This window comes from Xyrauchen texanus, chromosome 11 (assembly GCF_025860055.1).
Source record: "Xyrauchen texanus isolate HMW12.3.18 chromosome 11, RBS_HiC_50CHRs, whole genome shotgun sequence".
Lineage (NCBI taxonomy): Eukaryota > Metazoa > Chordata > Actinopteri > Cypriniformes > Catostomidae > Xyrauchen > Xyrauchen texanus.
In genome coordinates this window covers 18,337,322-18,466,247 of record NC_068286.1, presented here as the reverse complement: position 1 = coordinate 18,466,247, position 128,926 = coordinate 18,337,322, and the positions used below count along the sequence as shown (strand labels likewise).

The following is a 128,926-nucleotide window of genomic DNA, read 5'->3' as shown; positions in this document are numbered from 1 at the left end:
TAGCCGTCTCTCATGCTCCTCTGGAGTGTCAGAGAATATTATCAGATCGTCCAAAAAGACCAATACTTCCTTTAGATTAATGTCCCCCATACACTTCTCCATCAATCTTTGGAAAGTACTTGGTGCGTTGGTGACACCTTGGGGCATACGACTGAATTCCCAAAACCCCAATGGACAGACAAAGGCGGTTTTGGGTTTGTCAGACTCCTCAACTTCTATCTGATAATATCCCGATTTCAAATCTAGTACGGAGAACCATCTGGAACCTGTCAGAGCAGAAAAAGTTTCCTCAAGATTGGGTAGTGCATACGCATCCTTCACTGTCTGGAGGTTTAACTTCCTATAATCAATACACAGCCGTATATCTCCGTTTTTCTTTCTCACCACCACTATGGGTGAGGAAAAGGGTGACTCGGACTCTCGTATGACTCCACTTGCTAGCAGGTCACGCAGATGCTTGCAGACTGCCTCAATATCTTGTGGGTGGATTGGTCGTGCTCTGTGTTTAAAAGGAGTTTCATTGTTCAGGTTTATGCGATGTTTCACCTTCTGGGTGTGCCCAAAGTCCAAATCATGCTGACTGAAAACTTCTGGCATTTCTCTGAGCTTGTTAGTGATACGGTCCTTCCATTCCTGTGATAATGGGGACTCACCAAAATTTAAGGTGAAATTGAGCTCCTGGGCAGGTGGGTGCTTATCTGTCAAAGAGGTGTTTGGAGGAGGAAGTACTGATTTAATCGCATGAAGTTCTGCTACTATACACCTTGGTGGGATAGCTATATCATGTTCGGTTTCATTTGTGAGCACCACTGGTAAATGGTAAGGCTGAGTCTTAGAAAGGGTAAGTAGGCAGCATTTCACAAATACCCCACCAGGCAAAGATGAGTTAGATGGATGCTCCACCATAACACACTTATCAACCCCACAGGATACTGCAACGGAACCTTCCACAACTACTGTCTGACCTGCAGCCATGACCTCAGGTACTTTACTTTTCAACCGCACATGACCAAGAACACCATTTGAGTTTTGTTTCCGTCTTGTTTCAAGTGTGCTCAAAACCACTCTGTAACCAAATGAAGACGGTTGGTACGTTGGGGAGTTTGCTTTCAAATGTTGCTCATAGAGAACATCCAAGGTGTTTGTGCCTATTAAAACCAATGGTTGATTGTGAGATTTCACATCAGGTACTACTAAGGCTACGGTAGGAACCTCAACACTCACACCCAGGAAATCCTCAGGAAAGGTAATGTCTACTTCTATATAGCCTTCATATGGGACAAATAGACCATTGGCGCCTTCTACTTCCAAGATGTCATTGATGGAGTTAATGGAGTACTCTGAGAGATGCTGCTCATAAAAGGACTTGGGGACTGTTGTGACTTGCGATCCAGTGTCCAATAGACAATGACACTTTTCACTGGCTATGCTGACCTCTGCAATGCACCTAGCACCGACTAAACCCTTTGGCAGGCTAGCGCTTTGCTTACTAGAAGATTGACATTTGTTTGAAACATGTTTAGCAGTGGGACGGTTTGCTTTAAATTCAGCCCCTGTCTGTCCCACAACAAGGGCTGGCTTTAGTTTAAATCAAGGTTGGGGGTGGGGTTCTGAGCGTCCCACTGAAGCTGCTTCTCTTTTAGGAGCTTGCGTTTGGTAATGACAAGTGCAGGGTTAGGTTCAGAAGTACAAGAAGATGCAACGTGGCCATCCTCGCCACATGTAAAACAGTACCATGGCCTCGGCCTTCCTGTTGGTTTCTTATTGACTGGATTTGCACTCACATTACCGGCAGTTCCTACCTTCATTTTGTACTGTTTGTCTACTGCTTCTTGCAGTGGGAATTTCTTCTGGGTTTTTGGTTTGGTCATAAGATTGGTTAACTGACTTTGTAGCTTAGCAATCTGTTTCTTGAGCTCTTGTGTTTCAGTGGCAAGTGAAACCACTCCTGGAACTTCTCTTTGCTCAGGTTCTGCAGAGACCCACGTTCGTTGGGAATGCATCAGAGCTCTCTGTTTAGAAGACCCAAGATGCTGCTTCATACGAGTGACCTTTGCTGTATGCTTGTCCTCTTCTGTGCGTAGCATGAGCAGAAACTGCGCAAAAGGAGGGGACGGTTGCGCTTTTGCTCTAGCTGCAGATCAGTAATCAAATCATTATCCCAGCAGCCTCTACAAAACTGCTTGAGAAGGTGCCGGTCTGCCTCATCAGGAGTAATACCACCTCTTTTGATAGTCACCCTCAAGGCTGTCTGCAATCTATACAGGTAAGCGGATGGTTTCTCACCGGCGTCCTGGAGGGTATTCATAAATCTTGCTAGGAGTTCATCCCCATCTTCAACAATGCCAAAAGCAGAATCTAGCAACTGAAGGTAAGCTGAGGATGGAGCTTCAGGGCTTAGATGTTTTATGATATCAGCTGCAGGTGGCAAAAGACTGTTCACTATCTTCCTGGACACATGCAGATCAGATAAACCAGGGTCTTTCAGAACAAGCTCAACACTGGAGTGCCAAGTATCATAATCAACCTCATTTCCAGGTCTAGGACCTTTACCGGAGAACACCCTGAGCCTTGACTGTACTGGCCCTTGGGCAGCCACTTCACCACTCCTCACAACATGTTCGACAATGAGCTTCTGAACTTCAGGTGGACTGAGTATTTGTTGAGAGGGAAAGAGAGGTGGACCGTTCGATTTAACAGTTCTGTGCTGTGACTGTGGTTCCTCTACCTGACTTGGCTTAACAGGTGCTGCTTCAACACACTCGCCAGGGAGTTTTTGCCCATTAGGGTTTCCATCTCCAGCCTCAAGTTCAGTGGATGCTGGTGTGAGCTCTGCGCTCATTTGAGATAGCATCTGACTCAACACAGCCTCAAAATTGGTTCCACTCAGTTTTGCTATTACTTTCAGTTCTTCAAGGTAAGATTTAGTGACAGTACTGCCCAATTGGTGTGTAAATACACTAGATAATGCCCTCATGTGATAAGTGATATCTATATCACTGGACAGCTGGTGAGTATAAGGCAGCTGGGGTTCTAACGTTTCCAAGGCTTGACCACTGTTATATTCAATTATTGTGCTCTGGTAAAACTCTGATTCTTTGTCACTAATGAAAATGGTTTTGGCAAAAGAACCATACCTTTTCAGGATGTCAATTAACTCATCATCACTTTCGGTTTTCGTCAAGCCACTAACAATCACAGAGTTCAGTACTTTAATACCCTCGGCCTCAACTATATCCATTTTTGTTCGTTAAGGGTCAAAAGATGCTAATTTAATCGTTTAAATCACAGCTGTTAATACTCAGACACAGCGCCACCTCCTGGCTGGCTCGCCACAGTTGTAGCGGGTATTAACTCACTAATGGACCAGGAAAATAAAATCAGAAGACTGCACGATACGTAACGGAGGTGGTGGTGATGCTGAGAAACAGTCAGAGACAAAAGGTAAGTTGAACCATAAAAGGTAGCTTTACTTTGAGTACTTAGTGTTTTTTTCCTCTTTAGTATTTTTCTTTTTACCTCAATCACAAAATAACAAAACACAATGACAGGAAAAAAAAAATACAATAAGCTATATATCTCCTGGGTGCACCCTCTAAATAACTTTTCGTATATCAGTAATCACAATCACATCCAATGTATTCAAGTGAACACAAATGAAAGACAAAACAAAACAAAATCACCAGTGGTATTACATATAACTCACTGAAATAATTTCTTCAAGTTCAGATGGAATATCAATTGGAATATTGATCAGTGTTAAACTTTCCCAATTGCACTCTTGAGATGCTTCAGTCCCAAGGGAAAAAAATATATCAGTCTCTGAAAATGTTCTCTTACTTATCTGAGTAGAAATAACGAAATGAAAAATTGTCCTTTCCTCTAAGTTCGTGATCCTTCAGAATCGAAGTGGGAGGCTCACAATCAATTAGGGAAATCCATCTTGAAAGAACATTCACACACAAGAAAAAAACCTGGCCTGATCACAGACCAGAATATGCATTCAATATTGTATATCAATAATGATTTACAATTAAATATATAACACAAGAAACAAATAAAATACATATGTATGCATACCATCATCCTAACAAATGACATTGTACTCAATTACCTGTCTATTCACTTTTTCCTCTTTTTTTTCTTCCACAGGCACGCGCAACCAAAATGGCATCAGCAGTGAACACTTAATACACCATGCGGTCTGACACAACCACACGAGTCAAAATGTAAACTCTGAAGTGCCCGATTGACACAATCACACTGGATCATCCACTATCTTGTAGTTACCCTCTGATTTATTCAGTTTTTGTGAACTTTGAACAGTTTAAGAACTATATTTGTTCAATTTTAACACACTCTCGTCGCCAGATCAGATATCTCTGTCGCTCTGCATCTCTCGTCTAATCTGCACAATGCTATTCGCAAGCAAGGGCGCGGAGCCAGCAACCAAACTCTCCGATTGGTGGATACTCATCTCTTAACTCAATTCAGATATATATTTATAAATATATTTTCTTTTAGAATTTCACATGTATGAATAATCATAACATTCCATTCAAGCTACATAAAAATAAATAATATCTGTAAAACAATTATTTAACCAGGGTTACATTTACCTTTCTCATGTTTCTTTTGTGTACAAGGCAATGATATAAAACTGTTTTTCATCAGTGGGGTTTCTGTCTGTATTTGACAACCACAGAGTGGGTCATTGACCCCTGTTCGTACGCCTAGGTTCCCTTCAGTGCTCAAAAAGACTCCAAACACAATGAAGCAATCATGGAGCACATGTGTGCATGTCTTTTAGTAGTTGGTCACACACTGTATAATGTGTGTGTATTGAATTTGAGATACTCACATGGTATATTGGTGAGATGCTCAGCAAACTTCTTTGGGCACTGATTCAATTGAAATTCAGTTAAATGAAAGGAATATTTCATCCAAAAATAAAAAATGATCTTATCATTTACTCAAGCCATCCCAGATATGTATAACTTTTTTTCTTCCGCAGAACATAAATTAAGATTTTTAGAATAATATATCAGCTCAGTTGGTCCTCACAATGCATGGTGACCAGAATTCTGAAGGTACAAATATCACATAAAGGTATAATAAAAGTAATCCATACGACTCCAGTGGTTTAATCAATGTCTTGATTAAACAATCAAGAGAGATTGTGAGAACAATCCAAAATATAACTCCCTTTTCACTGCACATCTTTCCATTGCAGTCTATATGCACAATTATGATTTCAATCTTGATTACACTTCCTAGTGCTTGACATGTTTAGAGCGCTAGATGACGCTATAGGAAACGTAACCGAGCTTGAAATCAGGATCACCGAGGAGACTGCTGTCAAGATTTATAGTTAAAAAGGAATTACATTTTGGTCTGTTCTCACCCAAAACCATTTGGATCACTTCAGAAGACCTTGATTAAACCACTGGAGTAATATGGATTACTTTAATGATTCCTGTAGGCCTATGTAATATTTGGAACTTCTGAGTTCTTGCCACTGTTCACTTTCATTGTATCGACCTACAGAGTTGAGATATTCTTCTAAAACTCATTGTTTGTGTTCAGCAGAAGAAAGTAAGTCATATAGGGGTGAGTAAATGATGAGAGAATTTTCATTTTTGGGTCTCTCTACCAGCCGCAATATGGGGCCTCTGCTGCTCTCTGCACACTTCAACCACAATATATAACATCATAACACCCACCCACCCTGTGGAATCAGGTTTCTGGTGTTCAGTAGAGCTATGTCCAGATGTGAAAAGGAAAGTAATTTATTACCTTTGCTCCACTGAAGTATCTCTTTGAGACTGCAGATTTCTCAGTAGCCTTCATGCCATTGTTTTCATGTTATATCCTCTGGATGGATACGACGACCAAAAATTGCAGTCAGAGGACTTGTTTATGAATCTGGCACTACACAGTAAAAAATGAATTGTTGAGCAAAGTTCCAGCAACATGATGCAGAATAAGTTTTGAGTTCTCTCAACAACTGTCTTAATAATTGCCCTTAGTAACATTGCATTGTTTAGTCAATTTGAATTTGTTGGTACACTACATGCAAAAATTCTTGATTCAGTAGAAATTGTTCATTCAGACAACCTTTTAGATTGGTTGGGACAACAATTGGGGGACTGAATTTGCTCAGCCATTGTGAAATTAATGATACTCTGCATTGAGAGAAATGGTAGTGAGTGTGTTTTTAAGGTTTTCATGTTTTTATGTTAATATTGTATACAAATAAAATTAACTAGGCATATTTCTTAACTAATTTAGACTGTTTGTAATTGAAAATGTGTAAACTCCATCTGGCTATGCTCTGATCATAAAGTATGGCACCACACTATGATGTAATGTGTTGCACATTTCCTGGATGAATAAGGCAAGCTAGATTGGGTCTATCGATTGCAATAATAATTTTTCTTTTCTTTTTTTTTAAGGAACCTTAATGAAAGATGGGGACAGGGATCCATTCATAATACTTGTGCCATTAGATTCTGTTGATTGGCCATTGAACACATAGCTCTGTTGCTTTCCAGGGCTGCTGTAATCCGTGCCTCCATCCTCTGCCCTCATTAATCATCATCCCACAAGTAGAAAAAAAAATTGACTGAAAGAGGGGTGAGGGGAGATGAGAGAAATTACTTGGTAAAGTGGTTGAGGGGCACTTTGTGCATTCCTCATCTTTCTGAAAGTGTGTGTTTATGCAAGCTCGCCTCATTCCATTCCACCTTCCACTCATTCCAGATCTCATTCAATATTAGGTTCATTTTCAGCCTTAATTGGCAAGACCTTATGCATGTCTATGAACTCTTTACCTTCCTGATTGTTTTTTTTTGCAGACATACCAGCAACTGCACCTCTTGAGCAGCACAAGGCTAATTGAGCTAATCACTCAAGTTAATGAGAGTATTTTTAAAGGTTGAAGGGCATATTAAATGAGAAAGAGATATAATTAGTATCACAGAAGCCTTCATCCAAGAAGGTTTATTCTGTATGTCCTTGACATTCACCTGTATGTAGCTTTGTTTTGTTTTACATTTGAAATATTAATAATACCAACTAATTACATTACATGTTTATGTTGCCTCATGGGCTAAATATTTGTGACCCTTAAGTCTTTTTTGCTAACCCCTTAAATTAGTGTTCACTTTTATTTCACAGTTTTTTTTCCCGAAAAGAATTTCCTCCTGGTCCCTTGATTAGAAATTTACACCACTCTCTGTGCTTGTTCTCTTTGCCAATAGGAGTCAAGTTATTATCCTTGGTCAGCTGCCAAGACCTCATTGCCTGCCAGTCAAAACAGTTTTCACATGCTCATGGGAAGCCTTACAATAACATTTTATCATTAGAAACGAGCACATAGGCAAGGATTTGGTCCACTCCACTCCCCTGGGGTAAAATAAACATAGGATCGCTTGGTAAATCTGCAAGCTGATTGAGATTCAAGTCCCAAGCAACACATGAGCCATTCAGATGTTAATCAGACGTTTGAGTCATCAGCAATTAAGTTTAAACCTCAAATCAATAAAACCGCTGATGTTTTTCATTTTAGTAATAACATTCTCGTCTTCTATTTCAAAATGTCCTGTTCAGATGTTTAGCTGATATGCTATACTGTAGTAATCAAGCAATAGGCAGAGCACAAGTTTACAAATCCCCAAGAGACTGTCCCTGCTGTGTTTACATTGAAGATATCTTCAGTATGCACTGCTGGAACTGGCAGTAAATAGCATATTGTGTTAGATTTTCCCACCATAGTGTATAAAGTATATTTGAACTAAACACCTCTTGCTTATCTCAAACTGGTCTGCTTCTCTGCCAACAATAATGGCTTGTTTACACATTTCCTCTTCCCCCTGACCAGGGAGAACAATATTGGGTCATCAAGATTTTTCTTTAAACTCTTGCTTCTTAGAAGTCATTTATGTTTTCACTCAGAGCCATCACCCATTTTGTGACCTCAAATCAAAACATTAAGCATAAACAGATACGTAAAGCTCTCAGCCTACAAACCAGAAAACATTAAGCTAAATATAGACCAAAGTTGCTAAAAGCAGTTGAAGTCCTGCAAATACTGTTTTGTTCAAATGTGTTTTCTTGTGCTATTATATATAATAAATTATACAGAATAACCAACCTCACCGAAGACAGTCACAATGTATCCCGCGGATGTACGCAGCTCACTAGAGCGGATTTTTTCTGCACGCTCTGCTGAAAGATCTACTGTTGGGAGACATCACCGAGTGCTCACGGCGCAGGGGCCACAGGTACGTGCGATTTCTGACTTATTTCACCCTGTTTCACCTGTGTCTGCCCCTGAGCCCGTTGATGCTCCCAATGCATCCCTGAGCGCCGTAAGCCTTCAATCCCCTGAGAGGTTTGACGGCTCTTCGGGCGCTTGCCAAGGGTTGTTTATGCAGGGCAGCGGTTGTGGAACTCATAACCTTGCCCTTAACATTGTGGAGCCAGCGGCCCGACTCTTGGCTTTGCGCCAGGGGAGCCAAACCTTAGAAGCTTATGTTGTGGATTTTTGTGCCCTGGCTAACCAGGTGAATTTTGATGAGGTGGCTCTAAAAGACATTTTTCAACATGGACTGAATGAGCCAGCCTCATCATTCATGCCTGGTGGTCGCTGCTCCCTTAACCTGGCTCAGTTTATTGACCTCGCCCTACTGTACGCTGGTTCCTCGTTTACTGTAGGGGAGGCAGACACTGAACCAGCGCTCCACACCATGGCCCCCGTCTCGAAGCCTACCACGGCCCCCATCTTGAAGCCTACCACAGCCCCCATCTTGGAGCCTACCACGGCCCCCGTCTTGAAGCCTACCACGGCCCCCGTCTTGAAGCCTATCACGGCCCCGTCTGGAAGCCTTACACGGCCCTAGTCCCGAAGCCTGACACGGCTCTAGCCCCGAAGCCTGACACGGCCCTAGCCCCGAAGCCTGACACGGCCCTAGCCCCGAAGACTTACACGGCCCTAGCCCCGAGGCCTGTCACGGCCCCAGTCCCGAGGCCTGACACGGCCCTAGTCCCGAGGCCTGACACGGCCCTAGTCCCGAAGCCTGACACGGCCCTAGTCCCGAAGCCTGACACGGCCCTAGTCCCGAAGCCTGACACGGCCCTAGTCCCGAAGCCTGACACGGCCCCAGTCCCGAAGCCTGTCACGGCCCCAGTCTCGAAGCCTGGCACGGCCAGCGAGTCAACGCCCATGCCTGCCACGGCCAGAGAGCCAGCGCCCATGCCCGGCACGGCCAGCGAGTCAACGCCCATGCCCGCTACGGCCAGAGAGCCAGCGCCCATGCCCGCCACGGCCAACGAGCCAGCACCCATGCCCGCCACGGCCAACGAGCCAGCGCCCATGCCCGCCACGGCCAACGAGCCAGCGCCCATGCCCGCCACGGCCGGCGAGCCAGCGCCCATGTCTGCCACGGTCGGCGAGCCAGCGCCTGTAGCCTCGACCGCCCCAGAGCCAGCGCCTGTAGCCTTGACCGTCCCCATGGCCACGTCCCCTGTTGGCCGAAGACATAAGAGAAGGAAGAGGGCCCCTTCTCCCCAGTCTCGTCTTGTGCTCAAGACCGCAGAGGTTCCCTCAGAGTCTTCCACAGCTCTACCGACCTCTGCTCCACCCCCAGAGTCTTCCACGGCTCTGCCGGGTTCTGCTCCGCCCCCAGAGTCTTCCACGGCTCTGCCGGGTTCTGCTCCGCCCCCAGAGTCTTCCACGGATCTGCCAGCCTCTGCTCGCCCCTCAGAGCCCTCGCGGCCTCCACCTCACGAGCCTCCCAAGGCTCCTCCTCCTAAGCCTCCCAGGGCTCTTCCTCTCAAGCCTCCCAGGGCTCTTCCACTCGAGCCTCCTAAGGCTCCTCCTCTCGAGCCTCCCAGAGCTCTACCTCCCAAGCCCCTCAGGGTTCTGCCTTTCAAGTCTCTCGAGCCTCCCAGAGCCCTACCCCTCGAGCCTCCCAGAGCTCCGCCTCTCAAGCCTCTCAGGGCTTCTCCTCCCGAGTCTTTCAAGGCTCCTCCTCTCGAGCCTCCCAGGGCTCCTCCTCTCGAGCCTCCCAGGGCTCCGCCTCATGAGCCTCCCAAGGCTCCTCCTCCCAAGCCTCCCAGGGCTCCTCCTCTCGAGCCTCTCAGGGCTTCTCCTCTCGAGTCTTTCAGGGCTCCCCCTCCCAAGCCTCTCAGGGCTTCTCCTCTCGAGTCTTTCAGGGCTCCACCCCTCAAGCCTCTCACGGCTTCGCCTCTCGAGTCTCTCAGGGCTCCTCCCCCCCCTAGCCTCTCAGGGCTTCCCCTCTCGAGTCTTTCAGGGCTCCTCCTCCCCTCGAGCCTCTCAGGGCTCCGTACCTCGAGTCTTTCATGGCTCCACCCCTCAAGCCTCTCACGGCTCGCCTCTCCGAGTCTCTCAGGGCTCCTCCTCCCCTCGAGCCTCTCAGGGCTCCGTCCCTCGAGTCTTTCATGGCTCCACCCCTCAAGCCTCTCATGGCTTCGCCTCTCGAGTCTCTCAGGGCTCCTCCCCCTCTCAAGCCTCTCAGGGCTTCCCCTCTCGAGTCTCTCAGGGCTCCTCCTCCCCTCAAGCCTCTCAGGGCTTCGTCTCTCGAGTCTTCCAGGGCTCCTCCTCCTCCCGAGCCTCTCGGGGCTCCGTCTCTTGAGTCTTTCAATGGCTCCCCCCCTCGAGCCTCTCGAGCCTTCCAGGGCCCCACCTCTAGAGCCTCTCAAGTCTTCCACGACCTTTTTCCCCGAGCCTCTCACGGCTCTACTCCCAGAGACTCCAGAGCTTCCTAGGGCTCCGCCTCCCGAGCCTCCTACGGCTCCGCCTCCCGAGCCTCCTACGGCTCCACCTCCCGAGCCCCTCACGGCTCTGCTCCCAAAGACTCCAGAGCTTTCTATGGCTCCGCCTCTCGGGCCTCCTACGGCTCTACCCCCCGAGACTACAGAGCCTGCCAGGTTGTCGCCTCTTGGACCTCCCACGGCGCCACCTCCATTGGCTCCACCTCCTGAGCCTTTCAGGCATTCGCCCCTAAAGCCTCCTTCAGCTCCACCTCCAGAGCCTTCCAGAACCCCACCTCCAGAGCCGCCTACAGTGCCGCCTCTGACGGCACCGCCTTTCACGGCTCTTCCCTGGCCCCCTGACCCTGTCCGGTGGCCCCCTGACACTCTCCCTGTCCTGTGGCCTCTTCCCTGGCCTCCTGACCCTGTTCCTGTCCGGTGGTCACCTTCCAGACCCCCGGACCCAGTCCCTGTCCTCCAGTCGCCTTCCAGACCCCCTGACCCAGCCTCTGCCCTATGGCTGCCCCCTAGATCTCCTGACCACCCGCCTGTCCGCTATGTTCCCCCTGACCTTGCCTTGAAACTGCCCATTGACCCCATGGACTGTCTCATTTCCCTCTGTGCCCCTTGGATTGCCCTCAATTTTGTTTGTGTGTTTTGTGGGTTGTCTGTTCAGGGGTTTTTTTTGTTTGTTGGGATCGTCCATCACCACTTCCTCGCAACCGAGCGCGGCCGTCAGGAGCCGTCCGTTTTAGAGGGGGGAGTACTGTCACGAACCCCGCTCCTCTGCCCCATCCCCGCTTCGTCGCACACACATTCACTCCTCAAGCTCGTACGCTTGTTCCGCCCCCCTCTAGCTCACGCTCGTTTTGCTCCCTCGAGCTCTCACGCTCGTTTTGCTCCCTCGAGATCTCCTGCTCGTTAGCAGGTCTCTCTCCTCGGGCTCACATGCACGCTCCTATGGCCAAAACATTATGACCACCTGCACTCGTCTCAATCACCCCATTATTCGTTTCACCTGCACTCGTCTCATCACCTTTCATTGTTTACACCTGCACCTTCCCCTATAAATACCACAGCACATCCGTTTCACGGGGGTTGGTTATTGTTCTAGTTTACTCCGCATCTTCGCCCCCCGCTAGTCTCGTCTAGTTTTGTACTCCTCTCGTTTACCCCTTAGCTTGCCAGCCCCCCTTGTTCCCCTGTCTTTTCCTCTCGCTTGTCTTGTTAGTATATTTATTCCCCGGCTTCGACCTCACGCTCCCTTTGACTACTCTCTCCCGGATTGCCCCCTTGTTTATATCTTGATTCCCCGGCTTTTGACCTAACGCTCACCCTGACCATTCTTCGCTGGATTTGCCCTTGTTTTGTACTGTTGCCTGCTTTTATTTAATAAAGCAGTTTTTCCCCGACATTGTGACTGTTTCAACTTGTGTTCGCTACAATGACATGAGGATTAACATTTCACTTGATCTTTTTGAAATATAAGAGATCATTGTACTATAAAAACTTACTGTAAGTTTCAGAACTCAAAACTTCCTCCTCACCTCAAAAAGAGCATTTGTTGGGGCCAGGGTAGCTTAGCGAATATTGACGCTGACTACCACCCCTGGAGTTCAAAGAGTTCGAAACCAGGGCATGATGAGTGACTCCAGCCAGGTCTCCTAAGTAACCAAATTGGCACGGTTGCTAGAGAGGGTAGAGTCACATGGGGTAACCTCCTCTTGTTCGTGATTTGTGGTTCTTTCTCTCAATGGGGCGTGTGGCAAGTTGTGCGTGGATTGCGGAGAGTAGGATGAGCCTCCACATTCTGTGAGTTTCCGTGGTGTCATACACAGCAAACCACGTGATAAGATGCACGGAGAGACAGTCTCAGAACCGGAGGCAACTGAGACTTGTCCTTCGCCACCCGGATTGAGCTGAGTAATCGCGCCACCATGAGAAACTCCTAAATAGAGGGAATTGGGCTTTCCAAATTGGGGAGGAAAGTGAATAAAGAGCATTTGTTGAAACCAAGCTGACAAAATGACTCATTCTTTAGTTCCTCCACCACATCAATGCCTACTTTACCTTATCTCTTCTGTAACACGCCCAGTAGTGGTGAGCAGTGTGATGGCGGCTGTGCCCGAAACCAGAAAGATGCTGCCTCCAGAGTAGAGGTCTACAATCTGACGCGGAACCAACGGGACCCAAGAGCCTGACCATTTTCAGGCCAGTTTTGGTTCAGTTTTTCAAGTAATAAATAAACAGGTTTACGGACACGCATGAACAGATGAGTTTGGGGTCGCTCACACCAAAGTTGTTTTTGCGCGTTTCTGTTCTTTTTTCCAATTGTTTAAACACATACTGGACAAATGCCAATGTTTTTTTAACTTCTGCTCTAGTGTACTAAGGGGCTGTGCCTTGTTAAAACTGTGTTTGTCTACTGTTCCAGTTCTGTTACAAATGTTGCCTGTATGCTTACATAAAATACAGCCTATTGCAACAGTACTTGTTAGGAGAAGAAATTAGATAGTAAGCTATTTCGGGTTTGGCTTAAAATCTGACGGTATCGTTCGGGCCGGGTAGGGCCACACAGTCTCGGGAACGGTTCAGGTTTCATTTTAAGGCTTGAGCAGACCTCTGCTCTGGAGGCTGTATACTGAGGTAGGAATGGACCAAGGCACATCCAAATCCAATGTTCATGTCACATCTAATGAGATACCTTTATCTGATAGATTTTTGAAGGCAGCATGAAGGCTGTAGGTGTATCCCTTCACTGCCTATCAAACACGACAATCCTATGCGTGCCATTACACAGCAGTTGAGCTGAAGAAAATGGTGGCCGAAGAGGCAGTTGATAGCCAGTTTGTGTATAAATGTAATATTTTATTCTCTTTTTCCAACTTTTGATTTCATTTCTAGCCAATAATCAACAGAACCAATCATCAACGTGGGCATTTACTGTCAAGTCTTAAAAGAAAAAGCAGCACCAAAACCGACAGATGGTCAAACAAAGAGTAGGAAATTATCATGTTTTGCAAATACTTTTGTGTGTGTGTGTGTGTGTGTGTGTGTGTGTGTGTGTGCAAAAAACTTTACTAATATTATAAGTGAACCTCAAGGAACATTAAAATAATAAATAACATCATGACCCCATTAACAGACAATTCTTAAAAAAAAAAAAACTTTATTCAGCAACATTAAGCAAATATGTGAACATGCACTTTGGTCTATATTTAAACTTACAATACTTTGACAAGTATGTAGGCAGTCTTGCCAGTGAATTTGAAAAGTGTTTTGCTTATCAGTTGGAGAACCATTACACTTCTGGTATACTCAAAATCAGTAATTATCTGACTTTGTTTTGTTACACTTCCTTTCTTGATGCTTTCCTGTCATATGTATATTGCTTTAAAATATTCAAGTAAAAATGTAACTATAAACCCCATTAAACTTGATGGGTGACACAGAAGGGAGTGATCCATCCCTGAGACTATGCAGATCGACCTTACAGCTTATACGCCATTTAATCACAGCTTTAGTTCTGTGCTGATGCTTGATCTGGACTTGCTTTGCGACAAGTATACAAATCAATGTTTATTTTTCTGCACCTCAGTTGTAATACACTTTGTCATGGCCAAATCTGGATAAAGAAATATGCTTATAAACTGAACTGGGGACAAACGTTTTTATCCGTATGTATCTTACCTATACTTTTATTGTAACTAACATGCATGTTAACATGTAAAAACCAAATTGTTAATAATGTGTTTATTTAGTATTCAATTATGTTAAAATATGTATTAAAATACAGTTTTCAAGGTCTGGCCATAAATTCCTCCTTAAGATCTGGCTGAAGAACAAATATGACCTTAACCCTCAACTAACAAAAAGGTTTTGATTAGCTTAACTTTGAAAATAAAAACAAACTAAGTAGTGTTATTGTTTATGAAAAATTAGAAAGAATATTTAGATCTGCTAAAGTCTTTGTCAATATCAACACACATAAGAGAACAAAAGGCAATCTAACGTAGAACTGTCTTTTTACACAAAATAAATGTATCCTAAAATTGAAAAAGAGAATTATGTCTGTTTTTCATTTTCAAATTTTATATTATCCTCCCATTCAATGAGGGCAAAATTTGCCTTCCTAATCCTGCACACAATAATTTGCCACAGGAGTCAGATACTTGTTGAGATAATAATCATTAGAAATGGTGAACAATCTGATTTGATGATGTTCAGGATTGAGAATGATGTAGAACCAAACACTGTCAGGATCAACACACTCTCACGGCAAAATCGTCAGGATTCGAACGACTTTTCTAAATTTGGCTAATTCATACGATATCATGCGACTGCACTCGTTTTTAATTCTCTTGACTTTCACTACAGCCAATTTACACACTCAAATGAATGGTTAAGTTTAGATAAGGGGTTTGGGTAAGGGCAAAATATTAATAACAAAGTCCTTAACGACTTGTGCGTGAAACTCGCGATTACTTCAGCATTAGACATCCAGGAATTTACACGTGATGAAATCAAACGAGTTTATGCAAACAAATTCATCGGACATCACACGAAATAGCCACTCCGTAAATGATGTACGACTCTTCATGAGATCGGGTTGGTCAGTATATATGCATAGGCAAGTTCAATGACAATTCACGTGATCTTTTTACGAGCACTACAGAAAAGAATGGAGAATAAAAGCAAATTTGTCCTGTGTATTTTCTTTGAAGGTTTGGTTTTCATCATCGTTTTGCCTCTTTTGAAAAAAGGTTGTGCATACTGACATCACTTCTGTAACAGCTTTTTTTTTAAGTCTGTAATTTGGACTGCGCCCAGCAGCTTAGCGCTTTCCATAAATACATTTGAGTGAATAAGACTTCAGGTTTTGGAGAAAAGTGTAAATTAACAATGTCCAGACAAGCTTAAACATGCCGGAACTGGAAAACAGATAGCTTGACGAGCGCCGTTGCTGTTGCATGTGTTCAGTGTTATTAAACTCACCACTGAGTTTTGCTCAGAGAGCGTTCGGATGTTTAACAAGATTTTATCAAATTCATTTGGAAAACCTCTGTACATAGTCTTTCCAATGTTTTGAAATGAAATAATTAAAATAAAATATTATATAATATTTTTATAATATAGTTATATGTTTTGTTAATATTCAAGTATTTTAAGTAATAACTAACTATAGATATCTGATTATGGTCTGAAATATTTTGGGTTTACACACGGACAAAATCTAAATATCTTTAATTAAAAATATAAAATTGTACACAATAGACTGAGCACAAATCAAAGAGTGGTACAACAGAAATTAGTTTGGGAATTTATCTGGACTCATGGTAGCCTTTCAATTTATCCTGAGAGGGGCGCTATTGAACAACATCTACACATTGCAACAATTAGTTGACTATTTAATTGATTGAGTAAACTCGTTCTCTCAATTGCTTTAAGTAATGGCATCTCCAAAACTTGTGTAATTATATTAACTTAATTTGGTGTTATAGAGAATGAACTTAACTATATATAAGTCAAGGTAAGTAGATACAGGCTGACTTAACACTGCTTAAATAATGCAGATAATAACTGAATCTACTGTAGGTCAATCATTAAAAATACTTATTTCTGCACATATAGGTATATATACCTGTACTTCAGTTATATTTGCAAAAGGAGAAGGCTAATAATGTTAACAGGGTCCAACCTGACCAAAGGGGACATGGATCACCCTAATGGTGACATCACACGAAACAACTATTTGCAACAAAACTAAATAAATAATAATACAATGAGCTAAAAACCTCTATGAATTCCTAATAACAACTATATAAATGCCCCCATATGTTCTCTTTTGACCAAGGTAACGTAATGAAATAATTCATTGCACAAGGCAATGTGGGTTCCCTATCTGTCACTCACTCGAAGTTGTGTCGATGTAGTGACACTACAGGTCACTCTTGAGAGCCTGAGAGTCTGATCTTTGATAAAAGGCCAATGAGAATTGGCGAGTGGAATAAAGGAGGGGATGCTGCATACCACTCATTAGATTTTCTCTTTGGAGCCGAACGGTCCATGGTTTAAGCTGAACAAGTGATTCCATCCCTCACCTCTGCTGGATCCTTCACATTACAGTGGCTTTCTCCCCTCTCTGCACGGGTGCACTGCAGAGATCACCCCTGGGTGCTTCAGCAGATCTAAAAGAGAATATTCTGAAAGAGTTTAATTTCCCTTTCCTAAAAGAGTATATTCTAAGTGCGGCACACACTGGGACGTCTTTTCCAAGACGCTTCTTTTTAAAGAAAGCATGCCAGCTGCACACTGCCTTGGTCCTTCTACCTACAGGTATGAGGCTGGCACAGTGAACGGTGGGAGCAATTTGGGGACCACAATGAGACCACCTCTGCCAGTTAAATCCCCACGGGCCTCCCATTCCCCGGCATGCTCATTTGCTCCAAGTTGTTGACAGTACTGCTCACCCTGCGGAGGACCCTGGATGGGAGGCGGAAAACCTCAGTGGCCTACCCCCTGCCGTGGTGGACACCATCACTCAGGCTAGGGCCCCCTCTATGAGGCGCCTGTATGACTTGAAGTGGCATCTGTTCGCTAAGTAGTGTTCTTTTTTGACACAAAGATCCCCAGAGGTGTAAAGTAAGTTCAGTGCTTTCCTTTCTGCAGGAGAGGTTGGAGAGACGGCTGTCCCCCTCCACCTTGAAGGTGTACATAGCGGCCATAGCCGCACACCACAACACAGTGGACGGTAAGTCCTTAGGGAAGCACAACCTGGTTATCAGGTTCCTAAGAGGTGCCAGGAGGTTGAATCCTCCCAGGCCACGACTCGTTCCCTCATGGGACCTCTCGGTAGTCCTCCAAGGCCATGGTGACACCCCCCCATCCCTATTCTTGGGTAGTTGACTCATCCCCAATTGGGTTGCATGACACTCACACACGCGTCAAGGGAGGTTACGTGCTGGCTTGTTGTGCTGGCTATGCGGCACACAGCAGACTGCCCACCTCCAGAGGGCTAGGGAGGATGAACATCTAATCTAGCGAATCTAGTGGGGGGCTCGAAGGGGGGTCTCTGAAGGCCTTAAAGGACCACGGAGATATCCCAGGAGGGAAACAGGCATGGCCTGGGAGGGTTCTGCCTCCGGGCACCTCTAAGGAACCTGATAATCAGATACTGCTTCCCTAGGGACTTACCGTCCACTGCATCATGGCGAGCTGATATGGCAGCTACATAAACATAAACCATAAGCCTCCCCTCCAACCTCTCTTGCAGAAACGAGAGAATTGGGATCAGGAAGAACACCAATTTGTGAACAAGCGCCACTTTATGGCATAAAGTTGCCTGGTAGAGGGAGCTCTGGCTTGGTTGATCATGTCTACGACAGCAGTTGGTAGACCACTTAGATCTTCTGCATCCCATCCAGGGGTCAGAATTAGTGGTTCCAGATGTCTGGGCGAGGATGCCAGAGGGTGCCCTATCCCTGAGAGAGAAGGTCCTTCCTCAGGGGAATTCGCCAGTAAGGGGCTGTCGCTAGGAGTGTTAGATCCTTGAACCAAGTCTGTGTGGGCCAGTAGGGGGCCACCAGAGTGACTTGTTCCTCGTCCTCCCTGAACTTGCACAGCACCCATGCAAGTTGGCTCACTGGGGGAAATGCATATTTGCGCAGCCAAAGGGGAGCCCCCGCTAGCGAGTACCACAGCGGGCAATTGGAGGTCTCTTGGGAAGCAAACAGGTCTATCTGTGCTTTTGCTGAACTGTTCCCATATCAGCTGGACCACCAGGGGGTAGAGCCTCCACTCCGCTGAGTGTACCTTGTCGCAAGACCACGTCTGCTGCCATTTTGAGGTTGCTCGGGATGTGAGTGAGTCGTTGGTGGCTCCAAAGGAGGAGATGTTGGGCGAGTTGTAACATATAACTAGAGTGCATGCAACCTTGCCAATTTATGTACGCTATCATAGTGGTGCTGTCTGAAAAAAAAGACGTGTTTGCCCCGTATTAGCAGGAGAAACATCCGCAGGGCAAGGATTACATCCAGCAACTCTAGGCAGTTGATGTGCCAACCTAGCCGGGACCCCGTCCAAGAGCCGATGGCTGTGTGCCCATTGCACACAGCGCCCCAACACTGTTTGGAGGTCTGTGGTGACCAGAATGCATCGGGACACCTGCTGTAAGGGGACTACTGTCCGCAGAAAACAGAGATCTGTCCAGGGGATGAAAGTCTGGAATGAAAGTCTTGAAATAAGGTGAGGCATTTCAGCACTGACTGAGCGTACTCGTTGGTGAGGTGCGCTTTCATTGAGACTGAGTGTAACTTCGTTAACTCCGTTCTGAACCGGGGTGAGCTTACTCTTTTCCCAGTTGACCTGAAGCCCTTGACGGCTGAGGTGCCTGAGCACCTGGTCCCTGTGGGAGCATAGTGACTCTCGAGAGTGGGCTAGGATGAGCCAGTCGTCGGGTAACTGTGTATGTGAATACCCACTTCCCTTAGCGTGGCGAGGGCTGCCTCTGCGACCTTCATGAAGACGCGAGGGGACAGGAACATGCCGAAGGGGAGGACTTTGTACTGATACACTTGGCCGTCGTACGCGAACCGTAGGAAGGGTCGGTGTCGAGGCAAGATAGAGACGTAAAAGTACGCATCTTTCAGGTCTACTGCTGCAAACCAATCTTGATGCTGGACGCAAGTTAGAATTTGTCTTTGCGAGACCATTTTGTACGGGAGTTTGTGTAAGTCCCGGTTGAAAACTCGCAAGTCCAAGATCGGTCGTAAGCCGGCGCCTTTATTGGGTACGATGAAGTAAGGGCTTTAGAAACCCTTCTTCATCTCAGCTGGAGGGACAGGCTCTATCGCGTCTTTGAGTAAAAGGGGCGCAATCTCTGCATGCAGGGTGTTGGTGTCTTCGGCGTGCACCGAGGTAAAGCGGACGCCGGCTAAAGAGGGTGGGGGCCTGGCGAACTGAATTGCGTAGCCGAGTCGGATGGTCCTGGCCAACCAGCGCGACTAGTTGGGAAGTAAGAGCCACGTGTCCAGGCTCCGTGCGAGGGGCACTAAGAGGACGATCGTTTTTGATGTACCTGGCAAGGCTTTTACAGCTGGGAGGAGCAGGTAGTGTGGCGTCGGGAGGCAAATGTGCGTCCCGAGGCTTTGGTGCTGAGAGAAGACTCGCAGCACTTACCTTGCTCCACACACCCGGCAGGGAGCAGGTTAGTGACTGAGGAGGAGGTCCTGTGTAGGTGTCCTCTGGACTCGTCAGAACCGGCTGGCCATGGGGAAACAGTCGTGGGTGAGGGGCCACGTCCGGGGTGCCGGGACTGCTGGAGTGTGGGACTAGGTTGCCTTGAGAACAGCATTTGCGAGCCAGGTGACCCAGGGAAAGAGGAAATTGCACTATTATTGAGAATGTGGGTACTTCGGGGTGCGGCAAAGAAAATACTTTTAAATGAAGGTTCTCCTCCCGGCCCTCCACCGGGGAATGGAGTGGTCTGCTTACCTGCTCCGGAGGAAATGGCTGTGAGTGGCGCCGGTACCCGAGGAACCAATCGTCTAGCCATGAAGGTTTTGGGGAGGACGGAGGGTTCCAGTCCAGCATAATAATAGAGATAATACTCTCTTTTAGCAGCGCTGTTGAAGCGCCCAGGGGAAAAGCTGCACTGCCGTGCAGAAAAGGAGAAAGCCACTCCAACAGCATAAGCTCTGCAGAAGTGATTGGAACAGTAAGTGTTCTCAGCTCGCTGATCGCACAACCGCTTGGTTCCGAAGAAGAAATCTGAATGGACAGATGCATGATAATCTCCTTTTATACCCGTATGTCTGGGGGAGGGACATGCAAATTCTGTCTGCCAATTTCTCATTGGCCATTTCTCAAGTTCAGAGGTAACCAAGGCCTTCAAAGAAGTCCCCTATTGTGTCCTAGTGTCACTTCACTAGACAAAACGTCGAAGTGAGCAACAGACAGGGAACTGGATTTTACTTTGCAATTCTTCCTATACGTCCTGCAACCCTGAGACTACTCTTTACTATTGTACATGAAACTGGTGTTGAGCAGGTAGAATTAAATGAAGCTGTCAGCTGAGGAAATGTGAGGCATCATTTCTCAAACTAGTTCTTATCCTCTTGTATAGTTGTACATTTGGCCTTTCACATTTAATTATGTCCTTGTTAGAGCCAGTTGTCCTTTATCTTTGAAGACTGTTGTGCTCACCTTTGTTTGAAATCTTCAGTATTTTGGTATTTTTTTGGGCAATTTCAAGCAATTTATAGCCTTCATTCCTCAAAATAAAGATTGACTGATGAGTTTCTAGAGAAATCTGTATCTTTTTTTCATTATTGTTTCACCTAATATTGACCTTAACACATGCCAGTCTATTGCAACTCAAAAACAAACACAAAGACAACATTAAGCTTAATTTAACGAACCAAATAGCTTTCAGCAGTGTTTGATATAATGGCAAGTGATTTTCTAGTACCAAATCAGCAATTTAACAGGATTACTCAAGGATAAGATGTTTGAGTGATGGCTGCTAGAAATGGGGCCTGTTAAGATTTGATTAAAAATGGCTTTATTGAAATAGTAATAGTGCTGTTTTTTACATCAGTAATGTCCTGACTATGCTTTGTGATCAGTTGAATGCCACTTTGATGAATTAAAGTAAATATTTCCTTCTGAAACAGCTAAATCTGTAGATTATTCCAAACATTTGGCCGCCAGTATTTATTCTTAATTTTTTTAAGCAGTGTAACTTGCTAGGTTGAAACATCTTTGCTTTGGAAATATCCCATATTAACATGCAGTGCAGAATTTAACCATTTTTGGTACTGTGGTAAGTTCAGCCAATGGTGCAGGTTCCTGGATATTACATTTTCATGGTTGTAAACAAAGCTAACAGGTGACACTTTTTTCTGGATTTAAATTCCATGACAGTGTATGGAGGAAGAATGAATAGCAAAAACAAGAACATGGAGTAAAGGAGGGATTCAAATTTTATTCTATGTGAATGCGTGCAATGCTATGTCCCAGTTATGACAGCTGCCTTCACAGGAATTGTACTCATGTTATATCTATAAGCATGTTATATCTATAAAAGACACTTTTGATTAAATGTGTGACAATACAAAGACTATACTCTCTCTTTTCAGCTACAACAAACAAGTACATTAATACCATATCATAGATTAAAAACATAATAAATATGTATAATTTGCAAATATATATAATGGGCTCTTGAGGTATTATATAATCCATGAAACAGTAATGTAATATTTAATAAATATTTTGATTTTATTTTTAGCAGTCGCTTACAGTAAAAACAGTTCTGTTCACATTAAAGATGAAAGGCACTTTCGGAAAAGGTTACAGCTTTAGAAAGATATTTTGGATTAGAAAACTGAAATGAGAAATAGGATATTCTTACAAAATCTACACCTTCCCTACTTATGTCTAAATTAGGCTATACAGCAGTGTGTTTTACTTAACACCAACTCTGAGAAACCCCAGAATGCTCCAAATTTTAGCCATGCTAAAAATAATAATAATAATTAAAAAAAAAAAACACTTCCAACATGCCAGCTAGTGACTGAGGTGTTTGCGCTGGACTCAATTACAATTAAAGTGGAGAGAAAGAGATAAACAGAAATGTCTTGATAAAAGCACCATTTTCAAGCTGAAAGTGGTTCGTAGGTGTGGAAGTGAATCCCTTTAGAGCAGGTGATCTTCATCACGGCTCCATTCAGGCTTTCATCTGTTATGATTTGCAGCATTCCCTCTGCAATCAGTGATGGTCTATAGATATACAGTACACACAGAGACAAAACAAAATCAAAATCTCTAACTGTGGAATTGCCTTTGGCATTGTGTGAAATAAACAAAATTCAGAAAACCTTAAGCAAAATTTACAAAGAGATTTTACTTTATGATGCACTTTCAGGAAGCAGAGAAACATGCAAACACTCTGACTTTAACAAAGCAATAAATTAGATTTTATTGTGAAATTAGTCACATCATCTAATCTTATATTCACTATGTTCTTTTCAACATATCTTCACCCCTCCAGAGAGCCAGAGGAAGACATAAACTTTTCTGGCACAGGGAAAAAATGTGAATAGGAAACACATACAAACCAGTTAGATAACTAATAAAAAAAAAAAAAAAAACTACCTTGGATATACCTCCAACACCAGAAGCTTACTGCCAGTGTGTCAAATTACAAAGGCACGCATAATGTGCCAGCTATGCAATACCTGAAGTTACATTTTGGAATGGAGGAGTTTGATTTGGTAAAAATGTAAGAACATGTCAAAAATCTTGCAAACAAAACATACTAATTAATCCACCTTTAATCAGTAATTCTGTGTTTCAGAATGAACCTAATTAATGGTTTAAAAGAGCTTGATTCTGTTATGAATGGAGGCAGCGAAGCAGACGAGGAGATGCGGATCCAAAAGCAGTTTAAACTTTATTAGAAAAAATAAACAAGGCGGGTACACAGAACACGGGAACAAAGGAATAACCCTCAATGGGGAAATAAAACATAAAACTAGAAAACACGGGCAGGGAACACATACCAGGCTAACAACAACAACATTCAACGAACGACAAGGAGTGAACAAAAAGCAGGGCTTAAATACACAGTGAGTGATGACAGAATGAGACACAGGTGAAAACAATGAACAAAATGGCAGTGATGATGGCAGGTGGATTCTGGGAAGTGTAGTTCTAAACAATGACAAGTGAGACAGTGGAGCTAAACAAGGGACAAAATTGAAAACTATGGAATGCAAGGTGACAAAAATGGCAGACAGAGGGCAACAGTGAAACAAGACAAGGAATTCCTAACATAGCCCCCCTCAAGGATTGGATTCCAGACGATCACAGTGACATAAAACAAAACAAAAAATGTCCATGACTGGGGGGGAGCTTGAGGTGGGCAGACAGACCAAGAGGGCAACGAGGGGCAGACAGACAGTCCAGGGGGCAACGAGGGGCAGACAGACAGTCCAGGGGGCACAGAAGGCAGGCAGGAAGTCCAAGGGGGCACAAAGGGCAGGCAGGAAGTCCAAGGGGGCACAAAGGGCAGGCAGGAAGTCCAAGGGGGCACAGATGGCAGGCAGGTAGTCCATGGGGGCACAAAGGGCAAGGACAAGTTCAGGTGGTCAGGGAGGTGGCCACCGGGCAAGGACAGGTTTGGGGAACCTGGGAGGAGGCCACAGGACAGGGACTGGGTCTGGGGGCCTGGGAGGAGGCCACAGGACGGGAACAGGGTCAGGAGGCCTGGGAGGAGGCCACAGGATGGGAACAGGGTCAGGAGGCCTGGGAGGAGGCCACAGGACGGGAACAGGGTCAGGAGGCCTGGGAGGAGGCCACAGGACAGGGACTGGGTCAGGGGGCCTGGGAAGAGGCCACAGGACGGGAACAGGGTCAGGAGGCCTGGGAGGAGGCCACAGGACAGGCACTGGGTCAGGAGGCCACAGGACAGGGACCGGGTCAGGAGGCCTGGGGGAAGGCCACAGGACGGGAACAGGGTCAGGAGGCCTGGGAGGAGGCCACAAAGGCGGTGACCTGGAAGGCTCTGGCGGTGAAGCCGTAGGAGGCTCGGGAGGCGGAGCCGCAGGAGGCTCGGGAGGCTCAGAGGCCTCAGGGGGCAGAGCCGTGGGAGGCTCAGGAGGCAGAGCCGAGGGAGGAGGAACCATGGAAAGCTTGGGAGGCTCAGGGGGCGGAGCCGCAGGAGGCTCGGGAGGCAGAGCCGTAGGAGGCTCGGGAGGCTCAGCTGAGGGAGGCTCTGGAGGTGGAGCTGAGGGAGGCTCTGGAGGCTCAGAGGCCTCAGGGGGCGGAGCCGTGGGAGGCTCGGGAGACTTGAGGGGTGGAGCCCTGGGAGGCTCGGGAGACTTGAGAGGCGGAGCCCTGGAAGGCTCAAGAGGAGCCCTGGAAGACTCGAGAGGCGGAGCCCTGGGAGGCTCGAGAGGCTTGAGAGGCGGATCCCTGGGAGGCTCGAGAGGCTTGAGAGGCGGAGCCCTGGGAGGCTCGGGAGGTGGTGCTCTGGAAAGCTCGGGAGGCGGAGCTCTGGAAAGCTCGGGAGGCAGTGCTCTGGAAAGCTCGGGAGGCTCGGAAGGCGGAGCTCTGGAAAGCTCGGGAGGCTCGGAAGGCGGAGCTCTAGGAAGCTCGAGGCGGAGCTCTGGAAGCTCGGAGGCGGAGCTCTGGAAAGCTCGGGAGGCGGAGCTCTGGAAGCTCGAGGCGGAGCTCTGGAAAGCTCGGGAGGCGGAGCTCTGGAAGCTCGGGAGGCAGAGCTCTGGGAAGCTCGGGAGGCGGAGCTCTGGGAAGCTCGGGAGGCGGAGCTCTGGGAAGCTCGGGAGGCGGAGCTCTGGGAAGCTCGGGAGGCTCGAGGGGCGCAGGCTCTAGGACGGGCATGACCATTGGCGCTGGCTTTTGGTCAGTCCAGGCTATTGGCATTAGCCCGGGAACGGTCGAGGCTACAGGCGCTGGCTCAGGGACGGTCGAGGCTACAGGCGCTGGCTCAGGGACGGTCGAGGCTACAGGCGCTGGCTCAGGGACGGTCGAGGCTACAGGCGCTGGCTCAGGGACGGTCGAGGCTACAGGCGCTGGCTCAGGGACGGTCGAGGCTACAGGCGCTGGCTCAGGGACGGTCGAGGCTACAGGTGCTGGCTCAATGACCTCTGAGGTGACAGGCACTGGCTCACTGACTGTGGTATGCGCTGGCTCAAGGACGACCAAGGCGACAGGTACTGGCTCACTGACCTCTGAGGCGACAGGTACTGGCTCACTGACCTCTGAGGCGACAGGCTCTGGCTGGGTGACTGTGGTATGCGCTGGCTTGGGTTCACTGACCGTGGCTGACGAGGGCTCTGGCTCGCAGACTGGGGCAGGTGAGGGTTCTGGCTCGCTGACCGTAGCTGACGAGGGCTCTGGCTCGCAGACCGGGGCAGGCTCTGGCTCTGGCTCGCTGACCGTAGCTGACGAGGGCTCTGGCTCGCAGACCGGGGCAGGCGTGGGCTCTGGCTCGCTGACCGTAGCTGACGAGGGCTCTGGCTCGCAGACCGGGGCAGGCGTGGGCTCTGGCTCGCTGACCGTGGCAGGCGGAGACTGGGGAGCAAAAGCCTTTCCTCTTCTCCTCCTCCGCCGGGCGGACGAAGCTGGCAACGCTGGCTCGTTGGCCGTGGTAGGCGTGAAGGGACGAACCACGGGCAAAGGGAGAGTTACCATTGTGGGAGGAGTGGCAGGGTTCTCCTCGATGACGCCCACAGTAAACGGTGAACTGCAGGCCAGCAGAGTCTCCTCCACGAACGCGTGGAGCGTCCAGCCGCGCGTTGCCTGTGGCAACCGCTCCTTGAGCGCACTGTTCAGGCTCGCCCGGAAAAACCCCACCAGGTTGGAGTCAGGGAATTCGGTGGCACTCGCATCGCAAGGAAATCGCGGATGTGGTCCTCCACCGGACGATTTCCCTGACTAAGGCTGAGCAGCTGACAGCTCGCTTTTCGAACCGCTGGATCCATGTTGGGTCGTTCGTTCTGTTATGAATGGAGGCAGCGAAGCAGACGAGGAGATGCGGATCCAAAAGCAGTTTAAACTTTATTAGAAAAAATAAACAAGGCGGGTACACAAAACACGGGAACAAAGGAATAACCCTCAATGGGGAAATAAAACATAAAACTAGAAAACACGGGCAGGGAACACATACCAGGCTAACAACAACATTCAACGAACGACAAGGAGTGAACAAAAAGCAGGGCTTAAATACACAGTGAGTGATGACAGAATGAGACACAGGTGAAAACAATGAACAAAATGGCAGTGATGATGGCAGGTGGATTCTGGGAAGTGTAGTTCTAAACAATGACAAGTGAGACAGTGGAGCTAAACAAGGGACAAAATTGAAAACTATGGAATGCAAGGTGACAAAAATGGCAGACAGAGGGCAACAGTGAAACAAGACAAGGAATTCCTAACAGATTCACTGATTTTTGCAACATTCTCCTGACAACTCCAGACAATAATTTGTATGATATAGTGTACGCATAATATTACATACAACTTCGCTCATACAAAAAGGTACAACTTGTTTCTACAAATGTGTTTTTTCTTCCCTGGTATACAAAAGTAATTCTCCAAATAAAGATTATAGTTAGGTTTAGCGTTTGGATATGGGGTTACACTTTATGCTTAGGTTTGGGGTTAAATGAGAAAAATCATAAGGATGGTCTTGCAAAACGTCTGCATCCTATAATATATACAATTTCCTATCAAGCAATGTAAATGCTCCTTGAGTGTATTGTCGTCTGTGCTGCTCCTTACCACAATGTTTGTGTTGTATGCTCTCCATTGGCCTCTCAGGGACTATAAGCTTCTCAAAATTTCAGTGCAATGACCCATTTCTCAGGAAAAGAGCAAATTGTGCTTTGCTCCACTTCATTAACATAGAGTACACCCAAAGTTTGCGTGCATGCACACATAGATAGCGTAAACACTTCCACCCACGCCTACTTGTGCTTTTGGTTGCACAAAAATTACACTTAGAATTGGCACTGTCATGGATATTCAATAAGACATAGCGCATGATCATTGCACGGTCACAAAAAAGAGTCTCGACAGAAAACAAATTTGACAAGAAAAACTGTAACTGCAGTGTATCTAGAGCAGGGGTCGGGAACCTATGGCTCACAAGCCACAAGTGGCTCTTTGTTGAAAATCAAGTGGCTCGCCGGGTGTCTCATCATTCACCAACACATGATCTTTTAAAACTTTCTAGAGATAATTTTCCTGCAGAAAGTGTAGGTTGCAATTGCAAAGCTTGAAGTCAATGACACTGTATTGATTTCCTTTCTCGTATATTTGTACAAGTTTTTGATATTGATATTTGTCGTACATATCATATATTTTTTTACATATCACCCAGCACAAAAGAGAAGTGAACTTTTTCATGAACAAGTAATATTATGGAGACCCGCACAAACACGTGTACTCAATTCCATATTTCAACATTTTACTTATTAATGGTTGCATATTTGTTTGTTTTTGAGTAGTTTATGGCATAATAAACATTTTATTTTATTGAAAAATTTAGTTTTTTGAAAATAGAAAATTAGTAGTTTGTGCTGTGGCTCTTTCGAAAAAAATGCATCAACCAAAAATGATGAAAATTGACTCCTTAATGAAAAAAGGTACCCCTGATCTAGAGGAATCTGTCACTGCCTGCCCAAACAATTGTTTATTCCTGATTGAACACTCTTTAAAACTAGTTTCTTTGCTTTCTGCTGTGAAAAAATGGTTCAGTTGAACTCTGCTTACTTCAGAACCCCATACTTGTCCATCCTTTCCTTGAACTCATCTTTGTACTTGACAAACTTGCCCATTGTTTCCTCATGCTCTACAGTGCGTAGGAGCTGGGTGTCGACAAATGCTGGGCACAGTGTGTTGATCCTCACTCCGTAATTGCCTTGTTCAGATGCGTCCTGCTGACAACAAAACGTGTCCAAACACGGTCAGCCTAAATTACACAGACAGCGCAAAGAATGTGTCAACACACATTGGTGAGAGATCCTATCTGTGAGCAAGCACAGCTATTCTCTCTTGGGGGGGTTTCATAATTGTGCTTGTTTCATGTGGAAAACCACACTTGATTGGCCAGTTTAATGTCAGGTGCAGTAGATTGGAATGTACCATTTTTTAAGAAAAATAATTTACAAAGGAGTCCAATAAACTTTACTGTGTAAACTGGTGAGACAGGATTGATTTACGCACAGCCAAGGCTCTTGAAAATCCAATCACCCCATGCTTTGTTGCTGTGTACACTGGTTGGTGAGGAGAGTGGAGAAATGCTGGAAGGAAACAAAGCAAACATTAATTCCAACCATCCAGCAAGTTATGAATGTTCATGGCTACATTATCAGTACCATAGACTGAATGAAACCTCTACTGTTTTAATAGGGGCTGATGAACAAGGTTTTGTAACCAGAATTTTTGGTACTCCAGGGGTACCACTAGGGCCTCTGTGGTTCAGAAGCACAAGGGGCCCATCTTTTTGAGACTGCAACTAAATTAAAAATGTGATGGATTCACGATTACTTTGTCATGGAACAACTCATCATGGAGTCTTCACGGGCTGAGGATTTCTCCTTTAATTCAAGCATGAGAAAGCTAATGGCTGTTGTGCCTATTTAAACTAAAGTGGATCTTGTGAAACACACAATTTCCTAAACTACTCCTCAAAACTTTATTGAGCAACTTGGTTCTTTATGGACCTATATAAATCAAACTTGCTATGGATAAGCCATCTACTTTTTCTCCTATCATCTTGTCAAGAAATATCTTCTGTTAACTTATCCTTTAACTTATGTGGAATCTTATTGTAGGAGCAGTGAGTTAGAAGAATAATTCCCATAGCCTTCAGGCTTTGTTATGATAAACAACATTTACAAGTGACTACAAACCTGAGCAGCCAAGGGCGCCAGGGGCAAAGAGCTAAGACAGTATTTACAATTAAACAGCTCTTGTGTGTTTTGAATAAACAAATATAAACACAACATTTATTCACATACAGCGAATAACCCACTTTTGCACAAAGGAAGGCTTTGTTTCACATTCTAGCTGTTTTAGCCACTCTTCGAGAGTCTCAGAGCTTTCCTGAGTGTAAACATGTTAATTTAGGGGTAAGATCATAATAAAGAGTAAACCAAACAATGAGGTCATCCTACTAATACATGTTTCGATTTAGCATAGTTAATTTTGCTGCACATGTGCCAAAAGAGTTTTAACATATACTGATTTCCGCTCCCTTCCTTTGCTCTGAAACCATATGTTAGACATGGGGATTATACCACACTACAACTGGAAAAGAGTTGAGCCAACAAAAGTGGTGCAATTTGAATTATAGAGATCTTGGACCTCTGACATCAAACTTTGTTTGATTGGCAAAGCGCCAAACACAGTTCAACTGCAAGTATCGTAGAAATATGAAATACAGAACTGAGATTACTTTAACAGACTGTGACATGCATCTATTCTGTGTATGTTAAAGTAAAGTTTTTTGTTTGGCAGGCATTCAAGTACAAACTGTAAAAACAAATTATTTTTAAGTGGTTTGTTGCGCTAGAACAACAACTTGTATTCACTTGCACACAAATTGCAAGTAAAATATCAGATTATCACTTCATAAACACTTAATTTTCACCCAGTTCCTCACACAATACTATCTTATGTCATGAAAACACTTTTACTATAGTGCATATTGAGACAATACTGTAAAGTGATCAATGGAAAGGAGGAGGCGAGAACCGGCTTTTCAATATAAATAATATTTGAATAATAAACTGAAACAAAAGACAAACACACACACATATGACAGACATGTCCGTAAACAATCTCGCTCTCCCGCACGATCCTCTGCAGTGGACCTTTGTCCCTCACAGAGGCTTAATTAGCCTAATACGGGACCGGGTGTGTAGAATCACGACCCAGCCCCGCCCTCCGCCCTGCCACAAATACATTTTAACATTTGCATTACATAACCACATTTACTTAAGATAGGGGTGTTCAATCTTTACTGATCTTATTTTGTCATTTTATACAACAACTTTATATTAATAATTTTTAACAAACATTATTAACTTTTATAATGCTTAACAGTTCATTAATGTACCTCATTTAGAAATACATTTTGAAATTCATTAAAGGGTCCATGTTTGAAAATCTGGTTGAAAACCCTGGACCTATGAACATCAAAAGTTACAAGTGCAAGAAAATTAGATGCCATTACCAGCCTGATCTCATGAAAATTACCTGAGTGTGGCTACATTTTTGTAAAATTATATTACATGTTTCCTTACACGTATTCTAGAAGTTTCTTAGTGAAAAGTCCAATTTGTGACGCAAAAAGCAAGTAAAAATTTCTCCCAAGCAGATGACGTTTTAAAGTTATTTTTAAAACTCAAACACTATTGAGTTTTATATGAACAAAACCAAACCCCTACCCTAAACCTTAAACCTAAATCTAACTGAGGGTGTCACACAAAGCAAATGTGACATAAAAACTAAATTACTGAAGCAACCATTATTGTGGTTTTTCTATGACTCTTTCATCCTTGACTTGTATTCTCTTCTGGACTTCAAACCTGGTCTGTCGCATCGTAAGTGCAATGCTCCATAAGTTGAGCTGCAGCACATGTGATCATGCTCGAACAACCTTGCACTGTAAAATGTAATGCAATTGTTAAAATGTATCTCCTTACAAGTCATGCACTAGTAAAAGTGTTTAGATGTCGTAAGATAGTCAGGGTGAAAAGTAAGTGTTTATAAACTGATAATCTGCCGTTTTACTGGTGATTTGTGTGAATGGGATAAAAAAGTAATTGTTGTTGTGTGCCTCAAGTTATCATTTCACCTAAACTGCTGCAATGCATATGAGCTACACAATTTCTTTTTTTTTTTTTTTGGCAAAAACTGAAGTATAGGTAGGTGATCCTATGAGACAAGGTTGTGCATTACCATAGTCACAGAGTTGTTCCCCTCACAAAAGTGGTAACCACACATGTTACATTAGTTATAGAAAGCCTGAGAGGCATTGAGGGAAGAAAACCCTATTCTATCCCATCTCTTTCTAAATTTAAAAGGCTGATTGAAAAAGGCCAAATATTAAAAACCTGTTTTGAGTGCAGTGAGGGTTATTCAGCCATGATGACCACCATTCATCATTCACCATGTACACATACAACAATATATCTTCCATTAAGTCATGCAAACACAGTCTCCTGAATCAGTGTCTACTTCCAAAAGCGCAATGGCGCCACAACACAAAGTATCTGATGGCACATGGATAACTAACATTCCCTTTGATATGATAACAGTTTTGCTAATGTTTTACAATTCTCATATGTTTTTATGGCATCTGCTTTGATGCTCAAGTAAAAAAACTGGTGATATTTCTCATGCTCAGGCAGGCCACAGGGAAAACTTTGAGTTGGCTGAGCTATTGTTTTCACAGCTATATCACAAAGGCAGAGATGGAGTACAGAGTTATAAAATATCAAAGAAGTGGAGTGGATATCCCATTATAATTATAATGTAAAATATAATAAACCCATGTGCTAAACGAATCTACTCCTGCCTTTTTTTTCTTGAAAAGTCTCACACTTTCAATGTTCAAGAATTTAAATAGATGTTTCCGTACCAGCAGACACAAATGTAGGTTGAAGTGTTATCATTTTGCAAGCCAGAAAGCTAGTCATCATGACATACTATAATGATTTGATTTATTCCTTTCTCTTGTTCTGTTCATATTACATTTGTTCCTTTAAGACTAAATTCTTGGAAAACAAGGTGTGTTGTAGTGACCTTTAATAATAAATCTGAATCTTTTGCATCTTAATCATCAAGCAAGCTATTAGTCATTGAACTATAAACTTCAGTAAATGCACAGGATTTATTCAGAAACACAGAATTAGGTGCAATTGCACGTCATTCAATTTTTCAATAGGAGGTTCAGATCCATGGTGACAGACACAACAGCAGTCTGTTCACCGGGTAAACTATATTAGTATTTACCTTAGTGTGAGCAAATATTTGACTCAATATTTTGATAGATTGCTAATGAGCCAGCAAATAATGTTATGCAACCCAAAAGCACTGCACTCGGAACAAGCTGTTCTGAAAATTGAGGATAGTTTTTTCAAAACAAGCATATCCACATTTGTTGGACACATTATGAGGTTATCAGAAGCTTACCTGCCATAGATGAGACATTGATGATAACCCCTCCTTCCTTTCCGTACTCTTTACTCATGTGTTCCAGGGCTAAATATGTCCCCTTTATGACAGATGTCTGAGGAGGACAACCGTTGCAAAAATTATAAGCACACAGTGTATGGTCTAAGTTGACTACTGAGAGTAAAAACATTGTGTTGGGATACTAGCCAGATATGATAAAACACATATTTTTAGTGATTTATCATGTCCTCTGCAAAACTATTCTCAGATTCATAAACTCTGTAAATGGAATTATTTCAAAATTAACAAGACACTAAAGTGCAACCTATTAGTGTAAAGTGACATACTGTATAGTGTGTCACTTTCTCCACCTTATGTATATTGTGAAATGTGTGTGTGTGTGTGTGTGTGTGTGTGTGTGTGTGTGTGTGTGTGTGTGTGTGTGTGTGTGTGTGTGTGTGCGAATTTGCAACTCCTTTTCTGAAGTGGTTGAACGTTGTGCCCTTAGGTACAAATGTGACGTGATCCACACTTAGCTGTGTAAATCATGAGACATTTAACTGAGTGAGTTAAAACTCAAAAATGTAATATGATCAAACCAAGTTTTGTATCAGTATTTTTTTTCACTCACTAAATTAACTTCAATGGTCTTTTCCCAGTTCTTCTCATTGTTGATTCCAGCATTATTAATGACAATATCCAATCGACCAAACCTATCGACTGTGTTTTGGAAGGTATCTAAAGCAAGAAAAAATAAGATCAAACACATTCTCATGTATGGTGTTAGTCCAAACTTAGGGCCCCTTCTGAAGGGTTGGCAGGATATCCAGTGCCTGTAGATGCCCACACCTGAATTGCAGCTGCAGCATTCCACAAATATACATTTAATTAAACTACAGAATGTTGTGTAGTTAGAAACAATGTACAATGTCTTATCTTCTTACCACCATCACGACTAATAAACACACAAGAAATAAGGAAGTTGACATAAAGGCATATCATTTGACTGTTAAAACTTTTCAAAAGCACAAGCCCATTCATCTGTGTTGGCCTGAGGTCCTGTGAAAGCCTGTACGGACTAATTAACATCTCAAACAATGAGACTCTGTTCAGGAATATGATGCGCTGCACAGGTGCGCATAAGATGAAAAACAAAATTAAGTGGATTAGTGTAGCCTAACTTTCAGAGATTTTCTGCCAAAGCAGAGGATGAAACAAGCCCTAATGCACAAAAAAAAAAAAAAAAAAAAAAAAACAATAAAATAAAAAATTAATAAAATAAAAAATAAAATATAAAGTTACTCAGTAATGTAAACAAGTTTACCTTTCAGTTTTCCCGCGTCTGTCACATCACACTGGATAAAAATGCAGTTATCCTCTCCATGCTGTACGTCTAGTTCGCTTTTACATTCTTCGCCCACGGATTGATTCAGGTCTACCAGTGCTATCTGAATTGTCAAAATGTAAGCATATGAATAGCGAAACGCTAATAAATACAGTGTTAAATACTTCAGTGCGCTAAATTAACTTCACAAGTAGAATAGAAACCTTTGCCCCATTTTCCAGGAGGGCTTCAGCCACGGCTTTACCGATGCCCTGTGCGCCGCCGGTGACCAGAGCAACTTTCCCGTGGAGACTCATGCTGCACACCTCCGAGCACACAGCGCGCTGCTTTATGTAAGCCGGTGCACTTACTGTCAGAAAGGGGGCGTGTAGATGAGAGATAAAATAAACTCAGACGGCCGAGTGTCCTCTTACAAACTATAATTTACACTAAGATGATTACAGAACAGAGCACAACAGTGAGAGTTCCAAATTTTTCCCTAATGCCACTTTTGCCTGCTGTTCAATAGAACCTACATGTACACACACGTAGAGAGAGTGATAATGCACCAAAATAAACAACAGCCGAAGTGTGTATTCATCTTTATTTTCAGTCGTTTTCAGAGGGAGCTTCATTAGACCTATGCGAAATATGCCCACACTTTGCATTGCAGTGTTCATGTTACAGTGTGATTAATAACAGTGAAGTACTGAGTAGGCTAGGCCTACTATTGATCAGCATGTAGCATACTTATATGTAAATCTTTTGTGGAGCAATTTTGTTGTTATTAATTATATGTACATGCAATATGTATAACACAGACACTGTAAAATAAAGTGTGGTCAGAAGTATTTACAAATGTACACTGTATACTCTTTTATGTTATCAGCGAGAACATTTTGACTGGCAGGTCTAATTCACATTGAAAAGTGAAGCACTTCGAGATGACGAGTTCATGCGTAACATTTTATGTTTAAACTACAAATGTTCTTCTATACAGTAAATGCCTGTAAACTGCTTGTGTCCCATCCAGGGTGTTTTCCAAATGCAAGCTACATTGAATGTATGATATATGCTTTCAAAATGTATATGGCACATTTTATCAGTAGATCAATTTTGTTTCAAAAGAAGAAGAAGAAAAAAAAAGCATATTTCTCAAAGACAATGGTGTCTTCATCATGAATGACAAGATCAAATGAGTTAAGTCTGGTCCCAATATTTTAAATGACTGCCATTTTTTATTTTTTATTTTTTTGCCAGGTTTTTAAACAGTTTATGGATGTGTAATTTCAGTAATACACAACATTGTGTTTATAGAACACATCAAAGAATATGTAATTATGAGTTTAAATAAATGTGTTAAATAAGCAAAATAATGAGTAAATAATAACGATCAAAATCATTTGAGCAAATTTTCCTTTTAAATTTTTTTTCCCCAAATTTAAATTGTGTTTCCAAACACACATCATTCCAAGACATTAATATGCTTTAGGATATTATTGGAATGCACTACAAACACATTCAAAGTAAAATTTCTAAAGAGACAGAATTAAGTATTTTATCAATTACTTAATAAATTATTTAACATTATTTAATGTAATTTGATAGTTCCTCAAAATCCTACAGTAATTCATTGGCTAATGATGACCATTCATACAGTTACATCTGTTTAAAACACTTACATTTATTCACAGTCAACTATCAGCTGTTCGATTCCAATCTATATATGGCATTATTTCATTTTTAATTATATTATTATTTGATATTTTTAGCGTTTATCTTGGAAATTACATTGGCTGATATAACCATTGCCCTTGGAGAGAGAGAGGCTTTCTCCAATCAGGTCTGTTTCTTGATAAAATGATACAGTAGCTGTTTAGTCAAGGACTGAATGATATACTGACAAACTGCTAGTAAAACCTATTCAATATTCCTTATAAAATGATCAACAACATACAGTGTGTTTAGAAATGTGTATAATACAGGCTACATCTCTGCTCTTGCACTCTGTTATATACTTGGCATTTTAATTACTGTAACTGTACATTAAAAATCCTACATAGAACATTGGCAGTAAAGCTGTAAGACAACAGATTTGACAAAACCAGTACAAGACACACATTTGTTTCTACAAGGGGCTGTAGATAGTGTCTAATCTGTGTCAGACTGTAAAACAGTGCTTTGGTGTTAATGAGGTGTGTGGAAGTGTTGATTACTTTTGTTTTAGGTGTGTACGTGTTGGACAGGTGTGCCAGAGGCCCTACGGATTCCTTGCCATTTGCATAATGAGTGCAGTGTCCTCATATGAGTGTACAACACAAATAGTATTCAAAGTATTGAAAGTAGACATTGGTCCTTGATGTCACAGTTTCTGGAAATATTTTTCAATATGTAACTTAAATCTTGGCAAGACCTCTTGCACACGAGTAATAACATCAGAGTTTCTTGATGCAGCATTTTTGTGTTACTATTGTACCTCCCATGGTGCAACATGTCTTTCCATCTATGGCTTGTGCACATCCTCATGGCGTAGGATTTTGTACAGAACCCAATAGAAAATGTTGAAAAACAGAAAAGCCAGTGGGAAACCAGCACGGGACACAGTGTCAATCCTCTTGGCTCGGTCAATAAAGAGTTTTCTCATCTCCTCATGACTCTTGCCGGCAGCATGGGCTGGTTTAGAGGGTGTTGTGGCTGCATTGTTTTCAGCTTTGGGCACGGCTCCGTCCTTCCCTGCATTGGGCGTGAAGCTCAGCTGGCTCTCCTGCACGTCCTCCCCCTGAGCACAGGAAAGGATAAAAACAATCAAGACTCTAGTACTCCTAGATGAAGATGACCTTGTACGGCTTGATGACCTGTTGCTTACCAAATTGTATGATATGAAGTAATAACAAACAGATTTTATTAAATTGTAAATACAACACAGTGACTGTTTGCACTAGGTACAATATTCAAATTGAATCAGAGCTCTTGTGGGGTCACCTTACACCGAACCCCCCACTCCCCATTTTCACAAAATATGTTATGTTCAAACCTGACCTGTAGCATCTTCATTCCTTCACACCTATCTTAAATATTCTCTGTTTTATTACAGTGGCTCTGAACATATAAGAATTGAAAGGCAAATAGTTCAACTTCAGTTTAGTTATTAGATGTTATGTGATTCAATGGAACTAACAATCAGCCACAATAGTTGAATTAAAATAATAGTTCACCCAAAAATGAAAATTCATCGTTTACTTGTCCTCACACCATTCCAGATGTTTATGACTTTTTTATGCTGAACACAAATGTAGATTTTTAGAAGAATATTTTAGCTCTGTTGGTCCATTCGATGCAAGTGAATGGTGATCAGAATCTCCCAAAAAATATAGAAAACACAGCTTAAAAGTTATCCAAAAGACTTTGGTGGTTAAATCTATATCGTCACAAGCGATATGATAAGTTTGGGTGAGAAACAGCTTTAGCTGTGAGCCGAGCTGAATAATGTGTGGAACACGTCAATGAACATTGACCGGAATTTATAGCCTCGGCTGATGTAATCATTAGATGCACCTGAGGCCAGGCTATAAATGGATACGTCACCAGGTGTCGTCAGAAACTCTTTTTTCAGAGCGATTCTATTTCTGTGTGTTTCACATACCCTGTCAAAACTTTCTTTCCTCTGTTAAGCTGCGTACACACTGCCAGCGACTTTATCGCTGCAGGTCGCCAGTGGCTGGCGGTGAAGTCGCTAGTGGGTGTTCCCACTACTGGTTGCCTAGTAACGTTTATAAATGACATTCACGGATGTCATTCCATTGCTGTTGACAGCGAATCTCTTTTCTTGCCACTAAAAACAAACATTTTGTAGGGAAAAAACTAAATATAAATGGAATCAGTACATAAAATGCTTTATATCAAAGATGAATGAGAAACAAGGCGTGCTGTTTGCCAGAGCGGCTGTTTATCTACGGCGAAAATGCAAATGTCGGTCTGTCTGGGTCCATAAAATCCCCGCGATCTCAGATACTCCTTTCCACGCAGTATTTTTTCTTTAAAATGTCCTTGTACGTGGGAAGAGACATATCATAGAGCACTGGAACATTTCTAACAGCAAGAATTAGCCTTTCATCCATCTTTCCGTTACTGCAGGAGCTGAGAGAAAGAGAGAAGGATCACGTGAGCTCTCCCGTCGTCTCTCCTATTGGCTGTCGCTTCCGTTAGTCGCTCCAAAGTTGAACTTTTCCCAACTTTGTCGCGTCGCTGGACACGCCCACATCTAGCGCCAACGGTCGCGACAGCTCGTATCGCCGGAAGTCGCTGTGCTCGCATTGAAAATGAATGGTATTGAGTAGCTGTCGCGCGCGATGTCGCTGGCAGTGTGTATGTACCTATAGAAGTTAGAATCAGTTAGGCAGTGTGCAGTGAACGTTGTTCTCTTCTGTTTAGAAAAAGAGAGAATGACTGAAAGCCGCAAACGGTGCGTGTTCCCCTCTTCTCACTCTATAGCTGAAGAGGACACACATCAGTTTTTGCTCTGTTTGTTTGGGGGTAAGAGCACGCTGCTCTCGCGTTGCAGCAGGGCGGGTGCGAGCACTGCGATTTGCTTTAACAGGCAGAGTGCGTCGTGCTCGCCTCGCTTGCTTCCGGGAGTCAGCACTCACGAAAAAAAAAAAAAAAAACGTTCGTGGGGCTCTTGCATGGATTTGGCTGAGGAGCAAGAGACGGGTTGATCCCTTTCTCTCACTCTCTCCCCAAACCCAGCTGGTCCTTCACACATGATCTCGTCGCTCCTTCGGATCATGAGGTGGATCGCGATTCTCTTCCCGCCTCCGAGCTTTCCGTCCGCGATAAAAAATCTACGGAGGAATTGCTCGATGTTGTTACTCGTGCGGTTGCCAGATTGGACTGGCCACGCGAAAAAGAGACCCCCAAATGCTCCAAATTAGGGGATATATTTTATCTTCCAGTCTAAGAAAGGGAACGCCTCATGGGTCCCTTCCCTTCTTTGATAACCTCCATGAAGAGCTTTTTCACTCATGGAGAACCCCTAAAAAAAAAAAAAAATATATATATATATATATATATATATATATATTTTCTTCCCGTGTTCGCATACCCTCGGCGTCATTATATTCGACTATCGTGGGTGTTGAGGCACGGCGGTATTCAGTGATGCCGCCGGTCGAAGAGACGCTTGCGGGCTATCTCTCGCCGGGCTCGGCATCATCACTTAAAGCCCTCTCTCCCCTCAAAGCCTTGTAGGACAACCTCCACTTTAGTGGGAAGGGCTTATCAAGCAGCAGGTCAGGCTGGTGCTGCTCTGCACACTATGCTGTTTTACAGGCGTACCAGGCTGACCCCTGGATGACCTGAGTGTGGGTTCTGCGGCTTGACGAGCAAGCCGCAGACCGCCTCGGTCCTGACTGAAGGGAGGCTCAAAAGCAAAGCGTGGCGAGTCGTGCTCCTCCTCCCAGGGATTGGGGACAGTCTCGCCACCCTCGCCAGCCCCGAAGCAAGACCCAAGAGAAAACCCTGACGGTCTTGCACCTAGATTAGGGGTAGCTCCCTCGGGACGGGCGCGTGCTTCACTTCACCCCTCCCGGTACCCCCTCAAAGCCCCTCCATTCCCGCCACCTCTTGGTGTTTCGGGTTGCAGAGGCTTCCATCAAAATTGGGTGTTTTCAGCTGTTCCTGCATTTTATTCAGGACGCTTGAAACACCGACAACCCCTCAACAGGAAGTGTTAAAATATAATACCCATCTCAGAGATCCTGGCAGCGTGGAAACTCCTGCCGGATATATTCTTTTCTGTGGGTCTTATAAGGGCGTCAGGATTTAATTCACTCGCCGCTTTTCCGTGTTTCAACGGCGTGTTCTCACTACCGTAAACCGGATTTCTTTTTTTGTAAAAACAAAAGACTCAATCTCCTGGTTAAAGGGGCCATGGTATGTGTTCCCCTTCCAGAGAGAGAGTTAGGTTATTACACTAAATACTTCCCGTTACCAATGGAGGGTGAGGGGTGGCGTCTGGCTTAGATCTTAAAGCTTGAACTACCCATGGGTGTTCAAGTCCAAGATGATGCCTGTCAAGACGGTCGTGTCTCAAGCCCTACAACTCGTTTGGCTGGTCACCATCGATCATATTACGCACTTCTATACTTCATTTAGAAGTTCTGCCACAACATGGAAAGTTCCTGAGGTTCACTTCCGGGGGCGAAGCCTTCCAGGGTCAGGTTCTTTCACCCAGCCTAGCCCTTTTTACCCGCACATTCACAATGCATGATGTAGCGCTGGCTCCTTGCGACTCCGGGGCATCTGCATTCTGAATTATGTAGACGACTGGCTGATCCTAGCGCAGTTCCAGGAACTGGCAGTTCAGCACAAGGACATCGTCTTAGGTCATCTGTTTCTCTGGGGTTGAGGCTCAACGCCAAGAAAAGCGTCCTCTCTCCCACTCAGAACACTGTCAATCGGGGCATCGTATGGAGTTCAATCACAATGCGGGCACAACTGTCTCCCGCTAGTATTGAGTCCATTCAGATCACCCTGAGCAAAGTCAGGCTAGGTCAAGGTTGCACTGTTATCAGTATCAACGATTTCCAGGTCTCAGGGCGAACGCGTCCACAGTGATCCCTCTTTACCTTCTGCTCATGAGACCGTTTTTGTTGTGGCCAAAAGCCAGGGGATTTCTTCCAAGGGCCAAAACCCCTAGGCTAAATAGGGTTATGCGCCTCAAGCTTCGTTCCCTTTCTATGTGGTTCAGACCCCGGTTTTCTGCCTTGGGTCCCACTCTAGGTGCGTCTTGTTGTAGCAGACTGCTAACGACAGACGCCTCCCTGACGGGCGGGGTAGCGGCCTTAAGTGGTCGTCCAGCTTAATGCGATAGGAGGGTCATCAGCTCGGTTGTCACAGTCACTGTCTCGGGTTGATGGCTGTATTTCTGGCCCTGAAATACCTCCTCCTGAGGCTGCCATGTCTTGGTGCGGGTGGACAGTACAGCGGTAGCCTCTTACATAAATCATCAAGGAGACCCACGTTCTTGTCAGCTGTATTTCTGACACGTCGGATTCTCCTTAGGGCCCAGGGTAAGCTCCTGTCACTCAGGTCAGTTATATCCCTGGATGCCCGTGATCACGGGAGCAGATTTACGGTCCAGACAGAAAATACCAACGGGGAGTTAAGAACTCCACCCTAAGGTAGTAGTTGCCCAGAGTTCAGCCAGCAAGGGTTTTTGCCTCTTACTGATAGCACTGCGCTGGCCGAACAGGGCTTGGTTCTCGGAGCTAATCTCTTCCCTCGACGGCTCGCCTTGGGCGATTCCGAACAGGAAGGATCTTCTATCTCAGGCACAGGGCAATATTTCATCCCTGCCCCGAATTGTGGAATCTTTCATGTTTGGCCCCTAAGGGTACCAACTGAGGGACACAGGGCTTTCTCCTGAGGTTATCGAGACCTTTTTTAAATGCCGGGCTTTTTCCACTTGGAACAAGTTTGGGTGAGATCTTAGGGCAGAAGAGGACCTCTTCGCCTCTATGAATAGCGCAATGTCTCCTCTACTTCTCCCTGAAATCACCCAGCCCCCTTGGGTCTGGACGTTAAGACACATGACCCAGAGTGCGTCTGTATGCATTTCTTTTCCCGGTTTCTCTGCTCCCAGGAGTCTTGGCCAATGTTCACCAGCAAGGGTCTTGCCTCCTACTTATGGCGCTGCGCTGGCCGTACAGGATATGGTTCTAAGAGTTATTATCTCTCCTCTACGGTTCGCCTTGGTCGATTCCGAACAGGGAGGACCTTCTTTCTCAGGCTCAGGGGACATATTCATCCCCGGCCCGAATTGTGAAACCTTTCATGCTTGGCCCCTGTAGGGTACCAACTGAGGTTCGCAGGGCTTTCTCCTGAGGTTATGGAGACCATTTCAAGTGCTAGGGCTCCCTCCACTTGGAACTGATCTGGGTAGATTTTACAGGGCAGAAGAGGACCTCTTTGCCTATGTTGATAGCGCAATGGGGGGGACTGATCGTGTTGGCGCATACATGGCACTAATGTGCCTGCATGCGTTTCCTTCTAATAAGTTCATATTACAGAACCAGCTAACTGCCAGTTTGCTTCAGTTCTCTGTAGAAAGAACTGTCAGCGGGAACTTGCCTCACCACTGCCAGGTTCTATGTGGCCTCCACTTCGGTTTGCCACTCCTCGGTGGGTGGGTGGGCATCCTTGCTAGGACCTCTTCATAGGGTAAGACCCCCCCTTTTTTAAAAACCTCTAGAGTCAGCGTTTGGTAGACTTCTGACTCTCAAGATGGTTTTTCATATGGCAATTACGTCTCTAAGGAGACAGAGACACCTACAGGCTCTGTCTCTTTTGCCGGCCTGTTTTGAGTTGCCCCAGGTAGGACCAAAAGCATTCTTTGCACCCTCACCCTGACTACCTGCCCAAGGTGCCTTTCTTGACCCTTGGCCAGTCATTCTCTAAGCCTTCTGCTCCCTGCCGTTTGTAATGCCGGAGCAGCTAAAGACTACTCAGACTTTGTCCAGTCTGTGCCCTTCAGAATTATGTCCACCGCATTTGCTAGTGGCGTAAAGTCAGGGCAGCAGTTCTTCACTTTGAAGCCGTGACCGGGTTGTCACTTTGGGTGAGGGACCTTACTGCCCGGGCCTACGAGGCGCGCGGTCAAGCTTCGCCAGTAGGTTTTAGGGCGCACTCTACCAGAGGGTCTCCCTCTGCAGCAAGTTTGTGGTGCGGCAGGTTGGTCCTCTCCGCGCACATTCTTTAAACTTTTATAGTTTGGATGTTCTTGCCACTTACGCCCTTGAGTTGACACCGAACAAGTTTGTGGTGCGGCAGGTTGGTACTCTCCGCACACATTAATCAAATTTTATGGTTTAGATGCTTTGCTACTCCGGACTCTTATGTCCTTGAGTCGACATCTCAGCCCATGCCTAAACAAGTTTGTGATGCGGCAGGCTGGTCCTCTCCGCTCACATTCATCAGTTTTTATGACAAGTTTGTGTTGTGATAGGGTTCTCTTCGCACACATTCATCGAACTTTATGGGTTAGATGCTTTGCTACTCCGGGCTCTTATGCCCTTGAGTCGACATCTCAGCTCATGCCTGAACAAGTTTGTGATGCGGCAGGCTGGTCCTCTCTGCTCACATTCATCAGTTTTTATGACAAGTTTGTGTTGCGATAGGGTTCTCTTCGCACACATTCATCGAACTTTATGGGTTAGATGCTTTGCTACTCCAGGCTCTTATGCCCTTGAGTCGACATCTCAGCTCATGCCTGAACAAGTTTGTGATGTGGCAGGCTGGTCCTTTCCGCACACATTCATCAAAATTGAATGGTTTAGATGTTTATGCTACTCCAGGCTCTTATGCCCTTGAGTCGACATCTGAAGCTCATGTCTGAGACCTCTCGCGTTTTTGTGAGTACACTGCACAACCGTAGGGGTCCGGACAGCCCCAAGTGCGGCGGCGTGGGTATTGCATTCCCCGTAGTGTTTAGCAGAGAATTTTCATATTTGGGTGAACGATTCCTTTAAATGCTGAAAGGTATTTCTCCTAAAAATAAATACACTTGGGGAAATTGTAGAGGTTAAATTATTATTAATAAATTCAAACCTCATGTTACTTTATCATACAGTATATCAATATTGAGGAATTGAGCTTTGCTAAATGGATTGTGGTAGGAATTTTTAAATATGTTTTTTCTTTAATTAAAAGTTAAGTAAAAAGTAGGTAAGACCTTACCAGTGTATGTTGGTGACAAACATAAAATTAATTTTGAAAGCAATGTGTCATGCTCTTTTGGCACTTTTGTCTGTTTTGTTAAAAATGTACATTTGCTCACTGCATATGACAATCATATTCATAAACATGTGAATCATAAAACACTCATGTGTCCATTTTAATCTGGACATTATGATCACTTCTCTATATCTAAATGGTACTGGATGTCATGAAATATAATGAACATGGTGGACACATGGTGTGGAAGGGGAGTAACCATATCAAGATCTCATCGCTCAAAAGAAGGGACTAGGATGAAGCACTGTACTCTCTGTTTCTTTACCATGTCATTTGATTCGTTGAGTTGGCCCATTGATCCATAAACGGGCTCGGCACTGCACAGGCCATTGATATGATGCAATGACTCAGTAAGCTCCTCATCAAATGTTTGACTGATAACCTTTCAGCAACACATGGGTTTGAAGAAAGAAACAAACAAAGCATGCAAACTAATAAAATATAATGGCTCACAACATGCAGGATATCATACTATACACATGCCTATTGATTGTGCAAATTGAAGTGGCAGTCTGTCTACTGTCATCTGTTACTCACTCACCCTCATAATGTTCCAAACCCATATGAATTTCTGCCATAAAACACAAATGGAGATGTTAGGCAGAATGACATCCTCAGTCACCATTCACTTCTTCATATGGAAAAAGATGCAAGAAAAGTGAATAGTGACTAAAGCTGTTGATCATAAACCTTCTGCCTAACATCTCCTTTTTTCATGACAAAAAAGTCAAATGCGTTTACAACGACATGAGGGTGACTAAATAAATAATGAAAATGTTCAGTTTAGGGTGAAATATCTTTTTAAGCAGTAGGTGATATTTAAAAAAGTATTGTACACAAGTAAAAACATGTAAAAGAAATAAAATATCTTGAAATATGTGCATTATTGTAAAATAATATGGTTTCATCTGAAACAGAATGTTGCAACCAATAAATAACATTTAACACTGTGGCTGAATTGCATGCCCATCCATTTCAAAATCTTATTGAAAAAAATAAAATAATTATAATAATCACCAGAATATTCCACCAGGTAAGCCTGGAATCATAGTCATTAATCTCCAACCACACAGAGGCAGGGGAAATAATATCCCTGCTTCAATGCAATTTTAATCCACTCCTATGAGCGTGCTATAGCTTTGAAATAAACTTGTTATGAATAAGAAGTAACTTGATATGCCATGAAGATGTACTAACTACTGATCACCTCTAGGGAGCAGTATTGTATATAGGAATAACAATCCGGGAATCACATCGGAGTGTAATTATTTGGGACTAATAATCATTTTAAAAGCAATTAATTTACCATTGTTTTACTACAGTAACCATATTTTAAGCATGATATTAATAGTGAAACCATAGTAATAATACAGAAAAACTAAAACTTGAAATCATAATTTTGTATAACATCACTGGTTTGGCAACGCTTGAGTGAAATTAAACAAAATAGCTGGCACTATTGATATTAGATTATTAGATTACTTGATATTAGCCTATGGCCCAACTACAGCCACACTTATATTGAGTACTACAGAACACATGTGACATGATGAATATTGGATCATATCAGGTTGAACCTGGTAAAGACTACCTCACATTAACAGTTGCACTCTTTTTTTAATTTTTTTTCCTCCCCTTTCTCCCCAATTTGGTATGCCCAATTCCCAATGCGCTCTAAGTCCTTGTGGTGGCGTAGTGACTCACCTCAATCCACGCATCTTATTACGTGGCTTGTTGAGCGTGTTACCACGGAGACATAGCACATGTGGAGGCTTCATGCTATTCTCCGTGTCATCCACGCACAACTCACCACATGCCCCACCGAGAGCAAGAACAACATTATAGAGACTACGAGGAGGTTAGGGCCATCATTGGGGTGGCACCTTCAAGGGGGCCTTCTTTTGTAGCTCTAATTAAAATTTAAAACTCAGTTTGGGTACATTGATGTACTCTCAGGACCTACTGTGTACTGTATCTTTAAAGTTATGTTTGCATGTTTTGTTACTCTGTGTACAAAAAAATTGCCTTTTGGTCTCCTTGAGGGTACATATATTTAACCTTAACCAGGGTATGACCCCAGTGTTGGCCTTGTACCTTAAACAGAACTTTTTTTCTAAGAGTGTATGAAACAAGTGATCCATGAAAAGTCTGAATGAACACAAGTTTTCAAATGTGGACTTTCATACCTTGCCAGACTTCTTTCTTCTCTGTCGGAACCTTAAGAGCTCCTTGTGTTGCCGTGAAACAAAGTTGACTGCAGCATACTCCAGCAGGGCAGAGAAGACAAAAAGCAGGCACACAGCCATCCAAATGTCAATGGCCTTCACATAGGACACCTACATGTCAGATACACACAAACACATTAGTACTCAGATGCCTTGCTTGGCCTTTGCCTCTTTCATTCCAGCCTGCATAATAGCCCAGCTGTTATATTATTGAACAGCACAGGGATCGGTCTGATTTCATTTATTCATAAAAATCCATTGTCCTTAAAGGGATCGTTAAATAAAAAATAAAAATTCTATCATAATTTACTCACTGTCATGTTCGTTCAAACTCGCATGCCTTTCTATCTTCAAAAGGAACAGAAAAAGAGAAAGATCTTAGGCAGATTGTTAGCCTCAATAACCATCCATTTTCATTGCATGGATGCAATGAAAGAGAATAGTAAAGTTGTCTTTCTGTCTCATCTCCTTTTGTGTTCCACGGAAAGAAGAAAGTCATATGGGTTTGGAATGACTTGAGAGTGAGTACATGATGACATAATTTTATTTATGTGTAAACTATCCTTTTAACACTGAGCCTACTATAATCATACATAATTCTCTGCCAGGTGAAAAGTCTGTTTTCTGGAATGGGCAATTAAGTTATGTAACTCAATGCTACATTTATGAGTTTTTAATATGCAACACATACTGTCCGCCTGCTTTCACACATGGATGAGCTTTACACATTCCACTATAGGCTGCATTAATAAATGATAGCTAAGAATGAATGGAGGGAAAAAAAGAATGCATGTTGGTAGAACTTACACTTAAATGCTGATTTGAGACCAGAGATACAGCGTCTTTGCTAAAGATATAAAGAGCATAGGTTTACTCTGAGCACACTCTGACCTTAGGTAAGGATGTCCTGGATCCAGAGCTCTGTGTTGTCATAGTGAGCACTGTGGTGATTCCCAGGGCGACACGGGCAGGTGCAGCATCCATGTTGATCCAGAAGGAGACCCAGGAGAGGATGACGATGAGCAGGCTGGGAATGTACATCTGGATCAGGTAGTAGCCCATCTGTCTTTCCAGGTGAAAGCGCACCTCGATGCATGTGAACTTGCCTAGCAGGAGGAAAAGGCATGTGAAAACCATCACTGACGATTTATTCACTACTGTAAGACTTTGTAGGTGTTACATGGTTACATTCTGTTTCTAGTAGGAGCCCCAATACAATCATTGTATTTTTTATTTTTTTTGTATTTATTTGTATTTATCCCCGTAGGGAAATTGTGTTTGCAGCGTACAGCAACTCACCCAACATTTGGCAAATTCACATTTGACATATTATTTACAATTTGAATACATAAAATAAAATATAATAGTAAACATTAAGATATCCAGTCTAGCATCTATTTCATCTACTACCACTAGGGGGAGGATAATTTAAAAACTTAATTGCTTGAGGAATAAAAGAAAATTTAAACCTATTTTTTAAACATCTAAGTAAGCAGTATCGTCGACCTGATGGTAGTAGTTCAAAAGTATAGGATAAAGGGTGCCTTTTATCATTCACAATGATGTTAGCCTTGTTTAACACTCTTCCTTTGTATATACTCTCTATACTCTCTAACTTTGTTCCTAGTAATTTACTTGCTGTTACTACCACCTTCCCCAATGATCTCTTCTGAGCTTCAGAGGCATTACCATACCAGCAAATCACACAAAAAGACACAATGCTTTCGATAAAAGCCCCATAAAACATCAACAGTGTTCTATTTTGAACATTAAAGGACAGTAATTTCTTTAAGAAGTACATTCTCTGTTGAAGCTTTTTACTTACACAGTCAGACCATACATCCCACTTAAGTTTATTGTCCAGCATTACACCAAGATATTTATTATACAAATTGCAAAATGTCAAACAAATAGAATATGTAAGAATAAATGGCTAGGGATATTTTGTTTTGTTTTGTCTCTTGTTTTGTTTTCAGCAATTCAATCAAGGTATGTTTGATAAAGTTTTTGAAACCATGTCTTAAATCTGAAAATGGAATACAATCTACATTTTCTTCTCTCATTTCTGATATTATGAAAGCCACACTAATCAAACATAATTGTTGTATTCTTCTTATATTATTCACTTATATGATCATAAATTACAAAGATCACATTGGAAACTAAAAGTAGACACGAGGAATCACAAATACAGTGCTTCACTTAATCATGAAATGCTAAATGACAGTGCAATTTTCTTCTGTGCAACATATCGCAAAACGATGTTGTCAAATGTAAAAGCAAACATTGGTTTCATATGTGGTTGGTGAATGACTGTAAATAACTATTAGAAGATTGGTTTAGCACGTAATCTGCATGAAAGATAGAGAGTACCTTATACAATCTGAAAGCTTTTAGCTGCAGTCTGCTTTTTGTTATCTGCTACTAAGCCTTTTCCTTTCTCAATACAAATTTCTGAAAGGCCTTGCTTAAAAGCAGGCAGACAGCTTTCACTCATTCTGTCTCATTTATTCCAAACTCCCTGGGAGATTTTCACTTTGTAATATTCCATACTTCCCTGCATTGCAGCAAGAGTGCAATTGAGAAAAAAAACACATAGAGAGACAGACAGATAAATAGACAGGTAGACAAATAAACAGATTTGTGCTTAAACAAACAGTGGCATCTTTAGTGTTTTTGCCACAAAAAAGTAACTGGATTGTAACTCACACCCAAGCATAGACACTGAAACAAATAAACAAACACACACTTCTATTCTCCTCAGGATTCTGGCTGGTTCAAGCTGTCAACACTGTAGTTGAGGTGACCTGAGAATAAAGTCCCTGGGAGACTAAGTGAGAGCAACAGCAACAAGAGGAAGTGGAAAAGGAGAATGTTGAAGAACAAAACCCAGGAGCAGACTGTGTCATGGAGCCTAACAACACCGAACGCTTACAGATCTGGCATGCGCTGTTGGCCCAGAAAACAACCGAAGAAAATATTCTGGTTCCCATTTGTGGAACTCGAGCTGCGTATGATCGTTATGGGACACCATCTGAGTGTCATGTTGTCTGAAGCCCTTATACAATCACGCCAATTTATTGGTTGATGGCGCTTAAGTGACTTCTCCAAGGGAGCTACTTCACAGGCTCCATAAATGCGCTCGCTTTCTCGCCATCGAGTCAGATATTCTGTTCTTCAGTGCACAAATTGTGTAGGCCCGTGTTTGTTTCTAGCGACTCATGTCAAAGCAAGGATTATTTTACACCCTTTTGAGTGGCAAACACGTGAGGACGTCGTTGACACAGCGTACATTTCTGAGCAATTTTTCATTATCCTCACTTGTTCTCAGTTCTACGGCATCCAAATTTGGAGTTCCATGTGTGAGTATCGTCGGACATGCTCTGAGGCCTAACTTGGCAGGCATTTTCTGACTAAAAAATTGTTGGAGAGACCATGCGTGCTGTAAGCCATCACCATTAAAAAATGCACTTTCTCAAAATGCCTTGAGGCTTCAAGGCATCCGCTTTTTGTATTATCTCGACGATTGGTTGTCACTCACTCAGAGACTTCAAAATGTCAATCTCAGCCACTTGAGGTAGGTGTGGAGCTGAACTCACAGGCGATGCAGACGTGCCTGTCTCCAGCTCACGTTCTGTCATGATGCCAGTGTCTAGTGTAGCAGGCATAGCTGCCTAGTTTAATTTTAGTAAAACCTGAGTACTAACTGAATGGTAATCACCTAATTAGATCCAGGTGCGCTATAGGTGCGTGAGTGTGTATAAGGAAGGTTTCTGTGTTGTTGGGAAGCGTGTAGGCTGCTGCAAACTTTGACACCGTCTTTCCGAGCTGTTTCCGTATGGGGATCCTTGAGCTGAGCTGCACATCATTTGGGTACGTTACCATAGGTAGAGAAATATTTAATTTGGGTGGAGCTGTTGGCTGTATGCGTTCTGTTTGTTTTAGTATGCATCCCGGGCGGTGTTTATCCATCGTGGCTTGACGCTGGGAGGGCTGATTTGCTAATAATCAGTGAAGAGGCCAAGAGCTGGTAATGTCGGCATGATTACAGTGAGCTGATTGGGACCGTGACCTGGCTTCCCTTTCTTTTGTTGGTCTTTGTATTCGTTGTCTGGAGCACCTCTGTTGCGCGTTGCCGCGACGTTCCGTCTTGCCTCGCCTCATTTGCGCCTGCTTGACTAGCCCACATTAAGTGAACTTGACGCCGGGAGATTGTGAGACTCGAGTATTACTCCGTGTGGCCGTTGGCCACCTCCGCACTGTTTCAACTGAAAAGCCGTTTGTGGGGTTCGTATGGTACAGTTAGATTGTTGTGTGAATGAACTCATAAGATGATGCGAGTTGGTTGAGTGCGTTCGTTTATTGTGTGTGTGTGTTCTCGTGAGAAATAAGTATTGATGTTTGTGTGATCTTATGGAGTGAGTCGTTTGTGTGTGTATATTGTTCATGCAATGTGATTTTGTATCTGTTATTTTGGTGTTTTTTGTATTTTGTTGATTAACTTTGTATTTTTTTCCCTTGTTTATTGATTTGATTTATGATAATTTGATTGTACTTTTATTGATTTATGATAATTTGATTGTATTTTTCTTGTTTATTGATTTGTGACAATTTGACGTTGATTTTGTTGGACTGGCTAAGAGGGAGTGCTGACCACTCTAGGCCCAAGTTAATGGTACCCTTGTTCACTGAGTGATTTGACTCTTCTGAATTTTCTGTCACTTGAATGCACGTGTGTTTGTGGTGAAGTGAGTACATTAGTGTACGTTTGAAGTGCTTGTAGTGAGTGGAATTGGGTAGGTTTGTTATTTCTCCTTGCCATCTGATATGTTATCTTTGATTGTCTGATTGATTTTGTTTATGTTCCTTTTGTTTTGATTTCGAAGCTATATTAACCCTTTGTGTACTGAATTGTGTGTGTGTGTGTGTGGAGTTTTGATTTTAGTCATAATAAAGTATTGTCATTTTATATATTCACGTCTCTGCTCTATCTTGTGGGAACGAACCTGTGTCCTTATTGGACCATTATTTCCCTGGGTGAAATTCCCAGGGTGGCGTAGTTGGTGCTGTAATTATAGTTGAGTCCAGAACAACGAAACCCACCCTACACCCACTAGTTGGTGCTACACTAGCATTGTTAATACTGAGACATGTTCTCCCGGCAATAACATTTCACTGGCTTTTGAGGCTCATGATTGCGGTGTCCGAAGTTATTCCCATTTTTTTTTAAACACTTAATCTTGCTTATACACCATTATATGTTTGCCACATTGGCTTGTACAGTTGGCAGCTACTGTTCACATGGCTTGAATGTATTTAGTTTCCATAGCGATCATACGCAGCTCGAGTTCCATAAAAGGGAACATCTCTAACAAAGGTTACGTACGTAATGTTACCTTTGTTCCCAGAGGGGAATGATACACTTCTTACAGTGGTTGTAAGCTAACAGTATGGTTTTAATCTAAGCACTGGGGACAGAAATGGTGCACGAATTTAGCAGTGGATGTCAATCAATATGATGATCCCTTTGTGAGGGACCCACTTCCTAAAAAAAGGGAAAAGAAATATAATATTACCATGAAAAGGCCCCCCTAAAGTCCCTTGACCCCAGTTTGAAAACCCCCGATTCACTGACAGGCTTGTTCTGCACTCAATGTACAAACTGAGGGATGAAAACATACTTTGACATCACTAAAGCTGTGCCATGTGTGTTATTTCACATTCCACATGCGTGACTCAACTGACGAAGATGTGCAAATGTATGAGTGGGCAGAACTACATGACATAGCAGGATGTCTTATGTGGCAGCAGAGGAAATGTGTAAGCAGCCAAGTGGAAGGTACTATGTCCATCTTGTCAGACTGGAAAGGGGAGATCACATTTAAAGGAGTGTTAATGAACCGATGATGAGTGATAAAGTCATTAAATGTGATGGGTTTGAAGGGTTAGTTTCTATTGTGCCCCTGTGCCTCTTGGTATGTAACCCCTAAGGCCAACGGGGGCTGTTTGTATGAGCAATGCAATTCGAAAAAGGCCTATGGGTAGATTTGGGGGGTGGTGAGTACACATTCCATATATATGTAAGGAATAATTGACGACGGGCCGTTGAATTATTAGAAAAATAATGCACACCCGGGGTGGTAATGCGGTCACGACGCGAAGCGGAGTGGCCATTACACCTCGGGTGTGCATTATTTTTCTATTATACCACAGGGCTGTTGAATGCTTGATTCTGATTGGTTGAGAACATTCTAAGGTGTGCAATTATTTTCAGGGAAACGCACGGCTAAAGTAGTTCCAGGCAGGTCTTGACCGCATTACAGTTCCATATCACTTTGCGTAGTCAACTGTAATAACGGAAAATAGGATACAATTCATAACAAGAAGTGACAGCGACAAATCCACTTCAACTTCAAGAGGAAAAAAAATGACAGACTATTTTGATTTTCCGGAAGTAAATTTTAATATTTATGGTGAACATAAACATTTTAACAACTGGGCGACCGCAGTATTGGATAGCTCAGATGAAAAAACAAATAAACGGAAGAGGACATCAAAGGCAGCCGGCAACAACAAAAGACATAAAACAATCAGCGAAGAACAGCTAGACCGACTCGAGGGCGAAAAACATGAAGAAAACACCAAAAAAACAACAGCTTGGGCTGTCAATATGTTTAACGTGCAGTTTAATTTTAATAAATAAATTCGTTCGAATTAACGAATGAATTATAACGTATGAATTAATAAATAAATTAAATAATATGACGCACATGATTTTCTGTCTCATTATTGCAACCTCTGTCTCTCTAATAACTACACTAATAACTGCATTAGTCTGCTGTCAGTGGCTCAAACCTCCGTTACTAACTCTAAAATGACGTTTTGGAATTAGCAACGGAGGCATGGGATTAGATGCGTAAGAAATTAGTCCTACATACAAGAGCGTTTTAATGACAAAAACTTGACAAACGTCTAGAATCACATCATCTGAACAATGTTTTGAGGTGTGGTAACTGTAGTATAAGCGGAATAATTGACTCGGGCCGTTGAATTATTAGAAAATAATGCACACCCGAGGTGTAACGGCCACTCCGCTTCGCGTCGTGACCGCATTACCACCCCGGGTGTGCATTATTTTTCTAATAATTCAACGGCCCGTCGTCAATTATTCCTTACATATATATATATATATATATATATATAGCCAGAGTTCCATAGTGAAAACATGCTTGAAGAGACATGTGTCCTCGAGATTGATTACTATTCAACTCCCTTATCTCACAGATCCCAGTCATTTATTTATGTCCACATGCAAATAAAGTGTAGTATATTTCACAGTGTTACAGAGTGGCAAGATATGTGGTCCGTCGGTGAATTAATATGCTGTAGATCAAAAACTGAATTATTGATTCCATCCTATGTAAATGCAAAGAGCAGTTTGGACACTAAATGGTTTTCAATCAAGCAGAGACGCCTTACAGATTAGCTACAAGAGCAATGTATGGATTGCATACAGGCCAGAGACTGAATGAAGCCCTCTAAAACAGCATTCAAAATATAGAGAAAAAGCAATCCTTTCTATTTCACTGTACACACTAAATTGAGCAAACAGTAATATACATAGAGTATACTGTACAGTGACATACTGTCTTAAAGTGGCTCATTGTCACACAGTGAATATTTCTCAGGGGAGGTTTATTTTTGAAAATTAATCTTTGCAAACCACATACCTTGAAGTTCTGACTACAAAAAAAAAAAAAAAGAAAAAATAAATTACTTCCCTGGAAAAAAGATACAGTTCATTGAACACATGTTGACCTTTTGTGACAGCTTACTCCAAAAGCACTAACATACAAAATATAAAAATGTTGTTTTTAGCCAACAGAAATTGAAATGCCTAAATTGTATACATTTATAACATTTACAAAAATGTGGCAAGCTGCCCGACCTGACATTTATGAAAAATGCCTTTGTCTGAAGCACATTTAAGCCTGTTGGTAAAAATAAATCTGCCTTCATAATATTATTTAGTTGACTCTAGCATGAATTTATGCCATTGTGGTTTGATTACTGTATGTTCATTTGTTTACCCAAGTGCTATTCCAAATATAGGATGATAGTGATCATATTCTTTGGAGGCTTGTACTTAACATAGACACCTGTATATAAAATATGTCAAATAAAATATCTATTTTGGACATAATGGGTAGACAATACTTTGTTTGCAGCCTGTGAATTAAAGGGATATTATCACAAGATGTCAAATTTTCCTTGATCTTTTAAAATAAAAGGAGAAGAAAAACAAGAGAAAATTAAATTTTTATGACATTTTAATGATATGTAGAAATTACATGACCCTTTTAATGCAGAACATTATGGGACACTAGTGGCGCAGGATGCTAAATCACAGCTTTGTAGGTATCTATTTGGTCAGCTCTGATTACAGTAGTTATTGCGTTATTGTTCTGATTGGATTTGATATTGCCTCGCTGGTCTAGATACAGCAGGACTAAATTAAAAGAACAGCTGAGTTCACCAAGCCTTCCTCTACTGAAGCCTTTTGAAAACCGAAATTGCAATGTTTCTCGTAAAGAGCCTGTACTCCGCTGATTCACAGCCGGGCCAATTTGGAGCCTATTGTAAACCGGCCATGCTTTTCTACTGACCTGAGAGCCGAAGGGCGACATAACAGGTTACTGTATACGTGGTAGTTTCACGTGACTACCTCAAACATAAACAAATATGGCACGTTGCAGTGTGTTTGTAAACTGCTTTTCCTCTTGTTTTTGAGGACATATTTAAACGTATGAATTAATGCAATCTATCGTTATTACATTACATAACAAAATTGTCAGAGATGACATCTATGCTAAAGCTGACAGGTATTGTAATTACATAATATTTTCTGAACAATGTCTTAACTTGCTAAGTTCTGTGAACTGTTACAGTGGAATCATTATTAACATTGGTTTAGCAGATGGTTGTATTTGGATTTTTGCTATAGCATATAATATTATTGATTATTATTCCAACTGCATAATTTTGTGCTGTATCCTCATTCTCATAGAGTATGTTTTATTTTTTTTTTAATTTGCAATCTCTCTAGTTTATCTCGGGTCTTCATAAATACCATATAGCAAGTATTACCTGAACGCTTTTTATGTCTGATCATTTTGTGTTTTTTTTATTGGTGTTATCTAGTGAAGTACTCCTTGTTGTAGACAGTAACTAATGTAGTTTTCTTTGGGAAAATTTACCATGGTGACAAAATTTTATCCCACCCTCCATCCCCTGACGTAATCAGTTCCTGCGTAGAGACTAGCAAGCTTTTCCCAGAACGGCCTTTTCTCCAGTGGAAATGCGCAGAACAGTTGGTGGAAAAGGCCTATGCGTTATTGCTTGTAGGCTTAGGCCAGTGACCTTTTTCACAGGTGTATTACTTTGGAAAGCAGCTTCATGTAAAAACAAGATAAAGAAAGACCAGCAAAGTATTATATATTTACAACAAAGAAAAGAGAGCCAGAGAGGGAATGAGGTAATGAGGTAATGAAAATAAGGCTAACTCTTTCCATTAAAGTTCCCTTTGTAAAGGGTTTATAAAGTAGTTAATTAACAACTATTAACTTGTCAACAAATTATAAATTATAAATAATTGATATGCATTTATAACAACATGAATTGAAGGGTGACTTTCATGTGATACTGAACAGTGAGCCCATTTAATATCGCATGTTATAAATGCTTAATAAAGGTAATTATTTTAATAAAAATTATAAAATGTCATTATTCATGATTTATGTCATTAATGTAAAGTGAACACCTGTTAACCATATATTAATAAGTTACTAACATTACTAAGCTATGTAAGTGTACTCTAATGTAGAGTGGACAGCTGTGAACCATTTATTAATGAGTTTCCAACATTAGTAACATATGAAAGTGAAACAAGTGAACAATTAAGAAACTGTTATGAAGAGTTTCCAACTCCTGCATTCCATTTGTTAATGAGTGACTTTAATGCTTCAAGATTACATAATTTATCATACATATTATACCATTCACAAATGAACATACATAATAATCTTTATTATTGCAAATAAACAGTACAATTGACATTCAACATAGAAAAATAGATATGTGCACACAATCTTAGAAAAAATAAAATTTTAGTTGAATTTAAAATAAAATGCTTTACATAAAGTTCTGTAAATGGTCATCAGACTACATTACATGCTAGATGTTCATTTATGTACATAATTTATGATATAAAACAAAAGCACTATTAAAAGCATTAGGCACTCATTAACAAATTACCAGCAGGAGTTGGAAACTCTTTAATGTATTTTGTGTAATAATTCAGTTTACATTAATGTGCACTTTATACATTATTAATGTTAGTAGCTAATTTATAAATGGTTCACAGTTGTCCACTTTACATTAAGGTAAACTTTCATAGCTTATTCATGTTGATGAGTAATTAATAAATGGCTTATGGGTGTCTAATTTACATTAAGGTACACTTTCATAGTGTATTAATGTTAGTAAATAATTAATAAATAGATAGCAGTTGTCCACTTTACATTAAGGTACATTTTTGGGTCTTTTCCACTGCACGGTACAACTCGACTCAACTCGACTCTGCTCACTTTTGGGGGGTTTTCCACTGTGGTACCTGATTTTTTTAGTACCACCTCGGTCGAGGTTACAAGCGAGCCGAGCCAATACTAAATGTAATGTCAAAATCCTGCAGATCACTAACTGGGCAGAGAGAATCGTCACTACCAGCGTCACTGGGTTTCCGACACGCGACATCAACCCGCTAGTTTTAAAGTTAGCAACAACGATAGCAGTATCATTTGTTCATGTGATTTTCGAATTGTGAAAAAAGAAATGGCTGTTCGCAAAACCATGCCATGGTCAATAAACGAGGTGCAGACAGTCCACTCGTTAGCGATGAGCAAAATGAAAAAGTCTCTGAGGAAGTGTATCAGCTGTTGGTCGCACACAACTACCAACCTACCAACAGTGTAGGGAAAAGTAAAAAAAAAAAATTAAAAGTGACTACAGAAACATCAAGGAAAAGTGGAAGTGGTTCAACCAAATAGGCACTATCTAGACCGGCAAGCAATGGGAGGGAGAGTGCCTTGAACTCAGCCACGGCTGGAGTCCAATATGTAGGATGGTACGTTAACTTTATACTCTGCTTGAAAGCATCACTTTATTTAGTTGACCAACTACTGGAAAGCTTGCTTAACTGGCCAATTTAACTGTTACACTTGTGTAAAATCACCATGCAACATCTGCTTTATGCAGCACAATGAGCTAGTAGCTAACAGCTAGCGGTCGTATTATTGTTGTCCACTTTACATTAAGATACACTTTCATAGCTTACTAAATCTGGTGAGTCATTAGTACTTTAACTGGTTCACAGTTAACTCAAAAATCAGGCAAAAGTTGTCCTGTTTTATGTTACCTTTTTTAAGGTTGTTAAAGAAGTTCGTAAATTCACCTTATATCATGACATAAATCATAAATTATTACATTTCATGATTTTGATTAGAATAAGTATTAATAAGTACCTTTATTAAGCATTTATAACATGTGAGTTTAAATTGGCTCACTATTTGGCAAGAATTGCATGGAAGTCATCATTTTTATTCACGCTGTCATAACTGGATTTAACTTATTTATAATGCATTTGTAGATGAGCTTTTAGTCATTAATGAACCACTTAATAAACCCTTTACAAAGGCAACCTTAATGTGAAGTGTTACAAAAAAAAAGATTATGAAGCAAGTGAAGAGAATTTAATTGGTTCAGGCATTCTTAAATACAATAGGAGCATGTAAAAAGCCATTTAGATGGTACTACAGTTTGTACTTTGTGCTGACGACTTATACGTAAAAATAAAACTGTGAATAATGTGGTTCATGTTTGTAAAAAGAATGATTTTGCATGAAATATGACACGCTACTTGAAATTGTGGGCACATACAGCTGTAACGAACCCCGCTCCTCTGCCCCATCTCCGCGTCCACGAGCACGCACACATGCACTCCGCGAGCGTGCTCGCTTCCCGCTTCCTCGCTCCGCCCCCTTGAGCTCGTACGCTCTGTTTCCTCCCTCGCGAGCTCACACGCTCGTTCTGCTATTACGAGCTCTCGCTCGTAAACTCTCTCCCCCCTCTGACCCACTTGCACTCACGCGCTTCCTATCTTCACCTTAGTTTCACCTGCACTCGTCCCAATCACCTGTCATTCGTTACACCTGCACCTTCCCCTATAAATACCCAGCACTTCCGTTTCACGGGTGTTGGTTATTGTGTATTTAGATTCCCGTGTTTATGCCCCCGCTAGTCTCGTCTAGTTTTGCCCCTGCTAGTCTCGTCTAGTTTTGCCCCTGCTAGTCTCGTCTAGTTTTGACCTCCCCACTGTTTGATTACCTGTTAGCTTGCCAACTCCCCATTCCTCTCGTCCCCCTGTCTTCGTTCCCGCTAGTCTCATCTTGTTCCTCGCCCTAGTTGTTAACTGTTTTCCCCTGCTATCGTTCACCTCCCTCATTAGATCTGCCCCCTTGTTTATATCTTTGATTCCCCGGCTTTTGACCCTACGCTTCCCACGACTACTGTTCACTGGATTTGCCCCTTGTTTGTACTTTTGCCCGGACTGCTTTTATTTAATAAAGCAGTTTTCATCCGTCATTGTGACTGTCTTATCTTGTGTGTGTGTGTTCGTTACAGAATAACCAACCTCACCGTTGACAGTCACAATGCCCCGCGCTAAGGATTCGCGCAGCTCACTCGAGCGGAGAAGCACGTCACATTCGGCGAGGAGCTAAAGTGTGGAGAGGACCACGCAGCTCACGGCCCAGGGGCAGCAGATATGCACTATGTCTGATTTATGTCACCCTGTTTCACCTGTGTCTGCCCCGAGTCCGTTTATGCATCCAGTGCATTTCTTAGCGCCGTGAGCTCTCCATCCCGGAGAGGTTGTGCGGCTCTTTTGACGCTGACCAAGGGGTGTTTATCGCGGCGGCGGTTGTGTGGCCCATGGCCCCGCCCTCGGCATTGTGGACCCAGCGGCCCAACTCGTGGGTTTGTGTCAGGGGAGCCAAACCGTGGAGGCTTATATTATGGATTTTTGTGTCCTGGCGTACCAGGTGAATTTTAATGAGGTGGCTCTGAAGACCATTTTCCAATGTGGACTGAATGAGCCAACCTCATCATTAATGCCTGGTGGTCGCTGCCCCCTTAACCTGGTTCAGTTTATTGACCTCGCCCTACTGTACTCTGGTTCCTCGTTCACTGTGGGGGAGGCAGGCACTGAACCAGCGCGCCACACCAAGACCCCCCTCTCGAAGCCTACCACGGCCCCCGTCTCGAAGCCTACCACGGCCCCAGTCTCGAAGCCTACCACGGCCCCCGTCTTGAAGCCTTACACGGCCCCCGTTTTTAAGCCTTACACGGCCCTAGTCCCGAAGCCTGACACGGCCCCAATCCCGAGGCCTGTCACGGCCCCAGCCTCGAAGCCTGGCACGGTCAGCGAGTCAACGCCCATGCCCGCCACGGCCAACGAGCCAGCGCCCATGCCCGCCACGGCCAACGAGCCAGCGCCCATGTCTGCCACGGTCAGCGAGCCAGCGCCTGTAGCCTCGACCGCCCCAGAGCCAGCGCCTGTAGCCTCGACCGTCCCCATGGCCACATCCCCTGTTGGCCGAAGACGTCAGAGAAGGAAGAGGGCCCCTTCTCCCCAGTCTCGTCTTGTGCTCAAGACCGCAGAGGTTCCCCCAGAGTCTTCCACGGCTCTGCCGGGTTCTGCTCCGCCCCCAGAGTCTTCCATGGCTCTGGCGGGTTCTGCTCCGCCCCCAGAGTCTTCCACGGCTCTGCCGGGTTCTGCTCCGCCCCCAGAGTCTTCCACGGCTCTGCCGGGTTCTGCTCCGCCCTCAGAGTCTTCCACGGCTCTGCAGGGCTCTGCTCCGCCCTCAGAGTCTTCCACGGCTCTGCCGGGCTCTGCTCCGCCCTCAGAGTCGTCCACGACTCTGCCGGCCTCTGCTCGCCCCTCAGAGCCCTCCCGGGCTCTGCCTCTCGAGCCTCCCAGGGCTCCTCCTCTCGAGCCACCCAGGGCTCCTCCTCTCGAGCCTCCGAGGGCCCCTCCTCACGAGCCTCCTAGGGCTCCTCCTCACGAGCCTCCCAGAGCTCTACCCCTCGAGTCTTTCAGGGCTCCATCCCTTGAGTCTTTCATGGCTCCACCCCTCAAGCCTCTCACGGCTTCGCCTCTCGAGTCTTTCAGGGCTCTATCCCTCGAGTCTTTCATGGCTCCACCCCTCAAGCCTCTCACGGCTTCGCCTCTCAAGTCTCTCAGGGCTCCATCCCTCGAGTCTTTCATGGCTCCACCCCTCAAGCCTCTCACGGCTTCGCCTCTCGAGTCTTTCAGGGCTCCATCCCTCGAGTCTTTCATGGCTCCACCCCTCAAGCCTCTCACGGCTCGCCTCTCCGAGTCTTTCAGGGCTCCATCCCTCGAGTCTTTCGTGGCTCCACCCCTCAAGCCTCTCACGGCTTCGCCTCTCGAGTCTCTCAAGGCTCCTCCGCCTCTCAGGGCTTCCCCTCTCGAGTCTTTCATGGCTCCACCCCTCAAGCCTCTCACGGCTTCGCCTCTCGAGTCTCTCAGGGCTCCTCCCCCTCTCAAGCCTCTCAGGGCTCCCCCTCTCGAGTCTTTCATGGCTCCCCCCTCAAGCCTCTCGGGGTCTCAGAGCCAGGGCTCGGCCACTAGAGGCTCCTATGGCTCTGCCTCCCGAGCCCCCTACGGCTCCCCCTCCAGAGCCTCCTATGGCTCCACCTCCCGAGCCTCTCATGGCTCTGCTCCCAACGACTCCAGAGCTTCCTAGGGTTCCGCCTCTCGAGCCTTCCACGGCTCCGCCACCCGAGCCTCCTACGGCTCTGCTCCCTAAGACTCCAGAGCCTTCTAGAGATTCGCCACCCGAGCCTCCTGCGGCTCTGCCTCCCAAGCCTCCCTGACGCCACCTCCCCGGCTCTGCCTCCAGAGCCTACCAGGGCTTCACTCCTGGAGCCTTCTACGGCGCCACCTCCCACGGCGTCACCTCCCTCAGCTCTGCCTCCAGAGCCTTCCAGGGCTTCACCTCTGGAGCCTCCTACGGCGCCACCTCCCCCGGCTCTGCCTCCAGAGCCTACCAGGGCTTCAATCATGGAGCCTTCTACGGCGCCACCTCCCACGGCATCACCTCCCTCGGCTCTGCCTCCAGAGCCTTCCAGGGCTTCACCTCTGGAGCCTCCTACGGCGCCACCTCCATGGGCTCCACCTCCAGAGCCTTCCAGGCCTTCGCCCCTAAAGCCTCCTTCGGCTCCACCTCCAGAGCCTTCCAGGCCTTCGCCCCTAAAGCCTCCCTCGGCTCCACCTCTAGAGCCTTCCAGGCCTTCGCCCCTAAAGCCTCCGTCGGCTCCACCTCCGGAGCCTTCCAGGACCCCAGCTCCAGAGCCTTTCACGGCTCAGCCCGGACTTCCTGACCCTCTACCTGTCCTGTGGCCTCTTCCCAGACCTCCGGACCCTATTACTGTCCGGTGGTCACCTTCCAGACCCCCGGACCCAGTCCCTGTCCTCCAGTCGCCTTCCAGACCTCCTGACCCAGTCTCTGCCCTATGGCTGCCCCCTAGACCTCCCGACCACCCGCCTGTCCACTGTGTTCCCCCTGACCTTGCCTTGAACTGCCCATTGACCCCCATGGACTGTTTAATTTCCCTTTTGTACCTTCTATCCCCTTGGACTGCCCTCATATTGTTTGTGTGTTTTGTGGGTTTTCTATTCCCTCGAGCTCACACGCTCGTTCTGCACCCCGCGAGCTCACACGCTCGTTCTGCCCCCCGCGAGCTCACACGCTCGTTCTGTCCCTGCGAGCTTACACGCTCGTTCTGGCCCCCGCGAGCTCACACGCTCGTTCTGTCCCCTCGAGCTCACACGCTCGTTCTGTCCCCTCGAGCTCACACGCTTGTTCTGTCCCCTCGCGCTCCTCGCAGCCGAGCGCGGCCGTCAGGAGCCGTCCTATTCAGAGGGGGGAGTACTGTCATGAACCCCGCTCCTCTGCCCCATCTCCGCGTCCACGAGCACGCACACATGCACTCCATGGCGTGCTCGCTTCCGCTTCCTCGCTCCGCCCCCTTGAGCTTGTACGCTCTGTTTCCTCCCTCGCGAGCTCACACGCTCGTTCTGCTATTACGAGCTCTCGCTCGTAAACTCTCTCCCCCCTCTGACCCACTTGCACTCACGCGCCTGTCATTCGTTACACCTGCACCTTCCCCTATAAATACCCAGCACTTCCGTTTCACGGGTGTTGGTTATTGTGTATTTAGATTCCCGTGTTTATGCCCCCACTAGTCTCGTCTAGTTTTGCCCCTGCTAGTCTCGTCTAGTTTTGCCCCTGCTAGTCTCGTCTAGTTTTGACCTCCCCACTGTTTGATTACCTGTTAGCTTGCCAACTCCCCATTCCTCTCGTCCCCCTGTCTTCGTTCCCGCTAGTCTCGTCTTGTTCCTCGCCCTAGTTGTTAACTGTTTTCCCCGCTATCGTTCACCTCCCTCATTAGATCTGCCCCCTTGTTTATATCTTTGATTCCCCGGCTTTTGACCCTACGCTTCCCACGACTACTCTTCACTGGATTTGCCCCTTGTTTGTACTTTTGCCCGGACTGCTTTTATTTAATAAAGCAGTTTTCATCCGTCATTGTGACTGTCTTATCTTGTGTGTGTGTGTGTTCGTTACAACAGCAAACAGTCTTCTTATAATGCTTATCTCCATCTGAGAATGCAACCAGCTAAATTCAGTTTTAGCATTTTATGAAAACTATGCATTCGTTTTTTGGTGTGGTTTTTACAGACCTAAACTGGGCATGTTATAGTCACACATAAAATAAACATATGTAAGTGTGTTGTCTTGCTGTATATGATCAATAATGTCAATATATGAATAAGAGGTGGATCTGTTAATTATATAGGTCCCCGGTTACAACCATTTTTAACTATTTTTTTAACCAGTTTGTGGTCTTTTGCTCCCTCTCTTTTTGTGAATTATTTAATTAAATGTACTTCTTTCAAAATGTTGACTTACTGTTCAGATTATGTCATGTAGCATTTACTCTCTGTTTAATGCACTTCCGAAATGTATTGTCCATAAATAAATAAATAAATAATTCCTTAAAAGTTATAGATTTTAGTTCTACATGCAACTCTTAACTCAATCAATATCATTATGCCTTTTGTGTGCCGATATTGATTCAATTACTGAGTAACATATTTGAAGGGAGTCCAGGGAATAACTGAACTGACATCTAGCTCCCTTTAGAAATATATAGTGCTCCTTGAACACAACTGTCAAGAGATTTCCTGTTAAAAAGAGACTCAGATCTCAGTGGCTTTCCACTCCCACCCCCCATGAATTTCTTCTCTCTCTTTCCTCCCAGTGGTCTTCAATTTATCTTGCCTCATCTAGTCTTAAGGATTGGTCTCTCTCTCTCTCTCTCTCTCTCTCTCTCTCTCTCATTTTGTTATCATACACAGTGGACAATTGTTCTAGGCAACCCGACCTTGACCCACTGGCATCTGTCATTCTTCTTGTCAGGAAGTCCCTCTGAGGCTGTAGTAGAACTCACAGAGACACAGGGCCAGCACACCCCTCCTCACTCGGGATGGCCATTGTGTGTAATGACTTCCTGCATATGCACTATTGCTAAGGCTGAAATATAATTAGGTTTTAAATACAAAGAGACAAAATAGAAGGCAAAGTAATAGGACTGGCTGATTACTTCAAGTGCATCTGTTCACCAAAAGTTCACACAAAAATTAAAATTCTCTCTTGATTTTCTCATCCTCATGATATCCTTGGTATGTAAGACTTTCTTTCTTCACCAGAACACATTTGAAGAAAAATTTAAAAAATATCTTAGCTCAGTAGGTCTTTAAATTCAAGTGGATGCAAGTCACAGCCAGCAAAAACGTCATCCATCTGACTCCAGCGGTTAAATTAATGTCTTCTAAAGCAACAGCATCACATTTGGTGTGAAAAAGATCAATATTTAAGTAAATTATAAACTATAAAGAATCCCTTCCAGAAAGAAACAGATACAAATACATTTCTAAACCAAAACCAACAAAGCTTCCGTACAGCATTCCTTCTACTCACGTGTAAAAAGCACTGCTCTTCCGGCTGTGGCGCACATGCGTCAGTTCTCGTGACTGAGATTGTCATACGCACATAAAGCTGCTGACCACTAGTGATGATTTAGAGTTAAAAGTACTTACATATTTATCTTTTTCACACCAAAAGGATCGTGACAATTCAGAAGACATTAATTTAACCTCTGAAATCATATATAGATGACGTTTATGCTGACTGTCTATTCTTTTTGGAGCTTCAAAAGTCTGATCACCATCCACTTGCATTTTAAGGACCTACTGAGCTGAGATATTTTTTTTTCTTCAGAAGTGTTCTGCTGAAGAAAGAAAGTCATACACACCTGGGAGTAAATGATGAGAGAATTTTACTTTTAGGTGATCTAACCCTATAAGGTCCTATTTAACTGGATGGCAAATACTGTGCTGGAATTTTCTATGGATAATTAAAATCAACCTCAGTCTGTTTTTGTAGAAGAAAAAATTATTTAATTTTATTTATACACTGGGTGCAAATAGCACCTGCCAATCTGCCACTATTTGCACCAGGGTGCAAATAGCTTCTAACACTATTTACACTATTTACAAAGGAGACGCTTTTTGCACTTACTGTAAACAGCATCTATCGTTATATCCTCTGCCTTATTTTTATCAAAATAACTTTTTTTGTGGTTCTCACCAGACTAGGCAACCCAAGTCGGATGTTTATTCTATATGTTTCAATTCTGGTGTCCTTTTAAACTTTACTCTTTCTAAAAACACTTTCTGTTTTTATCACAGACCATTTCAGGACCTCTTCAGACATCAGATGTTTCTTGTTTTCACACTTTAATTGAACCTTGATTCCTCTCTCTCACCTTTTCAGTTAAACAAGTACGTAAACTCATCATAGTCTTATCTTTTCCTCTTGTCCAGTGTGTGCGTGTGTGTTTATGTAATGTAATTAGCAAACTCTTAGTATCAGGCAATGTGCACTGAGAGTGTCTCCCACCCTTGATGTTTATGTGTCACCCATGATAAGGCCAGGCCAGCACAATGGAGTGGATGTATAATTCAGAGTTTGAGAGATACTGAGCAATAAAAAGCTTTTTAATTATCAGCTTCTCATTGAAGCAAGTTTACAAGAACATTCTCCAAGATTTATTTTCTCTCTTTTTTCCTCTCTTTCTCTCACAGTCTTTCCTCCATTCCTCTTAATGAGGACCAGTGCAGTGCTGATTAGCAGATCTGATGGTTTTCCTTAAAGGTGACAATTTGGACATGTTATTTCATAAAAAAATATTTAATTCACCAATATAACTCAAGCTAAAGATTCAAGTGAACTAATATTTTTGCATTTACTCTCACAGGCTGGCTATTCAACATCATAACCCTCAGTGAGCTACCTAATGCTAAGGAATTGTGCCATATTTACTCCCCAGGTTTTATGTGTCATGTAATGACAGTACATAGTTGCTCTGGTCTGACAAGCTCAAAAAAGAACCCAAGAGAAAAAATTAAAAAAAAGCACAAAATCACTGTAAATGTAATTGACACAACATGTCCACTATACTCCAGTATTCTGAAACATCATCAAAATTTGTGTGATGAACACAAGGAAATTTTATTTGTTATTCACTCTCAAATCAAATCAGTAGTAATGCCCTAGTATCACACATGGTGGCTACATTGATACGTGTCAAACCTCATTGGTTTTAACAACATTAAAGTGATCGCACAAAGTGATCATATCACTTCAGAAGACTTACAATATAGTACATGAGTCATATACAGTAGATTCATTTTATTGTGGTTTTATGGAGGCTCTTTGTATTTTTATTTTTTATTTTATTTATTTTTTTGGGGCTTGACGGACTTTGCTGTCATTACATGGCAAATAAACCCTGTGAAGACTTTTTAAAAACTTAGGAAAGAAAGAAAGTCATAGGGTTGGGGCAACATTAGGGTGAGAAAAAATCAACAGAATTTTCATTTGTGGTTCAACTTTTCCTTTAAAACTTTTATAACAGTTTGTGTGTGTGTGTGTGTGTGTGTGTGTGTGTGTGTGTGTGTGTGTGTGTGTGTGTGTGTGTGTGTGTGTGTGTGTATGTGTGACAATTACCTGTGTTGTAGTGTTTGGTGCAGTATCTTAAATCCGATTCATCCTTGAGGATGAACTGTGGAAGGGTTAGTCCGTCAGCCACCTGCACGGGTCCCTTCGCTTGCCACTCAAAGATTAGGTCATTCATTGTGTAGCCAACTAGGAGAATGACCAAGAGAAAGGTTTACATTTTAAGGTGAAGTGTGTAGTTTCTACACCACTAGACTAGACCACTACACATACAGACTTGCAAAAATATTTTTTTGACAATTATTATAAATAATTACTGTTTTCAAACAGGTTTCCAGAACATTCTGCTTATCTTTCTTTGGTGAGCAAACAGATTGTCCTGTCCCATTCTCATGCCAATTGTTGAGCCAATGGTGCTGTGTCAGGCTGGGTGGAATGCCCAAACAAACAAAGCAATATTTTGCCATATTCACAGTGTCAGTCAAAACAACCTCTGAATGTCTTATAATTGTCAATGCATTTTAAGCTGAAATAGAAGAAAGTATATTAATACCTAAAAAATTACACACATCACCTTTAAATAGTGTTATCAGTATTGCCATTTCATGATGGAAACCTGTTTGAAAAAAAATAAAAAAACATGAACTAGACTAGAGTGGTTTTGGTAATGAAAGTTTTCATGGCCACATACACAATCATTCATTCAAGTTTGAAACCTCCATCAGTTTTGTCGAAAGTCTATTTTCGGTGGAGGAAAACACCATTCCAGTGTGGATGAGAGATGCAAGAGTAGCAAAATTAATGTGTTTTCATGTGAAAATGGATTACTGTGGACGGGTATTTACACTTCATCATTTTATGTGATTCTACTGATCGGATTGCTATCCGATTAAATAAGCACATTCCTCACATCAATGTGTCTCCACCAAACTGGTATAAATCCGATCTTCAGTTGCAGTGCAATATGCAAATAAAATGCAATTCACTTCTGTGATTATGCTAATGCTGGGCAGCGAATTTAATAGAAGTGATTTTGTTATCTGGTTAGATAAATCATGCGCATCACCTGCACAAGTTGTTTAGTTTTAGTGTTTCGTTTCAGCTTTGTCAGTGATCTGCATTAAATAATTGAAATAAAAAAGTACATCCGTTTCTTAATTTGTTATTATTTATTGTGAGATGCGAGCCCTATGCAAATACTTGGTTACTTTGGTTGTATTTTGCATTTTCCCTTTGTTGATGTGGCAATATCTGGGTGGAGTGAAGTTTACATATGTGGCTTGAACGGCCAGATGCATTTACACTTGACTGATTTCTGTTTGGAATGTGTCTCAAACCACCTGCTGAGGTGGATTATATCCATCTCGAATCTGTCTTAGAGGGCATTTACACTTGGACTTTCCATGATGGGATAGCCATTCGATCAGCAAAAACACATGAAGTGACCAATTGTAAATACCCCCTAGGATAACCGTACAGATTTCAGTTGAAAGGTTGTATTTAAAATAAGGCCAAAAGACTCTGATGAACAAATCTAGAATATGACAAAATATTAAAATTTAAATTGTTATTCTAAAAAACACTTTAAACACACATCAGCTGCTTTAGAGACTTTTTGATTGGAATGTATTTTGCTCTATTGTGAGTCTGTTTTACACATATTTTTGTTTCCTTCACATAACTTCATAAGATTGACTTCTATTTTAGATTGACAGTTTACATTGCTGCCTTTTCCAAGACTTGGAAAGTATTGCATCTTTTAACTTTGGTCTATTGAGGCATAAAGCATGCTAACTGCAGTGCATAATAAAAAGGTGCTATGCTCAGAAATGAAGACAAATCATATAACAAAGCATTAAGCACTTCACCAGCACAATATCCCCAGGGCTGCAACTGCATCTGCAAAGGGAAGTGAATGATGTGATGTTGAAACGGTGGATATAATTGGAAGGGAACTCTATTTATTCATATAGCTCAGTCTGTTGCTGCTTCTTTGAGGAATGGAGAAGGAGTTGGAAGCTGCTCATTAGTCTATTCTATTCTATTCTTTTCTATTCCAGACAGACAGGGATAATCTTTGTGTAGGGGATGGTCTGCTCATATCATATTATCAAGACTAATCAAACACTCTTTTACTTTCATGAACATGGCCATTCTGACAAAAATTGTTTTTTATGACATGGGGGCTTCCGTTAAAAGCCTCAACCCCAACAGAGAGCAGTCATCATGGAGGAGATTGAGTTAGTTGCTTGTTTGCATGTGAAAAATCTCTTGGAATGGTTTACTGAACACTTTGACCTCTTGCTTCACCAATCTTTAAGGCACTCTGCTCTTGAGCTGATGGGTAAACTGTTTGCTGTACACAGGCCCCAAAAAGTATTTGGACACTTAATAATGTATGAATGTGATTGCATTATATAACATAACAAACCAAGTCAAATCTGCAAATAAATTATTCTAAACATTTTATCAGAACTAAGTTCACTTTTATTGGCCAATTTTTCAAATACTTTTATCCAACTGGTCCCAAGTCCTCTTTTAGTGGATGTATGCATTCTACCTTTAATGTTCATACAGGCATCTCTGCTGAGTAAATATGGGCTCAGATAAAAGATTATCAGATAATTGAAAATGTAACTAAGCAATGTAAAGTTAATTCTGAGAAAAGCATCACTTACTTGATGATCAAATCACTTCCACTTGGTTTGATATTTTGTTATCTAATGCAATAACATTCATACATTTTTAAGTGTGTCATAAGTAATCAAGCACTTTTTGAGGGCACTGAATAATTGCTCTTAAAAAATGCACATCACATTTAAGATATTAACTTCTACATGATGATTTAAAGTCAACAGGGAAGGGTTGTCCGCAGGGTATGGCCCACCCATGACAGAATTTAACACAACCATATCAGGTGAACACTAATGCCAAACAAGCTTCACATCAAATCTGTTGTTGACCTCATCATGGCTACTGGCAGAAGTTATATTATTAAATCAGAAACACTGTCTGTGTTCCACACAAATCTGAAAGAGGGGTGGGGGGGTTACGTAACAAGCTCTTGATGAGAGGAGGTCATACGAGATTACTCACAACTCTCCAGCTGCATTATGCACGTCTGCACATCCATGGGGAAATTCTTCAGATCCATCGGGCATGAGAGCGTCAGAGTCAATCTAAAAATGTAATGAAAATGGCAGATTTTAGGAATTGCACATGCATCTGGTGAAAAACACTTTCTTGATTCTAATAGGTCTTTTCTTATTATGGTAATGTATTCATTGCCCAAGCATATCATTTATACATGCACAAATGTAAATGAAATTCCATGTACATCCTCTGAATTTGTTATGCTCAAATCCACGGCTCAGACAAAGAAGGGAATCAAAGAGGAAGAGCTGTGAGCACCTAAAGCTGCTTGAGCGGTGGGATTTCTGAACGAGGCCACTAAAGCGGAGGAGAGACGAATCTGACAGCCGCAGATTGGCCATGTTTTAATTACTCTCCTTTCCCCTCAGGGCACCACGTGGACTTCAGTCAGAGTGAATCCTCTGTCGTCTCACATCTGCGCAGCCTTCCGTCAACTCTATTCAAAATCTCATGTAATTTACTTTTTACTATTAACTTCCCATATGCCCTCATGCTGCTGCAGTGATATTGTCTTTCTATGGCTTCTTATGAACTGCACTGATTGATGTTTATTGACACAGTATTGTTTACCCTGGAATTGACCATAGTTCCATTTTAGTTCAAAGGTAAATTAAATTATATGATTCAAGCATTCATTACCAGTGTTGGGGAAACCACTAAGAAAGTAGTACTCTATTGGAAAAGCATTTACCTTCTCTACTCTACTTTTTTTTCTTTAGGTAAACACAATCATTTGTTTCACACTGTGCATGGTATGAGACTATGACTGACCTGAGAAACATTTTCATCAATCATGAAGTGTGTCCCATATTTCTATTGGATGTTTAAAAGAAATAGCGATGCTCAATTTGAGAAAGAATATTTCTTCTGAGTCAGTTATTTTCGGTGAATTGTCCAAATGGGTTTGCAACACAAGTTAAAAATAACTTCTTCAAAGGATAAAAATGAGTCTCGAGACACCTGCGTTCTGCTCTATTCGTTGTGGTGTGATTTGCATTTTTTAGCGCTGAACGGTTCCCGGATGAAATGCTTTAGCCAAGTGTTACATGAACGCTACTCATCCTCAAGAACAAAGAAATGCGTCTCTCAAAGTCACCAGAATTAAAGCTTTGGTGTTGTTTTTGCAACAAAATAAAAATCTCCCACAGGAGGATGCACCCAGACCCCCCTAGATATAAAGTTGTATTAGGCAGATTTCTGTGCGTATCCTCAGTGGCGCTCAAGTCTGTTGGGTCTGTTCAAGATGTAGATTGGAATGCAGGTGCTGCATTTCATGTCAATAAAATAGTTTACTCCTCTCTCGCCATTGCAGGCATGCCAGTAATTATGCCTCCTCATGTCAATGCGGCATGTGTGCCATAGGTTGCCGACACCTGATTTACATAAATATTTTCATTCACAGGACTGAACCATTTTATGAGAATGAATCAGACTTTCCAATGCATCATATGAGAGAAAGACCATTTAGGAGAGAAAGTAAAATTTTTGCCTCAACTCAACTGTAAAGCTAAATGAACCAACACGATTACATTTGAAATTGACAAACTACTTCAGAATGTTCCGAATGTACTCTATTCTGTTCAATTTCTGACGAGCACCAGGCCCATCACACATGCTTGCATTAACTCAATTGTCTTCGTCTTTCCCCATGATGCTATTGATTGCATCTGAGACAGGGGGTATGGTCCAATGGAAACCATGAAGTAATTCCGTAGAAATCAAAAAGTAATTGCGTCCACATAAACAATGGTGCACGTGATTTGGAGGTTGCATTTTTGTTCTAAAATTGGGTTGGAGAGCAGATTAAGGAGGCTTTCACACTGGCAGTCTGAAACATTGGTAATATGAAATCCGTTTTGCGGACTGTGGAGTGTGATGCGCTACCAAACTCAATACTACCTGTAGGAAGTGGTCTGAGCTCAGTTGCAATGGAACTGTGGCATGGTTTGCGTGAGAAAGCAACATGTAGCATACTCAGGTACTTCTGCATTTAAGCATAATTTAACAATTTAAGCATGATGACACATGTCCACCATGAGTGGCAGGGTAACATAAGCAACCCTACAAATACATTGCTTGAACAGTTTTGAGCATCAGATATAGTACCCTTCTCCAGGACATGCGTATCTGCTGAATTGTGGTATGTGACGCACAGAGGAACAAGTGTCGTTCACTCTGGTGTGCATAATGACACCAAATAAATAGAAAAAACAAACAAACAAATATAGCAACCCAAGTTGTTTTCTCCATCATGTGCAGGTTGGTGATGATGCAAGTTGATGAAAGAAATGGACTGGGAGTCCGCAGCAAACGTACTCAGTATGAAAACCACCAAAAAAAGGATTTGTGCTGACTGTGTTACGCCATTCACAACTATAAATAAAACTCACTTTTGGTGCCACCCTGTGGATATTTCACCTCAACAACACATCCAGTTTCATCCAATGGGGGCAATGGTTTTGAATTTTGATAAGCACAGACCAATTTCATTAGAATAACTTTCAGCCTCCTGATGCCAAATACACAGTGTGATCAGTCCGTATGTGTTTTACAGGTAGCTGACATTTAAACAGCGATGTAGCATATTGTTGCCCTACCACAACTTGTGGCAGAAGTAGCTTGTTATTAGAAAAGATACACTGTTTTGAAAACAGCTGATCTATTGTCACGCTACTGAAAGCATTTCTTCTTTTAGTTAGTTACGTCCCAACACTGATTGTTGACATTCTCATATGCTGGTTCTAAAGAGTCTCACCTGATTGAATAGAGGACATTTCCATTTTTGAATATTCTCAAGAGCTTGTTGTCTGTGGTGACCTCATGGAAGTGCGCCCCCTTCTCGTTGGCAAAGAACAAATCAGGCTTCCAAATGGAGTCTAACATAGAGGGATCAAGGTCCAGAGAGTCATCCGGATACTCGCTGTAAGCTAACCGCGGGTCGTTCCACTGCTGCCGGAGGAATATGTTCACTCTGTAATCCTGTGAGAAAAGTGAAAAGCTTTATATTAGTCAAGGCAAACAGCACACAGGAGAGGTAAAGCATGCCTCTCTGCCAGTTCTATATTCATGTAAACATAATGGGTATTTTCATGTATAAACATGAACAGCCACTGCAAGTTAAATGGAAATGAGCATCATTACTTAGATTCATGGTACAGTAACATTCTGTCTGAGATTCGTAAACATTTAGTGCAGCATTTGCATTTGTACTGGTTTCTTTCATTGCGGTATTCACTTTAAATAAATTATATATGGCGATTTCTCACTGACAATTAGATGTGCAATTCAAGAGATCAAGTTTTGGTAGGGCTGGGAATCGATTCCAAAAAATAATTGCATTGGGAATTGAGAATCGACTCTAAAGCTTGGAATCGCTCCAAGGGAAATAGACTGATACGTACATTTTAATGACCACTGAACTACTACACATTCCAGAAGCCTTAACAGCACTAATTCAATTCACAAATGGATTCTGAAATTACTTCAGCTTAACGATCATCAACCTGATTTTGAATCTTTTGTAGGTCGTCAGCCATAAAATGTGCTCCGTTGGTTTAAATCTGTATGACACAATCACACAAGCCCTTCAACACATCGGACAGCTGCTTTCCAGACCTATACTGTAGTCTATCAGTATTTTACTTTGGATAAAACTAATAATCCAATAAAATGACAAATTTGTGACAGAAAAGTGTTGTATAATAACTTCATCGATGTTACAACACCTGTCTGCAACCAGGAGATGGCAGAGGAGGATCAAGTAACAGTGAGTTAGCTTCCAGGCACACGTCAATAAATCGGCATGGGCGAATATTTCATCAAAATGTTGGGGGGGACAATAACCATAACAATTCTCAAGAGCAATTTTTGAAGGGGACACCAAGGTTTTTTTTGTTGTTGCCCCGTTTGCATTTGTATTATTTTATTTCTTAAACAATTATTTTAAGAATATATCATTATATTATTTACAATACACATATTTTAATGATATTTTGGGGGCAACCCTCAGATGGGGGGTTCCATGATTTCCGCCTAAGTAAATCGGTAGGTTAAAGTTTAAATGATAAATGAACTGCGTTCAAAACTCTTCTCTATTCATTCTCAATATTTTTTACAGTAAGATTTTTGCATATTTGGTTTGCATTCTTTTTAAAATTATTCTATGAAAACAAATTCAAAACCCAAATTTTTAATTTGAATTTTTAATATTGTAACATTATATGAAATAAACAAGTATAAAAACCTGGATTTTTAAATAAAACTAAAGTGTATGTTTGGACATTTTTATTTGGTGTACAAAAGGTAGATACTAATATAAACCTTTATAACAGCATCAAATAATGGGTGGAAACAGGCAATTTCAATTAAGTTAAAAGTACCCTCAAATGTATCCAGATTGAAGCGTTGCATGTTGGCATGTGCATCTAGGACCAAATGCAATACTAGATTAGACCTATAAATAGTAAAATGCCATTTAATCTATCACAAATAGTGCAACATATGGTTTAAAATGAGCTGTTATTACGAGATTTAACTTTACCTCCTTTTTTGAACCTCCTTTAACTCTTCAGGATCGACTCCTGGAATCAAACAGCCCTAAGGTTTGGATGGCTAATAGGAGCAATTAGCCCCTACTGGTAGATATTGTAACTACACTATTTAGCATGCATTTCTCTTTTGATGGTCCATTAAAAGTAGCTGTGTATTCTGATGAAATAAAACTCTTGCACGCAACAAATAAAGTGCACCTTTAATAAGTAAATAATCACCTTTATTTACAACATTTAAGTAACACCAAGTCTGTTACCACTAACAATCTGCGTTACAAAGTCTCAGTTACGAAAGATGCATCCAAAAATATATATATATATTTTTTTAAAAACAACACAATGACTTAAAAACTCAGCAGTAAATCATCATTTTCATTAACTGTGCATAACACTCCATTTATGGCCCAAGTATTCACAGCACCCAACCAATTTATAGTATGCATATTCTATCCTGAGTCTTGATGCTACCAAACCCTTGAACATCGGCAAAGGATCTAATGTGTCTTTACCAAGCATCTTATTTTTTCTTGTTTTCCAAATAGTGAGTTTGGCAGTTCCAAACACAAAATTTAGTAAAACCAAAACATGTTTATGACTTGCGAAATACTTCGGCCCAAAGATAAACAATTGAGGAGATAAATCTTCACCTAAAGATGATACCCATTGAGATAAAAAGGAGAACAAATTACCCAACCGTACACATTGCACGAAGAGATGAAAAATATTTTCGTTTTCAGAACAAAATAAACAACTCACTTCTACATTTGGATTGAGGTGCACCACATGTCTGTTCGTAGCTATTGCACTGTGTACTATCCTCCACTGTAAATCACCAGTCCGTTTATCAATGGGGTGTTTGTACAGTGACCGCCAGCTACCTTTGGGGGAGATGTTCACTCCAAAAAAATCAGTCCATCTAGACGACTTTACTCCGGAGAGAAGATGTGCATTGGTCACTTTCACACAAGTCACATACAGAGCTTTTTTCCCAACAGACTCAAAAGTATCCAGCTGGGGAGTTTTGAAAGACAATATAAGATTTTCCTCCTCATGCCATTCCCATACACCAGCAGCTATCACCAAGGATGGAAAATCATAATCACGTCCAGCCATCCACTCTTTAATATGACTGGAGTTATTGATAAAAAGTGTCTGATCGTAATTCAGCTCTCCAAGCACCTCATCAGTAAGTTGTTTCAAAAGTCGATAAGATTTTATCCCAGTTCTCTCACTCAGGGTCTCCGTACTGATTCTTAGAATATGTCCCAGTTTTACACATCCAGCAGCTATCAGCCGTGATGACAAATTGACAGAAACCAAGTGTCTGGAAGGCAAAAAGGGGTTCTGGAACAATAGCTCTTCCATCAGCCAAAAACCTGCATGTATTCCAGCAGGTCTTGAGACAGAGAAAACTTTCCAGGCTTCCATCACAGATCTGTAGAAAGGAGTCAAATCTTTTAAAGTTGTTTCATTCAGATTCAACAAAAAGAGATGTTTGTCAAGTCCCATGTTGCCTGCTTTCCTCAAGAGTGCGACTGCAGTGTTGGACCAAGCAATATCACCATAATACAGCAGTCTCTGAGCAGCTTGCAGACGAAAGGCCATAAGTCTTGATCTGATGTCCACAAGACCTTGCCCCCTTCTTGCACTGGCAAAAAAGGACAGCTGCTCGAACCCAATGCTGTCCTGACCACAAAAAATTCACCAGCATCCTTTGAATATCTTGAACTAGTCCATTGGGAGGCTGTAACACAATAAATGTATGCCACAACGCAGAAGCGGCCAAGTTATTGGCAACTAACACTCTCCCCTATAGGATAACTGGGGTAGCAACCAGTTCCATCTAGACAATCGGTGCACACTCGCTCCAAAACTCCCTCCCAATTTTTCTTCTGAAACTCTTCTGATCCCAAAAAGACACCATGTAATTTCAGCCCCTTTCTATTCCAGTTTAAAGTACCTGGTAGTTGTGGGAGATTTCCTAAATTTCTTTGACCTGACCAAAAAGCTTCAGTCTTATCCCAGTTTACTTTAGCTGATGATGCCCCTTCATACAACTCAAGTGATCTAGACAAAGCTTTTATATCATTATTGTCACTGACAAAGACCGTTACATCATCAGCATAAGCAGCAATTATAGTTCTTGAATGTTGAGGCATTGTGGGTATTGATAAACCATTTAGAGTATTTCTTATATTAAAAAGTAAGGGCTCAATAGCAATACTATACAATTGTCCTGATAGAGGGCAACCTTGTCTGATGCCCCTTGAAACCACAATAGGCCGACTTAGGCCACCCCCACCTTAACCATGCAGGAAGCTCCAGTGTACAACAAACGTATCCATTTGATAAAATCCTGACCAAACCCGAATGCAGCAAGTAAATTAAAAAGATAGTTATGATCAACACGATCAAACGCCTTTTCTTGGTCTAAAGCAATCAATCCAACCTCTGCATTAAACATTTTACAGATATCCAAGGTATCTCTCACTAAAAAAGATTATCCATTATAGATCTTTTTGGAATGCAATAGGTTTGGTCTTGATGAATTATCAAATGTAAAAACTCCTTAAGCCTATTAGACAGACATTTGGACAATATTTTATACTCTGTTGTTAATAAAGCAACAGGTCTCCAGTTCTTTAACAGAGTCAAGTCTCCCTTTTTAGGTAATAGGGACAATACAGCACGTTGACATGTAGCAGGTAGAATGCCATCTTTATAACTTTCACAGAAAACTTCATAAAGGTCCATTCCAATATATTTCCAAAAATGTTTATAAAATTCAGAAGTCAACCCATCAATTCCAGGAGAGCGTCCGGATTTCAACTGTCCAACAGCAATAGTGAGTTCTTGAAAAGTAATTTGTGTGTCCAAAGCAGTCTTAGACCCAGAGTCTATTTGAGGAAGTTCATGCAAAAGTTGCGCTGCACAACTAGAGTTGCAATGATCAGCTTTGTAGAGAGAAGAATAAAAACCAACAGCATGACGACGCATTTCTATAATGTCAGTTGTAATCTTCCCATCTGGAAGACGTAAACATGTCATCTGCTTAAATTGTGCCACTGAACGTTCCAAGTTAAAAAAATAGGCACTTGGGGCATCCATCTCAGTAACTGATGTAAAACGTGACCTCACCAAAGCAGCCTTCACCCTCTCATTCAAATGACAACTTAGCTGTTTCTTCTTCTGTTGCAAGTTGTTGATAAAAACTGTGTCATGTGTTCTTATCATTTCTGTCTCTATAGGCTCTATTTCTCTTTCCATGGCTTGAATTGTTTCTCTTTGAGTAGTCGTACAATATGCAGTATACTGTTGACAGTAAAGTTATATTTGAGTTTTTGAGAGAGAAAGAGAGAGAGCAAATCAGTGCTGTCAGGATGCAGAGTGATTAGTCACATGAGACTTTTGGCTTAAAAATGTGCCCATGAAAAATACGGCAGCATGCAGGGATGCATTCAGCAGACATACAGCATACATTGAGATGAATGGGAATGCAAATAGATACATCTCTTCTGGTATTATAGACCTCCTTGTTGTATTGTATTTCAACATCATGAGCTCGTGGCAGATCATTTAGCTCATATCAGGTACTGTAATATTTAAAAGCTATTTTGATTAACTATTTAATAGCTATTTAATAAACACAATATAAGCCATGTCTAAACCTCCAAAAAGTCTCCAATCTAACAGTTCGAAGAAACTCAATAATCTTGCTTATTAATTATTTCCACTCTTTGCAAGAGAGAGCTTGCATTGTTTGTGGTGAAACACATGGCAACCAAGAAAGCAAAATGTGTATGTAAGGATACAATGGTTCTTTGTTCAATATGTAAACAATGTCAGAATATATTAGCATTATGTACGTATGTGCCACATTGGGGAGTTGGGGAATGAAGCTTATTATTCTTCTTTCATCTGTCAACCTGACTTGAAGACATATTATAGAATGCCATTACATTTTCCTACATGGCACATTCTCAAACATCACACTTTAAATACAACTGTACAGCAACACAGTAAAAGCAAATTAAAGTTCTGAGGGGAAAATCTAAATCAGTATAATATGATATAATTCAGTTTTATATATGCCATAATTGTTGTTGTATACAGAATGAGTAATAAAGTAAAACCTAAACAATAAGCTTGAAGACTGATTTCTGATGAAGTGAAACTACTAAAAGCTGAAATAAATAAATGAAAAACTAAATCTAGGGAGAAATTGATGCTTCAACTTTTTGGCATTAGAATATAGAAAACATTAATTTTAGTCATCCTGAATGTGACAGTGCATGGGTGATTCAATATGAAAGGCAGCAAGCCGGACAAAGAACCAGGCAGTTTTAATATTGTATCTATGTCTTTCTAAATCACTAAAATATCTTCATTTGAAAGTCTGTGTGTCTGAGTGCATGAGAATGAGTGGTTAAATGAGGTTAAAAATTCTGCGCATGTAGTTCTTCTGGGGAGAATGGTAAAACACAGTTAGTGACTTAGTAAACCTCATCTGTGTCAGATCTCCCACTTGTCAGCAGCCTGGCAAATGTTGATCAGACTGGAAATCAGTGTGTTAGTTGCAAACATTTTTCCACCTAAAGTCAGACCCAATGTGTTGAATTCCAGACAAGCATCACCATACACCACCGTATTTTTGACATCACATCCCTTTTGATCTTGGGCTAACGAGATATTACATTTGCACAGAAGTAAGTGAAAGAATGTTGCTTTGGTTGCTTTTAGTACTGTTATGGTTAGGGTTTGGTTTAGGGTTTGGTTTATGTATTCCATATTAATGAAATATCTGCGTTAAATAGGGCGTAAATAGCACCACACAGTGCAGCTATTTGCAACCCAATAGTCTGGTGGAACCACAGAAATATATGACAAACTAAACAATAGGTGTTGCTGCTGTGGTGTGGGGTGTGAAGATGGTGTGAATGTATACTGTTGTCATAGCGACAGTGGTTCGAATCTGCATTTTGTCCCACTCTTTTTCCCATCCGATGTCCTGTTTCCACTCTTAATTTTTCCTTTAATACTACTTAAAATAAAAGATAAAAATTAATATCAATGTTGATTTCATCGCAGTGATTTGGCCACAGTGGATGTCGAGGAGTGGAGAGAAGAGTTTGATGCGGAGGCGGGGTCTGTCGATCGCACTCGTTCCCACAGCTCAGTGTGTATTATAGTAACCATGTTTGTTGGTAGAAACCATAGTTTTAATGCAACTAACTATGGCATTAGTACAGTAATATGGTGGTTATATTGTAACCATTGTAAATTTTTTGGTTACTGTAAATTTACAAAAAATACCATGGTGATACCATGGTTACTGTAGTAAAACCAGGGCTGGAAAGAGTACTGAAAAATAATACTTAAGTAAAAGTACAGTTATTTCTTAAAAAAAATGTAGTTTGACTAGAGTAAACATACCTGTCCTAAAAACTACTCAAGTAAGAGTAAAAAAGTAGCTAATTTAAAAGTACCTAACCATAGGAGTGGTGGTGGCGTAGTGGGCTACTACTCAAGTAAGAGTAAAAAAGTAGCTCATTTAAAAGTACCTAACCCTAACCCTAACCCGAAAGCACATAACTGTTAATCAGAAGGTCGCTGGTTCGATCCCCACAGCCACCACCATTGTGTCCTTGAGCTAGGCACTCAACTCCAGGTTGCGATTGTCCCTGTAATAAGTGCACTGTAAGTCACATTGGATAAAAGCATCTGCCAAATGCATAAATCTAAATGTACTCATGAGTAGCCTAGTGAGTTCTGAGTTGCGAAAGCTATACCCCTTTATAATAAAAACTTGATGCTGAAATAAAAAAATTTAGCACACATACCGTAATTTACATGATATGATAATGTAAATATCGCATCTGATTTAAAATAATGAATAAAAGGGCGATATGATTACAGAAAAGAAAAGATGAAAAAGTTATTTTCAATATCATAATGTATGAAACAATTACATTAAAATCAGTTTATATGTAGGATCTAAATTTCCCTTAATGCCGACAGAGTGTTATTGTTGCACATAAAACATGTTCAAATCAGTGCAAGGAATGCAAAAAAATAAAAGAAACACTAAAAAAGCAGGTTCACTTGGCACGTCATGTCCAGCACAATAGAGGCGGTAGAGTAGTTGTTTGGAACAGGGGCCACATTGGGCTTTAAAGGAATAATTCACACAAAAATAAAAATCCACTCATCATTTAGTCACCCTTATGCCATCCTGGATGTGTATGACTTTCTTTATTCAGCAGAACACAAATTAAGATTTTTAGAAGAATAACTTTTGGTCCATACAATGCAAGTGAATGGGTGCCAAAATTTTAAGCTCCAAAAATCACATAAATCAGCATAAAAGTAGTCTAATCCATGTGACTCCAGTGGTTAAATCCATGTCTTCAGAAGAGATATAATAGGTTGTGTGAGAAAAAGATCAATATTTAAGTCAATTTTTGCAAGAAATTATTCTCCCTGCCCAGTAGATGGCAATATGCATGCAGAATGCAAATCACCAAAAACAAAAGAAAGTGAAAGTTAAAGTGGAGATTGACTGTGCAGGGAGGATAATTTGTAGTACAAATTGACTTAAATATTGATCTGTTTCTCACCCATCTTATCATATGAAGTCATGGATTAAACCACTGGAATCATATGGATTACTTTTATTCTGCATTTATGTGCTTTTTGGAGTGTCAAAATGTTGGCATCCATTCACACATCTAGGATGGCATGAGGGTGAGTAAATTATGAACATTTTTTTTTTGAGTGAACTATTTCTTTAAGTAGTACATTGTCCTCCTTTTGAGATACAATTATCCACATTTAATTCTTGTATCTTTTAAGCCCAGCAATAGTTGTGTCCTTATTTGTCACGAACCCCGCTCCCTCGCTCCGCCCCCTCGAGCTTCCTCGCTCGTTTTGCTCCCTCGGGCTTCCACGCCCGTTTTGCTCGCTCGAGCTTGCACGCTCGTTTTTGCTCCTACGAGCTCACATGCTCGTACACTATCTCCCCCCTCGGGCTCACATGCCCACTTCTATCGCCAGAACATTATGTACACCTGCACTCGCGTCATCTGCACTCCTGTTCATTGTATACACCTGCACTCGTCCCTATCACCTGTCATTGTTTACACCTGCACTCGTCTCTATAAATATCACAGCACATTGGTCTCCCGCTGGTTGGTTATTGTATTTAGTTTCCCGTGTCCTTGCCCCCCGCTAGTCTCGCCTAGTTTTGAACTCCTCTTGTTTACCCCTTAGCTTGCCAGCTCCCCTTGTTCCCCTGTCGTTGATCCCGCTAGTCCCGTCTTGTTATACGCCATAGTTGTTAACTGTTTTCCCGGCTCGACCTCTCGCCTCGTTGACCACTCTCTCCCGGATTTGCCCTTCCTTCTATTCTGATTCCCGGCTCCGACATCACGCTCCCTTTGACGCCTCTTCACTGGATTTGCCCTTTTTTGTACTTTGCACGCTTTGTGTTTTAATAAAGCTGTTTTGTATTCGACATTGTGACTGTCTCTTCTTGTGCGGGTTACATCATTCTATTGCATGATGCACAATTTTCTGAAGTTTGTGACTGGTGGAATGTTCTGCCTGAAGGATTACTCTACAAAGGTTGATACATTTCTATCAGATATTAGAAAAAACTTTATAAAGTCTAAGCATAATTTTAAATTGTTTTATCATCATTAACACTCTCTCTTCATCAGGGGTTCATATAATAATAATAAAAAAATATTATTAAAAATTATTATAATAAATTATTACAATAAAAGTCCAACATTTTGATGCAAATATGCTTTTTTGTCCCACTGTTTACATTCACTTTAGACCAAACCGACTGCATTTACATTAATGCCTCACCAAGACAAGCATTGGCAGAATTATTAATTTTATTTTTGTTTAGGCACATGTAAAGTTGCCTGTCAATCAAACAGCACATCAAGCATGTACATCATTGCATTAATTAAGCCTCTAGCTCACCAAACAATTTCACAATGCACTGCTTTAGACAAAGATCAGGTTCTGGGTACATTTTAACTTAATGTGCTCATTAATCCATCATTTTGAAGAACTTCATATTACAAAATGACTCCCAGCAGCATGGTGCTACTGAAACACGTTTGTGTCCCCTCTGCCAATTTGAGCCTGCAAACCCTTAACAGTGTCCCAAGGTCTTGCTCATAATCTGAATTTAGATGTTGTATGACATACATGCAAGTGGAAATGTTCCCTCTGTTCAAAGCACATGCTCTTTTAATGTCTGCTATTCCATTTCAATTAAATCTTAGATCTTGCAGATTGTTATGACAGCCTATTGGTGCATTAATTATACCTTGTAGAAACAATCAACACAGTGCTGATATTATTGCTTTGATTTATGACTGGTAATTACCACTATGGGGCATTTGTGAAAACGTGCACAGAATATCATGCATCTTCTCTGTATTGGTAATACATACCATAGTTGTCTCAGCGATGGAGCCAAAACTGTTAATGAATATGTTGCATGAAACATTCACAGGTGGACCTGGAGAAAAAGGAGATAAATAAATCATCCATACAAACCCTATAAAAGTTTTATTTAAAAAAATATTGTTTTGTTTTGTACATTGATGTCTGCTTTTAGGGTACTTTTCCATCATTTAGGCAGTCATTGTTTAATCTGTATATGTAGATACATGTACATATGTGAACATATGACATATGTAGAACTTTTCTACTTTCACTGAAATAACCTATAATGCACACTTCAATGTATCCCATTGAAATAAGGCACATGCTTAGCTTTTAAAGCAATATTATCCATTGTTTCCTTCATTGCAACTTTCTGCCACAGAGAAAACTTTTCTGTGTTACTTACCAATCCATGTCCTTACCAACACATGCACTGTCAGTGTGGGTAGGAAAGGATAGAGAGGAAATATGGGTAATTTGACTGACTGCTCCTCTAAATATTTACCTCTTCACTAACAATATTGCTGTGAAGGAGGAACTCAGAACATAAATCTGTAAATTGATTATGCATCTGTTTGTAGCGCATCTTTACAAGGCTCCTGTCATTCATGATTCACCATCATTCTCTACTTTGAATATTAGATTTTCAAAGCACTGTCCTAAGCCTTCCCAAACCGCCATTTACTTTGACGTTTATGATTAAGTGGCTTCTTTAAATGAGCTTCCGAGGGGAAGTCCTTTGCCAGCTTAATAATTTAAGAAAGCTGGGGCTGATTGATGGTTTTGGATGGTTTGGTTTCAGGGCCACTATGTTAGTGTATAATGGAAGACCATGTACAGGGTCAAAGTAGAAAGGTTTGGAGGCAACTGGAACCACGAGCTGTGCAGTTTTATTACATAATCAGTTCATAGCATAAAACTGAATGTAGAGTCCATCTGCATATGTTTTGAACCATATTCAAAATAAATCTTGCAGGCACCAATTAACATTTTATCTGATTGCTTTAAAGATAGAAAATCAACAACAATAAATGGGGTGGCTATTTCACAGAATAGTGCTAAATAACCACTAGAGTAAAGAAAGAACATAATATTTTCATCTCAAGAAAGAAGAGTAAAAAATAGGCAGAAAGGCTGTGTACTACCTTTAAAGTTGGGCCTAATTCTGGCATCATAACCTGAGGTTCTTCCCATGAGCTTGTCGAGGAAGTCAGAGGGTGACATGGGTATTGTTCTTCCTCGAGGGTTTTCCGGTTCTTTTGAAGCTACCAGACTGTAAAAAAATCAAAATAAAATAGTGAGCGAGAGAGAGAGAGAGAGTACGAGAGAGATGAAAAGGGGGGCATATTTTAGCAAATTGGCTGTGACAATAACCAAGGCTACACGTTTGTGGAGTTATACTAATGTTATCTGACATCGCAATAAAAATTCAGGTTTTCCATTTAAGGGAATGAGACAAGGCTGTAGAATAAGCACCCCTTATTCACCCCAGAAAATGAAGGATAACAATTCAGATGATTTATGACTGCACATTCAAATCTTCACCTATTTAACAAATAACAAATTGACCATCTTGAACATTAGATTAGCAAGGTATGAAGATGTCCATGCAAGAGATTTGTAATTGCACTGCATTACTGCAACCACTGTAGCACAACACTGATATATTATCAAAGCTGTACAGTGTTTTGCATGCAATAACAATAACCATGCCTTTCAACATCATTCAAAATGACCAGACTCCCTGTTTTGTTCATCGTTTGATAATAATTTGGGTAAATATGCAATTTCACACAAAATGCTGATAAATTGCATTAATTATGTGTTCAGAAGAGTCATGTTAACATGTTTAAATTGAGTGTTTGTTATTGATCATTTTTGAAAGATGCATATGAATTGCATGTGTGGAAATTGACTTTGTGCACATGCGAAGACTGGGTATGTACATTTAGAATGATCATTTCTTATTTAATGAGTTATAGCCCTGAGTGTTTTCCAGTTTAGTGAATAATTGTAATATGTGTTATATAAGAACATATGAGTGGTATTATTGTTGAAACTGCAATACTTGTCTTTAAAGCCTGGTTAAAAATGCATAAAATGCTTTGAGAGTTTTAAGCAAGCACTAAAATGCATAAACTGCTTTGAGAGTTTTAAGCAAGCACTAAAATGCATAAAATGTTGTGACTGTAATAAGCATGTATTAAGGTGATGTATGCTGAAGTATTTGGGTAGTCAAATGCCCTGTTTGTATTTTCATTTGACATTAGCCTTTCTGTATTTTATTGTACTGTAATTTCTTTATTTAATTTATTCTTTTTTCTTTTTATTTTTTTTATACAATACAAATACATCGACCACAGTTTTTTTCTTTCCTTTTTTTCACCCATTTTTTACAGCCACACCCCCAAAAATAATTTTGTATCCTGTGTGATTTTTTATGTTTTTTTGCAACCCACCAGCTACATACTATATACTGTATATATTTGTTTATATGTGTGTGTGTCCAACCAGTCAGTTGTGCTGGAATATTTTTATCCAGGATAATTTGTTAAACAAGCAAACCGCTCAAAAGCTCATTGTCAGAATCATTATCAATTATTATAAAAAAAAAAAAAAATGAGGACACTGACGTTCAATATCAGAAACATATTGCACCACCTACACACTTTGTAAAGTGTGAAAAAGTCTGTATACATCAAGGTAAACACACACACACACACACACACACACACACACACACACACACAAACACAAACGCACACGCACACGCACACGCACACGCACACGCACACACACACACACACACACACACACACACACACACACACACACACACATTTATGTTGGTGCTGCTATCCTAATGAGTCCTGTCCATAGACATGATTTTTATACAGTACAAACTATATATTTTATCCCCTAACCCTCACTTTTACATGTAAAAAAAAAACATAGTTTAGTATGATTTGAATTATGAGGACACTAGAAATGTCCTCATAAACCACATTTATAGCATAATACCCATGTAATTACCATTTTGTAGCCTAAAACATTTTCAAAGCAAGCAAGCTTTGATAATGTACTGTATAACTGATAATGTAAAATTATTTTATATACTAATAACGATATACAAAACACACTAAATGTGTGAATGCAAAGTAGATCAAAAGAACAATAGTAATATTTATATATTTGATATCTGTACTACTGGTCAGTGTGTGTGTGTTTGTTATTCAACCCTGAATTATCGTTCAACTATGATGTTTTGTTAGATTTATGTAACGTAATGTCAGTGCAATGAAATGAGCATGAACTTTGATTTGGTTACATATAATTTAATCTGTGACATTTACCCCACTCTTTTTTTATGCAATGTGATGATGAGCGTGTGTCTATTAAAATGCTTCTTTATGTTGCTGAAGCATAGCTGTTTACGTCTCTAAGTCTCTAAGCACACACGCACGCACGCACGCACACACACACACACACACACGCACTCACTGCTTTGATCAGCATGGATTGGCTTTGCTTGCCACTGACATTCCTCTAAGCTTTCTGTTGCCAGTTATTATCTTGTTTTCTCTTCCTCATGTTTTCTTTGGCTTTGAATTCTATAGTTTTTGTTTCAAAATTCTGGAAGAAAGTGAAACCAGACCAGTTTGAAGTAATGAATGAAACTTGAGGGGGTTTTAGTTTTTCGCTATGCTCAGCAATAGCAGCAAGGAGGATTAATCTGATTTGCTCTCTAACATGAATCAATGGCAAAATGCAGATGATGAAGACAGTGCTTCCACACAGAAGCATCATTCCCAAATAAAGTGAGGGGCCAACTCAGTTTTTTGAGCCAAGTGGATTTTCTTGTATCATTAAAATTCCCCCTCCATTTAACACAAAAATAGTTATAAACATTTCAAAGCTACTCTTTTCCATTCAATGAAAATACACAGTGATCCCTGGCTGCCAAGTTTAGTTGAAATTATATATACCTGTATATCAAAAGAATTACATGCAGATTAATCACATATAAATATTTGCTGAGAAAGGCCCTAAAATAACAATAATTATATATTGATTAAATATATTGATAAAAGGGGTCAAGACATGAAGAGTCAAACGTTCCTTGATCTTTTGACATATGATATGGCAGGTCATTGTCCTATAAAAACATACTGTAAGTTTAAGAACTCACAGTAAAAAGAGCATTTGCCAAAATTCCTTGTTTCTTCCTCCACAATGTGATGTTACACTGTGGTAGTCATTTATATATATATATATACATATATATATATATATATATATATATATATACATATATATATATATACACTCACCTAAAGGATTATTAGGAACACCATACTAATACTGTGTTTGACCCCCTTTTGCCTTCAGAACTGCCTTAATTCTACATGGCATTTATTCAACAAGGTGCTGAAAGCATTCTTTAGAAATGTTGGCCCATATTGATAGGATAGCATCTTGCAGTTGATGGAGATTTGTGGGATGCACATCCACGGCATGAAGCTCCCGTTCCACCACATCCCAAAGATGCTCTATTTGGTTGAGATCTGGTGACTGTGGGGGCCATTTTAGTACAGTGAACTCATTGTCATGTTCAAGAAACCAATTTGAAATGATTCGAGCTTCGTGACATGGTGCATTATCCTGCTGGAAGTAGCCATCAGAGGATGGGTACATGGTGGCCATAAAGGGATGGACATGGTCAGAAACAATGCTCAGGTAGGCCGTGGCATTTAAACGATGCCCAATTGGCACTAAGGGACCTAAAGTGTGCCAAGAAAACATCCCCCACACATTACACCACCACCACCAGCCTGCACAGTGGTAACAAGGCATGATGGATCCATGTTCTCATTCTGTTCACGCCAAATTCTGACTCTACCATCTGAATGTCTCAACAGAAATCGAGACTCATCAGACCAGGCAACATTTTTCCAGTCTTCAACTGTCCAATTTGTAGCCTCTTTTTCCTATTTGTAGTGGAGATGAGTGGTGCCCGGTGGGGTCTTCTGCTGTTGTAGCCCATCCGCCTCAAGGTTGTGCGTGTTGTGGCTTCACAAATGCTTTGCTGCATACCTCGGTTGTAACGAGTGGTTATTTCAGGCAAAGTTGCTCTTCTATCAGCTTGAATCAGTCGGCCATTCTCCTCTGACCTCTAGCATCAACAAGGCATTTTCGCCCACAGGACTGCCGCATACTGGATGATTTTCCCTTTTCACACTATTCTTTGTAAACCCTAGAAATGGTTGTGCATGAAAATCCCAGTAACTGAGTAGATTGTGAAATACTCAGACCGGCCCGTCTGGCACCAACAACCATGCCACGCTCAAAATTGCTTAAATCACCTTTCTTTCCCATTCTGACATTCAGTTTGGAGTTCAGGAGATTGTCTTGACCAGGACCACACCCCTAAATGCATTGAAGCAACTGCCATGTGATTGGTTGATTAGATAATTGCATTAATGAGAAATTGAACAAGTGTTCCTAATAATCCTTTAGGTGAGTGTATATATATATATATATATATATATATATATATATATATATATATATATATATATATATATATATATATATCAAATGAATTACAAGCCAATTAATTAATCACATATAAATATTTGCTGAGAAAGGCCCCCAAATAACAATATTTTTTTATATATTGATTAAAGGTGTCAAGACATGAAGAGTCAAACTTTCCTTGATCTTTTGACATATGAGATGGCAGGTCATTGTCCTATAAAAACACACTGTATGTTTCAGAACTCAAAACGTCCTCACAGCAAAAAGAGCATTTGCCAAAACGACTAGTTTCATCCTCCACATTGTAATGTTACACTGTGGTGGACATTTGCATCAGACCACCTCCACAACAACACATCAACAACTACTTTATCTCCTACGTAGCCCTGCCCAGTAGCTGTGAGTAGTGAGATGGCAATGAGAGATCAGGTCAGTCAGAAAATACAAAATTACGGTGGAGGCTAATGTGAAATAAATAAAAAACAAGTTATTAGCCTACCCCTATGCTTCAACACATACTTAATACATGCTTAAACATGCTTAAACAGTCAAAGCATTTTATGGATTTAACATATGCTGAAATCACTCAAAGCATTTTATGCACGTTAACCAGACTTTAAGGACATGTATAACAGTTTAAAAAATTTTAATTTATCATTAAACATGTTCACTTAATTGGAAAACACCCTGGGCCATAAATGATTAAATTAGATATGATTAATTAAAAATGTACATATCCAGTCCTCGCATGTATACAAAGGGTGGTCAAACTATACATTTTTTTTGGTTGTCACAAATCACTTCTTGTTCCAGTTGCTGCCGCCATGCTGCACAAGTCTGTTTGTATGTACCTTACTAGCCTTCTTAGCATTGCTTATTCCTCTATGCTCACCTTTGCCATTTTACCGCATGCTTAGTTTTTCCCCACTTTTCTACTGTTTCAACTTCGTGTATATTACTGTGCGCATCCATTTTCTTTATTTTAACTTTCTCCTCTTGTCTACATATCACATTTCAACTGTGTGCATTAATTTTCTCCTCTGTGTCACACAGATTATTGCATTGCTAGTCAGAGATCACTAAAGATAATGTTAAAGAGGTGTGTGAACTTGGAAAAATTATGTCAGACACTGTAAAATGCTCCTGGCCCCTCCCTGCTCATCGTAGTGATGTGGTTTATAGTAGATTAGTGTCACTGAATGTCTGGATGTCTGAGTGGTGTCCAGAGAATAGCATAGGATTCATAGACAAATGGAAGAGTTTTTAGGGCAGACTTGACCTGCTAAAGAGAGATGGACCCCATCCCTCCAGGGAAAGTGCAGCTCTCCTCTCTTGTAATTTGGCTCATAGTTTTAATAGTGATAGTATTTGACTAACTGGGGCCCAGGTCAGGAAGCAGACAAACTGGTTAATCCGAACATCTGCTAGCTACCTTGAGACGTACCACAGGTCACATAAACTACAACACATAGAGACTGTATCACCTAAATATCATATGGAGACTGTGTCTGTTCCCAGAACTACCAAACACGAACCCCTCACTGAATCAAATAGAAAAAAATGATTAAGAAAAAACTTGAAAATAATAAAAAATTTAAGATAAACATGATATAAACATTAAACATTATATCTCTTTTGACCAAAGCACTAATTGTAAATACAATTATTACAGATCATGGTTTGGATGCACTCTTTTTGACTTAAAACTGGCTTAAACCAGATGAATATATTAGTTTAAATGAATCTACTCCCTTAGGTTATTGTTATAAACATGAGTCTCGTCTGAGGGGTCGAGGAGGAGGTGTTGCTGCAATTTACAACAAAGTATTTGGTGTTAATCAGAGGACAGGATATAAATGTAAGTCTTTAATGCTTCATGTGACAATGTCAGATACAATTAAAAAATCTCTATCATCTTCTGCGATACAGAATATAGATCACCTGATCTGTATTCTGATTTCCATGGTGAATTTGCACATTTTCTGTCAGATCTAGTAGTTACTGTGGATAGAGCTTTAACTGTTTGTGACTTCAAAATTCACATAGATAATGAAAATGACATATCGGGATTAGCATTTATTGATATTCTAAACTCTCTTGGAGTCATACGAAATGTAACAGGAAAAATTCATCGCCATACTCATCCTCTAGATTTAATTCTGTCATGTGGAGTTGATATTGATACTATAGAAATTCTGCCGTATAGCGATGACATCTCAGATCATTACCTCTTCTCTTGTATGCTGCAATCAGCTAATGTTACTCAATTTACACTACGCTATCTTTCAGGTAGAACTATTCTTTCGACCGCTTAAGATAGCTTCACTTGTAATCTTCTAGATTTATATCATATTCTCAGTAAGACAAAATGTCTAGAAGAAATGCTCTCAAAAGAGCAGCACAGAAAATGCAGCACAAGTGGAAGAATACAAATATATAGAGGTATTTCGTGGTCCATGGAAGGACAGTGTCTGTAGCCACAGGCATACACTAAATCTGCCAGGTCAGCATATTTTAGAAAACTCATAAAAAATAACCACAACAATCCCAGGTGTTTATTCAGTACTGTGGCTAAATTGATTAGGACTAAAGCCTCAACTGATCCATATATTCAGTCACAGCACAATAGTAATGACTTCATGAATTACTTGACTAAAAATGTTTAAATAATCAGAAATAAAATTAGAATTATGCATTGATCTGTCACAGTACTACAGAAAACAGTATTTCAAAGATTTCCTCATGAGCAACTTCAGTCCTTTGCTGTCATAGTTCATAAGGGGCTAACAAAACTTATCAAAACATCAAAAGCCACAACATGTATGTTAGATCTAATACCAACTAAGCTCTTAAAAGTGATATTCCCTGTAATCTCAGAACCTCTTCTTAATATTAATACCTCCTCACTATCCTTAGGACATGTCTCAAGAAACTTTATAATGGCAGTTATCAAACTGCATTCCCTTGAATTGGCTTGAAATTATGTTGGCATTTGTGGACTTGCATTAGCATGGTTTAGGTCCTATTTAGCAGACTGCTACCACTTTTTCTGTGTAATCGAGGAATTGTCAAATCAAGCAAAAGTTAAGAATGGAGTGCCACAGGGATTAGTTTGAGGGCCCCTGCTTTTCTCCTTATATATGCTTCCCCTGCGAGATATTATCAGGAATCATGGAATAAGTTTCCATTGTTATGCCGAAAATACCCAACTTTATAATTCTTTGAAACCCAACAAAATTTAAACGTTCTCCAAATTAGCAGAGTGTATCAATGATTGGATGGCCAGAAATTTCCTTTCACTCAAAAGTACTAATTATTGGACCAAAAACCTAAAAAAAAGCCATTAAAATATAATTGGACTCTCGATGGATGTACTGATACATTGTCATCTATAATGTGTAATATGATCATATTAGCCATCATATTATCATTGTTACAATGGATACATGTTAAATTTCATATATTTTTTAAAATATTGTTAAATACATACAAAGCCTGAATGGTCTATCTCCACAGTACTTAAGTGACCTTCTACCACACAATATTCCATCATGTTCATTACAATCGCAAAATTCTGGCCTGTTAATAGTTCCTAGAATATCAAAATTCACAAAAGGACACAGACACACTCACTCAGTTTAAGTCTAGACTAAAGACTCATCAGTTTAGCCAGGCATACACTTAATTTATCCATCAACTCACAATTAGGCTACTTTAGTTAGGTCTGCCGGAACGAGAAACATTTATCATTCAAAAATGTGATGGCATCTGCTCTAAAATTATGCTATTTGTCTCATGGTTTCATATACATTTAATTCAGTTAATCAAGGCCTAACTTCAAAGACATTAGTAATTAATCTTATTAGATTATTAATCTTATTAAAGTCTTTGTATAAACACTAGCCCTTAACACTTACTTAGTTTACTAATTTTAAACCATGACCAGCACTGCAAATAAATAATGAATATTATAACATCACCTTCTGGGTAGGACCTACCACGGAACCTCTTCCATGTGGGCTGGTAAAAATGTTACGTAGTGGGGAGAAAAAAGTGATAAATGGCCGTGGCTGGCATTTCTCACTTTATGGGTGAGGAACCATGCAAATTTCTCAGGGTGTTTGGGGAGGCTATGTGCAGGCTATGTGCAGACCGAATGCACCTGCTATTACACACGCAGCGGCTTGCTTGCACCTGCATAGGCAGTCCACATGACACAGTTCAGCTAGTTGTGGCATTTTGTATAGGCACCTCTAGTGTCACTACATCAACACAACTTTGAGTGAGTGACAGATAAGGAAAGTCTTGGTTACTGTTGTCCCTTGCCACAATGTTTAACTACCTGCTGAAATGTCCAGGAACCTATCTCGGCTCTTCAGCGTAAAACCTGAATGACTGGTTGCGAGCCAGCTCCTTTCATTCCGGTTTGTCCGGGGGAGTGGCATGCAAATTCCACTCGCCAATTCCCATTGGCATTTTCTCAAAGATCAGAGGTGTTTGGGCTCCTAAGAGTGACCCCTAGTGTTACTACATCGACACATTCATCAGGGAACGGAGGTTTAAATGTAAAAACATATATATATATATATATATACTTGTGCTTGCGAAGCGTCTCAGGTGCGTTGGGTCATAAAAATAAAATGTTTAGGTTACTGTGTCAAGTTAAATATAGTTTAAAATCATTAATAAATATCTTTAATAAAATGAATCCCACTGAATTAACGCGTTAAATTGACAGCCCTAATATATACGCTCACCTAAATGATTATTAGGAACACCTGTTCAATTTCTCATTAATGCAATTATCTAATCAACCAATCACATGGCAGTTGCTTCAATGCATTTAGGGGTGTGGTCCTGGTCAAGACAATCTCCTGAACTCCAAACTGAATGTCAGAATGGGAAAGAAAGGTGATTTAAGCAATTTTGAGCGTGGCATGGTTGTTGGTGCCAGACGGGCCGGTCTGAGTATTTCACAATCTACTCAGTTACTGGGATTTTCACGCACAACCATTTCTAGGGTTTACAAAGAATAGTGTGAAAAGGGAAAATCATCCAGTATGCGGCAGTATGTGGGCGAAAATGCCTTGTTGATGCTAGAGGTCAGAGGAGAATGGCCGACTGATTCAAGCTGATAGAAGAGCAACTTTGCCTGAAATAACCACTCGTTACAACCGAGGTATGCAGCAAAGCATTTGTGAAGCCACAACACGCACAACCTTGAGGCGGATGGGCTACAACAGCAGAAGACCCCACCGGGCACCACTCATCTCCACTACAAATAGGAAAAAGAGGCTACAAATTGGACAGTTGAAGACTGGAAAAATGTTGCCTGGTCTGATGAGTCTCGATTTCTGTTGAGACATTCAGATGGTAGAGTCAGAATTTGGCGTGAACAGAATGAGAACATGGATCCATCATGCCTTGTTACCACTGTGCAGGCTGGTGGTGGTGGTGTAATGTGTGGGGGATGTTTTCTTGGCACACTTTAGGTCCCTTAGTGCCAATTGGGCATCGTTTAAATGCCACGGCCTACCTGAGCATTGTTTCTGACCATGTCCATCCCTTTATGGCCACCATGTACCCATCCTCTGATGGCTACTTCCAGCAGGATAATGCACCATGTCACAAAGCTCGAATCATTTCAAATTGGTTTCTTGAACATGACAATGAGTTCACTGTACTAAAATGGCCCCCACAGTCACCAGATCTCAACCAAATAGAGCATCTTTGGGATGTGGTGGAACGGGAGCTTCGTGCCCTGGATGTGCATCCCACAAATCTCCATCAACTGCAAGATGCTATCCTATCAATATAGGCCAACATTTCTAAAGAATGCTTTCAGCACCTTGTTGAATCAATGCCACGTAGAATTAAGGCAGTTCTGAAGGCGAAAGGGGGTCAAACACAGTATTAGTATGGTGTTCCTAATAATCCTTTAGGTGAGTGTATATATTATTAAAAAAAAAATTTCTAATTTAACACAAACCTATAATTGGCCTGCTGTCCAGTAATCCATTTTGCAATTGCAAAAATATGGATGCTTTTGGAGCATCTCCCTATAGTTGTGCTGCATCATACACACAGTGTTTTCAGGTGGATGTGTCAAGTTAATCATAGTTTGAAACTTAGAAAAACACACCTTGAGATCCCTGCATTCCAAATTGCCCTCACAAACTGGCAACATTTCTCTGTCACTTTCTCTGTCAGCCTGTTTCCTGAAACCCTGGTGTTGGGGAGAGGCAGAAACATCCCTACTAGAGAAAGCTTTCAGCCAGAGCTTTGCTCTTGCACCCCCAGGAGGAGACACCTCTGTAATGTCTTACTGGTTTCCTGTATCCCCAGATAGATAGTCCTTGACACTACCCCCTTCCCTCCCACCAACACTGAACAAAATCTCGAGACAGTTACCATGGAAACACCGCCCAATGAAGCATCAGTGGTGGTCAACAGAGCGAAGCAGTCACACAGGATGTTCATGCTTGAGACGATCGAAAGGGATTGATAAGATAGTGTGAATGTGCATGTGTGGGCAGTAGGGAGAATACCGACACCCATAGATTGCTTTCTACCTCAGTGCACAGAAGAATCAGTGAAAGAAATATCATAACATCTGGTTAGTTGTAAGTTAACTAAGATCTACTATCTCTTACATGCCTTGTCTCGATGCTGACCTCTGCTGTCTTAACTACAAGGAATACAAGGAATTGCACCAGTTCAATATTATCTAGATTTCTAGATTTTAATGTTAAAAAAGATGAGATAATACTAATGCAATTGCATTTTTAAGTATTGTGAAAGTAGCTCAGCTGTTTTCAATAGAGAAGATTTTCCAGTAACAAGATACATTTTCCAATTAGTACCAGTGTACTGTAGCATGACAATGAATTAAATTATTTATATATATATTTTTTTTTTCTGATTCGATTTCCTGTGCAGATGCCTGTGCACTATTTTACGACTTCTTTTTTTTGGTTCCAATGGCTCCAATTAGCGCTTATTCAACACGCTGTCTATCAATCAATGCTTTAATCCCAGACTCTCAGGTACTCGTCCTCCCAGCAGGTCTCTGCTGATCACTATGAATGGGAGGAACTGTAGCAAGTGGATAAACGTCTAGGTTACAAATGTAACCTCCGTTCCCCGATGGAGGGAACAAGACGTTGTGTCGGAGAAGCGACACTAGGGGTCTCTCTTGAGCACCGAATATACCTCTGATCTATGAAAAAAAGCCAATGAGAAGTTGGCAGCTAGTATTTGCATACCCCGCCCCTGGACATACAGGTATAAAGGCGAGGCAAATACTAGAGTTCATTCAGGAACTTTCTGAGGAGCCGGAAATGGTCCAGCCACTACAGCGGCTCGGCTCAGCAACGTGGCTGGGAAGGACACATCATCTCGTTCCCTCCATCGGGGAACGGAGTCTACATTCGTAACCTAGACGTTCCCCTTCTGTCGCTGTCTCCACGTTGTGTCGGAGGAGCGACACTAGGGGTCCAATTTAAATTACGCCATGCGCTGAGCCGTGTACGTGGTCTGACATAGGAGCGGGCAGGTGTTTTTTACGTGCCAGATGACCAGCTGTATCAGACTACACGTACCCTTCCCCAATGCCCCACAAAAAATGTCAGAATCCTTTTGGTTACCCTGACAGGGGAACAAGGCGACGCTTGCCAACCTGGGAACAGGCCAAGCCTGGCTGGGCCTCTTTTCTCTCTATGTTTCTCGCATAGAGCAATAGACAGCCAGGGCCCTTACATGCACTGAGGGAAGGGGGTCTTACCCAATTTCCTATTCTTTCTTTCAGACCCTGCGGAGACCACCCCTACACAGCTGGGGAGGTAAGGTGGTGAATACATCACATGTGTTTTTAGGCGACACGTGGAAGTGGCGCGGTGGTAGATCCAGCCTCAGCGAGGGGGAGTTGCTACAACACGGCGAAGGAAAATGCGGGTCCGCTCGTAAGGGGACCGTAACGCGGAAAATACACACAGGGGGAGTCCGCGTAGGAGTCCTCACCCTGAGGAGCACCTATTCCAGTACAGGGTAGATTTGAGTACCCGCAGTGGATTGGGTCGGCAAGTTCCTCCGCCGAACTGCGGACCCATGAGGGCTAGGGTGGAATCGACCAGGGATTCGAGTTGAGTGGAATCTCCTGGGAAAAAAGACGCAAGTGGGGCGGGGCACAGCCTGAGTGTGATAAGCCAATGAAATGGCATCTACTCCCCAGTGGGAAAGCCTCTGTTTGGAGACAGTGTTTCCTTTCCGCTGTCCCCCAAAGCATGCGTGTGGTCCAAATAGGTACGCAAAGCACGTACCAGACACAGCAACGATGGGGCTGGGTCTGCCTCCTCCCGGGGCAGCGCTTGCAGGTTCACTACCTGGTCTCTAAAGGGAGTGGTAGGAACCTTGGGCATGTAGCCCGGTCGCGGTCTTAGGATCACATGAGTGTCTGCCGGACCGAACTCCAGGCAAGTGTCGCTGACAGAAAACGTTGCAGGTCCCCGACCCTCTTGATGGAGGCGAGTGCGATCAGCAGGGCAGTCTTAAGAGAGAGGGCCCTGAGTAGAACTGATTCTAGCGGCTCGAAGGGAGGTCTCTGGAGGCCCGTGAGGACTACCGAGAGGTCCCAGGAATGGAACAGGCTTGGACGGGAGGGATTTAACCTCCGGGTGCCTCTTAGGAACCTGATGATTAAATCGTGCTTACCAAGGGACTTGCCATCTACTGCATCATGGTGGGCCGTGATAGCAGCAACATACACCTTCAAGGTGGACGGGGACAGCCTCCCCTCCAACCTCTCCTGCAGGAATAGGAGCACTGACCTAACTGCGCACCTCTGTGGGTCTTCAGCCCGGGAAGAACACCAATTTGCGAACAAGCGCCACTTCAGGGTGTAGAGTTGCCTGGTGGAAGGGGCTCTGGCTTGGTTGATCGTGTCTACGACATTAGGTGGCAGGCCAGCTAGATCTTACGTGTCCCATCCAGGGACCAGACGTGGAGTTTACAGAGGTCTGGATGCGGATGCAGATGTGGAGATTAAAGAAGGTCCTTCCTCAGGGGAATTCGCTCTTGCGAGGAGTACGAGGTCCGAGAACCAGGCCCGGGTGGGCCAGTATGGAGCCACTAGTGTGACTTGCTCCTCGTCCTCCCTGACCTTGCACAGCACGTGTGCAAGAAGGCTCACTGGGGGAAATGCGTACTTGCGCAGCCCCATGGGCCAGCTGTGTGCCAGCATGTCTGCCCCGAGGGGAGTCTCTGTCCGGCCATACCAGAGCGGGCAGTGGGAGGTCTCTTGGGAGGCAAGCAGGTCTATCTGGGCCTTGCCGAATCATTCCCAGATCAGCTGGAACGACTGGAGGTGAAGCTTCCACTCTCCACTGGGCAAGCGTTGTCGTGACAGCACGTCCGCTACCACATTGAGTTTGCCTGGGATGTGAGTGACCTGTGTCGCTGCTGGAGACGACGGGCGAGTCGTGACATGTGGCGGGAGCATACGCCGTCTTGGCGATTTATGTATGCTACTGCAGTGGTGCTGTCTGACCTGAATAGGACATCTTTGTCTCGAATTAACGGGAGAAACTGTCGCAGGGCAAAGAAAACAATCAACAACTCTAGGCAATTGATATGCCAGCGTGGCGGGGCCCCTCTCCAAAGGCCCGCAGCTGCGTGCCGTTGCAAACGGCGCCCCAATCCGATTTGGAGGCATCGGTAGTGACCAGGACGCGTCGGGATACCTGCTGCAGGGGCACTCCTGCCCGTAGAAAGCAGAGGCCTGTCCAGGGTTTGAGTGTTTGGCGGCATGCGGGGGTGATTATCACATGGTGCGTGCCGTGGGACCATGCTCATCTCAGGACTCGAGTCTGAAGCCAGTGCTGAAGCGGTCTCATATGCATCAACCCCAGCGGCGTGACTGCGGCGGAGGATGCTATATGACCCAGGAGACTATGGAAGAATTTTAGAGGGCCCGTTGTGTCTGGCTTGAACCTTGCGAGGCATTTCAGCACCAACTGTGCACGCTCGTTGGTGAGACGTGCAGACATTGAGACTGAGTCTAACTCCATGCTGAGAAAGGAGATGCTCTGAACCGGAGTTAGCTTGCTCTTTTCTCGGTTGACCTGAAGACCCAAGTGGCTGAGGTGTTTGAGCACCTGGTCTCTGTGAGTTCATAGTAACTCTCGGGAGTGGGCCAGTATGAGCCAGTCGTTGAGGTAGTTGAGTATGCGGATGCCGGCTTTCGGAGCGGGGCAAGAGCTGCCTCTACGACTTTCGTGAAGACGCGAGGGGACAGAGACATGCCGAAGGGGAGGACTTTGTACTGCCTGTCATCGAACGCGAACCATAGGAAGGGTGTCTAGGTGTCTACATGCGTCTAGGTGCCGGACGCATGTTAAGATACACTTTTGTGTGAGCATTTTGAATGGGAGTTTGAGCAGTGCTCGGTTGAAAACTCGCAGGTCCAAGATTGGTCGTAAGCTGCCGCCTTTCTTGGGTACAACGAAGTAAGGGCTGTAGAAACCCTTCTTCATTTTGGTTGGAGGGACAGGCTGTATCACGTCTTTGAGTAGAAGAGTAGCGATCTCCACATGCAGGGATTGGGCATGTTCGCTGTGCACTGCGGTAAAGCGGTGCCATACCCATCCCCACCCCACAGCGGGGCGGAGCAGGTAATGTGCTGTCGGGAGGCGAGGGTGCGTCCCGTGCCTTTGGCGCTGAGAAAAGACTCGAAGCACTTACCTTGCTCCGCGCACCCGGCAGGGGGTGGGTTAGTGACTGAGGAGGAGGTCCTATGGTGGTGTCCTCTGGACTCGTCAGTACCGGCTGGCCGGGGTTTAGTCGTGGGGCTGAAGGCGGACCTGTGGCCGCGTCCAGCATGCTGGTACTGTTGAGATCTGGGGCAGAGTGCCGTGAGAAAGGCATTTGCGGGCCAGATGACCCAGAGGCAAAGGAAATAGCTCTTTTATTGAGAATTTGGGTACCGCTGCCCCAGTTAAGGGGAGCGGCAAATGAAATGTATTCAAAACAAAATTCTCCTCCCGGCCCTCCACCGGGGGACGGAGCGGTCTTACCATCTCCGGAGCTAACGTCTTGGGCTCTGGGTTGTCCATCTCAGGAGCGCCTGGGAGCCTTCTGGGTCCTCGAGGGGGTCTGTGAGACGGGAGGCGTCTGCTTCCTGTGGGGCACTCGACGCATGGGAGAGCTGGGCCCAGGTTGAGGCTGAGCAGCCTGTTGTTTCTTTGCAGGGGGATGCCCTTGGCGAGCAGACGGGGCATGGCCCAAGGCGGCGGGGCAGGATCTGAGAGATCGCCTCCGTCTGTTTCTTCACCACGGAGAACTGCTGGGTAACGTCCTGGATGGTGTCGCCGAAGTGGCCAAACTGGGAGACTGGGGCGTTGAGAAAGCGAGTCTTGTCTGTCTCACGCATCTCGACCAAGTTCAGCCACAGGTGTCGTTCCTGGACCACGAGGGTGGCCATTGCCTGCCCGAGTGACTGTGCTGTGACCTTCGTGGCTCTGAGGGCGAGGACGGTCGCTGAGCACAGTTCCTGCAGCACGTCGGGATCAGGGCTAACCACATGCAATTCTTTGAGCGCCTTGGCCTGGTGGACTTGTAGGAGGGCCATAGCGTGCAGGGCGGAAGCGGCCTGTCCGGTGGTGCTGTAGGCCTTCGCTGTCAGCGAGGATGTTGTCCTACAGGCCTTGGAGGGGAGTACAGGGCGACCCTGCCAGGTGGTAGGGTTTCCGGGGCATAGGTGAATCGCAACATCTGACATCTGAGCGTCAGCCTCAGCCTGGGGGTGCTGTCCCGAAGGCGGCAGCCCAGGGGACTTATCCGCGTCAGACGCTGCGCTCTCCAATGCAGCGGCGAGCTCATCAGCTTCGATCTCTAGAGGGTAGGCAGGCTGGCTGTGAGGCGAGCCGCTGTTGCCTCGAGCACGGACGGGAGTCAACGAGCGTGCCGGGGAATGGGTGGTCTGCGGATCTCTGGTACCCGACGGAGCCGCACCCGCTGCCATCCCCAGATCGCTTCCAGCGCCACTTGCACCATCCTCAATCCCGTGGGAAGAAGGATCAATGCGAAGGGCGGCTGGAGTGGCTTGTTCTCGGTTGAAAACGAGCGGCGACTGCAACGTTGTCATGGTCATGTTCTTGCAGTGAGAACATGAGCCATCCACAAATGCAGCCTCAGTGTGATCGCTACCCAGACACACGAGACAACGCCTTTGGCCGTCTGAAGCTGAGAGCACTCTACCACATCCAGGAACTACACAGCGGCGGAACGGCATCTTTATAAAGACGCGTCCTGAAAAGCTCGCTGTGTTTGCTCTTTTAGAGGAAATTACTCTTTTAAATAAAATCACTCTTTTAAGAAAACTCTTTCGAGTTTTATCTGCGCTGTCAAAGCGCCCAGGGGCAACAATGCACAGCCGTGCACAGAAAAGGAGAAAGCCGCTGTTATGCGCCGTCAAATCCAACAGCATGCAGATCGTCAGAGGAATACATGGGAACTTGGTGTGTGTGTGTAACTCGCAGCAGACTGCATACACGACCATCGGCTCCGAAGAAATGTTCTGAATGAACTGTAGTATTTGCCTCACCTTTATACCCGTATGTCCGGGGGAGGGGTATGCAAATACTAGCTGCCAACTTCTCATTGGCTTTATTTCATTTTATTTCTATAACATTTTGTTAAAATATAACATATTCTTTTACTCATGTAAAATCGTGAAACAATTTTGTAAAGGTGATGATGTATAATGAAAAAAATAAATAAAATTAGCACACAGAAAAGTTGCTCTTTTCCTCCTCAGTACTGTTTGGCATGCCCGGGCTGCCTACTGTTTGAGAAGTTTGACTTGACATCCTCCATAACGCTTTTAAACTAGAAAGGTCTCACTAGAATTGAAATTGGTCATATCAGTTTTGAGGTCTGCACTCTGAAATACAGCCTTTGCTCAATACTTTGTTAAAGCACCTTTGGCACCAATTGCAGCCTCAAGTCTTTTTGTGTATGATGCTGCAAGCTTGGCACACCTATTTTTGGGCAGTTTCTCCCATTCTTCTTTGCAGGACCTCTCAAGCTCCATCAGATTGAATGGGGAGCGTCGGTGCACAGCCATTTTCAGATCTCTCCAGAGATTTTCAATCAGGTTCAACTCTGGGCTCTGGCTGGGCCACTCAAAGACATTCTCAGAGTTGTCCTGTAGCCACTCCTTTGTTATCTTGGCTGTGTGCTTAGGGTCATTGTCCTGTTGGAAGATGAACCTTCGCCCCAGTCTGAAGTCCAGAGCGCTCTGTAGCAGGTTTTCATCAAGGATGTCTCTGTACATTGTTTCATTCATCTTTCCCTCGATCCTGACTAGTCTCCCAGTTCCTGCCACTGAAAAACATCCCCACAGCATAATGCTGCCACCACGCTTCACTGTAGGGATGGTATTGGCCAGGTGATGAGCGGTGCCTGGTTTCCTCCAGACATGACACTTGCCATTCAGGCCAAAGAGTTCAATATTTGTTTCATCAGACCAGAGAATTTTGTTTCTCATGGTCTGAGAGTCCTTCAGGTGCCTTTTGTCAAACTCCAGGCGAGCTGTCATGTGCCTTTTACTGAGGAGTGGCTTCCGTCTGGCCACTCTACCATACAGGCCTGATTGGTGGAGTGCTGCAGAGATGGAGCACTCCACCTCCATGGAGCACTCCACCTTCCAGAAGATGATTCTTCTGGAAGGTTCTCCTCTCTCCACAGAGAAACGCTGGAGCTCTGTCAGAGTGACCATCGGGTTCTTGGTCACCTCCCTAACTAAGGCCCTTCTCCCCCGATCGCTCAGTTTGGCTGGCAGCCATTTCAAGGAAGAGTCCTGGTGTTTCTTCCATTTATGGATGATGGAGGCCACTGTGTTCATTTGGACCTTCAATGCTGCAGACATTTTTTTTTTACCCTTCCCCAAATCTGTGCCTCGATACAATCATGTCTTGGAGGTCTACAGACAATTCCTTGGACATCATGGCTTGTTTTGTGCTCTGACACGCTCTGATAACTGTGTGACCTCATATTGACAAGTGTGTGCCTTTCCAAATCATGTCCAATCAACTGAATTTACCACAGGTGGACTCCAATCAAGTTGTAGAAACATATCAAGGATGATCAGTGGAAACAGGATGCACCTGAGCTCAATTTTGAGTGTCATGGCAAAGGCTGTGTGTGTACATGTGATTTTTTCATTTTTTATTTTTAATACATTTGATTTCAAACAAACTTCTTTCGGGGTATTGTTTGAGGAATATTTAGGAAAATAATGAATTTAAACCATTTTGGAATAAGGCAACATAACATAACAAAATGTGGAAAAAGTGCAGCGCTGCGAATATTTTCCGGATGCACTGTGTATACTCTCTCTCTCTCTCTGCTCTCTCTCTCTCTCTCTCTCTCTCTCTCTCTCTCTCTCTCTATATATATATATATACATGGAATATGCTTTTTGCTGTATTCTTGTAGGTATGAAGTTTTTTAATTAATAATGATAATACAATGCACACACTTTATGTGTCTTTGATTTGACTTGATTTAATAAACAGTGTTAAAAAGAGCTTACAAACATATAAGTATGTCATGCTTATTTAAGGTGTAAGTTAAAAGGTTTTTCATATGACTTCCTGAATATAAATGTGATATATGGATATTAACATATACTGTATATTCAAATAAGATGATAACAAACTATTATTTAAGGAACATATGTCATTTTTAGTATTTTGTTATTTTGTTGCATTTATGAACAAGCATGTGACTTTTCTATATCATACATTTTTAAGTTGGCTTACTTTTTTATATCATATGTTGTGATATATCAGATATCAGATGTGTATGTGTTTAATGTAAATGTCAACACTAATTAATATTTGACCACTAAAAAACAAAACAACCCCACCCCCTCCTCATTTCAAAGGCCCACCACATGCCACTGATTGACAGAGAGAACAGGACAGTTGAGACCAATTAACAGGAAGCATCAGCTCACAGTCAAGCCATGAAAAGAGTTATAGCTTCACCTTTGCAGTGTGGCAGCTCTGACTTATTCAAAAACACTTACTCTAAACACAAGGTTCACTTCGCATTCAGTCCCAAAGCATAAACATCAACAGACACCTATGCACAGATTCCCACAAAAAATATTTTCTACATAGACAATTTACAGAATATGTCATTAGCTTATTGAAAATTTTCTAACACAAATTCCATTAATTTCAGCACAAGGTGGCACATGTGCCACACATATTTATAATTATTTATACTACAATTATTGGCCAGCATATATTTTTATACAGTAAATGTATATACAGTAAATTGACAGGTTGCTTTCAAATTTTCATATACCTTGAAATTGACCAATTCTTCAGAAATACTGACAATCTCCAGACTGGATCAGACATTTTTGCATCAATTGAAATGTGGTCACCTTTTCCTGATAGCACACTATTTGAGCAACTTCCTAGAAACTGGTTCTGGTCCCATAGAAACCTGGAAATTGTGGTGTTCACAAAAGCATTTTCGATCTAAACCTACATTATTTCATCACTGACAGTTAGATTTAGTGTTGGGATTTGCGTTAGGGAGTAGTGTTAATAAATTATGCATTCCTGATGACTGTACTACGTCATGTAATATACAACTCACTTTTGGCGGCACTCTGTGGACATTTCACCCTGGTGGCAGTGGTTTGAAGTTCAATATGCATAGATAGCAGCACCAGAAACTTTGACATCCTGTCACCGAATTCACATGTCATAATTTCTCTGCATCTATCCTAATTTTGTTGATGTCATTTTATTAGAGCTATTATATATAATGCTCTCTCCCTTTATTATTCAGTCATGACTTATTTTTGTTATTATTATTTTACAGTCATAGATGTTAAGTCATGGTTTGTGCAAGTTTTATTATATGGGAGATTAAATAATATCAATCTATTTTGAATGCTTCTGGTGATGTGTAGAATTAAATTTAAGCCAAGAAAAACACATGAATAAACTTTTGAGTTTCAAAAGAAGAATACATATGATATTGTGCAGGGTTGCTTTATGCATTGTGTGATGTTGAATCCAAAAATCTTCCAAACTACTGCTTATTGTGTCAGATCAGCATACGTTACAATAACTATACAGCCATATAATTGCTGCTTTACTCACATTCAATCTTATGCTGCATAGCCTGTCTGTGAAATGCATAAACACAGTAAGAATAGAAACTAGTTGCAGTTTGGTTGTCACCCCCTGTAGGCCTCAGTCTCATTGGGTTGTCATTGCTGTGGGACAAACAACCCGCTCCCCCCACCCTGCATCTCCCTCCTTTAACGTAGATTCACAGTAGTGTGACCTGGCCTGTCAGCATGGTGCTTGCTGTTTTGTCTTGCTCTGCTAATGCGAGGAGGCTGGCCACAATTTAGCTCCTTTTTTTTTACCGGTTCATGTTCTCTGAATGTTGCCCACTGTCATTTTTGTGTTGCAAGCTGTGTGAGATGTTGATAGGCCGTGTGCTGTTTAGCTGACAGGTATAAAATGTGCATCGGCTAATATGTCTTTCCATGTTAAGGTGCTAGTTTTTATTTATTTTTTAATTTTGTAACAAAATGTGCAACAGAGTTAATGTGTTGCCACACTCTTACACAATCTCATTCTTGGATTGCAAGCTTTCATTTTCCATTGAGTATTAATGGAATTATTATTTTATTAATTATTGGAATAGCATTAATATGACACCTGCTATTCAAATAGATGGTAAATGCTGTTGCATGCATTGTTGCTTGGTAACTGGTTTAATCCAGTAAGATAAACATAGACTAACCAAATCAACCAAACCAAACATACAAACTTTTATTTTGGCAGAAGAGCAAAAGTGTATATAGCCAAAATGCATGCACAATAAACGTACATTTACAAGAAGATTTAATTTTCTACAGATGAAAACATTACAGTTTGCAATCCATTTTAAAGTCTTAATTTGTGGTTATGGAAAACAAACATAAGCACATACTCAAAAGCATGGAATATTCACTGCTGGTGCAACTGAATGTGAGTATAGTATTGATGAAAGTAGATTAATACCCAAGCTCCTATTTGCCTGTGGGTCGTGCATCACCCCAATGATGTGGATGCATGATGGTGCTGCTCATAAAATGGATTGTGTTGTCATGTATACATTGTATTGATTTCCTGATGGGCCCTGATAGGAATGCTGTCATTGTGATTGCTTGACTGAATAGGCTTTGTCCATCTTGTTTCAAATGTGACACAACTATAAAGCAAGTGTTCAGGCAGGTTTTACATTTTAATTCATTTTGCAAAGTCTATCATCCAGTGACTTATAAAGATGGAATTGCATAACATGAGTAGTTCATCTAACCTAAGTGATTATCCTCTTTCTAGTTTGTGAAATGGAAACTTACCTTGCCATTTGTAACTGATTTCCTTGGAGAATTTCCTTTGGAGATTCCAAAATAGAGTGGCCTCAGTGAGATGATACAAGCACTCAGTCCTCTGTCAACTGATCGGCTGAATTCATTGAATCTAGACTGGAAGTTGTCAAATAACTTTGCCTCCCCCATTGTGCTCTCATGTAAAGCATGCACACCTTGTCCCTTGTACACCAAATTCATGACAAGGCTGTGCATGTTTGTGTTTGAGCTGTCAAACACAAAATTGAAATAAATATGACTGCAATTTGGGTGAAAAGGCTTCCCTTGCTTGGAAGCAGGAGTTTATCGCAGAAAATGTTTATCTCACAATGTTCTCTCTTCTCAACCATTAGAAGCTGAACAATTATGTACAGTTTGGAGTTTGAAGTCTACACTGTGGCTTCTATGCTGCACTAATGATTTAAATACATAATTAACTTATAAATATCCAAAACCTCTAAAAAAAGATACTTTGGCATTAAGAAAAGTTTCCATTTGATACCATTAGTTAACGCCATTAGTTAAGTTAACACTAGTTAACATTAACTTACAATGAACAATATTTTTACAGCATTTATTAACCTTGGTTAGTGTTAATATCAACACTGTATACTAATACAATTTTAAAATCAAAAGTTGTATTTGTTCATATTAGTTAATGCACTAGGAATTAACATGAACTAACAATGAACAATTGTATTTTTATTAACAAAATTAAAAGTGCTCTAAATAAATATATTGTTCATTGTTTGTTCATGGTAACTAATGCATTTACTAATGTTAACAATTGGAATATTATTGTAAAGTGTCACCAATATTTTTAATTTACAAGTAAAATGTCATTAAATGTTTTAAGCATAAAATGAAAACAGCCTTAAAAGCCATTGCCCTTTTGCTTGCCAAGTAAATGTGTGATGTTTTCAGGATGTTTAGATATTGTTACTGGGCAAAATAAAATAAAAAACTGATTAAGAAAATGATTTTTGCAATATCTTCATCTAGCTTTACATCAGATAAATTATACCTTAAAATATCATGAAACAAACATGAAGCAGAAGTGTTTTCCAGGTGTATTTGTGGAGGCTGTTCTGCTTAAGATGGCACCGAACATGTCTTCTGGTTGTGTGTCTGATCATAAACAGGATAACACGATGGCTTGTTCAAAAACAGAAGACAAAGTCCTTGTAAGATAAATATCTACTAATTATTGTAAAGTCTTAAAGCAGTGCTGGTTTTGATGGTAATATCTACTGTGAGTGCTGTTCTCACTTCATTCTCAAAAGTTTGAACAGAGTATCCAAATATTTTTTACAGATTTACAAACTGTTCTATCACCTTAATTCTTCACACATTGTCCTCTGATTAATATACAACTCCAAACTCTTTTGTTTTCATCTCCAATTATAATGTGAGGTTCAGCAGCCATCTCTGTTGTGTGTGTGTTTTTGGAATTAGCTCTTGACCCACTCCCGTTTTCCCTCTTCCCGCCCACAATACCCGCAATACATATTTTCCCACCCATTTCGAGGGTAGTTTTTCATTCTGACGTATGAAAAATTGGGGCTCAACTAGGTGGGTTTCATAACCCTTTAAAATCTTCGATCCATAAAATAAATGAGAAAGTTTGTACAACATTACACAATCTATGATATACAGTTCAGCCATGTAAATACAAATACACACACAAAAAAAAACAAAAGCAAATAACTGAGTAAATAAATGGGTAAATAGAACAAAGCAGAAAATCTGAGCACATAGATTCAGTCGATGCTCTGTGGACATGATCGCCTGAGGGTTTCCAGCAGTAATTGGAGCAGATGGAAGTCCAAATGAATATCCAAAACATTCTACTATCAAAATACTTATGGTTTGTTCAGATGTCATTGTATTACATTCATTCTTTGGGGGTCTGTGAGGCTACACATACCATGTTGTGCTGTTATCCTTGATGTCTTTGCTTTCTTGGTCTTTCTAGCTACTACATTAGATTCAGTTAAAGCAAAACCCTTTCTTAGCCATTCTGATATAACACAGACAGACAAAGCATTATTTGCCTCCCCCAATTTAAAACTCTGACCACAATAAAATGGGACAAGAAGATGGGATGCCAACCATGCCGTAAATAACAGAATCATCCCGTATTTAAGCAAACAAACAATTTTGTGCCTTATTGAATCAATACGGTTTGCCATTTGTCCCGTATTCTGGCATTTCACATCCAAACTGCTGGGAACATTTCACACATCAAGAGAAATAGACCTGAAACACAGATATTTTTCACGTGAGTAGTGTGAGATATCAGCTGCACTTGACAGGGGTGGCCAGGGGAAAGATCAAGTAAGATGAATGACAATCAGTGCTCGTATTCTGTTGTTTTTTACATTAAAAGCAGGAGAACTTGTTCAAAAATAAATCCTTAATGACCATGATAACTGTATCCCCACCATTGTGATTCTAAAATACCATGTACCTACCTACTCATAACATGGCATTACAGTGCATATGGCAGTGCTAGCTCTGGAAGAGAGAGAAATTCAGACGAGAGACTATGAGAAAAACTGCAGCACTTTTAATACAAAAGTACAATACATTTATCCATCCATATTCTATAGCTACTTGTCCTATGTAGGGTCATGGGTAGTACTGGAGTCTATCCAAGCTGCCTCTGGCCAAAGGTAGGGAAACACCCTGGACAGGTGGCCAGTCCATCACAGGGAAACACACACAGACATACACATTCACACTCTCACTCACACCTACGGGCAATGTAGGGTCTCCAGTTAACTTAACCTGCATGTCTTTTGGACTGTGGGGGAAACCGGAGCACCCAGTACAATACATGTGTACTTAAAATGCTTCATGTGATTTTCTTACATTTCCCTTGTAATAAACACTATACTACCAAAACTATGATTCTGTGATCTAAGGATAAATACCCTACACTATTTAATATTAAGCGTTTTCTCTACAAAAAAACCCATTATAATAAATGGTTGTTAAGATATCACAAAGACTTGTACTAAGACAGTGGCTGTGAAAGGGCAAAATTATGTTTTAGTGATATATTTATTTACACATTAGTCATACACTCACCTAAAGGATTATTAGGAACACCATACTAATACTGTGTTTGACCCCCTTTCGCCTTCAGAACTGCCTTAATTCTACGTGGCATTGATTCAACAAGGTGCTGAAAGCATTCTTTAGAAATGTTGGCCCATATTGATAGGATAGCATCTTGCAGTTGATGGAGATTTGTGGGATGCACATCCAGGGCATGAAGCTCCCGTTCCACCACATCCCAAAGATGCTCTATTGGGTTGAGATCTGGTGACTGTAGGGGCCATTTTAGTACAGTGAACTCATTGTCATGTTCAAGAAACCAGTTTGAAATGATTTGAGCTTTGTGACATGGTGCATTATCCTGCTGGAAGTAGCCATAAGAGGATGGGTACATGGTGGCCATAAAGGGATGGACATGGTCAGAAACAATGCTCAGGTAGGCCATGGCATTTAAATGATGCCCAATTGGCACTAAGGGGGCTAAAGTGTGCCATGAAAACATCCCCCACACCATTACACCACCACCACCAGCCTGCACAGTGGTAACAAGGCATGATGGATCCATGTTCTCATTCTGTTTACGCCAAATTCTGACTCTACCATCTGAATGTCTCAACAGAAATCGAGACTCATCAGACCAGGCAACATTTTTCCAGTCTTCAACTGTCCAATTTTGGTGAGCTTGAAAATTGTAGCCTCTTTTTCCTATTTGTAGTGGAGATGAGTGGTACCCGGTGGGGTCTTCTGCTGTTGTAGCCCATCCGCCTCAAGGTTGTGCGTGTTGTGGCTTCACAAATGCTTTGCTGCATACCTCGGTTGTAACGAGTGGTTATTTCAGGCAAAGTTGCTCTTCTATCAGCTTGAATCAGTCGGCCCATTCTCCTCTGACCTCTAGCATCAACAAGGCATTTTCGCCCACAGGACTGCCGCATACTGGATGTTTTTCCCTTTTCACACCATTATTTGTAAACCCTAGAAATGGTTGTGCGTGAAAATCCCAGTAACTGAGCAGATTGTGAAATACTCAGACCAGCCCGTCTGGCACCAACAACCATGCCACGCTCAAAATTGCTTAAATCACCTTTCTTTCCCATTCTGACATTCAGTTTGGAGTTCAGGAGATTGTCTTGACCAGGACCACACCCCTAAATGCATTGAAGCAACTGCCATGTGATTGGTTGATTAGATAATTGTATTAATGAGAAATTGAACATGTGTTCCTAATAATCCTTTAGGTGAGTGTATACTGTTTACAAACTCATGAGCTTAATATTATATGGAAAGCACATTTTTTTGAGTGTGAAAACGATAAAGACTAGTACGGGGAGGAAAACGCTTAATGGAAAAATATTGTCTCCACTGATTGCAGCTTTGTTCTTTTGGAAAAAGGTATTAAAAGTGAAGATTGATAGTAATTGGTTTCTCCCTGGTGGTTGTTTTACCACCAGTTATTTTTTTAAATATTATTTTACATGCTGGGGCTGTTCACACAGAATGTGTTTTTGTGTCAATCCATTTTCAAATGTTTTCCTATGAAAGCATGCTCTATATCAGGGGTTGGGAACCTATGGCACGTGTACCAGCATTGGTATGTGGAGGGGTAATCACTGGCACATCAGCAATGGCGAGAGAGGAGATGACCATTTTATTGACATGAATTGCAGCACCTGCATTCCAAAATACATCTTGATGTAATTCAACCTCATGATCATGCAGCGTGTTTCCATCAGCTGAATTGGAGGCTAAACAAAAAGTTAATATGTGACTGCAGTATACCAACAGACTTGTGCAGTGCATGCAAGCCATTCACGCATCATGAGCCAGCAGCACTTCACTTTTGGTTAATCATGCGAGTAAATGCACCTGCTTTGCTTCGGTCAGGCTCTAAGGATGACAGCCTACATTCCATGTTAACTTTGTTTCTTTTTGCTTTCAGAACATAAGGAAAACACCACTATTAATACTTAAGATTTACATCCCAGAATACAGGTATGCTGGGATTCATCGAAAAGGTACAATTAAAAAGGTTCAGTTGATGACAACATGCTGGAATCATGAGGAAGGATTACATCAAGATTTAAATTGGAATGCAGGTGCAAAAAAGGTCTGCTCTTCTCTTACTGTTGCTTGCATATTAGTGATTACCTCCCTGTGTAATTTTGAAAAATGTATGACATAATATAATAAATATTTCATATTCTGCACAATGTTGTGATAAGTAATCAAATAAGCAAATTTGTGACTTTAACTGTTAACTCATTTTTTTGCAAAAGGACAGGTTGTCTTTCATTAAAGCACTTCACAAGATGCTCTGTGACAATTCACATGCAGGATCATGATTATATCATAATCTTCATGTTTTGGAAATGTTTTCCCACAAACCAGTCATCCAGCCACGAGGGCTCAGGGAAGGGTGGATATTGGGTTCCAGTCGCAGAAGCCCGGGCAAGCATGGTGGTCAGCTCCACATCAGCCACAAACTGGGCGACAACACCCACAGGTGAGAACACAACCGAGTCATCCATGTCTGACCATGCCAGCCCACTCTCTGATGCTGTGATCGAGAGCTCTTTTTGCTCTTGAGCCCCGAAAGAGACATTAAACTCACCCTGGGTCAGGCTGGGTATGCACCGAGTGCACTGGGGAATGGGAGGTCCGTGGGGGTTCACCCGGCAAAACCACAGCCATCCTCAATACCCCCCAGCGCTAACTGTCATGGCCTGATACCCCTAGGTAGAAGGACCGGGTCAACATTGCCATGGTCATGTTCTTGCAGTGAGAACATTAACCATCCATGTGGCTATGGTCCAAACATGTGAGGCAGCGATGGTGGCTGTCAGAAGCGGAGACATATTGACTGTATCCAGGAACTACAAACAGACTGAAAGGCATCTTTGAAAAGACGCTTTACGTCAGTTCTCACTCTTTTAGAGGAATATATTATTTTAGATATACCCTCTTAGTGTGGCTGTCGAAGTGACCAGGGACGATCTCTGCACTTATCTGTGTGAGAGGGGGAGAACCTGCTGCAATGCGCGGCATATCCAATAGGTTGGTGAATGGAAAAGCAGAGGAGTACAGAGACACCGCTTGGCCCCGAAGAACAAATCTGAATGAGTGGTTGCAAGCCTGCTCCTTTTATACCCATATATCCTGGGGAGTGGCATGCAAATTCCACTCTCCAATTTTCATTGTCCTTTTCTCAAATATCAGAGGTGTTTGGAGCTCCCAAGTGTAACCCCCAATGTCACTACATTGACACAACATCAAGTGAGTGACAGATAGGGAACCTAGGAATTCTCTGTCACATTCTCCAAATTCCATTTATGACACTCATTTCCTTTTTACATGGATGGCTAATACACACACTGCATAAATCTCTCACTCTCAAGAGCACTGATTTTTTATTTGACAGATGTTTGAATTATGCCTGATAAACCTGGTCCCCAACATACTCTTTTGACAAGGTCTATGTGCTATATCTGTGACCAATCCCTCAGGAAACCTCAAGGAAAAAAATGCTTTTTGTTGTTCTTGGAAATTCTTTTATTAGGAATAACCCCTTGAGATGTACCATCTCGTTTTCAAGGGGGTCTTTTTCACCATTCTGAGCATGGTGAGTGACGGTTCCAGTAGCATTGGCAAGCTTCTATAGCCTACATGATATTACGTTCATACACACCACACTTCATATTCTGTTCCATCACTAACCAGAAACTGCACAAAAGCTGAACTGTAGATATCCTGCATCAGTACTTGGATCAATGCAACCTCAGAAGATGGTCATTGTCAAACAACTGCCATCTTCTCTTTATATCTGCTGTAATTTTATATCCTTTATGTGCACCATCTTACATGCATACACGCACTTAACAGAGAGATATGACTTGCAGTTCAGTCATGAAACTTTACATGGCACAAGCTGATCTTCACACAGCTTGCACGGTAAGGTCTGCTTTTGGCCATGACACATTTTAACAAGTTTAGCTTTAGCCAAATCTGGCACTGGCAAACGTAGCTATCTTAGGTCATTAGTTTAAATAGATACACACATAGCTTTGCTAAGTCACTGGTTAAATAAATGCTAGGCATACCTGGTCCATATAAACATTATGAGTTAGGTCTCTAGCCATAAGGCCAAACTGGCCCAAGCACACATAGAGATTTAGTCCATTAGCATAATGCCATTTGGCCAAGCTGGCCCATACACAATTAGCTAGTACACAGTACTCTTTCAGAGCAAAAACAGTACACAAGTCTTGGTGGAAGATCTGCATTGTTGAGAGGTTTAGTTTTTGTGTTATGGATTTGTGTAGCTCCCTTGCTTTGTTGGGGAATTGTTATGGGTTATGGAATTGCAGCCATTTGAAAGTACTACAATAAAAATAGATTAACTAAAAACAGATCCAGATCTGGTAGCACTGATATAAAGAAGTGTGGTTATAAATGACAGTTGTTTGTCTATTTGTTCTTAACCAATTGAAATGTTACAATTAAATGTCACTGTGTTTAAGTCTATTAGCAAAATTTTCGTGACTGTGCACAGCGTAACGCTATGCTCAAATCCTTGTGCTGCATCTTATCCAATTTTCGTGAGAGTGCTATTTCTAAATGGGTGTGGTTGTGTGTGCTTGCGCTATCTGTGGACGTATATTCGCAAGCTGTGGGTGCATAGTATGTGAATTAAGGGGCAAAGCACAATTTTCTATTTTGCTGAGAAAGAGGTCAGTGCGCTAAGACATCTGAGAACCATGTCTATTCACTTCTACTTCTATTCTATTATTAAACTACAGAACCCATTCTTCACTCTTTGCTCATCTTTTTTTATCAAACATTACTCAAATTCTATATATGCATTACTTATAAGGTTAAAGTGCTAAATGGCGGTTATATATGTATATGGTGCGTGTGTGTGCATGTGTGTGTGTGTGTGTGTGTGTGTGTGTTTGACTAAAGCTAACTGCAGAAAATATGTTGGGCTTGACTGCATATCAAGAGAGCCACATTCGCTTCAGCTCTGATCTGCTCAGGCTGGTGTAGACACATTCACAATCCACTGTTCACTGTATGTGGATTTGGTTTCAGCCACTCACTTGAGCAGTTGCATCACAGAGCAAGCACAAGGTTTAAGAACCTGTCTAGGAAATTTCACTGTGGTGTTCAAAATGATCTCCAGCATGTTCCCAAGCTAAGAATAGCTTTTATCAAATGAACGCAAATCCTGACTTAGAAATTGCTTGTAGTTCTATTATTTTATACTTTCTTACAAGATGTACTATTCAGCGACAATGATGACTGACAGAGGGGTTTGTTTATACTTGAAGAATCAACTGTCACAGGAATGGCCTATATGTCCCAGTTACTGCTTATTTTTGCCACTATGCACAATCTGGTCCAGTCAGCCTAACTCAGATAACAGCCCCAGGAGCTCCAATGGCACTAATGCTAGAAGCTCTTTAACCTGTGCATCACATCCACACCACTTGTTCATCTGTTAACCCGAAAAAGGGCAAGCATATAACAGTACCTCTGAAAATGTATTAATTGCTATTTTTCAACACATTAGGGCCCACATAATCCATTTCCATGTTTGTTTGTATTTTCTAAAATATTGCTTTGAATTACAATTTGATTGCTTGTAGAAATCATAAAAATAAAATTGAAAAGATAGGAGCATTTTCCCCATGTTTAGATGCCTTTTCCAAAAAATGCCATACTCAAAGTCGCATGTCATCATTATTTGCAGGGACCCCTTTCAAATGTTTCACAAGAATTTGACAGACTCAGATATTGCTCCTATTCCCAGCGTCATAAAATTTTGTATTCCCATAGATTAAACAACCTTTTTAGGTTTAATAAGCGACATAACAAATGATAGATGTTTTGGAGGGTTTTGAAATAATTTATATATATATATATATATGGACTATGCATATGTTGGTTTGAAAATACACTTCAAAGAAGTTTGTTAGAATTACTAATACGTTTATTGTAAAATTTTTAGATAATTTGATCTTGAGATAAAAAAATTTCATGGCGACACCTAGATAACAAAATATAAGCAACACTTGAGCCTTCAGTTATTCGATGAGAAGGATCATAGGCACATATCAAAATAGGCATAAAATCACTCTCATAAATCTTCACATTCAGTGTACTTCAATGGTGAAATGATCTTCATGAAAAAGCTGACCCCCGCTCTCAGTTCTCTTTCTTTTGTCTCACTGAGTCACATGTATTACTGTACTAACTTTTGTACTTTCTCAGCAATTCTGGAATGCTGTACATTGCTGCACCTCTCATGATACTGCATCCCTAGGATGAATCACTTTTGTTGAAGGAATCTGAATTCCATTCACAAGAATTCCTTTTTTGAAAGTCACTTTGAATAAATCAGTCTGCTAATTTAATAAATGTAAATTTAACTGATTTGTTTTTATATTAATGTTATTTCTTGCCATTCAGAAAAATAGGGTCTCAGGTCTACTTTTATTTCAATGTTCAATCTATCTCGAGTTAAAAAGAAATAAAATAATTGTTTTTAAGTCAAAAGTTAGCTTTTTCTTTTGTGTTAAATTAGCCTTGGCAGTTCTTAAAGCTCTTTCCCCATGATATTTTCCTTTTGATACTCAAAAGTCTTACAAAAACCTTAAAATTGTTAAGCTGCTTAGAGTGCAATATCTCTCTCTTTCTATAGCTTTCAAAAACTCTGAAGAATGAAGCAACAGGGCTGGCAGAATAACTCAAAGTACAATCAATGCAATCTTATCAATAATGCAACAGGAGCTACCTAAGCCTCTTACAATACGCAAGTTGGCACAGAAGGCAGAGTGAAACAAACACAAAGGAAATGACTAAAATACCCCTTAAAGGAAGAATCAAATAGAGCATTAGTGCTGTTGGAAGCCGAGTGGTTTGATAAAGAATGCGAGCCGGAGGAAAAGGCTGGCCCATTGGTGCTAATGCACACAGTGAAAGGTACACTGGCCACAAACTGAAACTAGGAGGTGCTCGTCCTGCTCGGGGGTGAGCTGCTCTCATGTATTGGAACATTCTGCTCCAATGAGCAGACCAGCAGATTGACAATAAAACAGAGAGCAGCACAAATTTGAACCAACATCTGCCTTTATGTTTTGCATGTGTGTGTACATTTTGGGATCAGATTGTTATGTTTTATTATTAAAATATTCTCTTGTTAACATGCCTTATCTTTATGTACAATGCAAATGAATGGGGTACATTTTTGGAGGGTTTAAAGGCAGAAATGTGAAGCTTATAATTTTATAAAGCCTTAATTCTGTTAAAACGCATGTAATATTTGAGCTGTAAACTCGTTTTAGGGTTTGTGCTGTTACATTGTCATGGCAACGACATTTTAAAATTGGATATAACTTTACAGAGGTATGGTGTGTAATCGATTTTATACCCTCGATTTTGTACCTCTGTCCTCTTGCTATGTTGTTTTATTTTCAGTGTTTAATAAGTTACTAAAAATAGAGTAATACATTACAAATGACTAAAAAAGTAATTCTAAAAAAGTTATTTGATTATGGTAACTAAGTACTTTGTAATCAGGTTTCACCTAGCACTGGTTATGGTAGATGTTCTCCTGAACTATGTGACTGCTAAATGAATCCAAATCAGCCTAATATTTAAAATAACTTTTGGTTACCTTAAACTATTCAGAGATAATTTGTGACGTGATTAACAAGTTAGAAACTGTGATGATATGATATGCTATGATATGCTATGATATGCTATGATATGATATGATATGATATGATATGATATGATATGATATGATATGATATGATAAGGTATGGAACGGTGCAGTACGAGACGTGAGGTGAGATGAGATATGATACAATAAGATATGATAAATGTCAAAGAAAATTTTAAAAAATATAAAGACTCTGGGACACTCAAAGCGCCTATTCAATGAATCGTACAACATTTATTATTGATATATTTTTATATATTTTTTGGCCTCCCAAAATGATGAGTAAAATGTCAAATCCTTAATACTTACATGGAAATTTTGCACCTTGTCACTATAGGTACTAAACAGGCAATTGTGATCTGGTTTATGCATGTGCTTAAAGATATATAAAAAACACTAATGACAATTCTGTCATCATTTCCTCTCATGTTGTTCCAAACCTTCATGACTTTCTTCAGTGGAACATAGATTAGAAGAACTTAATGAGTTGTGTGCTTAGAGGATTTAATGTACAATAAAGTCTGCACAGTTTATAATATTGTATATTTTATTGCTTATTTCAAGCACATCAAATAATCTAATCAGGATACATTTCTATTGACACATTAATGGAACAATCTGTTTATCAAGAGCCCATGAAGTGTTCGAATCAGGTGTCCACATTCAGCGCAGCTTTATAGAGTATTTTCTAACCATCAGGACATTGAGATGCAACTCTGAGACAAGAGGTCAAGATATTAACACTCAGCAATGAGTCTGTTGGCAGCAACCTATTGTGGAGACCATGTTTAAAGATGTCAAGAAGCAATGCACCTCTTTCACACCCTTTCCTCAGCTATCCACACTGTCCATGATGTGTTTGCCCTCTCTGTCATTTTTATGTATGGTTCAGTTCCTAGGACAGTCTCTGCTCCCCAACATATCTATCAATATAAATTATACTTTACTACTTTGTTATGTAGTGATTCTGAATTGAGATTTGGTAGTGATGTATAATTCCTGCACACTGTAATCAATAATGAATTGTTGAAGCCATTCCATTGTGGATTGAGGCGTATCCAGCTTTCCTTTGCAAACAACTTCTCTTAAATGGCTTTAGGCAAAAATTCTCCCTCAGGGTAGTCAGAATGCCAACAGATACAAAAGTGAGAAAGACTCGCTTCCTGCCTGAAAGTGCCAATGTATCAATAATGTAAAACGCTATGCTTGTGAGTGCCCAAGTATTGTCTACAAAATGAAATATAAAAAATTAATAGCATCATCAGCCAAAAGAATTGTGAAGGTTCAGTGCAGCTCAAGAGAAACCATCCTCTTTTCTCTGCCAATTTCATATTGTGGAGTTATTTGCAAGATCAGGGAGAAAGGGTGGTGGAAATGAGGATTGCAGAGTAAAAATATGTTAATCACTCAGCTTTGTGACTGTGCTTGAATGAAACTCATAGAAGGGTAAAATTTCACTAGACATAGAATCATTAGTAGGCTATACATAAATAGAATTATTCAACACACTTCTTGTTAAATGTTGTTTTACTATTTACATTTAAACTGAAATATCCATTTACTCATTGAAAACAATTTCTGTCTAAACAATGAGCAAAAGAGCAAATTTCCTTTTCCTCACTTCCCATTCCATTTACTGGTTACTTTCTTTCATATTTCCTCATAACTAATGCGCGGGCACCAAAACATCCTAAATAATCCCATTTAGGATAATTCAGAATTATGTAAATGAACCTCTAGTCTATTTCAGGGGATCTTGCATTTCGTGATGTGACATTTCCCTGAGTGCTAAATTGCCCTTTCTATGCAAATGAAAATATAACACCTGTTACACTTAGAACAAGCCACTTACAAACTTTTACTTTCTCTACAATAGCCACAATGATCAGATGGGGACAAGCGATAAATTCATTACATCATATTTTATAGTCCTCATAAAATAGGTTAAACAATTTGCTTTATGAGACTAGTGCTCATATGGCACTGTTTAGAACTGGGTTTAAAAACATCTTAAATGAGTAAACAGCCTAGCATCATACTTTTTCAACAGTTTTGATGATTTACTATATGAAAGCCTCACCAAAAATGATTGCTAATGCTAAAAGTGCAAAACTGCTGTATGATTATCTCCATGTTTGCATTTTTGATACTTTCAAACCTCCACATCTCATTATGTACAGATCAAAACCGAGAGTATTCAATTGATGCTGAACGCTGAAACTGAACTGTAAAAATAACTCAGTATTCAATATGACGGAAATTCGTCATCACATTCTCCTGGAGACCTTTTTTTTTTTTTTTTAAATCTGTTTCTATCTTTCCTTACCTCAGCAGTAGTCCTATTTCCCACGCAATTAATCCCCAGGCAGCCACAGAACGCAGCCTTTTCCGAGTCATCTCAAGACTTTAGTGGCATAGACACACTCCCGTGTGAAAATGCCTGTGCTCTCTTCAGCACCTCTGGCTTCTTGACTTCAGTACCCTGGACAGCACTCCAGCTGTTTTCCCTCCACTACGATACACTGTAGGTTCGTTGCGCGCGGCAATCGCAAAGAAAGCAGTTATGGAATCCCTCATAATCTTCCGAAGCTAAAAATCAAATGTGAAACTTTTTCCTCGCGGCACCACTGGAGGAGATGAGTACTGTTTGCAATAGCGTGCGGCAGCTGAAGTGATTCTTGACATATTCAGACAGGGACCGCCCCACACAGCGCGCGCCTGACTGACAGTGCGCTTCTCTGCGCTCAATGTAAATGTGCTTACTTACAATTAGAGACAAATGCGTATCATAGTTATCATAGTAGTAGTAATGAATAGTATAACATGTATAAAAGCATTAATAGGCTATGACATATAATTATAATATAAAGACATGTTCTCGTATCAGTATAACAATATAAAGAATGCTACTATATTAAATTTAAAAATATGTAAATGTAAATAAACAAACAAATAACCTAATAAATAAAGAAAGGGTTAAGGATGGTTGAGTACAATGAGGCTAAATTTCCATAAAGGGGACTTTTGATATTATTTCCTCAAAATGAATAATAATAATAATAATAATAATAATAATAATAATAATAATAATAATAATAATAAAAAATACTAAATAGCAACAGAAACCATGGCACTATCCTAGCATGCGTTTGTCACTATGTATGGCAAAATTGTCTTGATCTATGAAGGCTAAAGATTGAATTAAAGTAATTTTATATATCTTGTAATCATTTTTAAAATGTTACCAATTTATGTAGATTATGAACAAACCCTGAATGACGAAATTCTTATTTGTCAATGTCAGTTTTGTTCAAGGTGATTAAATCAATAGTTTTTAAATAACTGTCCAATCAGAGAAAGGATAGTAATTTGGGTAAAATTACCCTTTGTTGTAAGGAGGTAAGACCCCCATAAAACAAATAATTTTATGAAGTAGGGGGAATAGATTTGTTATGAAGAATGTTCATAGTAGACTCACGTTAACTTTTCCAATCTAAATGGAGATTCATTTAGATTACAGAATACCAGAATAAAGCTAATTTTCCTTAAGGGGTGTCTTAAGTCCCAATGTACCCTATCAAAGCTACAGCTAAATTGATTAACTGTTTTTAATAAATAATAATCCATTCCAGGTTTGATTGTGGTTAAAATTGTGTGTATCATGGATTTATGCATAGTCTGGTTGGGTTATAATACGCTCCTTGCAAGATGACTTTAAGCAATGATGAAACCAAGCACAATGTAACTTTTAAAATGAGAAGCCGTGACTCATACATGAATGGCACATGCTGTAGCACATGTGCTGATTCCCTTTTTGCTGGAATTCACCTGATCCAAATCTTGCAGAAAAGCTCTATGCTGTATGTACTGTATACAGGCCTAATACACAGACCCTTTACTGCCTGATTTTAATTTACTCATGAAGTCATTGTTGTGCCACAGTGAGTGACAGTGTCTGGCACAGGCTGCCGTGGGCAACGTGCATGGCACAGCTGAGGCCGGGTGCATCTGCGCAGTGTGTGTGTATGTGTGCATGTTTGCCCATTCCTGTTTATTGTGCCACATTGACCCTGTTCCCAGTTTTGTTCCATTGCTCTGGAATAGGATGATAAGCTCAAATACACTCTGCTGCCAATGTATGGCATTAGGGAACTTAGGTCTGCTTTTCATTTGTTTTCTTAATTTTGGGGGCCCAAAGTGAACTGGGGTGGGGGCCCCTTGGGTTCCTTCAGCCGATCAGTTGGGGAAGTGGGCGTAGTGAGTTCACCTTGGGTATCGGTATCACTAAATGGGAGAAGAAACTTGGGTACTTATTAAGGAGACACTCTGGTTATTTGGGGGTACAGCTTTTAGATAGAAATGGCCTTGTCTCTTGATGTACTTTAAATAACTGTTGATATTCACCAGCTCATTAAAAAGAGATTATTATAAAGTGTACACTTATTTGTTTGTGCCATTCTGATTTGTGCTTTGTTTCCAAGAGTAGGGCTTTCAGCCGCATCCTTTTCAATGAGCTGCCAAATTAAAAGAGCATCAGCTCTAATTTATGATGCATTTCAAATATCATTGCAAATAGCATAAGTTTTTTCTGCCCTTCATTTATCTCTTTTTAACACAATTTTGGTTAAGCCCTAGGTTTTGAGCACTAGGTTTTATTACTGGCAGTTGAATGCCCATTGCTCGTTTGTGCATAAAGTGTGAGGTGGGATGTGCGTGGGTGGGTTAAGGGCAGATGGATGGGAAGAGCACTGATAATAGCCCAATGTGTACTCTGTCAATTGCAAAGGCCACTGTGTTTAGCCCCCAGATAATTTCCATTGCCATCATTGAACGAAGCCTTCTGTCATGAAATGGGCTGTTATAAAGAAAGGGCTCTTTCGTAGATGAATCGCTGCCTGCCTGAACGTAGCCTCAAGTCTCAGGATGCTCACCCCAGGCAAAGTTATTTGTGATTTTGGTTCATGAAATATACCTCTTCTTACATGCATAAACATCATGAAGACACCCTCATAACATTGACCCACTGTCACAATGTTACCACCGCAATAGGGTGGAAACATAAGTAGATTATTGCTATTGATTATAATTGCAGAATTAGCATTTTATCATTGTAACACAATTTAGGGTTACATCAAGGGTTATGCCTTGTGCTACCCATGTATTTACCTTGTTCATTATGCTTGTAGTATTTTCCTAAAATAATATCTGTCTGTGAGGACACGTTACCCCCGTTGTTAAATAATTACCCTCAATTACAGAAGGCTGGTCATCCTGAGTGGGTACACTGTAAAAAGTGGTAACCTGCAATTGTAATCTAAACCTGCAAGGTGATCTAAACCTTGGACTGGAGGTAGTGGCTTTAAACAATACATAAGCATTCTGTCTGATCACTCTTGTGCCAAATGCATATCAGTAAGTGTACTTTTAATCAAAGCAAATGACCCCAGTTTCCTCAAGGGGATTGTTACTTTAATACAGTAAATTTACTATAAGTTGCTTTGTATCAAAGTGTCAAGTGTCATGATAATGCACAATACATCCTGTATGCACAATCTGTATAATAAAGTGTTTGAAAAACACAAATACTGTATGTGGTAATTGGGATGTCATTTTCTTTCCACCATTGACCTCAAAATTCAAACATCAATGTTTGAGATAATCTAATTAATACAATATAAAGAACATACTAAATCAAATGCAAAAAAACATAAATTAAATTTTATATATACAGTTCTTACAACATCCTTAAAAATATTAACATATGTCTGAACTTTGCTCATAGGAGAAAATGGCATCTTTGTCATGAGGCTCAAGCCACCCCTTGTACTGTAGCTGCTGCTTAGCTGTTGCCATATTAAACACTCCAAGTGTAAAGTATGATAAATTAAGTATCTTCTCAGAGATAATGGTTTAGTTATTCACAGCCAATGAGCCAAATGGGTCACACCAGCTATTAAATCTTTCAATCTGGCTGCCAGATCCATCCAATGAGACTTTAGCCATGACTGACATAATAGTTCTGAGCAGATAATTAGAAATGCACTCTGATGTGGCATGTTGAGACGTTAACAAAGCCTCAGTAATCAGGATTTAAGAGAGCTGGTGTGAAGAGTGTTCTGACTCAATATCAAAGCATTACTGACTTCTTTTGCTGTTAAATTATGGCAAGTTCATGTCAAAAGCTGTTAATCTTAGTTCCCCTTCTGTCGCTCTCTCCACGTTGTGTCAGAGAAGCGACACTAGGGGTCTCTCTTGAGCGCCGATATTCACCTCTGGACTATGAAAAAAGGCCAATGAGAGTTGGCAACCAGTATTTGCATGTCCCGCCCCCGGACATACGGGTATTTAAGCGGCGCAAATACGGGAGTTCATTCAGAAAATTTCTTCGAAGCCGATGGTCGTGCATGAACTCTGCTGCGAGTTACACACCAAGTTCCTGGTTAATCCTCTGACGAGCTGCATGCTGTTGGATCTGACAGCGCATAACAGCGGCTTTCTCCTTCGTGCACGGCTGTGCATTCTTGCCCCTGGGCGCTTCGACAGCGCAGACAACTCGAAAGAGTTATTCTAAAAGAGTAATTTCGTTCTAAAGAGCAAAACACAGCGGCGTTGAACGGCGCTTCAGCCGCCCCCCACGCCTCGCCTCCTTCTCACGGGATTGAGGCAGGCGCCGCGGGCGATGAAAACGATCTGGGGACAATGACGGGCTCCGTTTCGCCGGGTGAACCCCCTCGAAACCCCCCGCCTCCCCGGCACACTTGCTTGTTTCTGTCTGAGCTCGGGATGAGCATTCTCTCCAATGGGTTATGTTTTCAGTGTGAGTACATAGCCGCGGCAGCGTTGCGATCTCTGCTTTCTCTTGTAGTGAGAGAGAGCCATCTCAGCCGCCCCCCGCACCTCGCCTCCTTCCTACGGGATTGAGGCAGGCGCCGCGGGCGATGGAGAACGATCTGGGGAGAATAACGGGACGCTTTTGGGTAAATCCCCTGAAAACCTCCCGCCTCCCCGGCACGCTTGCCTGCTTCCCTCGAGCTCGGGATTAGTGCGGTCCGCTTAATGGCCTACCGTCCGGTCCCTCGAGCTCCCCAGCATTGGATGATGACATCACCGCTGCATCGGAGAGCCTAACAGCGGCGTCGGATGTGGATAACTCGCCTGGGCCGCCACCTTCGGGTCTCCGCCCAGTCTGAGCCTGACGCAAGAAGGTCCGCTATGCTTCCCCGGGCTTAATTGGTTCCACGGGCATATGCGCCGCTCACAGCCGCACCCCCCGGGATTCCTTCCCAGAAGTGCATGACGAGCTGAGCAAGCCCAGCTTCATCGCTCCTCCGCTCTCGCTACCCTCGGTGGTAGAACGGTCCCAGACCGCTCCGGTGGACGATGGACAGGCAGTACGGGAGGCAGACAAAGCACGCTTTCTCAAACGCCCCCGTCTCCCAGCTCCGTCCATTCGGCGACACCACTTGACGACTTCGCCCAGCAGTCCTCAGTGGTGAAGAAACAGACGAAGGCTATTTTCAAGCAAAAAAAGCATCCTGCCCTGCCGCAAACCTGCCGCCAGGGGCCATGCCCTGTCTGCTCGCCGAGGGCATCCTCCTGCGGCTTTCAAGAAAGAAAGAAAGTGGTGCTCCACCTCAACTAACAAGTGAGTGGGCCCAGCTCTCAGCCCCAGCGTTGAGCCCCCCGCAGAAGTTGGATGCCCATCGTCTCACGGACCCCCTTGAGGACCCAGAAGGCTCCCAGGCGCTCCTGAGATGACAGACCCAGAGACCGAGACGTTAGCTCCGGAGTTGGTAAGACCACTCCGTTCCCCGGTGGAGGGCCGGGAGGAGAATTTTTGTTAAATTCGTTACACTCTATAGAGCTATTTCCTTGTTGTCTCTGGGGTCACCTGGCCCGCAAATGCCGTTCTCACGGCACTCTGCTTTCAGGCCTCAACAGTCCCGGCTCCATGGACGCGGTGTCCCGCCTTCAGCCTCACGACTGTTCCCGGCCGGCCGGTTCAGACGAGTCCAGAGGACGCCAGCATCAGACCTCCTCCTCAGTCACGAACCCGCCCCTGCCGGGTGCGCGGAGCAAGGTAAGTGCTTTGAGTTTATTCTCAGCACCGGAGCCTCGGGACGCCACGTTGCCTCCTGACGCTGCGTTACCTGTTCCGCACCACTGCGAAGCCCGCCGGTACGCGTCAAAAACTCGTCCCCTTGGTGCCCCTAGCACGGAGCTTAGAGGCGTGGCTTTCACTGCCCAACCCGTCACGCTGGCTGCACCGGACCATTCGACTCGGTTACGCAATTCAGTTTGCCAGGTCTCCGCCCCCCTTCGTGGGCGTAAATTTTTCCGCAGTACACGGCCAACATGCCCATTCCCTGCACGAAGAAGTCGCCTCCCTTCTATTAAAGGATGCGATAAAGCCTGTCCCTCCAACCGAAATGAAGAAGGGTGTCTACAGCACTTACTTTGTTGTACCCAAGAAAGGCGGCGGCTTACGACCGATCTTGGACCTGCGAGTTTTCAATCGGACCTTGTCCAAACTCCTGTTCAAAATGCTCACCCAGAAACAAATTCTATCTGGCATCCGGCATCTAGATTGGTTCGCAGCGGTAGACCTGAAGGACGCGTACTTCCACGTCTCAATTTGCCCTCGACATCGACCCTTCCTACGGTTCGCGTTCGACGGCCAGTCGTATCAGTTCATAGTCCTCCCCTTCGGCCTGTTTCTGTCCCCTCGCGTCTTCACGAAAGTCGCAGAGGCAGCTCTTGCCCCGCTCCGAGTAGCCAGCATACGCATACTCAATTACCTTGACGACTGGCTCATACTGGCTCACTCTCGAGAGTTACTATGGGCACACAGAGACCAGGTGCTCAGGCACCTCAGCCGTTTGGGGCTTCAGGTCAACCGGGAAAAGAGCAAGCTCGCCCCGGTCCAGAGCATCTCTTTTCTCGGTCTGGAGTTAGACTCAGTCTCAAAGACAGCACGTCTCTCCAACAAGCGTGCTCAGTCATTGCTGAAATGCCTCGCTTCCTTCAAGCCAGGTGCCGTGGTCCCGCTAAAACATTTCCAAGAGCTCCTGGGGCATATGGCATCCTCCGCGGTGGCCGCGCCGCTGGGGTTGATGCATATGAGACCACTTCAGCACTGGCTCCGGACTCGAGTACCGAGACGAGCATGGCGCCGCGGCACGCACAACGTAAAAGTTACTTCTGCCTGCCGCTAAACCTTCAAACCCTGGACAGACCTCTGCTTTCTAAGGGCAGGTGTACCCTTGCAGCGGGTGTCCCGACGCGTTCTGGTCACAACCGACGCTTCCAAATTGGGTTGGGGCGCCGTGTGCAACGGGCGCGCAGCCGCAGGCCGGTGGAACCGAGGCCGCTGCGCTGGCACATCAACTGCCTAGAGCTGCTGGCTGTTTGTCTGGCCCTGCAGAAGTTTCTCCCGTTAACTCGGAACAAACACGTCCTAGTCAGGACAGAAAGCACCACGGTCGTAGCCTACATAAACCGCCAAGGCGGAGTACGCTCCCCCCACATGTCACAGCTCGCCCGTCGTCTCCTCCTTTGGAGTCAGCAGCGACTGGAGTCACTGCGCGCCACTCACATCCCCGGCAACCTCAATGTGATAGCGGACGCGCTGTCAAGACAAAGCTTGCCTGGCGGGGAGTGGAGGCTCCACCCCCAGTCGGTCCAGCTGATTTGGGACTGGTTCGGCAAGGCTCAGGTAGACCTGTTTGCCTCCCAAGAAACCTCCCACTGCCCGCTCTGGTATGCCTGGACAGAGGCTCCCCTTGGGGCAGATGCGCTGGCACACAGCTGGCCCACGGGGCTGCGCAAGTACGCATTTCCCCCAGTGAGCCTTCTTGCACAGGTGCTATGCAAGGTCAGGGAGGACGAGGAGCAAGTCACTCTTGTAGCCCCCTACTAGGCCTACCCGGACTTGGTTTTCGGACCTCACACTCCTCACGACAGCCCCTCCCTGGTGAATTCCCCTGAGGAAGGACCTTCTTTCTCAGGGACGGGGCACGCTCTGGCACCCGCACCCAGACCTCTGGAACCTGGACGGGATGCGGAAGATCTAGCCGGTCTACCATCTACCGTCGTAGAAACAATCAGCCAAGCCAGAGCCCCCTCTACCAGGCATCTTTACGCCCTAAAGTGGCATCTGTTCACGGACTGGTGTTCTTCCCGAGCCGAAGACCCGCAGAAGTGCGCAGTTAGGTCAGTGCTCGTGTTTCTTCAGGAGAGGCTGGAGAGGAGGCTGTCCCCCTCCACCCTCAAGGTGTATGTCGCCGCTATCGCGGCCCACCATGACACGGTAGATGGAAAGTCTCTTGGTAAGCACGACTTAATCGTCAGGTTCCTAAAAGGTGCCCGGAGGATAGCTCCCTCCCGGCCTAACCTGTTCCCCTCCTGGGATCTCTCGGTCGTCCTTACGGGACTCCAGAGACCCCCCTTCGAGCCGCTTGACTCAGTTGGACTCAGGGCCCTCTCTCTCAAGACCGCCCTGCTGATCACGCTCACTTCCATCAAGAGGGTCGGGGACCTGCATGCGTTCTCTGTTAGCGACGCTTGCCTGGAGTTCAGTCCGGCAGACACTTTCGTGATCCTAAGACCGTGACCGGGCTATGTGCCCAAGGTTCCTACCACACCCTTCAGGGATCAGGTAGTGAACCTGCAAGCGCTGCCCCGGGAGGAGGCAGATCCAGCCCTTTCACTGCTGTGTCCAGTACGTGCCTTACGTATCTACCTGGACCGCACACAGAGCACTAGACACTCTGAGCAGCTCTTCGTCTGCTTTGGGAGACAGCAGAAAGGGAATACTGTCTCCAAGCAGAGACTCGCCCTCTGGGTTGTCGACGCCATTTCCCTGGCTTATCACACCCAGGCCGTGCCCCCCCCTTTGCGGGTCCGAGCCCACTCCACCAGGAGTGTTGCGTCCTCATGGGCACTGGCTAGGGGCACTGCCCTTGCAGACATTTGTAGAGCAGCAGGCTGGGCAACACCTAACACTTTCGCGAGATTCTACAATCTCCGAGTTGGGTCAGTATCGTCCCGTGTTCTCTCAGGTACCGAGCCCGTAGAACTCGGTGGCACACTCACGATCTGACCGGGTGAATCGCTTGCACCTAGCGCCCTTCCCCCTAACCAGGGGAAACAGTGCGCCTTCATTCCCAGGAGATCTCAGGTTTGGGACACTGGTTGATTCCTCCCTAGCCCTCGTGGGTCGCAGTTCAGCGGAGGAACTCGCTGACCCAAGCCACTGCGGGTACCGCAAGCTACCCTGCACTGGTGTAGGTGCTCCACAGGTAAGGCCTCCTTCGGACTCCCCCTGTGTGTAACGCCACGGTTCTGTCCCCTCTGGTGAGCGGACTCCCGTGCTTCCCTTAGGCAGTCACGGCTGCCTCGGTTGCCGTGCTGTATGTTCCCCCCTCTATAGGCTGGATCCACCACCGCACCGACTTTTCCACATAGGCCCTAAGTCAGGCCTCTGATGGTTTTGCCACTTAAACTTGCCTCCCCTCTCGGGTAAGCGTGGCCTCCGCAGGGTCTTCTCCGCCCTGAATAAGGGCTAAGACCCCCTTCCCTCAATGCGTGTAAGGGCCCCGGCCTAAGTTGCTCTATGCGAGAAACATAGAGAGAAAATAGGCCCGGCCAGGCTTGGCCCGTTCCCAGGTTGGCAGCCAGCACCTTGTTCCCCCTTCCGGGGTAACGATAAGGAATCCTGATGGCTTAAATGGGGCATTGGGGAAAGGTACGTGCAGCCTGATACAGTTGGTCGTCCTGCACGTAAGAATACCTGCTCGCTCCTGTATCAGCAGTTCACGTACACGACTCAGCGCGTGGCGCTTTTATAAGTGGACCCCTAGTGTCGCTTCTCTGACACAACGTGGAGAGAGCAACAGAAGGGGAACGTCTAGGTTACGTATGTAACCTCCGTTCCCCGATGGAGGGGAACGAGACGTTGTGTCTCCCCTGCCACGTCGCTGAGCCGAGCCACTGTTGTGGCCGGACCATTTCCGGCTCCTCAGAAAAATCCTGAATGAACTCCCGTATTTGCGCCGCTTAAATACCCGTATGTCCGGGGGCGGGACATGCAAATACTGGTTGCCAACTCTCATTGGCCTTTTTTCATAGTCCAGAGGTGAATATCGGCACTCAAGAGAGACCCCTAGTGTCGCTTCTCTGACACAACGTCTCGTTCCCTCCATCGGGGAACAGAGGTTACATACGTAACCTAGACGATTGTTTTGGGAGTATGATATGGAGGTGTTATTAAGTATACACTGAATTTCAAGCTACAAGCATCCAGTCATAGCAATCACTGACAACCCTGCCATTTGCCTTGAAAAAACAGCAATGACTGGATGAAAAGAAAACAATTAGAATTGATGACAAACTATTTAAAAATGTCAAACTAGAATTGACAACAAACAATGAATAATAATATTAATAAAATAAAATTAACTAAAAGTAAAAATGTAAGAGGTACAATAATTACTGGTTCAGGTTAGGTTATAATGTAACCTTATTATGTCAAATACGATAAACTGATGCTGAAAGAGAGTGAAAATTCTAAAAGTTGTGCTTCTGTCACATTCATTTCTACTCCTGAATTACGCTGAATTATCTAACTTTAACACAGATTTTAGCCCTGATTTGAAAACAGGTCAAGTTATTACTCACTGCCATCCGTAAATCAGAGTTGACAGATTTCACAGAATATTACTGGATATGATTTCGGACACATTACAATAAGGTTCTATTAATTACCATTAGTTAATGCATTAGGTATCATGAACAAACAATTAACAATATTATTTTTACAATCTTTGTTAATGTTTGTTAATAGAAATATAATTGTACATTGTTAGTTCATGTTAGTTTATAGTGCATTAACTAATATTAACAAATACAACTTTAGATTTTTTAAATGTATACGTAT

General features: G+C 42.3%; 2 protein-coding genes across 5 annotated transcripts; both read right to left on the bottom strand.

Moving 5' to 3' along the window:
• Positions 1-21,741: 21,741 nt before the first annotated feature.
• Positions 21,742-34,136, bottom strand: LOC127651191 (15-hydroxyprostaglandin dehydrogenase [NAD(+)]-like). Of its 3 annotated transcripts, none has more exons than XM_052136904.1 (7): positions 34,036-34,136; positions 33,812-33,935; positions 33,119-33,225; positions 32,506-32,602; positions 28,528-28,604; positions 28,075-28,238; positions 21,742-22,557 (listed from the first exon to the last, which is right to left on the bottom strand). In XM_052136904.1, exons 1-7 carry the CDS (start codon positions 34,126-34,128, stop codon positions 22,434-22,436), a joined length of 786 nt encoding a protein of 261 aa, XP_051992864.1. In that variant the 5' UTR covers positions 34,129-34,136; the 3' UTR covers positions 21,742-22,433. The 3 variants fall into 3 exon arrangements, 2 of the variants coding, with proteins under 2 accessions (XP_051992864.1, XP_051992865.1); XR_007971534.1 differs by having other exon boundaries at positions 22,415-22,557; positions 28,075-28,273; XM_052136905.1 differs by lacking the exon at positions 28,075-28,238.
• Positions 34,137-35,249: 1,113 nt separating this feature from the next.
• On the bottom strand, positions 35,250-118,603 carry LOC127651189 (glycine receptor subunit alpha-3-like). Of its 2 annotated transcripts, XM_052136901.1 has the most exons (10): positions 118,316-118,603; positions 83,365-83,492; positions 82,225-82,292; positions 71,959-72,182; positions 69,147-69,229; positions 66,102-66,239; positions 46,720-46,934; positions 45,790-45,939; positions 43,869-43,985; positions 35,250-36,590 (listed from the first exon to the last, which is right to left on the bottom strand). In XM_052136901.1, the coding sequence occupies exons 1-10, from the start codon at positions 118,384-118,386 to the stop codon at positions 36,315-36,317; spliced, it is 1,470 nt and encodes a 489-aa protein (XP_051992861.1). In that variant the 5' UTR covers positions 118,387-118,603; the 3' UTR covers positions 35,250-36,314. The 2 variants fall into 2 exon arrangements, with proteins under 2 accessions (XP_051992861.1, XP_051992862.1); XM_052136902.1 differs by lacking the exon at positions 43,869-43,985.
• Positions 118,604-128,926: the final 10,323 nt, after the last annotated feature.

Excerpts from the sequence above, each read along its gene's own strand:
- LOC127651189 (XM_052136901.1), bottom strand. The coding sequence starts at position 118,386 with ATGACTCGGAAAAGGCTGCGTTCTGTGGCTGCCTGGGGATTAATTGCG. Across the intron at positions 45,940-46,719 it reads CCAGGACATCCTTACCTAAG|GTGTCCTATGTGAAGGCCAT; the intron begins GTCAGAGTGTGC and ends TCTGACATGTAG. Across the intron at positions 36,591-43,868 it reads TCAACGAATCAAATGACATG|GGGGAGGACGTGCAGGAGAG; the intron begins GTAAAGAAACAG and ends TCCTGTGCTCAG.
- LOC127651191 (XM_052136904.1), bottom strand. The coding sequence starts at position 34,128 with ATGAGTCTCCACGGGAAAGTTGCTCTGGTCACCGGCGGCGCACAGGGC. Across the intron at positions 33,226-33,811 it reads AGACGCGGGAAAACTGAAAG|ATACCTTCCAAAACACAGTC; the intron begins GTAAACTTGTTT and ends TTCTTGCTTTAG. Across the intron at positions 28,239-28,527 it reads GATTTTCAAGAGCCTTGGCT|GACGCATCTGAACAAGGCAA; the intron begins GTGCGTAAATCA and ends TGTTGTCAGCAG.